Source organism: Heteronotia binoei, chromosome 7 (assembly GCF_032191835.1).
Source record: "Heteronotia binoei isolate CCM8104 ecotype False Entrance Well chromosome 7, APGP_CSIRO_Hbin_v1, whole genome shotgun sequence".
NCBI classification, from domain to species: Eukaryota; Metazoa; Chordata; class Lepidosauria; order Squamata; family Gekkonidae; genus Heteronotia; species Heteronotia binoei.
Genome location: NC_083229.1, coordinates 36777010 through 36921188, shown reverse-complemented (window position 1 = coordinate 36921188; position 144179 = coordinate 36777010). Strand labels below are relative to the sequence as shown.

General features: G+C 40.9%; 3 protein-coding genes across 10 annotated transcripts; 1 reads left to right on the top strand and 2 right to left on the bottom strand.

Moving 5' to 3' along the window:
- Nucleotides 1-13285: 13285 nt before the first annotated feature.
- Nucleotides 13286-26162, bottom strand: RRM2B (ribonucleotide reductase regulatory TP53 inducible subunit M2B). The gene is made up of 9 exons (XM_060243421.1): nt 26043-26162; nt 21817-21972; nt 20897-21013; nt 18569-18702; nt 17447-17541; nt 16164-16297; nt 15356-15460; nt 14915-15028; nt 13286-13819 (listed from the first exon to the last, which is right to left on the bottom strand). Exons 1-9 carry the CDS (start codon nt 26088-26090, stop codon nt 13667-13669), a joined length of 1056 nt encoding a protein of 351 aa, XP_060099404.1. The 5' UTR covers nt 26091-26162; the 3' UTR covers nt 13286-13666.
- A 5744-nt stretch (nt 26163-31906) lies between these two features.
- UBR5 (ubiquitin protein ligase E3 component n-recognin 5) lies at nt 31907-115592 on the bottom strand. 8 transcript variants are annotated; one of them, XM_060243412.1, is made up of 59 exons: nt 115191-115585; nt 101365-101409; nt 100783-100864; nt 100569-100645; nt 99744-99863; nt 97741-97930; nt 94923-95082; nt 87827-87976; nt 84859-85070; nt 81613-81729; nt 80959-81069; nt 79869-80023; nt 76220-76337; nt 73489-73673; nt 72930-73039; nt 71892-72004; nt 70298-70441; nt 69497-69608; nt 69181-69335; nt 67452-67649; nt 66264-66474; nt 64955-65081; nt 64480-64631; nt 63817-63912; nt 63447-63570; nt 62048-62145; nt 61344-61492; nt 59557-59648; nt 58879-59025; nt 58645-58763; nt 58404-58530; nt 58164-58293; nt 57824-57984; nt 57313-57552; nt 56031-56154; nt 54997-55108; nt 54569-54700; nt 53804-54061; nt 53275-53543; nt 52495-52706; nt 52013-52243; nt 49754-49827; nt 48280-48452; nt 47772-47885; nt 46681-46898; nt 45022-45142; nt 44841-44939; nt 43504-43747; nt 42267-42381; nt 41511-41655; nt 40528-40658; nt 39693-39753; nt 38870-39045; nt 38568-38652; nt 35766-35921; nt 35458-35571; nt 34415-34559; nt 33756-33841; nt 31907-33110 (listed from the first exon to the last, which is right to left on the bottom strand). In XM_060243412.1, exons 1-59 carry the CDS (start codon nt 115250-115252, stop codon nt 32898-32900), a joined length of 8397 nt encoding a protein of 2798 aa, XP_060099395.1. In that variant the 5' UTR covers nt 115253-115585; the 3' UTR covers nt 31907-32897. The 8 variants fall into 8 exon arrangements, with proteins under 8 accessions (XP_060099395.1, XP_060099398.1, XP_060099397.1 ...); XM_060243415.1 differs by having other exon boundaries at nt 41511-41646; XM_060243414.1 differs by having other exon boundaries at nt 58164-58287.
- A 12609-nt stretch (nt 115593-128201) lies between these two features.
- On the top strand, nt 128202-138323 carry ODF1 (outer dense fiber of sperm tails 1). The gene is made up of 2 exons (XM_060242942.1): nt 128202-128625; nt 137865-138323. The coding sequence occupies exons 1-2, from the start codon at nt 128324-128326 to the stop codon at nt 138181-138183; spliced, it is 621 nt and encodes a 206-aa protein (XP_060098925.1). The 5' UTR covers nt 128202-128323; the 3' UTR covers nt 138184-138323.
- The last annotated feature ends 5856 nt before the right edge of the window (nt 138324-144179 follow it).

Here is a 144179-nt window from a genome sequence, read left to right as displayed (position 1 = left end):
CACTATGATAGATTTTCTTGTGGCTTTTTTTGGCCTGCTGTTCTTCCACTCTGTTGCAATGGCCTGCACCAGCTGTTGAAGCAATGCGTAGAAAATAGAAAGACTCCAGTAGCACCTTAAAGACTAACACAATTTGTGGCAGGGTATGAGCCCCGTGGTGCAGAGTGGTAAGCTGCAGTACTGCAGTCCAAGCTCTGCTCATGACCTGAGTTCGATCCCAGTGGAAGCTGGATTCAAGTATCCAGCTCGAGGTTGGCTCAGCCTTCCATCCTTCCAAGGTCGGTAAAATGAGTACCCAACTTGCTGGGGATAAAGTGTAGATGACTGGGGAAGGCAATGGCAAACCACCCCGTTAAAAAATCTGCCGTGAAAACATTGTGATACAATGTCACCCCCGAGTTGGAAACAACTGGTGCTTGCACAGGGGATTACCTTTACATTTATCTTTATGAGGATCATATTGCTTTCAGAAAATTGCTTCCTAAGGCTAGAAGAGGTCAGTCCTCCTTTGCTTTTCGATTGGTGCAATATGATAAATTTGAACCTGACATTTTCCCCTGCCGATATAAACTTATCAAAGATATTTTTTCATTTAAGTTAAATGTTAATGCAAATCATTTGGAATGGATATGACAATTCTAATTAGCTATCATTATTCTGCTTAAACGCAAAATATTTAAGGTGGTCCACTGAGACATATCTTTCTTATTTTATCAACTGATGAGCCTGATGGTTGTTTTTTAGTAGATCTGTTTCCACCACAGATATATTGACCTGCATGGGAATGTTAGCCCTTTATAGGTCAGATGCTTTACTGAGTCCTCTTAAACTGGCATAGATCTCTTAATAGTTATAAAGTCCTGTCCTAACCACAACCTTCTGAGCCCATTGACTTTAGATCTGTTTCAGTTTGCACTGATAATCTCAGATTTTTCATAGTTTATTTTAAATCCAAAGATTCTGTATTTGTATAGTTCCAATTGAATTTGAGGAATGGCAGTTTCTAGAAGTAATGGAGGCAATGTACACTACAGTGCCATCAGCAAAATAAGGCTGATTTTGTGGGGTTCTTTTTCTGCCATAACAAAGGTAATATAGATATTGTGTCCGGTTATTTCAGTTAGGAGTTTGAGAGACAAGACAAACAGAAGGCAGGACAGTGGGTTTACTCAGTGTGTTTCCCATTGGATCAGTAAGTCTTTTGATCAGAGGGAATGATCCTTAGCAGGTCTACTTGGAAGTCAATCAAATTTTATTCAGTGGATACTTACTCCCAGCAAAGTACTCATAGGATTACAGACTATAGCCAATTTTTTAACATGTCCTATTGGATTATAATATTATTCTTCGATCACTGAGAGAAACCCTGGCCCAAATTGATGGGGGGGGTTTCAGGTTTCTAAGGGTTCCTCCAAGCAATGAAAGAATTTTAACTGGCTTCTGGGAGTGTCACAAGTGGTGTGGATTTGATTTTAGAACGATGGATAATGTTTACCACGCATCTAAAATTGCCAGAATTTTCCTTAATGGGATAAAGCTTCATTTTAATTTTTAAAAAATCATTCTTCAAATAACTGTCGTGTACATACTTCTTCTTACCATGGTAGCCCTAAGACCCCAGCTGCAGCTCTTTTAAGTGTAGTTTTTCTCTTCCTTAGTTTGTTTTATAATGGATTTGACTAAAGACTCCATTTTCAAGACCAAAGAACTGTACTGTTTTGTGAATTGTTCTGTGCCCATTTCCCCTACCTGCCCAAGCATCAGTCCACCATCTTCTTTTCATCTGGCTCTTGGCCTTCTATCCTACTGATATTATCTGTTGCTTCTCCAGGTTGAAAGTTTTTAAAAGACTTTACATTTGCTAAGAAAGGTCTTGGGCTTTCTCTTTGTCACTTTTCTTATTTCTGTAATTTTTCTGGGCTTTTTGGCAGCTTTGTAAGCCTTTAAAATTGACTTTTTAGAGAGGGTTCCACTGCTTCCTTCAGCATTACCACAGTACTGGGTTGACTTCTATTTGGCTTTTTGTTTGTTTAAATAAAATAGGGTATAATAATTAAAATAAATATTTGTTCTCTGGATGAGCAGTTATGAGGAATGATAGAAGGTAAGCACTGCACTGGAGTATGAGGCACATATCCATCCATCACACAGTTAGAGATTTAATTTCTAGAAATATGAGAGAGGGTCTGAATGAACCTGAAGAATTTTCTATTCTACTTATATTAACTTGGGAGTGAGCCTCATAAAACACAGTGAAACTTAAGCTAGCCTAATCTCTTCATATCTTGGAAGCTAAGCAGGGTTGGCTCTGGTTAGTATTTGGATGGGAGGCCACAAAGGAAGTCCAGGGTCACTATGCAGAGGCAGGCAAAGGCAAACCATCTCTGAATGCCTCTTGCCTTGAAAACCGCACAATGTTTCCATAAATCAGCTGCGATTTGATAGCCAAAAAAAAAAAAGTATGCAGAATGTTGGATTTCAATAAATAGACCCATGTGAGGTTGCAGAAGGGAACTGGCTTCTGGTTGCTTTGCCCTGATTTTTAACTACCTTCTGCCGCTGTAGTAGGACATCCCCCACACCATTATATAATGTCACATACAGGGCAGGTATTCATGAACACTGATTCACATGGGATTAGTGGGAAAAGGAACTTCTCTGCCCTTTCCTTCTATTGTTGAGAATTCGACAAGCATCTACATGTTATTTTGTTGGTATGTGATTGGCATTTAGAAACTGTGTTGCTGCTGTATAAGGTCCCTTGAGACTCTCGTTAATATAATAAAAACTACCCTACAGAGGGGCTTAGTTCAGTGGAATGCTATCTTTTGGCGGAAAGAAATGCATTCAAGAGAACTCTCCCTATGTGTACTTGTAGAAAGTCCACTTGATCAATGAACAGATGGGACAACTGTATTAGATGATGGTGCTAGTGATGGTACTAAACTAGCCCCCACCCCAGTGCCCTTAAATGTTTATTTCCCCAATAAAACAGCTCTAAGGTTGCAGTTTCCACTACTGCATTCAGTGACAGCAAATGCAACAGTGACAAAAAATAAAACTTAGAAAGACTCCCTGAAACCAAACCCACAGGATTTGAAAGTAGGAGGAGAGAGGGGCTGAGCTGTTTAACAGCTTCAGCAAAACAGCAATCCTCTCTCTTTTAGTGCCAACTTTCATCAACAAGTTTATCAAAAGGAGGAATGATCACTGTCTCCAGTTCCACATGGCAGCCAGCAGACTTGTTAAGAACATGGGCATGAAGCTGCCTTATGAATCAGAGCCTCTGCCAGTCTGAGTAGGCAATACCGATCTTGATGGACCTACTCAGACCAGCAGAGGCTCTCCAGGGTCTCAGGTTGAGGTTTTTCACATCACCTACTATTTGAAACTTTTATCTAGAGATGCCGGGAATTGAACTGGTGGGCCTTCTTAATGCTAAGCAGATCCTCCACTCCTGAGACATGGCCTCTTCCTATAGAGTGGCTGTTTCAGCTCTCTGCCACAATGTGGCTCAGAAAGAAAAACAAAATGAGTTGTGTGATTCCTTAGGAGAAGATGCCATTGTGCACGTTGACCAGCTTGGCTACCATTAATGGGAGATGGCTTAGAGGTCAGGGAAGGGTTGGGATGCAACATATGGGAACATGGAGGGAAGAAAGATACTGCAGTAATTAGTTTCCAGTTTGATTTCTGAAATCTACTGATATTTAGCTGATCAGTTTGTTGGATGGGCCCATCCTGCTTCCAGCAACTGGGGGAGCATGCCAGGTAGTGGGTCCCGGACTCTGCAAAGGTTCAGAGGTGGGGTTGCTTCCTACACACAGCAAAAAAGAACAGGTAACACAATTTGGTGGGTAGAGCTGCAGTGCATACTATAAACTTGGTGGTTAAGAGTACTGCCAGGCGCTGTGGGTGCTATGTTTCAGACAGACAGAGAATTGAAATTTAGGTAGATAGAAGATTACCTATAATGTTGCTCATGTGGAAACGCTTTAAGGGTGGCAGATTGTATGTCTGTGCTGTGCATAAGAGAGGAGGGAAGGTTCTCTACTTATGGATCACTTCAAAATATGCTGCAGGCATCTGTTAGAATCTCATTTCTGCAAATGCTTTCCTTAAATTTGAAAAAGATAAATTCTGTAAATAACCAGAAATATAATTATCTTTTAAAAAGGACTGCATAACAGTAGAAAAACCAGTTGTTGTTTATTGCTGCTGTGTCCAAACGTAACATGCAATTTATAGATCTGCTGGAACCTGTGAGTCATTGCCTGTTGTAGGGACATTGAATATTGCCTCATTTTATTTTGGCAAAACTGGGACCAGCTCCCCAATCTTAGTTGCTCATACCAGCATCTCATTGTTTCAGAGGGCAGCTGTGTAGCACCGTAATGATGAACAAAATTTTCATGTTGTAAGCTTTTGGGGTATAAACAAAAAAATCTTGTTGGTCTCTAAGTTGCTACTTGACTGGAATCTAGCAGCATTTCTTTGGTAAGCTAGAATCTACCATATTATTTAATCCACACCAGCACTGAAGCATCCATTTGTTTACACTGAGTTCAACAGAAGAGAGTCCTGTCTCTGCTCTCAAACTTGCTGATAAGAGTACAGCCAGCACTGCAGGGAAAGATGTTGGGTTCTGCCTGAGACCTTGAAGAACAGTTTCAGTTGCTGGTTATGGCAACAGGTACCTTCGAACTTACTGAGTAAAGTACAGTTCTGTACATTCATAACTATTTATGTATATTCTGCAAAACCAAAATAACAGTACCAGGAAAAGCTGCTAGTAATGAGAGCCCTCTCAGCCCCACTCAACTCACAGGGTGTCTGTTGTGGGGGGAGAAGATATAGGAGATTGTGGCCGTTTTCCCACTTAGCGTTTGCTCCCCTTATTCCCCGGCGCAATTATCTCCGGATCATTTTTTTCGTTTTCCCACTAGTGACTCTTTGCGGAGTCGCCTTCCCTGAAGCCCCGGCTCAAATCGTTTTCCCACTGGCATCGACTTGAGTTCGATGCCCTGTCAATCTTTTTTTTTTTTTAAGCGCAAGTCTGGTTGCGTAATGACGTACTAACGTACTAACGTAACATCGAGCTGCTCCCTCCCCTTCATTTCGTGGACAAACCGCATCACGTGTGCTGCTGCTGCTCATGGATTGGCTGCAGCTGTAGAATCCTCCACAGTCCTTTATGTATTAACAGAAGCATTCCTAGCGCTATATTCCCCCCCCCCCAAATTCTGAAGTTGCGAAATATCGCAATAACGAAGAGAGAGAAATCGAGGGGTTTGTGTGTGTGTGTGTGTGTGGCAGCTTCTTCCCTTCGCTCCCTCCCGGGTGGCGAAGCTGGGATTTCCTCCGCTCTCTTTCCCCTCTCCGGCTGGCTCTTGCAACAGGGGACCTGACTGATTCCTGCTGCCAGAGCTCCCCCCCCCCGCCCCATTCTCTCCTTCCCCTTCTGTGGCGGGTATGAAGAGCGAGCTCCGTCTATTTTCTAACCGAGCAGAATGTAGCCAGGGAGAAGAATGCAGGACTCCAACTTCCCATTTTATACATGGCGATTTTGTGCAGGTCCAGAAATCCTGGTGGCACAGCTGAGGGAGGCATTCCATTTTTAACACACACACATGAACGCTTTGGCCCGCACCGGCACTAGATTCCCCCCCCCCAACAATGGAGAAGCGCCGCCGCCGCCAAATGTCTCTGGGCGGCTGGGCTCCCTTTGCCAAGGCGGCGGCGGCGGCAGCGGGAAGCCGGCGGGGTCAAGCGGGGCGCAAATGGAAGTGAAGTGGGGGTGTTTGAGCTGGGGAGAGTCGAAGCTGCCGGGGCCCCTCCTCCGGCCCGATGAAACCTCCTCCTTCCCGCTCGCCCTCCCCAAACTAGACCCGAAACGAACTGGCTGGAAAAGGCCTGCTGGGGGGGCTGCCGCGGTCCCCCCACCGGGGCCCCTAAAGGGAGAAGAGGCGGGGGATAACGCAACAGCGAAATAACGCAACTATTCCAGGAGGGGTTTTTTTCCCTTTGTTAATTTCGAAATATCGCTATTACGCAAAACTGTGAAGTTTTAAAAAAAAAAAATGGCCGCGCCGGCACTTCGGGGAAGCGCCGCGAAAGGCTGATGATTGGCCAAGGGGGTGGATGGGGTGGGAGGACGGAAAGGGAGAGGGTGCCGCCCACAAAGCGTCAATCCGGCGTGGATGGATTTCCCACAGCAAACTCCGCTGAGTGGATCCGGAGTGGATCCGGAGGTTTTCGGAAACTCCGGCAGAATGCTGAAAAACATACTCCGGCGTAAAATCCCTGAAGCGCCAGAGCAAACCGCAGCGCCGGAGCAAGATGTGCGAAATCCAAGAGAAGATCCGGAGGTAAATGGGGCGCTACGCTGGAGCAAACGCTAGTGCGAAAACGGCCTGTAAGCTGCTCTGAGTCTCTGATTCAAAGAGAAGGGCGGGGTGTAAATCTGCAGTCTTCTAATAAGGGTGAGACAGTTGTTTTTCAGTTGAGGATACTCAAACATCTCTCTCCCCTCCCATCCCATCCAAAGCTTCCTCATCTGTTCCAGAGCACAGCTCTGCCTTTGCGATGGCTTTAGCCTGAGTACTCTGTTCAAATGAAGCTACGCAATTACAGGATGCAACAAGCTCCTAACATCAAAAACATGTACCCTGAGAGGGAAGCAGGTGGTAGGAGGAGCAAGAGCAGCATGGTGCCATCAAACGATCATGTATCTCTATGCCTTTGAATGTGAGTTGTTAAAAAATTTAATTAACTTCAAACACAGATACAGAAACCAAGCACAATTATTCCAGTAAAATTTTATGCAGTTCTCTCTGGCCTTGTTTTCTGGATATATTGCAGAAATTAGATCAGCAGACTGGAGACGAAAACACTGCACAAGGGAACATCTTGAGCACTGAGAATTATCTGATAGGAAAGAGATCCCTAGAATGTGATGGCAGAAGACTGGGCTCAAGTTCCTGGGCTCCTGGTCATTTGGGGGGAGACTGCGTCAGACAGCAAACCCAAGTATGGTCTCTTTGTGTTCTTCTCAGGAATAAAATAGAATGCTTTTCCTTTATGACACGTGAAATTTTGTGTATGGAAGGATGTACCAGAGAGCTATGTATGTGGGACGTGGTGTTGTGTGTTTGTGCTACACCCAGAAGAATGGTGGTTGGGTCCTGTTTGAGAATAACAAAAGATGCAAGAAAAGAGAATGGTGTCTATTTCCGTGGGGAAAGGGCAGCTGTTGAAACAGCTCCCACCTCTTATCATGCCGTGAGAGATTTCTAGATAGGGAAAAAATGATTTTTTAAATTGTAAAGGAAGTGCACTAGCCTTATGTAGGAAAGGAACCCGTCAGAACCAAATCGCTATTTGAACTTCAGATAAATTCCTTTTCCAGTGTGTGGAAGGGCCTACTTGATCCAGGACTCACCACGACCCTGAGTGGAGGAAGCAAACAGCAATTTAATTATCTTTCTTTCCACACCTGCGACTTGTATAACGAGAAAAGGACAGACTGCCAGTGTCATATAATGGAAAGTGGCAGAAATGTTTGGTTTGGATTTATTAAATCTCCAGATAAAAAAGGAAGATAAATGGAGACAATCTGGAAATTAAAACTGCACAAAATAGCCAGGAAAAAAATGATTGCAAAGGCATGATATTTGACAGGATGCCATTTACGACCACCAGATACTTTGTCCTCGTCAACCAAAAGTGGCATATGTTTTACTGTCACCTACTGGATAGCAATGAAACAGCAAAGTTGAATTTCTGCCTTCAAGACATGGCTTTTTAAAAGTCTGTTTGCAGATGGGTTTGGGGAATACTATGATGCCAGGCAATCATCCCTGCACTTGACCTGCAGGTCCAAAAATCAGATGAGAAATGAGTAGACCAGTGCAAGTCGTGTGATGCAATTGCGTAAATGATGGTTCAAAAAATGACTGCCCTGATGAACTGCACGGATGGAATTTGGAATAAGCTCAGTCTTAACTGGCACGTCAGTTGACCCAAGTAAAACACAAAGGCAAAGCGAAATAAAAAACATACAAATCAGTCGAGCTGAACATTCCCAAGGATAATCTAAATACCTTGACTGTAAGTAAGTATGTACAGTGATGTCAATGCTAGGGTCCAGGCAGCTTTCCTTCTTAGTCCACCAATTTAGGTGGAAGAGGACAAACATCCAGGTAGTCCTACTTATAGATTCAAATTCCATGGCCTACCTATCTTATTGACTTATTCCTAGCAGGAAACTAGGGACTTGTTCCTTTACCTAGAGACATGTGGGGTTCCAAAAAAACAACCAACCAATCTAGAAGCATCACAGAGACCATTCATAGGTTGTTCATGCAGATTGTCCAAGGTTTGCCAGACTTAAAGGCTAAGGTCGCCAGGTCCCTCCTGGCAATGGGCAAGGGATGGGGGACCTACCTGGAAAAAGAGAAAGGCCCAGGCCATACAAGAAGTGACTTCATCCTATGAGCGATATCCAGATGACATTCTGGTATTTGGGCAAGAACTCTGTGGTAAAACCATAGAGCTTTTGTCCAAATACCAGAGCATCTCCTGAACATCACTGGATTAATGATGTCACTTCTTGTGTGATTCCAGTGACAAGGCCTGGACCTTTCTCTTTCTCCAGGTAAGTCTCCCTGCTAGCCATCTGATCAGGAGCTGGAAGACAGGATCTGGAGGTGAGGGACCCTCACCTTCACTGGGGGGTCTGGAAATTGTATTTTGGGTTGCTGCACTCACCTGTGGATGGCCCACCCACCTTTGCAACACCTTCATGGAATTGTGTGGCAGAAACAAATGGTTCCATTCTAGACATAGAGGGAAAGGATTTTAGGGAAGGGGGAAATCACTGCCCCTTAGCTTCTAGATTAACTTGGAACATCCGTTGTTTTCCACTTGATCTGTCTTCTGGGAAGGCCTGACCTTGACCCCAGCAGCCAAAAACAAAGAGATGACACAGCCAGACTGATGATGTAACCTTCACATCGTAGGATCGACCCATCACCTATGGACTTAACTTGTTTAGATTAGAGAATGGATTTTGATTTCTGCTATGACCTTTTGTTCTGTTTCTCTCTGCCTTGAGCAGACATTTACAATGATTTACAAGCACCTTGGTTAACCATCGAATAAGTGAAAGCATAACAGCTGCTCTGGGGGATAAAATGAGTCAGTTTAAAAAATGCCTATATCTCTCCCTGCTTCCTAATGCTAAATGTTGCCACCAATAGGAAGGATTCAGTGAAGGTGTTTTTGCCACTCAAATATTTATAAGCACAAATAATTCACTTCAGCTGTTCACCTACCTGGATAACAGAAAAATATAAAGATCTCATCACAATTGTAACCTGGAACTGAAATTTGTATCTTGCTTGAGAACTGGGTATTAAAAAAGCAAATTTATGGAAATCAGATATTTTTCAAAGGATGCAGACTGAAGTGTTGAATGGGTGCCTTAATAGGATCAGTGCAGGATTCAGCATGTTGCAAAACAAATGTGGATACTTCAGATCAACACAACACAGGCAAAGCAAAGACCTAGTAAACAGGAAAGGCAGAATAAATAACAAAACCCTTTATGGAATATTTAATTCCAGATGATGCTACACCATGAGACAATAAAGATAAGTTATGCAAGAATAAAATTGCCGAGGTGTATTTGCAAATGGAATGTGCACCATCCAGTAAAAGTATTAACAATATAACACAACAAATGGTACAGAAAAATGACCTTTCCAAGTTGCTGGATTAATGATGTCACTTCCTGCGTGATGCCTGGGCCTTTCTCATATACAATCATATACAAAATATAAATCACGAGAAGTGAAATAATGATGAAATCCCAGGTACGCATTTGCTTCAGTATTGTCACAGTTAAGTACCTTCTTCAGATTGCATAAAGATTATATAGACCACGTTCATACAACTCTTGTATCTTCATGGTAATTTATGAAGGCAAATATACTAACAGCAAAAGTCATAGTATTATTATATTAGTAAAGGCTTGTATCTTCATAACAATCTAATAGGATTGCCAGGTCTGTGTTGGAAAATACCTGGAGACTTTGGGGGTGGATTCAGAAGAGGGTGGGATTTGGGGAGGGGAGGGGCCTCAGCATGGTACAATGCCATACAGTCCACCCTTCAAAACAGCCAGTTTCTCCAGCTGGAGATCAGCTGTAAAAGTGGGTGATCTCCAGGCCCCACCTGGCAACCCTACAATCTAACCATCTTGAAAATAATAGTAATCAGCTCATTGAGGATTGGTGTTATCTGACCTGACTGTCAGGAGCTGACAGGCATCTGTCTCCAGCACTAAAGAGATATCAATTTGTAGTACACTATGATCCTGATGCTGGGAAAGACAGAAGGCAAAGAAGAGGACAGCAAAAAATGAGATGGCTGGGCAGTATTACTGATGTAACTAACACAAATTTGAGCAGACTTAGGAGGAGGATGGAAGACAGGAGGGCCTGGCATGACTTTGTCCATGGGGTCACAAAGAGTCGGAATCGACTGTGCGACTGAACAACAACAAAACAGTTTTTAAATCTAAAGACTATTAGAGATCTTTTGCCCACATTTGTAAAGAAGCATTACCATTTAATCTGCTGAATATATGACAACCTTTTAAAAGCATATATGCAAAATGCTGAAAGAATACTTGAAACTCATACAGGTATTTATGAAACTGCTGTTTTACCCCAGGAGGTAATAGCTGTATCAACTTCTAGGTAGCTACAAACCTCCCACTGAGTAATAGCTAGAATTCATTAACTAGTAAGCAAGAATCTTCTGGAAGTAATTTTAAACCTATTTATATCCTTATATCCTAATGGCAGGACAGATGTAGCTACCATGGGGCTTGATTCTCCCTTCCTCTCCCCTCTATATTTGATTGGTCAAAGTATTGGCAGAAATAATCCTTTTGCATACAATCTAAAAAGAACATGAGAACATTCTGTAATGCTAGCCATTAGAACATGCAATGCTATTGATGTCTGTTCTCTACATGAACTTTATTTTTGCTGGAAGTTTGATTTCTGAGTACACAGAAGTTATTGGCTCAAGCACTCCACCACATGGACAATCTGAAAATAGCATCTTTCAGTCAATATTGCATATCTGGCTTGAAACTTCCAACATTAGTAGTAACAATGTGCATTAAATGCTGAATTTCAGGCAGATAAACTTGCTACAGAATGTTGACTGAAAGGTCATAGAGACCATGCCACTCCAGTCTTGGCCAATCTACATTGGCTTCCAATTTGTTTGCCAGCACAATTCCAGATGCTGATCTCAACCTTCAAAGCCCTATATAGTCTGAGATCAACATACCTGAAGGACTACTTACTCCCTTATGGAACTGGTTGTCTTCAGAGGCCCTGCTTCAGTGGCAATTCATGTAAGGCCTTCTGAGTTATGGCAACAAAGCTCTAGAATTCTCTCCCCAGGGAAGATTCATCTGTCCTCTTGTGTTGCCTTCTTCCGTCAGCATTTTTCCCCCTTTGGCATTCCCTCAATGATCTTTCACTCCTGATTCATGTTTTAATTTCTGTTGTTAAGCCTTTGTATTTTAACTCTGGTTTTGTTTTAACGATGTGTTGGGGGGTGTTATTTTAGTAGATATAAAATGTGATTTTTATCATGTATGTTTTAAATAGTTAGCTGCCTTGATGACCCTAGTGTGGACAGAAAGGCAGGGCATAAAATTTGTAAATAAATAAATGAACCCTGAAACTCCAGTATTCAATTGAAAATTGCCTTTTTAGCTATTATTGCCTATGGACACAGGCTAGCTGGCTTTATTTCTGTGGTAAAATCCTTTGTATTGGAAAATACAGCAAAAGCCAGCAAAATTTTTTGCCAGAATTAACTATGATCTTGAAGCTGGTTGGCTATGGGAAGACATCATTGCCTGCATTTCAGAAGAGACAGAAAACATTTCCATCCTCTTGTCTTGAGGTGAAGTGTCTCTGTGTTCCTGAAAGAGCTCCATTATCAGATTAACTAGGTGGACTTAAAACTCACGCTCTGCCCTTACAAAGGACTAGCAGTGGACATTCTGAGGGACCTAGACTACCTAAAAACATACACTAAATGCATTTTCTGATAAAAAGCATGTTGGATCTGACAGAACTAGATATAATAATGACTTATCTGATGGGGCTATTCCAAATACACTGATCTAGCAGAGGGAACTCTTTGCACTTAAGAAGGTTCTTCCACACGTATCTGATGGCCCTGCAGTATTCATCCATGGTCCACTGAATGGGCTTGATGCAACTTCTGATACAGATGTGTATCCTTGTCTCAATGTATGCAACTAGAGCTAAAGTAACAGAAGCATGAAGATGTAAAAATGACTATCCCAAACTTTGAAAATGAGGCTCTTTATTTCTTCACTAGAGGCGGCTTCAATGCAAGCTTTTCTTCAATAACGGAAGCACTACCCTTCCATTCACTTGTATATCCATCCTAGCTTTCCTGTCCTCATATTAAGAAAGAGAAGCATCAAAAATGATCACACATCCACGTCGGAATGCCATAGGCCAATTGCTGATGTGCATCAAATAGATGCCTTTTCACTACAAACCTGGCCTATACCAAATCCTCCTGAACCACCCTGCAACAGGGAATTGTGCAGGTTCCAATTTCCTCTATGGATGATACAAAGCTCTGTACATACCTTTTAACATGAACATTCATTAGATTCAATCCAGTCAGTTGAACAAAACCAGGTCATTAAAAAAATGATTTATTTTGTTTGTATCCACCTTTCTCCCCAGTGGGGGACCCAAAGTGGTTTACATCATTCTCCTATCCTCCATTTTATCCTCACAGCAGCTCTGTGACATAGGTTAGGCAGAGAGAGACTGGGCTGAGGTCACCCAGCAAGCTTCCATGACACGTGTGGGAATTTCAGCCCAGATCACTGAAGGGGTCATCGTCCGTTCCCCACTGCAAACCACCCTGGAAGAGTGATGGCGCCTTCAGAATGAAGGGTATGATGCCTGAAAGAAAAATCACCATTTGCAAAATCCAGGTCTATCTGCATAAGTGCTTGTGCAAGGATGAATGGGGGGAGGGATTCTGCCAGTCCCATCCTTTGGCATCATCACAGCCCATGCCATGACCCTCAGCAGCAGCTTGCATGACCTGGAGCCCAAATACTGGTCCTGCAGCAACAGGAAGGATAATCAAAAAGGCTGGAACAAGGAAAAATCAAAAAATAACTAGGCACATAGTGCAAATGTACAAAATATCATATATAATTTCATAATACATTCAGAAGTGCCAAAATATCATTTAACAACAACAATCCTGTGGTTCAAGATATAAGTACCTAATCCCAATATAAAGACAAATGTCTATTTATGTACAGTTTTAAAAGTACATATTGTACAAGCTGTACAAAATTCAAAAATTTAAACTAATTTTGTTTCTTAACAGATATACTGCTAGAGAGTAAACAAAAAAACTCTTTACATCACTATTTGCAATAAATACACCATATAATAATGATGTGAAACATGAAAACATTTTCCCAGAACACTCTATATCCAGTTGAAGAAACAGACTTTTGCAGCAAACCAGTGAATGCACATTTTCAGCTAGATTCCGCCCCCACATAAGACTAGAAGTCAGCATCTAAAGTGAAAACATTATCGCTCATTTCAGACATCACTGCGAAGCGCTGATACTCTGCAACCCTCTTCTCAAAGAAATTGGTTTTTCCTTCCAGTGAAATGTTCTCCATGAAGTCAAAGGGGTTTTCAGCATGAAAGACCTGAGAAGAAACACACTGGTTGTTAAACCAGAGCTACTGAAAGAGACTGTGCACAAGAGGCTATAAAACTCTGACAATGGCTGAAGGGCACTCCTAGTCAAAGAGAGGAAAAGCTGGTATCCTTCCGCTTACTCATAAACCAAGTCTAGAATAATTCTGTCCATACCACTGCCCAGGCATCATTAAGAAATGCAAAACTGTTCCCAGATTTGTGCAGTTACTTTCCCATTGCTCTGGCTCTCTTTCACTTCTTCAACACAACTACTGCCCCACAAAGACCTAAGAATTGCCCCTCCCCTTTTCCAGTCTTGATTGACAGTGCAATCCTAATCAAGAGTTACACTCTTCTAAGCCTATTGTCTTCAAGGGGTTAAAGGGGCATAAATCTGTTTAGGATTGAACTGTCACCCAAGATAATTTCAGAATGTTAAAACTCACATTTGATACCGGCATTATCCAGCTTTGCATATTCTGAGTGGGGAAGCGGGTAGTGCCACAAAAGTAGCCAGTTCCACAAATAAAATTAATTATGAGCTTACATGTGTGAAGAAATCTGCCAGGCACCAATGACCAAAGAAGGAAATAGCTAAAGAAGAACAGCTTGCCATAAGGGCTCCTGTCCAGAGATATGGAGTTAGAGTGATGTAGTGACCACAGTGCTGAACTTGACTGGAGAGAAAAGGGCTCAAACCTCTACTCAGTCTTGTAACTTACTAGGAAACCCTGGGCCAGTCACTTGTAATCAGGGAACCTACCTCACACGATTACACATTAAAGATGACATCTGAGTGTCAGTTCCTTGTGCAAGTTTCCCTGAGCTCCTTGAAAGAACAGTGGAACAAAAATATACTTCAGGGGTGGCCAACGGTCACTCTCCAGATGTTTTTTGCCTACAACTCCCATCAGCCCCAGCCAGCATGGTCAGTGGCTGGGGCTGATGGGAGTTGTAGGCAAAAAACATCTGGAGAGCTATCGTTGGCCACCCTTGGGTTACAAGAGACAAAGAGACCTTAGCAAGTGATTGTGGAGTTCATGAACAATACTGAAATAGAAAAAGGACAGGTCACTGTGAGTAAGACCAATGAAATGCCGAACCTTGGAGAAGCCCAGCTCCAGAAGCAACCGGTCTGCCACAAACTCAATATACCGTTTCATCAGAGCGCAATTCATTCCTATCAAGCCAACAGGTAGGGCCTCTGTTAAGAATTCCTGCAAAGTTAGGAGGGGGGAAAGAAGGATCGTTCAGAAAGTATTGCTTTCTCAGGGTTAACATGTTACTGTGTCACTTTAAACAACGTCATGGGTAGGCCTCCTGCAGCAGTTCACCATACAGAACTGGTGATCTTTACCAGATCACTACAAGTAACCACTGATGCAGCTAACTGCTTGCTTGCTATCCTGTCCACACAACTAGAAACAACATGCACAAGGAGGAATTACTTTCAAAATTACCCAGTAATTCTGGCACACACACTCATACATGAAAAGCTTCCCAACCTCTGCAGAAAGTGGCACAGCATAATTTGGTTTGCACACCTGTTCAATTTCAACTGCATTGGCAATTATTTCTTTTACTCTTTCCTCAGAAGGTTTATTCACTAAATACTGAAACATCAGGCAGGCAAAGTCACAATGGAGGCCCTGAGAAAGAAGAGAAATAAGTTGTTAGTAACCTTTTCTTTGCTCTCAAAAACAAGTAGGCTGCATTCCAATATGGCAAGAAGCTACTCCTGCACTTGGGTGCTTTCGCACATAGCTGGAAGTTCAACAAGTACAAGGAAAAGGGAGTGGGCTTAAACCTTCTCCTGCTGCATCATTTTTTCAACACGTAACAGCCCCAGCACATCTGAAAATCACTGGAAACAATGAACATGATGTAGGAAGTTAGCGTACCAGACTAAGATCTGGGTTCAAATCCCCAACGTATCATTACACTCACTGAGCCAGTCACTATCTCAACCTAAGCTATCATATAGGGTTGTTGTAAGGATAGCATGGAGGAAGGGAGAATTTGTATGACTCTCTATAATCCATGGAGGAAAGGCAGAACAAAAACATTCTAGAGAAGTAGACTTGATTTTTCATTCAGAAGACAGTTACCTCACCTCCATTTTTCATATTTTAAAATAACTGAACAGTGGCATGTAAAAGGTGGTGGTGGAGAAACACATACTTTTCCTTTCAAAAACAGCGACAGTCTTGGGCTGCTTGTTGATAGCATACTATTTTTAATACAAATTATGTGTATGGTTCTTCTGGCATCTGTTGCTACTTTATTCTGACCATTTTGCTTGTAACCACCAGACGTTAACAATACTTTAAGGTGATTTCTGCTACACATTACTTCATCTCTGCTAATGAGTTCATTGGAGAAAGTGAGCCCAGGCATCAGTCCTCTTTTCTTGAGCCAAAATATAGCCGCAAAAGCGCCAGAGAAGAAGATCCCTTCAACAGCAGCAAAAGCAACCACTCTTTCTCCTGTGACAAAAATAATACAAAAGTCATTGGTAGTTTAGTCGCACAACTCCCAAACTCTCGTTCAGTTCCTAAAGAGGACATTTTTGACTACAGGGTATGAGGAAGGCCAATGAGCAAAACACAGTCTGGAGCCAGACCCCCAAACAACTGCCTAACTCCGAAGAAGATGACGATGATGACGATATTGGAATTATATCTCACCCTATACTCTGAATCTCAGAGCAGTCACAATCTCCTTTACTTTCCCCCTTCCCCCACAACAGACACCCTGTGAGGTAGGTGGGGCTGAGAGAGCTCTTACAGCAGCTGCCCTTTGAAGGACAACTCCTACAAAAAGCTATGACTGACCCAAGGCCATTCCAGCAGCTGCAAGTGTAGGGAATCAAACCCAATTCTCCCAGATAAAAGTCCACGCACTTAACCATTACACCAAACTGGCTCTCAGACACCAAACTGGCTCTTGGTATAGTCAAGCAACAGTAAAATGTTTGGCTCACTGTTTGTCCTGCAAGGAAAAGCATCACCAAGGAATAACTATCCTGCTCACTGGTTTTTGGGTGCAATGCTTATGGGTCCCTAAAACCATCTTGAACACTTTCTTGCTATGGGACCAGGCACTCTGCCAGTCCAATGATGACTCTGGATAGAGTGGGCATGGATTGCAGAACGTCTTCAGTTTGGAATGGTAACATCCTGTAATTCTGAACCAATGTCTTAATGTGTAGTTAGCCTTTTGAATTTAGCTTTGTTATTTTAATTCCTCTCTGCTAATGTTCTTTTTGAAATATTCTTGCACAATTTCAATAAGCTTTCTTTAATAATATTTTGTGGTGGAAGCTTGCCCCTTGGCTTCTGGCTGTTCGGGAAGTGAAAGGAGCTGGTGGCAGCTACTAGACTGTTATGTGTGTGAATTCACACCCCAAGGATGGCTGGAGCACAGTTAGACCATGACATAAAGCAAATACTCCCCCCAAAGGACTGCCTTTTTATAAATGAACCATAGACAAACCTCTGTATGTAAGTAGCCTAGGTGTTCAAGGCCCAATTAATCCTTGCTCAATAGGCAAACATACTCCAAATAAAGTCAGCCTAGTCCTACTTCATCTGAAAACACACATAGTCGAAGTCTGTCATTCAAAGGTCACCTACCAAAAGTAGCTTCTCTGTCTCTTATCCATCTCAGTGCCCAGTCTGCTTTCTTCTTGACACAAGGCAGCGTTTCAATAGCGTTAAATAAAAAATCCCTGTAAATCAAAAACCAGGCAATCATAATTAGATGAAACATGGCATTGTGACAGTGAGATAGGTTTTTTGTGCAATGCATCCTTCACCTCTGGCTGGGTTAAAGCTAGCCTAAAGGGCTGCCACCCCCACTAAGAATTGGATCAGCTTGCTCCTGGCTGTCCACAGCCCTCTAGAGCAGGGACCCATGAGGAAATTTCCTGGTAAGCTAAAGGACCAATACTAAATAATGAAGGGTCAATATTAAATACCAATTACAAATGACTATGCTTTTCTCAGTTACTATCTCATAGTCCAGCAAAATTCAAGATTAAAGGAGAAAATGCCCTTTCCTGACTTGCCACAAAATATCCTTTCCAAACGCTGGGATTTAAAACCTATAACAGAGACTCTCAACTACTCTGCAATGATGATAATTTCTTCCTTAGGCTAGATAGAGTTTTGTTTGAGGCCCCAAAGCTCCAATGTCATACCAAACACCAGCCAAATACATGGCAAGTGTGCCTATCCCAATCCTACTTAGTAGACCAGGGAAAAGACACAGACGGTACAGGTAGCACAGTTCACATGGAGGGACATTTCACAAATCCTGTGCAATGTAATGCCCCCTTTTTTGTGGCTAGTGCTTTTCATTTCTATTGTGGCACTGAAACTCCAAGCTGGTTACAGCATGAGGAGGTCCAGAGCAGACAAGCCTTTAGACACTAGCCAGACATCAAAAATACAGCAGGATAATATTCACATGACAATATTTGGGCAATGTCACATAAAATCTCAGAAATTATGAGCCAAAGAAATGTCTAAAGCACATGATAAGCAAGGGAAATTATGCAAAATGAAAAAAGCATGTTAATTTTCTTAATTAGCACAAATGTACATGTCTCAGCTTTTTTTATTTAGATTACTCCACTATACTGTTAAATCAAAGCAGCACAGACCCAACCAAAATGGCAGGAACCCTATATGGAGCATATACAAGTCTTCTAGATTGGCTTTTCATAGCACTGAGAAAATACTTATGGCAATTACCTTTTCTCAGGGTCCTTGATGTAAGTGTCTATTAACAAACTATACATCTCCGAGTGAACGTTTTCTATTAGTATCTGGAAGCCATAGAAACAGCGAGCCTCTGGAACCTGAACTTCTTGGCTAAAACGTTCTACCTGCCAGCAAGACAATTTAAATGTGAATATACAGCCTCAAAAACAAATCCCTCTGTTACCAAGGTCTCCCTTCCTAGACATGTTCTGCCCTGACTCCCTCTTTTTTAAAAAATTATTTTATTTTGTTTACAATGTAAGAACAAAATAACAATTGCAATTATAAAAAATGGTAGGGTATTGATATAAAACCAATTGCAGCACAATTTTCCAACATTGCTGAATGCATATAATTTAACTTTTGTGGTGTTAGATATCACCACGTTAAGCATGTGTATGATTGAACCTGACTCCCTCTTAACATAACTTGCACCTCAGAAGTCATTTTAGAAGCTAGCAATGCCTCGCCTTGGAGAAAGAGAGGTCATGGCTCTCCTTAGTCAGGCTATGCTACCTAGTGGCCCAAACGTTGGGTGGGAGACGGATCCACTGATGGGACATCTGCATGTCTACCTTCCTCTATGAGAGCCTGCAAAGCCAGGCAACCACTTTGGTCTAGCAACGTAACTTTGTCAGCAAATGCAAGTCTTCCTGAGTGCAAAACTGAAGCTACCAGATGGGCTTGATAACTCTTACTGACTTTGCTTGAATGTCTTCTATCAGCCTGCCTCAGACATGGGTGAAGCCTCCACCATGCCAGACCCCACTGGATGCAAACACATCTTGTTGCCCTCTTGGGAAGACCACTCTGCCAGTCCAGTCAGAGCCAGGACATCCAAAGATGCTCAATCCTGGATTCATCCCAAATTTCTATATTTTATAATTATGTCTTATGTATTTCATTGGTACTCTTTCGTGCTGGCTCCACCTACCAGTGGGATGGTAGTCTCATCCCCTCTGCTAGCTCAGAGGCTGTCAACTTCATTTTCCATTCTTTACACATTCAGGACTTTTTCTTACCATAAACAAGCATCGCTCTGTTGCCTTAACTTTGATTATTTTTTTAATGTTGGGGATTTCTGTGTATGTTCCTGTCATGAAAAGCCCCCTAGTATCCCACCATTTTTCATTGGGCATCAGAATTGCCCTCCAGATTTCTGGATCATCTTCCTACAGTTAAACAGACCCAGTGCAGCAGACTGAGGATGACTAAACTCCCCTTCCTTTGTAGTACCTACACTTTTTTCTTTTCTCTCAAAATTCTTCTTTCCCTATCTTCAAATCCCCCACTCTCCTCCCTCCTCCCTCCTCGTGGCTGTTTCCTGGCACAGAAAAACCACCTGACTTCTTCTGTCTTCTCTTCCCATTTAGCGCTTCATATGTGCGTCCTTCTAGACACAACCATTTCACCATTCCTATGTCTTTCAATTCCTGTACCCCCATATTTCCCTAAATAAAATCTAAACCCTGTTTTCCAACCAAAGATCTGGTTGTTTTGGAATTATCTGAAACCTAACAGAGGGATCATGCCAAATATCCAGTTAAAGATCCCTAAAACCACACATTCTGCTCACCCTAATTGGCAAGCATGTCAGGTTTCCCAGCTAGCCAGGCTGGAGAAGGGGAAAAGGTTTCCCTAGACACTGAACTTAAATTCCCCTAAACTGGTCTCAGTTCCCAGTGAGGGACTTGAACCCAAGAAAGAGATTCTACACATCAAAAGATATAGGTGGAAGAGAGTACACATGGTAACACCTTCACAATTCATAGCTGAATGTGTAAGAAAAAGAAGAAGAATTGCAGATTTATACCCCACCCTTCTCTCTGAATCAGAGTGGCTTACAATCTCCTATATCATCTCCTCCCACAACAGACACCCTGTGAGGTGGGTGGGACTGAGAGGGCTCTCACAGCAACTGCCCTTTCAAGGACAACCTCTGCAAGAGCTATGGCTGACCCAAGGCCATGCCAGCAGTTGCAAGTGGAGGAGTGGGGAATCAAACCCGGTTCTCCCAGATAAGAGTCCACACACTTAACCACTACACCAAACTGGCTCTTGTAGTAGTAGTAACCTGCTGCTACTGAAAAGCACACCACCCGAAACACTAGGATTTGACTGACAGTAGCAGTTATATACGTGCAGGCTATCATTTGGTACTGCCATCACCAACTGCTGGATATGCACATGGAAATGCATCCTCAGAACAGCTACCCTGCATGAATACCAAAAGTATGGACATTGTCCATAATGACACTGCTGATACAGCTATCAATGCTATATTAGCTACTTGAGGTGTAACATATCTCATAATCTTACCAAATTTTCATTCACGATTCCATCACTGGCTGCAAAAAATGCCAAGATATGTGAAATGAAATACTTTTCTTCTGGTTTCAGCTTGTTCCAGTGAGGAAGATCCTTTGATAAGTCAACCTTTATATGGAAAAAGAAAAATCTATATTGTCATACAATTTTAAGACTGAGTCAAAACAAAACTGTTGTTGGAAATGAACGGACAATTCCTGTAGCTTTCAAAGGCTGTAGGGATTTTTTCTCCAGGTGGAATGCAGCATGCCCCTCATTTTACTGAGGAGCCTACACATAACATAGTGCTCTCCCCAAGCATGATTGACAGTACTTCCAGAACTTTCCCTGTTAAGCTGGATTTAAAGGGTCTATGGCTGTGGGCAGAATCTTCATGTGAATGCTCTGATTGCAGCCAATCATGAGGAAAGGGGGGCAGACCTTAGCATCACCTTCAAATTGGCAGAGTTAACTTTCTTTGCCAATACAACAAGAGGGAAGGGAGTGGAGAGAGGTGGCACCAGCAGGGATCAGTGTGGGGACAGTAGTATATGAATGTTGTCTACCTCGGGGTATGGACACACACAAAGGTATTTTTTGTGTGTTTGGGTATACCAAACCCACCCCCCCAAAGTTGGTATATATTGATATTCCTGAATCCCAATATCTGTATGATATCAAGATTTGGGAAATACTCAGTATTGCTTAATATATTTAGCACCCTGCCTCCCCCAGTCATGCCGCAAGGGTGGCATGCATCAGGGAGTGAAGGGAAAGAAATAGTTCCTTTAGATATCTTAAAGTAGGGTTTTGTCAAAGGTGGCTGTAAAGAATTAAGAGACCAACTTGCCTACTTTGTACAATTAGAAGGGAAGCCCCCTTTATGGAGAAGTTGGTACATTGAGAGACACACAGCCCTGCATATTACTTACTTCTTCCACTGTCCAGAAAGAAGCTTGAGCTTTCTTGTACATTTTCCATATGTCAGGATACTGGATTGGGAAAATGACAAATCGACGTGGATTTTTTCTTAAGAGAGGTTCTTCATTTGACTTAAACCCACTTTCAACAACATCAGAAGAAAACCTCTAAAGGAAGAGTATAAGGTCATACAGCATGTCATCCTTCTAGATCACCCTGTTCCTTTTTACCTTTGCCTAAGAAAATACCAGAATCCTAGCAAGATACACAAATATAAACGGATTCCTAATACAGATCACTCTCTGCTATGCTTAGCAGTAAAACTTTGACTGTACGGAGGTTTTCCTTTTTTTGCAGTGGGATCAGATATACATTTATTCCAACTCTATCCACCATCCTCAACCCTAGAAATTCCACCATGTGTACTATAGACAAGGGAGTGACAGTAAAGCAATACTATCTATATTGATTCAACTTTAGTTTCAGGAAAAACAGCCCAGCAAAGACCAGTTTTGGAACACCTCTGATGCTACAGAGATTAACCAGGTGTGCAGAAGCACAGGAAAAGGTATCCAGCCATGCAGGGATCTTGACTTAACTTTTTTTTTTTGTATTGTGCAGTTAACCCTGCCCCAATACTTGGACAAGGCCCTATCAGTTGCGTGGCTTGAGAAGTGTGCTGATTCTTCATCTCTAAGCTGTTTAAAAGCCTCTGTTAGGAAGAAGAGCATGTTCACATAGGTGCAATAATCCCTTGGAAACTCTCTACATGTTTTGTGGATCCTTCTAGACAAGACTCTTGCAAGAAACCAGTGTATTCCCATAGTATTGTATCATATCAGGGCCAAGACTCAAGTTACAAGGACCTTAAAACATGCATGAATGCTGAGTAGCTGTGTGATGTCTGCAGACAGTGGCACCGGCTGTAACTATCACAACCTGAAGGAGAAGAAATGCTCGGGGGGAGGGGGTGCGTTTCTGTCTCTTTTCCGGCAAGGCATCCTATTAGACTAGTTATGCAGATGGCAGGACCCATGGCAGCCTTGTAGTCATTCCAGTCAGTTAGACAGGAGACTCATGCAGGTAAAGGATACCCTTCTCCCTTCTCTCATTCCTAGTATGTGCATGCTTATGCATGAATCCTCCATGCAGACACTCCTTTATCTTCACACACTCTTTCCAAGAAACCAGGTGTACAGACAGCAGTGCCGGTCATAAAAATAAATAATACCATAAAGCTAAATTACCTTTCCACCTGACCGAGAACCAGTGTGATGTACTAGATAGTATGTCAAACTAGAATCTGGGTTCAGATCCCCATTCTGCCCTGAAACATGTTTGACAGTGCAACCTAAATCCACTGTAGTGAAAAGGTATTGAAGGGCATAACTCTCCATAGTGTGGCACTATAAGTGATTCTGGGCCAGTAACATTTTCTCAGCCTAGCCCGGGGTACTGAATGTGGTGCCTGTTGGCACCATAATGCCCCCAACACCTTTCCTGGCACCCACCAAGTATTTTCAGAAAGTGGATGTGGCCAGGTAGGGCTCCTTGTCAAGTAGACTTCTGACTGGCAATGGAGATCTGTTTGGCTATGCAGATTTACTGTTGTTTTGGCAGCAGCTGCCAACACAGCATAGGTTCTGCTCTCTCACACTCCTCTTCCCAGTGAACTCTTTAAAATTACTCCTCTTGTCCCCCACACTTGGAGAGGGCGTATGTGCATGGCTCCACCTCCCATGGCAGCTGTTTTGTGGTTGCATCCAATGGTGCCCACAGGCTCAGAAAGGTTGGGGACCCATGCCACAGAAGCTGGTTTTGGAGTACATCTGTATAAATTGATCATACATTAAGTACAAGTCATGGCCTGCCAGGTGCTCGATAACCTTCCCATCTGTACATCCAGGCAAACATAAAAGGTAGTTGCTACACAGGACTGATGGGCTGACTTTGGTTTAAGGCAGGAGCCCCCAAACTTTTTGAGACTATTTGCATCTTTGGAATTTTGACACAATGTGATGGGTGCAGCCACAAAATGGCTGCTGCAAGAGGTGGAGCCAGCTACAAAATGGTTGCTCCAACTTACCTTGTCGTAGCAGTTACTGACAAAGCAGTGCTCTTTAAAAAAAAAATCTCACATTCGATCTAATCTCCATTGGCTAAAAAAAGCCTTTCTGGGCAAAAGCCCCACCAGGCCCCCTCACCTTCTAAAACGGGGATGGCTAAACTTGCCCAATGTAAGAGCCACATGGAATAAAAGATGTTTGAGAGCTGCAAGACATGAACAAGGAAGGAAAAAAGGACGGAAGGAAGGAAGATGGAGGAGGGATAGGTAGAAAGAAAGCAACTTTAACTTTAAATGCATTTTCCAAACTGCCAGCTGACTTGGAGAAGTGATTTAAAGAGAGAAATGCTTCTTCAAGCCGGTCAATGGGGTGGGGGTTTGACAGCCCACAATATGTATGAAAGAGCCACATGTGGCTCTTGTGCTGCAGTTTGGCCACCCCTGTTTTAAAACCACTTGGTGGGCAGCAGAAAAGGTGTTAGTGGGCACTATAGCAGTTGGGGACCCCTGTTCCATGGAATCAAACATAAACTTGTGAACTGCAATCAAGTGTCTTCCTTTCATCACTGAACAGCCAGAAGAGCCCACTTAAAGGAGCAGGAGTTCTAAATCAGAGGAGCCTGATTTTTTCTAGGTTAATCTGACAAGAAGTGGCTCGCTGGGGTCTCAGGTCAAAGTTCTGAAAGCCCTTGCATTTTCTAAACCGCAACTTCTTCTACTTCAGCCAGCTCTTGGGAGTTTAAATACTTTTTGGTGAGACTTTCAGGTACACCTAAAAGCAGTGACTCTGTTTACCCATGCCAACAAGCCACATCACCACAGCAAGATATTTGTCAGTTCTAAGTGTTTAAGTACTGTAATAAAATAGTACCTTAATGACGTGAGCAAGTTGTATTTGTAAATACTTCTTATATTTGTCAAACAAGGAGGAGTTCTGATTATTCTATTCTCTGTTTATTAGGACCACACTTCAGCTGCATCTCTGGTACTATCAGTTTCATATGAATATTCCCCCAAAGTAAATTTTGTTGTAAGACCTACTTACATTTCTCACTAATGCACACAACCCCCTCCGAGAATAATTCCACAAGAGCGGCTGTGTTAGTGTTTCAATAAAAAACAATTATAGTCAAGTGGGTCTCTTTCAATGCCATCCTGTCTAAACTCATTATCCTAACCAGGAATAACGCAGGTGTGTCAAACGCGCAGTTCGGGGGCTGAATCAGGCCTCCAAGGGCTCCTATCAGGCCCCTGAGCAACTGGCTGTCATCTGCTTCCTTCTCTATATATCTTGCTTCCTTTTGCATCACAGCTTGCTTTGCAAGGCTTGCTTAACTGCACAGGAGCTACAGACCAAAACCTGTATTTTCTCCATTGCCTGAGGTTCCTCCCTTGAGGAGGAAGGGGGGAGGAATAGCTTGCTTTGCCAGGCTCTCAATTGCATAGCAGAGCTACTGAGCGAAGTCTCTTTTCCTTCTATTGGCTGAGGCTCCCCCCCCCTCATCTGGGGAAAGAAGGAAAGAGCCAGAGCTTCCTTTGCCCAGTTCCCTCGATCCCATGGGAGAAATACAAAGAAAGCATCTTTAAAACCAATGAATGCTAGCGTTTCAAGCATGTTTTAAGTTTTGCGTGTGTGTTTGTATTCGTTATAAAATTTATATCTCTGCTACCTAATCTTAAATTAGGTACACACGTGGCCCGGTCCGACAAGGTCTCATTTATGTCAGATCCGGCCCTCATAACAAATGAGTTGGACACCCCAGGAATTACAGGATTGCACCGTGACTGTGCTCCAAATTCCAGTTTAGCGGCTATTCCTGGGGTGTCGCACTTCAGTCCAGTGTCTTCGCAGCTTTCAGCGGACGGCACCGCGACCTTTCCTGCGTTTAGGGCCAGGGCCGGGGCCGGGTAGGAAACTTGCAGCATGCTTACTCGGAAGTAAGCGCCAGAGGGCGTCTGTGTGGATTCTCCACCCCCGGCGGCAGGAACCCGGCCTTCGCCTGGCGCCGCAAACCAATGCGCTTCAGCTTCGCCTGCATCCCCTCCCCCTTGTCTCTCTCCGTTCAAACACGGAGCACCGCCCGCCCCTTCCTCAGCCACACGCGCCAAAAAGAGCCGGCGCCTTCCCCTGGAGCCGACCGCGGCGTCCCGCTCGCTCGCTCGCTCACTCACCTTCTCGCTCTCCGGCCCAGCAGCTCCGCAAGCCGGGCGGTCGCCCATGGTGCAAGGGCGGGCAGGCCAGCGAGCGAGGAGTGGCGCAGCGCCGCAGCCAGCCCCGCCGGCGGCCCCTGGAACTACAAGCGCGGCGGCTTCCGACCAGGCGGCGGCTCTGCGGGGGTGTGGGAGGGGAGGGGAGGGGAGGGCAGGGCAGGGTGGTCGAGGAGGCGGGCCGCCTGCTGCCCATTTGCAAAAGTCGCCGCGCCGGACTCGCGGCCTGCAGGTTAGGGCGGCCCCTGTGCGATTCAAAGCGGAGCCTTGGGTTGGCGTTAAGCAACCATGGCGGCTGCCGGGGCGGGAATCATAACAAAACAGAGAAGCCGAATATTCACTTGTTCGTGATTGTGAAAGCTTAAAAGCGGAATAAATGCTGATGTTTAAGGTGCCGCTGGAGTCGTATTTGACTTCGCTAAAAGGTAGTTGCAGGGCCGAGGTTTCCTCAGGACTCTTCATCAAAATGGCTGCTTCGTATGAGGGGGACGGGGCAGAAGTGGTGCCAAGACTCAAGGAGACCGGCTCCCTCTAGTTCGGCCTTAGACACATCTCAGCGCCGGCCGGGCTTAACAGGTGCGTAGACACAGCCTAAGGGAAACGGCAGTGATCTGGCTGTGGTGCTTCCCTTGAGTCGTTGTGAAATGAGGTGAGCCCTCTTTGCTGTTAAGAGGCAGGAGCCTGCCATATCTATATCTGACACTCTTTGTTTTTGCATTTTTTATTATTTCTGAATAAATGCTATCCTCAGTGAGTTCATAATTTGAGATTGGGGCACACAGGCTGGCTACCTCCCCAGCCATGCCAGACAAATTTAATCCTCCCAGTTCACACACCTCTGATATTTCCATCATCAAAGCCTCTTGGCTTCAGAAAATGTTTGACTTGCAGCGAATAGAGACTGACGGAAGAGGCTCCAGAATTTTAAATAGTTTAACAGCAGAATTCCTTTTCTTTCTAATACGCAGTAGAGTTGAACTCTTGAATCTTTAGGAAGCACAACATAACTGAAATAACACATAAGTCATGAAGCTTCTTCAAGATGCATGATTCTTCAGGCTACTATTGTGTGATTCCTTTCTTTTTAGACTTCTAAAACTGAACAGGCCCAGGGCATGGTGAGAAGGCACACAATTCAACAAATTAGCCTGAAGGTCTGAGTCTGCTCATTGTCTCCTGGGGGCCTTGCCTACATTACCCGGACTTCCATGATGTAAAAAGTATGTAAACATGATTCTAAAAGCAAATGAATACAATCAGCAAGAAAAGGAAAACACAAACTACACACTAAAAAAACCTGCAAGACTGTTGATACAGCATCTCAGCACAAGCTTACCATAAAAGGATATGTGTTTCCTAACAGTAAACTATTATTTGAAAACAAAACAAAGGGAATTTCTCTTGTTACAAGCACTTTGCACTGCTCAACTAGACTGATAATCACTGCAAAATCCTCTCAAATACAAAACTAAACTGCAGTCTCAGGCAAGGAAATATCCTGTTATCTTTTAAAACCAGGTGTATTTACTTAGATATTATACATCCCCTCCCCCCAAATGAGCTTGGCTTTACCTGCTTATGAGAAGGGAAGTGCCTGTATACGACCTCACTTTCAAAGTTTACTCTGGCTGGCCAGTGACAAAAATCATTCATCTGCTGAACTTCTCAGAAATAAGTATCAAAAGAAACCACTCAGTGACATCCTGATAACTAACCTCACATGCAAATGCTTCTTTATTCACTAAACTTTCCATGACTTCCTCAATGTATTTTCTTGGGGCTTTTATGCAATGAAGATCTGCTGGAAATACTGTACAACACAACAGGCAACTTAACAAATCCAATTATCCAATGAAAATAATCAAAAACACTTCAAAGTCCCATTTGTTTCAGTCAGGCAAGATGAAGGGTAACACTTCAGCACATTCATAGGCCAATCTTAACAAGAAGCTTATATTCATATCCCACGGAGAGGGCGGGATAAAAATCTAAATGAGTAAATAAATAGCCACCATTGCTGAATTTGCAACTTGATGTCCATTTCATTGAGAGTTATGCTGCTGTACTGAGCCTTTTCAGGTCTTTGCTGGGAAAGTTTATTTCAGATAGTTACATATAGTTTGCTTAATTTATACTGCTTCTGTCCAGTGGGAACCCAAGGCAGTTTACTTAGTCCTCCCCTCCATTTTTATCATCAAAAGAACCCTGTGAGGTAGGCTAGGCTGTGTGTGACTGGGTTAAAGTCACCCAAGCAAACTTCCATGGCAGAGTGGGGGCTTGAACCTGGACCTTCCAGATCCTAGCCCAGCATTCCAACCATTTCACCACATTGACTAACTACTGCTGCATTTGGGGAAAATATATCTAAAAATAAGCGCAGCTGGGGGGTGGGGAAGGGGGAAAGCATAAAGACCACAAAGAATGTATAACAATTTCACTGGTTTCCTCAAACAGAATGTGGCAGCCTTCAGCTGAAAATCCCAGAATCTTCATAGGCTCAACCAGCCTACAAAGCTGAGAACCAGCCATAATGGTTTCATAGTTGGCAATTTTGAAACCTAAAGCTGCTGAAGAATATGATTTTCAACCCAGGACATCCAGTTTTCTCCCTTCCCTATCTGTGGAAGCGGAGTAGTACACCTGACAGTCTTTTGGCTGCATCTCCTCCATAATCAAGGAGGATGGCAGAGAATTGTCAAATAACTAAATGGCTCTTTAATTTTATAAAAATGTTCTACCTTTCTGAAGGTAGGTTGGAGACACAAGTTTTTGCTACAGTTCCTGAGTGAGGTCCTCAAGACCCTCCAACACCAGGAAAGCAGCTTCCAAGACACTCTGATTAGAGGCACCACAGAATCTTCTATCTTTGGGTTAGTGCTCTAATGATTTCTATCTCGAGACTGGACCATAAGAATCATCTGTTCTCCACAAACTTGGAGATCCTCCATGGGAGACGTTGGAGATGGCTTGCCTATCTCTCATCTGGGCTTAGATCCGATGTGTCAGATCCATTGGATTCAACTGTTGGTTCTTTCTTCTCTCACTACAGGAATAGCAGAATGTGGTCTTCATGACATGGTCGCTGAAGGCATACGAAGACACCCAATGCACTCCCTTGGGGCTTGCAAAGTTGTTGCTCCATTCCTCCATATATTCTGGAGATATCATGTAGGGATGCAAAGGCCAACACAGGTGGCTGGGGCTGAGACCACAGAACTGTGGCCATTTGTTTCAGATTGGACTTATGTGGAACTTCGCCATGTAGTAAGCCAGTATCCTGATCCCCTTCAGAGATAGAAATGGGTGAAGAGCTCAGTCCTGAAGATGTGGTCCTCGGCTTCTCTTGCAAGGTCGATGTTGGCTTAAGAGTGCAGATGGGAGTGTTTTGCTGGGGAGCCAATTTATGCTTTTCCTTTGTTTTGCCTTTAGCCTTCTGAGCTGGAGGCTCAGAAAAGGCACGATGAGCTAGAGGGGAGTGCAACCAAGACCGGGTCCACTGGGACACAGATCTGGGAGGTGGAGCTGAATGCATTGATTCTGAAGAGGCAGAATTGAGAGCTTTCTCCAGGGCAGACTTGGACAAGGACTCCAAGGCTTTAAGGGCTTTCTCTCACAATGCTGCTTTAAGTTTTGACACCCTATTCCCCCAAGCTTTAGAGGTGAAATGTTGTCAGGCCTTACATGTGGGGGATATTATGCTCTTCACCCAAACAGAACAGACAAAGGTTGTGTTCATCAACTTGGGTCATCTTCGCTCCATATCAGGAGCCCTTCTTGAAAAGGGCCTTCTGAGCCATGGAAGGGACTCGGAAACCAACTCCGCTTCAGCAGCTCTGGACAACAAATCCTCTCAACTGTAGCTGGAGACTCCAAAAGCATGACCTCCTTCAGTGACAAAAGAGGAACTGAAGGTGGGGGGGGGCGCGATACTGCACAAGAGCATGTGGTGCCTGGGCAGGAACAAGCTTCTTAGCTGTAATGACCCATCTGATGGCAGGCCTGCTCATGAGCAGTTCCCAAATGAGATGATGAAGTTGTGTTCTTCGATGATGAAGTTGTATTCTACCACCTCTTAGAACTGTCTTTTGTACTGACTATGCACTATGGAGGGCAGCCCACTGTCCACCCATCCCCAGACCCCATGATCCAGCTAGTAAGATCAAAGACCTAAGGTTCAAAGAGTCAAATATCTTGATGCAGGTATTAAATCCTCATGCAAGCCAGAAGGTTCAGTGGAGGATAGACTAAAAAGAAACTCATATCGGGTTGGAAACAAAACCAAAAAAGAGCCTCAATGTCAGCTGTAAAACAAGCCCTGTGAATCAACAAATGAAAATATTTACAGAAACCACCTCTGTACTTTTCTGAAGCACTGGGCTAAATTCAAAACACAACTAAAACTTTCCTACAAACCTCTTTCCTCTACTACATATTAAAAGAAACTAACTTAAGTCAGACAGTTAATGCGGTGTACAATTTTAATAAACATTTCTTATTAAAAGCTTGATACTGTTCAAATATACAGAGAAAAGCTATTTATATAGCTACATATACATCTCAAGTCAATGACTACAGCATAAATCATTCTAACTTTCCCCTTTGGTTAGAGTGTCAGCAAAATGTTGTTTAAGTGTGTATGTAATTAAACTACTGTAAAGGGCTTGATACTGTGTTGTTTATCCAGCTGTGATTGCTGTAAAACAGCTATGTTATATACAGAATTTATACATATAACATATGAATATGCTATATATACACAGGTTATATATAACAGTACTTTACAATATACACAGCCTTTTTGTAAGAGGGCAATGGAGGAGAATAACCTTTCTAAGCCTCAACACCTCTGTGAGGTAGGTCACTATTATTGTTTTACAAAACGCAAGAGGCTCAGAGACATCAAGTAACTCGCCATAAGCTGGAGCAGAATCCAGAATTCTGTACCCACTAAAAACATCATTGCAGCTTCTGTTGTTATGCCTGGAAGGGCTGTTCTTGGGGAAGCTAATTGTTTCATCAGTACATGCAGAAGAAAACCCTAATTTTTAAAAAGCACCTGCTGGTTATTTTTGTGTTTGTTTAAAAATAAGCCAGGCACAGTCTGCTTTTAAGAAATGGGGAACAGTCTTCAGGTCTGCTACATGGAGCTGTGAGTTGTGCTCTAGAGAGCTCCAAGACCTACTACAGTTAGACATTCTACCAAAAAAATAAAAACCCGAAGCCATTATTTTTAAGCTTAGGCATAAAAGAAAATGCTCATGTGGGGAAGGGGGGAAGGAACTGGTCCATTTTGGCAGAAATTTGGGCAAGTTTTCGGTAATACACACTTTTCTCAGTCCTAGAACCCAAATGAAATTGGGAGATTAGGACTAATCATAATTAAAGAGTTCCAGTCTATCATCTATCCATGAGACAGTGAACAAGTGATTTCAAAATGCCTCCCCCTTTCATAGAACATTTTAGTACTTGACAAAATGGAATCCTAACATACTGAAATACAATAGGGCTCTTTAAAAAGGAAACCTTTTAATACAAAAAGTGAGAATTCTGCACACACGCTGCAATGCATTTGGCATTTTTTGTGCTTGCTGAACAAACTACATTGCCTGCTATCTACACATTCAGCTCACAAGAAAGAATTGCAAGGCCCAGGCAATTAAGGATTTTCTGCTAACTGTAAAATGTGGGCTAAACCGTTTGTTTTGACTGTTGATCAGGATAAACTTTAACCACTTATGAAACTTAAGAGTGGTTTAGTGGACAAGTGGTGTGCTGTGATAACTAAAAATATACAAGCTACATAAATAAAAACTATTGTTCCTTCAGTATGACTTTGTACTTTGTCTGTAATTTATTAAAAACTGTAACAAGATACTTAAAAAAGGCTAGATACAAAAGTAGTTAAGCCGCTCACGAACATTAAATTTCTTCAAAATGTACCTTCAAATAATCATGATCTTATAAACATTTTACAGTTACCAGGTAGTGCCTAGGCTGAGAGAGCTTCAACAGCCTGAGACACAGCAGAACAAGTTTCCATGTTTGAGTTGGAAATGGAACAACTTCCTGACTGACTGCTCAAGGAAAGAGGGATACAAAAGTGTTGATTATGAACGATTAAATACTGTGCATTGGCTTCCTTGTTATATACAAAAAAGACCCTCACTAAAGTATACAGATTACATGCAAAATCATTAGTGGTGGTATCTAATGTGCCAGAGTCCAATGCAACCAGACAAAAAATTGCAATGGCAGTGGTTTTTGTAAGCAAACATGAATGATTTTCAACTCAGCTCTGAACTGGCAAGAACTTTTTACAAGTTCAATATACATGATGCACAACTGCAGCCAACCACAAAATTAAACACCTTTTTTTTCTTAAAAAAGTTAAAATAAAACACAGAACATACTTCATCTTTTATTTTGAAATTCCCTACTCCCTCTATACAAGAGCCTTTGTTGAAACACCTTCCACAAAGGCAAGCAGTGAATTTTTTAGAACATTTTACATATTTCTCCCCCTCAGCAAAAAAAAAAAAAAAGCTAATCACAGTGTAATTTATATTGTTCTGCTGTCATCTTTGGCTGGAGTCTGGCCAAGAAGTTGCCAACTAGCAAATGGGTAGAGTTGAACATCGCTAGAGCTCCTTCGGCCCGTAGGTTACAAACTTAGTACAGGAATGTTGCATTTAACCACTGAAGTACCAGCAGGGGGAGCATGACAGCATTAACTTTCATAAACTTTTATAGACAAATGGAAAAATCTACAAAAAAACTAGCTAGTTAATATTACACAGCAATACACACTTTTTAAATACTCTACACAAAACCAAAATTTTTGGTCTTAATGGCGAGTAGCAACTTCTGTTTGAGAATCTGTTTAGAAGAATAGAGCGGGACATAAAGGCGAGAAATACAAGTGTTTGCTGTAGGGAGGTGTTGGTCATCTGGCGGCCTTATTGTGATGGAAGGCATGGGCTGAAATCCTTCCTCACTAGCAGGCAAGGATGGGCTTGATGTCCAGAAATAAACCTAAGGGGCAGATAAAAAGTAAGCTGTTAGCGACTTCAGGAAACACACACCAGTTTTGTAAAGTTGTAATTCCTTTGTTCCTAAAACCTTACAACTTGAAATAATGTTACTGCAGAGCACTTCAAACATCTCAGTTGCTTAAAGCCTGTGATTCCTGTCCTAACATTTGCCAAATCAGGGAAGATAAGTGCTTGAATGGGTTAAATAACCAGTGGCAGAAATCTATAATTTCCAAATAACTTAATGAAGCACTCTGAGAAACTACTGCTTTATTACTTCTCAACTGCTATTTGTAAACTGCCCTGGTTCTCTGTCACACCTTTTTTTGGTCCTAGTCTTTTGAGGTTTAAAATTTCTATGGGCATGCGAGGGTGTGGGTAGCCCAGTTAATTATTTGTCCTTCGAATGACAGCCTTGCCTACCCCCAGTTATATCATCAACTTTACTCACTTTTAAAGAGAAGCAACACAAGGTTTTTGCTCAAGAAATATAAAGCTAAAGATTCCTTCATTGTGGAACTAATTCTCTGGATTCAGGCCAAACTGAGGTAGTATATCTGTTTTTTATCACGTGGAAGAACTAAACACCCTGGCTCAACAGGTAATGAATTAATCTCTTAAATCTGGCCAAAAGAAAACTACTTACAAGATCTTGCCTCTCTGTCATACTCATCTTCTCAACTATGGACCAAAACCAACGCTTGAACTGCAAAAGCTTCTCGGCATTTTCTCCTGTTCCAGAATGAAAGAGCAGACACAGTTCACAATTATTTATGTAACGGAAATATACATTCACACAAAAGACAATGCTTAACTGTATGCTACAGTTCAAATGACAACTGCAGAGGGGAGAAAGCCAAGCACATAAGGGCCCTGAACTAATTTTAGCAAATAAATAAATAAAGATAAAATACGGTTCCAATTAAACAGGCAGGCAGTTTCCATTTGTGGAGGAAACATCTAAGAGAACCCTGGTGTGTAGATGTAAGCAGGCGTCATGCTCTCCAAACTCATTTTTACAGTTTGGTGGGAAGGTTTTCCAGTAGGCAAATATTGTGGAAGCTTATGGTAAGATGACACTTGTCTAACTGGTACACAAATAAGCATGCAACAGTGATACTACCAGGCCTTTTTCTGTAGCAGAAACTCCTTTGTATATTAGGCCACACACCCCTGTGAGCCTGTAAGCTCTTGGAGGACTGGCTATATTGGGGGTGTATTCTAATATGCAAAGGAGTTCCTGCTACAAAAAAAGCCCTGGATACTACTGTCCTTTAACTCTGAGGTTAATAAAGGATTTCATACCTGACTCATCGTTGAAAGAAGTGAAACTGATTAGCATCTGCACATTAACTTCACCACAGCCATTTACTAGAAGCCTAAAATCTTCCGCTGTCAAGTCTTCTAATGAATTCTTTGGAAGAACATCCAGCAAGCCTTTCCTCATTGCCTAAAAGAGTCATGAGAATTATTGTTTCAGTATCAACAAGAACTAGAGGCTGGCTAGGAATAAGATGTTCAATGGTGCCTTTAGCACCTTCCCCAACTACAATAGTGTTCTAAGAAATCTGCCTATCCCACCCTACAAGGCATCACTTCTTGCTTTAGCAACAGGTGATCTGTTCTGGGCACTGAGAGAGAATATGCTAGTCTGAATACTGGATGGCTTCTTCAGTTAACAGATATGTTGGGGCACTAGTATCATCGGCCTGATTAGACAGATGACTGAGTCTGGTTGTTTTGTGTTGTCATTCTCCCTGCATGTACTGCCAGTTGAGAGATCTCCTAGCAAGATCCAAAGTGCGTGTACAGTTTCTCTCATAGAACAAAGTTGGAATCCAGTGGCACTTTTAAGACTAACGAAGTTTTATTCACAAAATGAAAGCTTTCGTGTGCACATTTCATCAATGTTTTTCTCATAGGGTATTTTTTTGTCTGAGTTACACTTAAATGACATACGTTATTCTTTTTAAAAGAGGCCCCAACTTTATCTGTACTGCCCCCCCCATGTGCTATGAATCACAGTCATGCAGGAAATACAGATTAACCAAGGGATGTGTTCAGCATCCAGTAATTTGTTATTAACCACAGTTTGGACCAGACATTCAATAATGGTACAACCCATGAAAAATTGACTTTTTTTTCCATCTTAGAATATTAATGTGAATTTTGTCATTTCCTTCCTTTTCCCTGAAAGGCTAAAATGATTGGGAAAAAAATCAATTTTCACCCCATAAAGGGATTACACAGAAATTGTTTATAATATATCTAAATTTATAATCCTACAGATTATGCAACAATAAAGAAAAAACAATACATTTATAGTGAAAAAAATCCATATCACTTACATGTAGAGGCTGTTCTGCAACTACTAACATTCTGTGTTCTGCATATTTTCGGACATATTCATAAACATTTTGTGGAGTGACTGGTATATTTACGCCATTAGAGATAAGTTCAACCTGGGAAAATATTACAAAACAATCGTCTATTACGGGTTTTTTTAAAAAGAGATTTTAAAAGATTAGAATATTCATTTTTCTATGGTAGAGTACATTTGTCCACTCTTATGTTTCCAATTTGCTGTTTAAAGTTATTTTTAACCAGAAAAGGGCAAAAAGTATAGCTGGTTATGAATTGTTCAAGCTGTGCTTACCTGTCCTCCACCTTCCTCTTTACACAGATCTATTGCGAATGCCAAGTCCATTGCTGCAAAAACAGCATCCGCATCTGTACTTTGGGAAGCAAGGATAAGCTGCCGCAAGCTCTCATACATCACGGGGTCAAAAAAAGCAAAATCATGCCAGTTAACCTGAAAATAAAAAGCATGGCCTTCAATAGTAGGGTTAGGGCTATCCAGGAACTACAAATGTTAGTTGTGCACTTATAGGACTGCTACATTACTAAGCAGCCTGCTATTAACTTCCAAATAATGTCCACACCAGGAAACCTGTTAGGTCTTAGGGTAGATCCAAGACTCCCCATCCTTTGATAATCAAAATGGCTCATTTCAGACATCACACCAAACAATGGCCAAAGAAGTTTAACTATGGTTTAGCACAATGTCTGAACTCATAAACCACAGTTCAATCAATCAGAATCAGAAACCGTGATTTAAAATAGGTTTGCATGTTTCTTGACTTAAGCCACTAGGAGCCAGTGCTTTGCCCCAGAGATCACTGCACCATGGAACGCAGTGAATTTATGAAACTGAGTGCTAAGAGACAGAAGACAAAAGTAAACAGTTTTTCAGATGGTAATTACACCCAAAGAAATTGCAAAAACTAGCAAGAGTTGCAACAGAAAATGTTGGAAATGTCAAAGTACAGATGCAACATTTTATCAAAGGTGGCAGACATGCAATACATCAAGACAATGTTGAATAAAGATCCATGATGAGATACAAAAGATATTTAAATTTAAATTTGCTATGGATCCAAAAAAGTATTATTAAATATTCAACCAAGCAACATCACAAAAATGCAAAGTGAACTATTTAAATATACAATAACAGCAGCAAGGGCGATAGTTGTGTTTAAATGGAAGGCTAAAAAATGTCCAGAATTGATGGACTGGAAAAACAAGTTAATTGAGTATGCAACAATGGCAAACTTAACATCTTATTTGCATAATAGAACCAATGTAGAATTTCAAGAAAAAAATAATGTATTTTTATTATCTAGTCAATAAATAGGATCAAATCTTTGAACTGAAGAATGATTAAGAAATAGAATTAGAAAACATGTTTGTAATGAAATGTTAGATAGGTAGTAAGGAAGAAAAGATTGAATATAAAGAAGTTAAAATCTAGAAATTATACAGCAATTTTACTGCAACAAAGTAAGTTCTGTTTGATAATTGTAACAGATAGAATAAAATGCAATCAGACAAAATAGATAAGGTAGATGTAATGATTGTTTCTCTTTATCTGTGCTTATCTTTGTGTTCATGAAAGGTGATCATTTATGTATAACTGCAGTAACACACTGGGTTGTTTTTGCCCGTAAGTAAAAACAAAGATTATATTTTTAAAAAACAGACAGTTCTTAGCCATGTTTTGCCTGTTGAATATTTAGAAACTTAAACCAAGGTTTATATTATAAACTGCAGTTAGTATACACCATGGTTTGGCTTGAGGTTAGAGTTGAACCACTATGGAGTTTTACAAGTATGATTTAGGATATACCGACAAAAAATAATTTTACAAAACCTTCATTTGGACTCATTACGGATTATAGCTATTATTCAGATGGTCACATTTTGAAGACACTTTATAAAGTTAAGAAATGACTGCTTTCCAAATATTACAAGCTTCAACTTATGCTTCATACAGGTATGTTCCAGTGCTGTGCATTTCCTTGCATCCACAAGCACAGTTGAAGGTTCCTGAATTGGGAAAACTTCCAAGTTCATTCCAGTTTGCAGAGACACGTGAATACATACATCTGGGCAAACTGAAGTTTGTTTCCTCCCCTGAAACCAACTTTTGAGAGGTGGGAGGAAGAGGAAGGTGTGCACAGGCATGACAAACAAGCTGTGTCCAGGCTGGTCACACACAGAGGTTTGCTGTGTTGTACAAATACAGTCGATGACTTTTTACAGCTTTTAAAATGTCAAAAAAAAATTGCATTTCACTATCTCATTCAATGTCTTAACAAAATTTAACAATCTTTCCCCTTGGCTTCTTATGCAAGAAGAATCCAAATATAGTTCCTCTGATCAATTTGTGAACTTGTTTTAAAACGCAGAGCCTGATCTACAAATTGTGCGTTCTTGCTGCACCATTATCCTTCTGTATTGCTGCACTGGAACACACAACTGAGTCTTTGCTTGGAAGTTTTTTGACCAGGAGGACCAGCAGCAAATGAACAGCTTATAGGCCAGATAGCTCCCAGAAATGCTTGGACTGAGACTATGTTCTTCTGTAGGGGTCACCAATCTTGTTGAGTCTGTGGCACTTCTAGAATTTCAACAACATTCATGGAGCACTGCTATTTCCAACTGGGTACTCCTTGCAGATGCAAATATGATGCTTGCTGGGTTCTTCCTCTGAAACACCTCCTTCTCTAGTGAGGTAAAAGAAAGCCAGGACTGCCTATATCTTTTGGGAAGAAGCAAATGGGTATTAGCCCACTGCTGGCTGCCAGCATGCCCAATGGGACCATGTTGGGGATCACTGCTCTCCTGGCTGCACCAATGAGGAAATGGGATATATGCCAATGCAAAGGGGGCAAATATGCCAATTGTGTCAGCATCCCATAAAGAGTGCTTTGGTTGGCTGTGATATTTTCAAGGAACAGAGTGTTTCCTGATTATTTTGGTCAGTTTAATGTGCATATATAATCTTGACCCAGTGAATTTTTAAAATGTGCATTTATTCTTTCTATTTCCTTGTATTATGTACTATAAATTGGTACTCCCTTGCCAAATGCAATTAAACTGCTACTCTAATACTTACCTTTCTGCCAAGAAGTACTTTGATTACATGCCGATTTAATGTGATTGGACAAAGTTCATTCTGTAGCAAGCACAGCCCTAGAATTCTGAGAAGCAACAGAGAAGTTTGTTAAGTTTTACAGAGAAAAATGCCAAAAATGAGAAATCATCCTTATTTCCAGTCCTTAATGGAAATTGCTGTAAGCCTAGTATTCTAGCTTCTGACAAATAATTAGGGGAGGGGGGAGTCTTATCTTAGAAGAAGACATGCATTCTAATACTTCAACCAAACCAGTGATATACAAAAGCTAGATAATACTTCACCTGCCAATATTTCTGAAACAATTTAATCTGGCTTCTGTGTTTTTGCCAGGCCTTGGAGTATAGAAACCACGCTTTCCAGGTTGATAGAATAGTGGCGCATTATCATCACCATCATCTGTATCATCTAATTCCATATCCACAACACTGCGACTGGAACCATGCCGTTTTCTATTTTCCTTTTGCGGGAAGAAAAACATGAAAAAGAGGGTGTTAAATTAAAGTAGCTGAAATCCTCTTCACAGCTCAGACATGTTCTGTATTAAATTAAGAAGCACCAAAACAATAAGCAGACAACTGTTTCTAAAATGTGGATTTGCGCATTCAGTTTTATCATGGATATTTTAAAAAATAGTTTAAACTTGGGTCACAAAAGCTATTCAGATCACATTTCACTTGTTTGTGCCCTTGCAGTTTTTTTGCTTTTCTTTTTTTAAGTTGGCTTGAGCGTGAGAGAGAGCTGCCAACTCTAGGTTGGGAAATTCCTGAAGATTTTTGGGCTGGAACCTGGAAGGGGGCAAGGCTTGAGGAGGGAAGGGACTGCAGCAGGGATGTGATGCCATAAAGTCCACCTTCCAAAGCACCTAATTTCTCCAGAGGAACTGATCACTGTAGTCTGGAGATCAGCTGTAATTCTGGGAGCTCTACAGGCCCCACCTGCAGGTTGGCAACTCAAGTTTAAGATAAGGCAGAGAATAAATATTTTAAATAAAATCAATCCAATCCAATCCCCAGGAATCTAATGAGAAGACAGGGAGTGGCCAGCAGGTTTGTATGTTCCCTACCCTATAGCAGGAGTGAGCAAATACTAAAACAGATGTCTTACTTGTACTTTATCTGAAGAATCCAACAATCCAAGGTCTAGGATGCTGTCTGCTCCATTTTCCCTTTGAGGATAAAAGTGAAATATCTATGAGATGTTTCCAGAAATTTCAACTTCATCATCAAAAGAATAACTTCAATTTAAAAAAAAAATCTAATTCTACCTTGAATACTCCCAATTCTTGCCAAATATTTGTTGTATAGGAGAAATATATACTAATCCCATCTAGTGTGGTCTAACAGAATCCAACACCTGAAGCTACAGAATTTGGAAGTCCAAAATAAAGATAAAATTCAAGCTTAAAACTGCATAATCATTTCAACTTATGCTTTATCGCTTAAGATTTCCAATATCTGCAAATGAGGCCATGGCATGTTTTAGTTTCACATCATTGTGAGGACTTTTTAATAAAATATCTAACTTCACTAACGCTCATATTCTTGTTAACTAGACTTTTCTTGGTTCCCATGTATCTTACTGAACTCCTGCCACATATGAACAATTTCTTTTCAGAATGCTAATGGCAGCCCTGAACCCTGTTCATTACGTACCCCACAAAGCGCAATTTCTTATCATTTTTCCTTTTAAAAAAACAGGCAGACCACCACATTATAATAGCAGCAATGTTTACGAGCTTCCTTACAACACATGCCTATTGTTCTAGATATTTCTGCTGTGGGAAAACTAAGGTTTAAAAAGCACGCTTCCCCCTAAAACTCAGGAGCTCTGTGACAGCACTGTGGCATGTACAACCCCTGATCTTGTCTTCCATCAAGAGTTCAAAGTGCATTTTAAAGCCTCCCTGGACAGTGTGGTATCTGTTCTAATGGTAATATACCTTCCATGTGCAATAATAAGTTCCATGGCCTCATCCACTCTTGCTCGAAGGGAATCTTCACTGGCTAGCAAGAGAAGCAGCTGAGCAGGAGACAATTCTAACAGCATACCTGTGATCTTGCTTGCAAATGCCTGAACACAAGAAATGAATACCTTTATTTTCAACTTCTATATTCATTTGGTAACTATAGGCTGGATACAGTAGTTGGCTTCCTTCCTCCAGTGGAAGGAGTCCATTCTCCAACAAAAGGGACTCATCAGTCCATCCTATCACATTTAAGAAACCATAAACACATTGATCCACAGCCTGGTCATGTGGGCACTGATTTCACAACTCACTTAAGTGAAGAAGCCAACATCGTGCACAGATCCTTTTACATGCATGGAGCTTTCTTCTCCAATGGAATCAACTGGGAAACCCATGGCATAGAAGAGTTTTGAGTCCTCAGGGCTCTGTACTTGTGGGACAATAAATTGTGGGGCAAACGCAGGAGCCATCATATCATAGTATAATAAAAGCTTTGTTATGCAGCACTTATGAGGAATGGGGGTTGCAGGTTAACCAACAATGTTGGATACTGAGATTTTGCTCTGCCTTGCCCCGATGAATGAGCTTGACAGTTGAGAGCAAAGACAGCATCCAAGTATTATGTCAACTGACAGTGCCAGCCGGTAGAAGCTCAGAAACAGTCAGAGGCATCAAGCTGGTCAACTGAAGATACAGAAGTAGGGCATGCTGCATATGCTCAAAGATGCACGGGTACGGTGGTTATGGGGAAGGGACCTGCAATCTGAACAATGCTAGTTTAACTGACCAATCTGGGTAATTAAGTGCCAGATACCAAAGGTTTACTGTATATCTAGATTATGTATTAGTCTAACACTGTAGAGAAAAAGACAATGACTTAACACAGCACTCCAATAAATTCTGAAGACACAAAAACAATGTACTCTACAGCAGAAAGGTGGGGAGCTTAGCCTTACAGGTTGCATTGCTTGTACACGAGGATAAAGTCTTTCACCCAGGGCCTGTCGATGTGCTGGAAGAGGATCGGGGTCATCACTAGGATTCCCTTCTGATGCAGGTCGGAACGGTCTGGTGTCAATGGAGAGTTGTCTTCTAAAGTCCCTTAAAAAAACAATATTTAATCAGAAACTACCTGGGGCTTTGCAGAGTGGTACTCCATGACCAACGTGTTAAGGAATAACAGGAACATCCTTTCCCATCTGGATCCCACAACACGATATCACTGGCTTCCTAGCTATCACTTTCTGATCTTGCTCTGTGAGCCTTGATCTATTGACAAGAAGGTGGAACTGGTGGGTCCATTCTGCTAACTACTCAAGAGAAAGCTTCAATGTAAGTGAAATGGATCCACCAGATCCAGCCCTATGCTGGTGGCAATGGAAATTAGATCACAGCTGTTAATGCCTACATCTGCTGCTGCTGCAGTGAACTAGTTTTTTTACTGCTTGTTCTGTAAACCATCTTGACAATCACTAACTAAAACAACAGGAAATAACTCTATTATGTAAATAAATACAACAAAATCTTATACCTCTGAAATTGTGAAAATCAAATATTACACAGTTGTCAAGAAATTTGAGCAGCAGCTATTGGGTTCAGATAAATAAAGACCAGTAGTCTCTTGCTTAATAAGAGAAACACCCAATAACAACTAGCGGTTCACTATTTATTCTTCCAAAATTAATTATTTTTAAAAAAAAAAAATTACTTACCTATCCCTGTCTCGCCGAGAGCCAGTTCGCAAGCCACTACTATTTCTCCTCATTTCTCTTTCACGCTCCCTTTCCCGATCTCTTTCCCCTCTATTCCGTAACCTCTGCATGAGACCTGATGGGGATAGCAAAGTTTAGATCTCGTAAACTTGCTTTTCCCCCCAACAATATTTATACATAAATATTATGAAGTCATCAGCACTACACTCAAATATAGCTGATTTAGAAACCACATTTGCTTTATTTTGAAATCTCTTTAACCTCAACGACTGAAAACTTCAGTAAGAGCTCAGAAAGTCTTTGAGATAGCAAGTCAGTCCCTATATACAGAGTTCCACAAGAATCCATATTCTCACTACGTAATGTATGATCTCATATGTAGCTATTAGGTTGATTGCCATCAAAATGTTTATGATAACTAGATCTACATTTTATTAACAATGAACCTCAGAGCAATTACAAGAACCCAGCTCTCTGTCAAATTCCCATAAGAAGTGCAAGGTATTTCATTTTAGATCAGATTTTAGGTGAATTAATTTTAGGCACACTGCTGATATGTATTCTTTTGAATACAGTTTATTACAACTACTGTATTGTTGGACAAGTTTGTTTTATTTGCATAGCAATGCAGAGGTCAGAATTTCCTTTTAAGTGAAGAATTATATAGAAGACAGAAGAAGAAGATATTGGATTTATATCCCGCCCTACACTCCGAAGAGTCTCAGAGCGGCTCACAATCTCCTTTACCTTCCTCCCCCACAACAGACACCCTGTGAGGTGGGTGGGGCTGGAGAAGGCTCTCACAGCAGCTGCCCTTTCAAGGACAACCTCTGCCAGAGCTATGGCTGACCCAAGGCCATGCTAGTAGGTGCAAGTGGAGGAGTGGGGAATCGAACCCGGTTCTCCCAGATAAGAGTCCACACACTTAACCACTACACCAAACTGGCTCTCCAGCAGGCGTTAATTTATTTTTCACAAAGCACAGCACATGAAACTATTCTCAACTTCTGTAAACCTGCCTATCAATCTCTACAGGGCTCCCTGTCAGGCAGGACAGTTCAGTTTTTAAAAAAAAAGTACAAACAGCATGCCTGAAGCCACTCAACAAAGTACATAGAAATGGATCTTTATTGGCCCTTCTCATTGAAAACAAAATCACCCTGCATCATTTGGTATGAAACAAAACAAAAAACAGCTCAAAGCTCATGTCACACAGAGCATTCATTAAGACACTTACTTGTATGTGTTCCCTTGTTGGCATTTTGGATACAATCTAGATTTGGCAGCTTCTCATTTGACAAAAAAGCTTGTGCAATAGCAGTATAAAAGCTTCGTGCTACACCACTGCCTTCCCCTGGTTCATCCTTAAATGTAACCTTCACCCTGTGGACTGCCATTGGAGTAGTAGCACATCTGCGACCAAAATGATTGTTGAGCTGTCTCATTGTTTGCTGAATGAGAAGATCTCTATCTCGATCAACCTAGTAGACACATCAGAACAAGATCTTAAGCTCCTGAATGGAAGTTAATCCCCCACCAGCCCAGCCCTAACCGTAATGCTAAATGGCCAATCCATCCTACTTAGCAACAGAAGAAGCCAAGCATTAGCAAAACTGAATGTTCATGTAATGGCCAACATAACCACAACAGCCAGTTGTATTAGAACAAATATCAGATCATTTATAATCCCAAGAAATGCAATCTCTCCTGTTTTAGGAAAAGACGAATATGGATTGTGAAATACGCATGATGTTCCAAAGCTTAGAAGCTGTATCATTAAGGACTTTTAATTACACACATCCCAAAAAAGAAACAAGAGATGTGAGAATGGCTTGTAACTACTGAACAGTGAATTACTAAAAGATATAAATTAGCATATCTAAAGCTAGCTAGCGCCTCTCTCTCCTTAAAACACATGGATATCATCTGCCAGAGGTACTTCTATATAAAATTCAATTTGGACCATAAGAGCCAGCAAAAGTCTACATGGGTCACACTCGGTATCTGAATCTGGATGCACACGGACAGAAACAACTCTAGTGGCCTATTCTGTAGTAGCATGTAGTAGTGAGGACAAATTATGATCAAACACTAGACTTCCAGTGCTGCATAAATGTATGCCCAAGTAAACTTTCTATGTGGATTTAAGACTGGTTTCTTGGTGGTACTTGCTCAGTCATCCGCTGTCCAAGCTTTGCACCAATCTCTTTAATTTGTCAAATTTCTATACAATCAGAGTATCCTTGAAAAGCATGAAGAAAGCCAAGGCCCAGCAAGAAGAGAATTTCAATTGTCCAACAATTGAAAGCAGCCCATTGCCACCACCACCCCACCCTGATTGGATAAGGCAGACTGGCTTTAGCACTCATGAGGAACTGGATTCCCTCAATCCAGCAGTGTCTGTGGCACAAAACAGATTGCTCAAGATTATCATGATTTAGTAGTCTGTCACCTAATCTGGAAAACAAAAGTGAAATTACTAGACTATCAGATTACTGATACTTCACTGTAATGTGAGCAACAGGATGTTACAATTTAGTTAATCTTTTAAATTAAGATAAAATAAAAAATCACCTCTAGTGTTAAGTCTCTTGATTGTTGGTTTCGAAGTTTTTCCATTTCTCTGCGGAATTTTGATTCTTTTACTTCAAAGCCACCTAATTCAGTCAAGATCTACAAAGAGAAGCTGTGTGTTAGTATCAGAAACACCTCACAAAACAAACAGCAGTCTTCAGTTTAAAAAACAACAACATACCGATCCAGGCTCTGCTCCTACGTCTTCCATGAACACTCTGCCAAATAATTCTAGAGAAAGGCGCCAACGTCCAAGCAGCATATCATGGGAAATGACCATGCCCATAAAACTACACTGTGGCCTGGAAAACAAACCAAATTGGGGGCGGGGGGGTGTTACATTAAAAGGTAATGTTTCCCATTTATGCAACACCTGCCATACAAAGAAGATGATGATATTGGATTAATATCCTGCCCTCCTTTATCTTCCTCCCCAACAATAAACACCCTGTGAGGTAGGTGTGGCTGAGAGAGCTCTCACCGAAGCTGCCCTTTCAAGGACAGCTCTGTGAGAGCTATGGCTGACCCAAGGCCATTCCAGCAGCTGCATGTGGAGGAGTGGGGAATCAAATCCAGTTCTCCCAGATAAGAGTCCGTGCACTTAACCACTACACCAAACTGGCTCCCACAAGAATCAAATGACAACCTCTCTGCTATTCTTAGTAACTACAAACCTAACTCAAGGACAAAAGTAATACTGAAATGAATTCAATTTATCCAAAGACGTTAGAATAACACAGAAAACGTGGAGAAAGGCTAAAAAAATAATAGCTTTTGGGAGGCACACAGAACTGGAGCTTCAAAAGGAGACAGCCAAGACACATTGCATGAATGAAATTCTGTTCTTGGTTCTGTGGATCTAACCCTTCAGAAACTAAAAGATCACTATCAGTTTTCCTGTCTCTAATCAGATACCTGAGATGACAAGATTTCCAAGCATGTTTTATTGCTTGAGTGATATGGAGCTTTCAGCGAGATAATTCTGTCCCATTACTATGACAGCCTGCCTGCATTTCATCTCCAACACAGGGTATCGAAGAGTTCAGTGGCGTGGATCCAGTTCAAAGAGTTCAAACTTTGCTGAACCAAGTGGCTGAGACCCCCAAGAACTAGAAGCTGAGAACTGAGAAAGGGATCATTGCTTTTGGGGGCATATACTTGCCTTGCTGCCCTGGTAAACTGGTGTTGTGGGTTTCTGGGTAATTTTAAAATTCTTTCTGGATAATTTTAAAATTCTTTCTGGATAATTTTAAAATTCTTCTCTGTACAACAATACTGATGATTTCTTTTTTCAATCCCCCATCCCTATCTTCTCCCCACCCCCTCTTCTTAGGACAATAAGGCATGCCTAAGAAATTTTCATGGGGCAGTGGCTTACTGTTCGGTCTCTTATACAAGAGGCTTCATGAATCATTACTTTTGAATTTTATTTATTTCCATTTCACAAAAAGTAAGAAGCAGTATTATTTTGTGTTAACTCACCCATAATGCATATTATGTTCCTACAGCAGTAAATTTACATCTGATAAAATAGTACATTTTGCATATATTTTAACTTTCTCCACTCTACACATCCCCAATGGCTTCAAAATTACTGGAGAACAATATATATGCCCTTGCCACTAGATGTTCGATAGGAACAACAGAAGTTCCAGTCAAGCATTTCCTAACCTGCAATTTGTCTGCTTCCTTTTTACCTCTCTCATCTGTTGCTGATATCTGCCCCAGGGAGTCAGCCACTGCAGACTGTTACTTTGAACTATACAGAACTGAGGGGGAAGGACAGCAGAGTGACAGCCACAGGAAGCAGGAGAGAGAATGAGCTGCTATTCTGCTATACCTGAATGATGTCAGAGGAGGACCTTCACTTTCAGTCAGCCCAATCTCTGCCAGTAAACTGCTTTTAAGCTGTGCTGCAAGATCATGAGCTGAAGGACCGGGCTTTGAACCTTCAGATTCTTCTGATGGCACATTTGGTTGTTCTTCCTTCTTCTGTCGATTCTGCATGCTCATTACATTTTTTAAATTGGCTGCGTAAGACATTTTTGTTGGAAGAACCTAAGCAAAGAGGAAATTAAACTGCTTTGTAAATAAGAACTGCCACAGTTTGATACGTTTAATAAAAATGTTTTAATTTTTTTTTTTAAAAAAAAGGACTGCCACACTACAGTGGCACAGTCTTAATAACCCAGCTCTTGAACCCAGCTGAAGCAGAGTACTTTGAACCTCTTAATCCTACAATTTTAGCAAGACTAAAGAGCTTTTTTTTTTTGCATACATGTTTTCGCTTAATATGATGGATATCTCAAACAAATTAAAGCACTCAAAAAAACCCAATATGGAATCTAGCAGAATAAGAATTTTGTGAGGACAAGCATTTACTCTCTTTCTTAGATCTATTTTATTAGGATCTGAATTTTGTGTGCACACCCATATAGCTATATTATATCCTGCCCTGAGTCCGCTTGCGGAGAGGGCGGGATATAAGCTTAATGTAATAAATAAATAAATAATCTGTGTCACTGCGAATAAAGGGAAGTAGGTGAAAAATAAAGGTGAAAAGGTGAAAAATACCCAGTTGTAATTTGAAGAATCGATGGGAGCTCTGGAAAAAAACAACATTCTAGTATTTCTGAACTATCGCTATGCAGTTCCTATTTGAAGACAGACCCAGGAAGGTGATGAATGTATGCTTGCTTGTTCAGAGACAGTAGCAGTAGTGTGCTTGGGTAAGTGACCTTTTTTCTGGCTGCTGCAATGGCCTTTTCAGAGTCTGGGGAAAGACCTCAGTGATTTCCTTGTTCTTTCAGCCAGGGCACATGCATGTGCATGTGTGCACACACACACACACTTTTTGGCAGAACAGGAAGGACAAGAGAACAGGGAAGAAGAAAGAGGGTTTATTGCAGTATGTCGCAGTAAAATACATACCTCAAGACAGTTTCTGTCTACGGTTACTTCCATTAAACATTTTCCACTGTTGGCAGAAGATGAATACAGACCTTGACTTGGCCGACCAAACAGATCTTCTTTCCTAGCATTTGGCTGCAAAATAAATAAATAAAAATCATCCACATTTCTTTCACCTGGCACTGGGACAGATGCAAACTTCACCATGTAAACTATGGAAAGATGCATTCCTCTTCTCTTCAGTATGCATTTCTCTTGCACTTCCCTCCCTCCTGCCCATCCCAGTGGTTAAGCCACAAATCAGTACTCATTTTAACTGCAGTAAATAACCAGGATTTGAAGCTAGTTTCAAAACCTCGGTTATCCGCAAACCCTGCCTGGAATAAACTTCATGGCCAGCATAACATCCTAAAGTCTTCGAAGTCCTCAACCATGATTAAAGAATCAGGAATGTTACATATGTACTGGCCAACAGAAATCAGATAATAGGCTTTTTTCTTTTCTAGTTATGTGGTGTATCTAATGTCACCTGTAAGAGATGTGGCTGATCTGCGAGGGGAATGGCTTCTGCAAGAGGAACTTCAAAAGGATTGGGTGGAATACAGCCGAGAAATGTCATGGAATCTGACCGTCGGAAGAACGGATGATTCTGGCCTGCTTCAGCTGGGAGAGAGTCATCATCTTTGTCGTTAAGCGTAGCACCTGAAAAGGAGAAGTGTGAGGTGAAGGGAACCAAAGAATCACTGGGTTTGGGGAAATATTTCTATTATTATTATTACTGAAAGTCAAAATAGTGTAGATTTACCCTAAGAATATCTTGCCCAATAAAACTGGGAAAAGGCTACATTAATATCATGGTTAACAGAAATAATTTGTTGGCCAAGTCATCTGTTACTTGGTAACTGCTGATATTTGTACAGATTTCAGTTTGTTCCTGTGACGTAATATGATATGCTATCAAGTACATCAAAGTAGGTGATATGTTCTAGAAGCCAGTCAAAAGCTTTAAGTTCCACTACTATTTCTTCAAGCAGGTGACACCTCAGCATGCAAAGTGCCGGTACTTTTGTCACTCCATCTAATATTCACATTTGATATCCAAAAGGAGGGCAGTTTTCCAAATGCAAAACAAAGCTAACTTCTGTGCCTTTAACAGCAGCAGGAGGAATCAGCCACTGAAGCTTTTCACAGCATGGAGATAAGTATCACCAGTTGAAGTTAGTGGACCCTGCTGCTAAAGGCACAGACAGGGGCTGGTAAAAGACCTGACAACCTTTAAAATAGGTACATCTGAATTCCACCAGCACTTGGGCTAGGTTGAGTTCTGCTTTTGAAACTATGAGGCAAGACAACTTCCCATCATCACCATCAGAATTCCCCCCGCTATAAATTGGAAACAGGATCCACCTCACATTTGTTGGGAAGACAAACACAGTGCAAATTTAATGTTATGCAAACTTGTAGCTATATCCACAGACAAATCTCTCTTAATATTTCTCCAAAACAATCAATGTTGGTTTTGCAGATGCCTCCTCAACCTCTCCTTTTTCTCTAAGCTCTTTTTCTTTCTTCTATGTCATTCTTTTTCCCTTGCCACCATGTCTTCCGCATCTTTTTTTACTCCCTCCTTTCGTATATGCAACAGTGGCACAGCCACAGAGCGGCTGCAAGTAGGTCCTTTCCCTTTGCAAAGGTGGAGGCAGTATAATGGAGCCTTCAGGCTAATCAGAAATCATGTATCTCCCATTTTCTATCATACATCAAGATGTCTGGAAGAAGGCTGAAGTTTTCAGTGGGCACGGGAAAACACTTTGCATAAGCTCAAAAACTTGTGTAGAGCTCATTTGCATGATCCAGGCCTTCGCCTTTGCACTGAAAACAAGTCTGGCGCTGATCTCTGAATTGGCACCTATGATTTTATTTATCACTGGAATAGACTTCTTAGATAAACCAGGCACTATCAATTTTTTTAATCCCAAGGTACAAGTGATACAAATACTAACTTTGATTTGTGTCATCATCATTTTCATGTTCTGAATCTTCATTGTCAAGACCAAGTTCCAAGAGCTCCCGAGTCCTTGAAAAGCAAATATAAGATCATTTTAGACAAACAGGAATTTCAGTAACAGTTACATAAGAAAATTACTTCTAAAAAAAATCACATTGGCTCATTTCTCCATTTAACACAAAAGGATCAAATGCCTACCTGTACATGCTAATCATAGAATATTCAGCAACCCAAAGAAAAGCGAAGCAGATACACAGCACACAGCATCCATGAAAAACCAGCCTCAAGTATGAAAAATATTCAAAAGTTTATCACAAATAAATATAAAGTATTTAGACAAAAGTGTATGAATCACACCCGACACAATTAAAGGACTTTGGGTCGGGTGTGATTCATGCACTTTTGTCTAAATACTTTATATTTATTTGTGATATACTTTTGAATGTTTTTCATACTTGAGGCTGGTTTTTCGTGGGTGCTGTGTTCTGTATACCTGCTTAGTCATAAAATATTCAGCATGTGCATAATTTAAAACATATTAGTGTTATAGCAGGTTAAAGAATAAACTGTAAAAGACATTATGTGAATTGCACACAGAATAAAACAAGTTCCAGCAGCAAAATAATTATATTTTCACTAGCTTCTGAAAAGGAAACAAGGTTTATGAGCTTTCTAAGGAAGTATGTTTTGTACGACATGTCAGAAATTGCCCTGTCCTTATAAATATCTGGAAGTCAGGAAGGGAGAGAAAAGTCATATGAACTATGTCATTTTCCAGAAATAATTTGGATTGAGACCATCTAAAATTAGAACTATGCCATGAATTGAACATAAAAGGATAGTAGTCATCCAAGTTATTCTGAAACTGTCAATCTGCTTTCACAACAGTTCACTCCTATCAACGATTAAGCAGCTGCATTCTGAAATACCTGACTTTTCATACAGTCTTCTAGGTCTGACTCACAAAGGGCAAACTGCATAAATCTAATCCTGAAATTATTCTGTTATGGATTGTCATCCATATTTCAGCAGTGGTGAATCAATTCAAAAAAACTTGTAAAAGCCACTCTGGATTACAGTAATGGAATACAGATGCTCTCCCAGATATAAATCGGTACTTTTAGGCAGTCTGGCACAAGTCACAAGTAAATACAAAGTGAGGTAAAGTTTCAAATACAGCTCTACAACAAGGGCAGAGCCTCTGGGGATGGCTAATACCCTTGCAGCAACCTCACAATTCTGCAAGTGATAAAGCATTTGCTCTAGCCAGCAAAAAGAGTTGACAAAACATTGAGGTCAATTCCACAGTAGACCTTTAATCCTGGTTCAGCCCTGTTCCCAAACTGACATTCTACACTTGAATCGTGGAATCACAGAAACCAATTCTATGAGTTTATGATTCTAGTGTACAAAATTAGTTTGGGGACAGGGCTAGACCAGGATTAAAGGTCTAGTGCGGAATTAGTCAATGACTATTAGAAAAGTAAAATAACTTGGCAAAACAGGAAAAAGGGGCTAAAACCCCGCCCCCAAAAGGAGACAACATCTCACCCAGGAATATCATTCATGAAAGATGAATCTTATTACAAAAGGTTGGATTTAGTAATAGCACTGTGCCCCACAATTCCAAGTAACTTCAACTCAGCAGCTTTACACAACTTTTAAAACTTAAATCCTTCAGAACAATTCCTACAGAGAGGAACAAAAATTTTCAAATGCTACCATCCAGGAATGAAACAACCGTTGCAAAATGGTGCTCCCCATCCCTTCAGAAATCCAGAAGGATGCCATTACAGATGGTATCAAAGACTGCTGAGATCTAGAAAAACCAACAATCACAAGCACCACTCTTTTTGGCACTCTTTTTGACTCAGGCAAGCAAAGCAATTTGAAGAACTAGGTTAGGTGCTCAGCTTCCACCTTAAGTGCTGAGGACTATCAATGTTTCATGAAGATCTGTAAACAGGAACAGGCCAATCTGTACATGTTTTCTCTTGGCTTCAAATTATTTTCTGGAATGCATGAAAAGCATCCTCATGCATGAAAACACTGGAGATGTCATTCTCATTGCCTGTCCAGTCTTTTAACACTGCAGGCTACATTCCAGATTACACTGTATTTTACTAGAAGTAATTCATCATCTACAGACATTCAACAATGGACATATGATGGAAAAACATTTACTAAAAACTTCTGGTACATGAGCACACCATCATCTACCTAGAGCAAGGCTTCCGGTAATTAGTTGCTATACCTTTTCCGTTCGAGCTGAGGAGTATCTAATGTTGTTTGTTGGTTCATAGCTTTAATCCAATAAATGAGAGCTTGAAAAACATATGCTACATGTTTCAGTGAGCAAACATCCAACACTGGTAGAACATCAGAATGTTCATCGTTGTGGGAACGCATCAAAGAGAGAGCATAGTTTAAGAAATCGCCCCTTGCTGACATCATTCCCTGACGAGCACTGAGCAGCGTGGCGCGCCTGTAGATTAAACAAAAAAGTGTTGGGAGCACAGATATCCATGGCACAACAGAGAAAGCTCTTCAGATCTGCATACCATTAAGCAAAATAATACACTTTAATATTACTTATGTGGAGAGCTCGCTAAACATTTTTTTTAGTAAGGAGCAAGACAACGCATTTTTGCTTAAAATATAAAGTATTTTTTGCTTGCATTATTGCTTGTATGGTCACATCTGCTCTAATATACAATAAGTAAGAAATGTTCGCACCTTCTGCCCTCCAGGGTTCTTAGACTGGCTTCCTCGCGTGCTGTCATCCTCTCCCTCCTGGTTGAGTTCTGGGACGCGTGCAGTGGGTGGTTCGGGTGCCCTGGGTCTCCAGCAGAGGCAAGAGCAGATCCATAACGCAACTGAGCTTCAGTCGAGTCCATAATGCTCACCATCCAGTTCCACGTGGGGATAAGCTTCTCCTCCACATAATTCTAAATAAATTATGGTTAATAAGAATGCATTAGCAAATACACCTGCATGCAAGTGATCAAGGTGATTAACCTAATTCCACAAAGATCCTGACCATTTATAATCCCTATAATTTTCTGGATCACTGGAAGTACTTCAGAGCTACACCCCCTTCAGTAGGTTATACGAAATCCCAAATACCCATTGTAATGCCACACTCTCTTACATCGTAACTCTGATTCACACCCCACTCTTTCAATGAGGAAATGTGTCATCAGTTTCCCATCTGCCTGCACTAGCCTCCAGGGAAAGGCAGAGAGTACTCCAACACACACATTCACCCATATCCTTCCAAGAACTGGAAAGCAGAGTTTCTCAAATGCTGTCTAGGGAGAATAGCTTAGAGGAATAAGAAATGCTGTCAGAGCAAACAAAGAAAAGCAGTGAAGAATAAGCAGCAGAGGTCGTGGCAGAGAGAAGCAGTTATTTGTCACAGAACAGTTTTAAAGGGCAAGGCAGATTGTTTTTTTTTTCCTTTTAAAAGGCCCTGTTGAACACAGAGTCACCATTTACTCATTTTTTGCATTATACCTGCAAATTTACTGCATCTTGATATGTCAGCTTCACTGCGGCTGGAATCTGGGAGTAGACCAAGTGATTGTACTTGGGAATCAGGCCCATCAGATCAGATATCTGTCGGATTACAATGCTGTAAGCCCTTGCTAAACTGCTGGCCGAAGTCAGATAACTGCTAGCATTGCTGGCTTCAAGAGCTGCTGCAGCTGCGGCGGCACTTGTGCTGATGGTACCACTCCGACGCAGGTTTGATGGATCAATGTAGATTAAGCCTGCTGAACTTGCTAAAGGCAAAAAAAAAGGCAACATTTGTTAATGTTAGATAAACAGAACTTGACTCCAATATTTATCCCAAGGCACTGACAGCCAAATATGAGCCCACTCAGTTCATAAATGGGCCTGAAGCAGCTGAAGAAACACACAGTGGGCTACATTTTCAAAGACACAAACCAATTTCCTGCATGCTTCCCTTAGACCAAAATTTTAAAAAAAGATCACATTCATTAGCCAATATTTCAGGGGGAAAGTGACTGCAAAAATTCACCTGCTGGAGCTGAGGTACTGGATGGTGCAGTACTGGTCGTCCTCTGGTTCTGGGTGTTACGCACAGCCCACTGCATTGAACGGGGCGCTTGGGTGGCCCCACTGGCATGGGAGCTGTTGGTTGTTCTCTCCAGAGGCTCATCTAGCATAAAGGTCTCTTGCTCTATGTCATCACTCTGGCTGCTGCTGCTGTCTGAATCGCTGGTGTCATTGGATTGAGAGTCATCTTCAGAAAAAAAGGCTGGAACGCTGCTGGCACCTGTAGGAAATCACACACCATGAGGAATGTTGCTGCTTGCTTTGTTCTTCAAGGCATAAACCCATTACAGGACAATTCACTCTTTAAGACCACATGTCTCAATGATTTCTCTGACTTATAAAATGGGACTGCGTTTGCAGAGAGCAGTGTGGGTCTCATTCCAATAAACAAGAGGAGCCACAACATAAGGAAAGTCATCTGCGCCTAGTGTGGTGGGTTTTTAGAAGAAGTTTAATGCAGCTGATATGGGGAAGAGACCAGGATGAAGCTACAAGACTGCAATGCATTTTACTCAGTCAGTTCCCTATAATTTTGTTTCAGTTTCAGTCAAGCCCCTTTAAATCCCCCTCAAGACTCAAGAAGCAGGAGAGCACCAGGAAACAAGCAGATGACTGCGGATGCAGACATTTGCCATCTAACTACCAAGCTCTTAGAGACCATTCTTAGTACACTTCAAAAGAGCACCATCAAAAATTCAGACAACAAAACCTAAACCTAGGACATTACCTGCTTCTGAGCCTGCTGTAGCTGCCGTGACCACACTTCTGCGCCCGCTGGCATTGTCTTGGTTGCTGTGGTTGCTCTCACTGTCGCTCTCAGTTTCTGCTGCTGCCAGCAGGTCCAATTCCATGTCACTTCCTAATTAATACAAAGCATATTCAATTAATGAAAGGATGTTAACTGTTGCTTATACCACTGTCTCGTGGAAAGTTCAGATTCTCTATATAGCTACCTTCCATTTTAATCTCTCCTTCTGGTTTTTTGCAGTAGTGGTAGGCAATACATCAGTGCCCTACTTTTGATAACGTCAAGTGCTGCTTGCACCAATGTTGCTTCTCGGTGACAGCACTGCCCCATGCCTAGCAACACTGGGGAGGGGAGGGGATGGCTGACAGAAAGTACAGCCCCTGGCATACAGGAATGTCTAAGCATACCATCTTCGTCATGCTCATCATGCTGCCCTTCTGCTTCAGCGTTTTCTTCTCCATGTTCTTCTTGCTCATCATGGTGGTCCTCTTCCCCAGCCACCCCCTCAACCACCTCAACCTGGAACGGAGAGAGGTTTTTAAATGCTAAGCAGCGTTTTAGAATCATAATAGAGAATTCATAAACTCCAGTTTTGAAAAATATCTCTCTGTAGTGTTCTCTCTAAAACGCCTTTCAAATTTGTTGTGCTGTTATTATGTACTAAGATTTTAAAGTCTAATTTTATAATGTTAAGGAGTTTTATGGAATTTTATATTAATGTTAGGTAATCTTTCAGGTTAGTTACATCTTGCGATCATGATGACTGCTTTTCTTCCTTTGATGTTAATGTAATTTTGATTTTAAATTATCTGTAATTTGCTTTGTACTGTCTTGTTTTATTTTGAGATTAAGACCATTGGTCAAAGAAGCTAACAAATAAAAAAGGAAAGAGTTCTGTCATTACAAAACGCTGCTACTGCTTATGACCAGTAAGATTTGCAGCCAATAGCAGACAGTGACACCACTTTCAGTTGGTCTCCAAGCAGTGTTTTAGAATCATGGTAGACAATTCATAAACACCAATTTTGAAAAATTATATTTGGAGGCTGCACTATTTTGTTACAGCTTACGGTTAGGATTTTGATCCCAAAGGGGGACTCAAAGCTGCTGGCCTCAAATCTGTCTGTTCTACTGCAGACCAACACAGCTACCCTCTGGAATTGCTTATGAAGGCTCATTCACAACTCCACAGCTGGTCTGCATTTACTGTGCTGGAGTTGCAACTTTACAACCCAACCTTGTACCAGGACAATTTTGTCTCCTTCTGTACTGAGGTTTGTTTAAAACACAAGAGCTCTCTCCGCCCCACCTACCTCACAGGGTGTCTGGTGGGGGGGGAAGGTAAAGGAGACTGTGACCGCTCTGAGCCTCTGTGATTCAGAGACTAGAACGGGATAAAAATCCAATATCATCAAAGTCTCCAACTGAAAATCAATACTACCTCTTCCACATCGGCTGACACAATGTCGTCTTGTTCTTCATCTCTCCCACGAACTGGCTGAGACTGACTGATCCGTCTTTGCTGAGGATTTCTAATAATATAGGAAGACTGAGACTGACTGGAACTACAAGAGAAAGAAAAGGCTTTTTTAAAAAATCCAAGGATATAGTAAAAGGTAATATTAACACACTATATGCTTTCTTCACACCAGATGGCTGACTGACTCAACCTGACAGATACAAGACTGCTCCACTGAATACTTAACACAATAGTTTCTCCCAAAGTACTATGATATTAGATTTAAAAAGTTATGTTTTATAGAGCCCAGATTATCTTCATTTCTTCTAATTCTGGTAGAACTAGAGGCCTTCTCATATTGAATCCAACTTCTGTCACCATCACAGCCTGATCTTCAGACTCCTCCAGGAATTCTAAGAAACTACATTGCCCTCCTGACAATATGTGAGCACCACATATTCTGAAATGACCTTTTTCACTGCATCAGTGTGGTTAATAGGAAAGGCCAGTATTGTGAGCCAGTATCGCAGAGTATAGTGTAGAGAGCTGGAGACAAGAACCTGGGAAATCAGGGTGCATATCCCTTCTGGGCCACAATGTTTGCTGTGTGGCCTTGGGCCAGTCACTCTTAGTCTAGCCCACTTCACATGGCTTTTGTTAGGATAAAGTGGGGGAGGAGACAGCATTCCACTCAGAGGTGCATGCATGCTGCCTTCTTTGTGTGGGAACCAGCCTTAGTGAGGTTGAGTTGGCTGGCACCTGCCCATTGGGAGGATCTTTTCATCCACCTCGCCCAGGATGGTGTGTCTCTCCTCAACTGGAGGCAAGATCAGTCTTCACCTTCCAGATTAAACCTACAACCTTTCTTTTCTGGAAGGCTGAACCAGACAGCACTTATTGAGGGCCATTCCCTGATGTTTCTACAGTATTCTGTATTCATTTCACAATGTAAATTGTGAGTGTTTTACCTTGTTGTGAACTGCCTAGGGGACCTGCAAGTGAAAAGGAAGCCTACAAATCCTCTAAATAGAGCAAAATGAACAAAAACCCACAGTATTCTGTCCTGAGCTCCTTGAAGAATAAAAATTAGATATGATCTCTTCTGGTTGCTTCTGTATGCATAACACCGCCCTTCTTTGGCCACTTCTTTTTCTAGCTGCAACTGACTCAGAGAGCAAAGCTATCTGCAACAAGGTAAAAACAATATCCTTCAAAAGTGATTATAATATCTTTAGAAAAATGTGGTCAGAAAAATGACCCTTACTTGCTGGACTGGTCAGATGATGGCCGTGGAGGCAACGGTTCCACCGAGAACAGTTCTTCACTGCCTTGCATGGCATCTATGCTAGTGCTTGCCAATGTAAAAGGTGCTGTAGGACGTGCAATGCCCATTCTGACTGGAATTATGAGGGACTCTGCTACATTACACAATTCCTCCACAGCGTAAGGTAGCAAAGCCTGGAACACACGTTTACATTTTCCAATTGGCTGTGGAATGAAGTTGCTGGAATAGAGGCAGGGAAAGGAAACACGTGGGTGAACAGGCAACCTATTCAAAAAGGTTCAGAAAATACACAAATCAGGACTACCCTTCCATTACATTGTGCATTCAAAGAAGTGCAGCTATTTTCTCTGGAAGCATTTGTGAGAATGCATCGTTCATGCAAGGTGATGGAAGCCAATCTTCAGAAGATTCTACTGTTTCCAGTAGACATACACCACTCTCACCCCACCCCTACTCCATAAATCTCCAACTAGGCTAAAAGTAAACTTACTTTTTCTTCTTTGAGGAAGCCATTTCCACACTAAGGATGACAAAAACTCTTGCCACAGACCGCAGAAACCTCATTGTGACAGAAATAGCCTCTTCTCTACGACCTGGAGTGTATTTGTTCTGCAATTCTTTTACAAGAGTCCCCAGCAAAGTATCCAAAAGCTGTAGAGATAATTTATCACATTGTTTATGCACTCATAATTCTTCACTTGTTCACAGACAGATAAAACAAAAACCTGCCATAAATTACTTTACAAAGCAGCTTGAAGTATTACTGACTACGCAAATCACCACTGACTGAATTACTTCTTTGGTACCATATTAACATAAATGTGCATTACCAAAATGTCTGCTGTACATTTCACAATAAGGCAGTGTGTAAAACAGTCCAGCCGAATAGTACCGCTTTGCTGATTGAGATAGACTTGTTCTTCAGGCAAAAGATGTCCAATCCTACTGCTTGCACTAAGACTTGGAAAAAAGCAATGGGAAACGGGGAAGAAAAAATTTAATGTAAGCTGTAAGATCTATGATAAAGTCATTTTCAAAAGTATAACTGAACCAAGTTAGTGAATACACACGGGTCTTTATTCTCCTGCGAGCCAAACATGATCATAGATTTCAGTGCATTCCAGTCTTGTAACACTCGTTCCAAGGCAAGCTGTGCAAACCGTGGAGGTTCCAAATCATGATCAGGCATATCTGAATCTAAAAGGGCAAGGAAAAAAAGCTATGAGTGAATGTTAGTTGCTGAAGAAAGACTGGTACAGTAAAAAAAAGTTTTGTGGCTCAGAAAATTTTGTAACCGAGGAAATATCACACCTTCAGGATTTGCAGTTTTACGATTACGATCTTCCCTAATTCTTGGTGGCCGATACTGGCAGTGTTCTACCGTCTGCCGTGCAACTGTCTGCACTAAGAACAACAGAAGATGCTCTCCCCTGTAACACATGAACAAATATGAGACAGGAACTACATGGGCTCAGATTCAGTTTTATTACTGTCCACAACCAGATCTGACAAAACAAAATATCAGGTATACATCCACACACTTGCCTGCTATTTGGCATAGTGACAAGGTTCGTGGTGGTGAGCAGTCGGAAGAGCAGATCAAGACGAGCAGATTTTTGTCCTGCGATTAATGTTTTGCATTTGCATTTTTCCCAGCAGTCGCAGTAGGCTGTTGGGGATGTGCGTTTAAGCCTGGAAAAAAGGAGAGAAAGGATTCATCTATATAGCACCAATTTCTTTGTCAATACATAGCAGTATGAAGTCAGAAACATGAATGCACTCACAGTAGTTTTTAATCAGCTAGTAAAGCAGAAGTCCAAGCCATCCTATTTAGGAAAGTTACTATAAGTTACTATACTTAGCAGCTTCTGAAGCGACCTCTTTTCTACTATGCTACTCTGGAACAACTTTTTTTTTAAAGCTGCTCAGCTGCTTACACACACACTCTTCCTTATACCGGGGAGCTGGCATATAAGTTGGTATATACTGGAAAGCTGAACTTGCCATCTGTCCAAGCACTCAAAGTATTTAAGCATACCAGACGACTTTAGAGAAATCAAGTGCCATCTGTCCATGCACTTAAAGTATTTAAGCATACCAAAAGGCTTTAGAGAAATCAACTTCTACAACATTTGGAAGCACAGTGAAACTGAACCACCACTGAGGACACCAAAGCTAACAATAAGAAGTCTGAATTTTAGGACTAAACACACACATACGTACTTGCAATCGTGGCCTTTATGGCACACCCTGGCACACTCAGTGCAACAGCACAGAGATTCCAGTAAGCCACATGTTCGGCATTCAAATATGTCCTAAGGAAACAAAAGTTCAACGTTTTAGAAAAATCAAGTATTCATAATTTTAAGATGTTTCACTTAAGATGCTTGGTATAGATCCAGCAGCTTGCTATCTTTTCCTTTTTCTAGGCTGAACACTTATACTAATACTAAAACCATCAGAAGCAAGCAAATGGAAAAGCTTTGAGACCACATGCCCAGTTTGAGACCACAAGCCCGGAATTATCTCATTTATAGCTGGAAGTTCATTAAAGATTCAGGACTTCTGAGTATTACTGAAGATAAAAGTGTATTGCTAATTTCACACCAACATACACTATGAGTTCCTAAAGGATACTGGCTCTACTGTTTGCAACAACACTGAGGACAGATTCACACAAAGAGCTATAACCCCAATAATGCACTGAAAACTGAAGTCCTTACATTTTTAAGAACTCTTTATACATCTCAATGTTCATACATTCATACATTCCTTGGCAATCTCATTCATACATTCCTTGGCAATCTCTTAACAGGGATGTTAAACTGCTACTCTGATAGAACAAGATGTCAGTCTGTCTGTAACAGTAGAAAAGAAGAGTCCAGTAGCTCGTTAAAGACTAACAAAATTTGTTGTAGGGTATGAGCTTTCATGAGTTACTGTTCAGCTATTTGAAGACTAAATTTCATTAGTCTTCAACATGCTATTGGACTCTTACTCTTTTCTACTGCTACTCTGATGTAATCTTTTAGCACCTGGTCTAACAGCCTTAAAACAACTTCATATATTTTATATGTATTCATTTTAAAATTGGATAAACATGTGAAGCAAAGGTACATCAGTGGCTATTAGCCATGGCGTACAGTTGGACCATTATGTCTAGGCCAGTGATGCTCTGTATTCTCGGTCCTTGGAGGGCAACAGTGGGAGAGCTTCAGAGTTCTGGCCCTGCTGGTGGACCTCCTGATGGCACCTGGGCTTTAGTCACTGTGTAACACAGAGTGTTGGACCGGATGCGCCATTAGCCTGGTCCAACATGCTTCTCTTATGTTCTTAAAATGCTTCTACCTCATCTTTCTCCTGCAAAGCAGGGCCCAAGGCAGCTTACAGTAAGTCACTAAGTGTTTCCAGTATAACAAGTTTTAGGCAGAAAATGTCTCCTTTCCACAAGTACACATGGCATAACTGAGCCAACTAGATAAAGAACTCAGTGAGGTTTACTTGCCATTATACATGCATAAAGTTGAGTTGGTAATCTGTTAAATTGTTCCTTGGGACAAATGTGTTGAGAATTATCAGATATTTATAGGCTACAAAAGTGTTGATGGTCACTAGCTGGCTTGATGATGCATGAGACACCAGCAGGTGAGTATCAGGCAAAAGAGAGCTCAGGAAATACTAGATCTGGAATTTTAAGATCAATTTGTATTACATTAAACACAACATAAATATCACCCTGACCTCGATGGCCCAGACTAGCCTGATCTCATCGTATCTTAGAAGCTAAGGAGGGTTGGCCCTGGTTAGTATTTGGATGGGAGACCACCAGGGCCACTATGAAGCAGCAGGCAACAGTAAACCACCTCTAAATGTCTCTTGCTTGAAAATCTTGCTGTGACTTGATGGCACTTTTATACACACACACACACAACTATTTTCTGTAAGCAATCTGTTCTTAAAGGATGCCTTGTGGATGCAAAATTACTGCTTAGAAGTGATGGCTCATTTACCTGATTTATGTGTTCTGCACCAGTCCACGTGAAGCTACAGGTATCATTGCAACACAGAACATATAAAGGAGAGTCATCTGGGTTAGTGCCATTGGGACAAACCATTCCCATAAACACATCCTCCTCTTTTTCACTTGAAGTTGCCTCCGCTTTAAAAACAAGAGAGGGAAAAGGGGAACGTAGGTGAAAATAGTTCAGCAATGCAGTTGCTTTCAAAACTGAAGAGCTTAAAAGCTGAAATGCAGAAAACTTTCTGAAGACAAACATTAGGAAAACAAGGCATATTCTTCAAAATTGTCACCTCTGCTAAACTCAGCGTTAGCTCTAAAATTAGTTCATCTTGCATCAGTTATACTACACTGACTTCTACCTAGATAAAAGAAAATAAAGTATTTTACCTTTGCTTTATACACAGAACCTACTCCCTAAAGCTGCCCCCAAAAACTGTAGGGAAACAGTAACTAATTGTGATAGCTATTTAAAATGTTCTACTATATGAATACATGTGAGTACACCACTGTAGACAACTCTAAAGAAACAGATTCCCTTTAAAATTGAAAAGAGATAAACCAGACAACTTTTGAATTAGTAGCAATGACAGTGGTAAATTGCCTATTCATTCAGTATTTAAAACATTTATATTATTTGGGAGGAAGCAAGAACTGTTTGCTGGTACAGCAAAACAAAAGGAAACATTCACATACCTTTAGCAACTTTTTGTGCAGTTTCTAAGATGGTAATTGCAGCAGGATATGCTCTGCCACTAACAGCGGACATAAATGGAGTCATGCCTCTTGCATCCCTGGAAAAACAGTAATTTACGCCCTTGTCATTTTTAGTCAATGGAAAATAGCAAATTTATAAATTTCAAGCAAGAGTCATAGTTAGAACTATTCCCATCTTCAGTCTCAAAAGTTGTCAAAACTTTGATGCACAAGAAAGAGAGAGGAATTATTAATGCAAATGAACCATAAACATGAAAAGACGAAGTCAGACACCTCTTTACTTAAGAACTACAGGCAAGTCTGCAGTGCCGTATAAAAACCACAGCATCTGCCTGACACAGCAATTATTGTTCTTTAGTTATTATATATTACAAAAGGTGCTGGTTATGCCTTTTAAAGCTCTTCATGGCCTGGGCCCAAGATAACTGAAGGACAGTCTCCTTCCTTATGCCTACTGTGGTTATCAGGTGGCTATCCCACCACTCAGGGGGGCCTACCTGGCATTCACCAGAGTCCAGGCCGCTTCTCCATCATGGCTCTAGCTCTGTGGAATGGGCTCCCTGAAGGGGTCCCCCTCCTTGGAGATCTTCAAGAGGTGCATTTCATAAATACATTTTTATGAGAACACACATAAAGCTGCCTTGTACCAAATCAGACCACTGGTCCATCAAGGTCAGTACTGCCTACTGAGATTGGCAGTGGCTCCCCAAGGTCTCAGGCAGAGGTCTTTCGCATAACTTCCTACCTAATCCCTTTAACACAAGATGCCAGGGACTTAACCTGGGACTAGGAGCATACATAACCTTCCCCCCCTGCCTTTTTTCAGATTCAGGTCCATTGAACCCAGAAAAAATTGGTATTTCCAAATATTATTTATTGGATTTTTATCCTGCCTTTCCCCTGCATGCAGGGCTCCAGGTTCAGGTAAATAATCAGGAATAACAAATTTATATGGCATTTTAAAATGCCTTCCCTTCACTCTCCGGAGTTGCACCACCTCGGTGGCACACCTCTACAAATGAAAGGAATGCCTCCTCCAAGCCGTGCTAAAAGCTGAATAATATCAGCTTTTATTTGGGCCAGCTATATTGGTATCCATCAGGTTGTTTAATCTACATTCGGCTGAATAAATATTTATTTATTTATTCAGTTTATACCGAATTCAGTTATACCTAACTGGGACTCTCTGCATACCAAGCAGATGCTCTGTCCTGCTGATGCATTGCCTCCAGTGAATGTCTCATTTTAGGTTACATTGTATGAAATCCCTAATTTGATTTAACAATCCCTCATCCCCAGTCTTTGAGATGATCAAAGAGAAAAGACATAAGTTTCGGATAGGGAATGAACTACATGATTTTCAGATGAAGACTCTTACTTGGCTGACAGCAGTTCCCGAAGGTAAGGCTGCAAAACAGTACTGTCACACAGCAATTTCAGTATGAAGTGTGCATTTGCCTTGCGATCCTTTGATTCCACCACAGAGGGTTCAGTAGAAGGACCTGTAATTCAAACAATTTTGGTGAAAACCAAACCTCTTGTGGTGAAACCTATCTCAATTGCTGGAAACCACATACAGCTTCTAGGCAGTTAACAGGCGTACTACAACACTGCATTACGATAAGCTGAATGCCACTGCACAGAGAAATTTCACAACACAACTAGGAAGTCACAATCAAAGTTATACACACACATATTTTAAAGGAAGCAAGCTTTCACGATCTGCAATACAAAACAGCAGGTCCTACCTGGTATGGTGGAGGTGCTTGGACCTTGACCAGTGCCAGTTGTTGCTGTGGTTAGAGATCCCACAGCAGGAGCCAGGATAAAATCAATGTCCCCATCTTTTGGTAAAGAGAACAGTAGGATGCAGATCAATTTTAAAAATCCTTGGCAGAATGCAGTAGCTATGTACACTGCGTTTATAACGAAGGTTACTATAGCCGCCCTGAGCGCACCTCGGTGGGGTAGGGCGGGATATAAATCGAATAAAATAAATAAATTCCCAAGACTTGGGGGCCACTAACATTCACAGCAGATAGCAAGTGACAACTCAAACAGGTTTTGCTTATTACAATCAGAAATTTTAACACCCCATTTTCTCCCCTAGTAAGCCAGTTTATACCTACACTCTCTACCAATGATGCTCACTCAGCAGGAGTTTTCAAGGCAAGAGATGTGCAGAGGTGGTTTGCCACTGATTGCCCTGGACTATCTCAGCAGTTTCTCATCAAAGGGTCGACTCTGCTTAGCTTCCAAGATCAGGCTAGCCTGGACTACCCAGGTCAGGGCACCACTGGTTTACACAGTTCTTACAAGCACCCATGAATTTCTAGTGCACAGTGCTATATTTACAAGTTCATCAGAAATATACTTTTTATACCTATTTCAAAACACCCACATAACCTTACCTGGGTCCATTGCAGGAGGATCTGGAACCCAGCTGGGAGGAGCTATTGGAGGAGAAACTGGATCTTGATGATCACTAGACGAAGCTCCAGCTTCGTGACGGCCCAAACCTGCTGCTCGCAAGGATCTTCTCATCATTTCCCTCAGCCTCAAACTAAGAGAAAGGAAATCCTAAAATTCATGATGAACTTCCTTCAAGAGATCATGCTTTACACAGCACACTTATGTCTACAGACCAAATTAACCTTTTATCTTTATGTCCACAGATAACAGAATACAAAGAAACTGCCATTTAACCTCAAGTAAACTCACTTTATGCATTTTTATACACACACAAATTTTAAAGTTATGTATATTATTTCAAACTTGAATGCCAAAAAATTTGAGATGCCACCAAGTCCATAAATCTAATACGTGACCAAGAAGTGCTAGACCAAGAGAGACAAGAAAGAGAAGAAATTATTATCACTTGCTTACCTTCTGCTGCTTGAGGATCCTGCACGGTTTCCAGGTCCATTACTCGACACCACAGAAATAGCATTTGCAATAGCTTCAACCGCAGATAATCTTTCAGCAAATGTATTCCTTTCTGAGCGCTCTGCTTCTGAAGCATAAAGAAAAAACTTGACATCCATTTCTTTTATATGCGAAACAGCCAGTTAAATGTTAAGCTTGCATCATCAAAGTCTTTACGTTTCGAATTCAAATAAGGAAAACAGGTTTAATCATTCAATCCCAAAATTTATCAGGTTAGGACAATTTTAATACAAAACAAAGAAGGGCAAAACTGAACACTTTCTGCTCCTAGTTGGACCAGCAGATTCCCTTAACTTCTGCACCACAATATATGGTAATAAGTTTCAAACCATTCAAATGGTCATATTAAGAGGTTCATAAATACTATATAAAGCGTGAGTGGAATGTAAAAAGACATTGGACAATTTTTTAAAATGAACGTGAGAAAAGAAAGACATTGAACTTTGATTGGTTAAGGGTACCTTTATAATTGAACTTAAGTATATAACCTCGGCGGGAGTCTAGTTACGGAGGGAGGGGGGATTGAAAATATCATATGGGTTAGAGATAGTAAGGATGTAATTAGATACTGTAACCATGTTATCAATAAATTGTTTTAAAACCCAAATAAATACTATATAAAGCGTGACTTTTTTCTGCCTTCTGTTACTCAAAATGGATTTTGCTGTTGCACCTCTTTAAATGCAGTTATTACTTCCATATTATAGCCAGTTTTGCAGACAATCCCTTTTAGTTTTTAGGAACCTCAGACTTTTTGCTAGTTCATGAAGCATTACTAGCAAAAGTTACCATGCTGGCCATCCATGACCAGGACTCCTTTTTTCTTCTTCCTTGAGGGGAGGTGGCAGATTCAACTTTTTAACCATGATTCTGCACCCGATAAGATTTGTTTCACCCTAACATTTTTGTGGCATCTGTTTCTAATTTATACCAGCATACATTAGAGGTGAAATCTGTGGCCAGAATCCAAACACAGCCTTATGCACTGGGGTGGTTGCTCTTTCCCTTTCAGTTGTTTTTCATTCTACATCAAGTGTACTGAAGGTCCCACGGCCTATATAAGTAGTGGTACAGAGCAGAGACTGGGGCTGAAAGTCCTTCTGTGTATCAAAACAATGTACCAAGCCTGGACCCAGGCCTCCATTTTCAAGTGATGAGTTTTTATGACTGAGAAGTTCTGAAATAATGCGTCTAGCTGGATTTCTTGCTCCCAGTCAAAATGTATTTCCATCACATTCTTAAAACTCACCCTCTTCCTCTTTTGTTTCTTTATTACTGGTCGGAAAGCAGACAGATACACACGCATGCAGAATATTGCGGTTTCCATCACATCTGTGGCCAAGAAATGTCTGCAGAGCTTGGGGATTCTGATCCATGACAACAGCTTGCTCAAAGTTCACCAGGTACTGTCTGCAGGCCTCATAGTCACATCGGAGAATGTGCTGCATTAAAGTTTGCTTCTGTACACAGGAAAATAAAATGAATGAAAAACTTAAGCTACAGAATGCTCTGGCTCAAATCCACTGCTGCAAACTTCATGAAGAAGCGCACAGTACATGACATAGCAAAATATTGCCATACTTTACACGTGATTTAAATAGGACAAACTGTACCAGGGAGACTTTAGCCACAAGTGGTCAAGAAATCGCGTGAACATGCAAATTTTACCCCAGCCATACTGTTCTGAAATTCACCTGTATGGCGTACTCTCTGTTATGACATACTATTAGGTGCTTAGGATCCGCTGCCCGGTGTAAAATGCATTTTACATACTAAATGCTACATTGTCCTTTTTAAAAAGCAAGTAATTTTATGGGAACTTCAGCGGGGAACTGAGCCTGCTTCGGTGGGGAGGGCAGGATATAAATTAAAAATTATTATTATTATAACTTACTATTTAAACAAAATCAGAATGCCAGAAAACACTATGTACATGCACCTTCTGTTCCAGAAAGCAAAGTGGAAAGATAAATACACAAGTATGCTTGTGTAGGAGGCTGTGCACCTGTCATTTTAGCTATGGCTAAAATGGAAGTGTAGGACCAGCTTACTAGAGATCACAATAAATCTTACAGAAAACATAATTTCATGCAATCCTAAACAAAGTTTCACCCTCTTTTGAAATCAGTGTTTAGGATTACACTGATCATATTGTCTAGTACATTGCTATCTGTTCTATAAAACTTGTGGGCAAAAGAGAAAACATTCGTTTTCATCACAGAAAGGAATAACTCGAACCAAATCATCAGTCAACAGCAACTGTAATCTCAGCCAGAAACCCTTTTAATCCAGCGCAAACTATACCACTCACCAACCTGAATTTATTCAATTGAGGACCAGTTGTTAAAAAGCAGAAAATAATTTAAAGAAGAAAATTATCAAAAAGAGCAGAATAAAGTCTCCAAAGAGTAATTAATTAGGCCGTGATATGAATTACCTCAACAGCCATTATGATGATAGCAGCCTTCTTTTTAATGGTTGAATTAGCAGGAAGATTTGTTAAGGAATGAACTCCCATTCCCAGACTGCTAATAGGAGGAAGATCTAACCAATCAGGATCCCTTATTCCGCCCATGCAATCTTTCGCCATTGGATATATAGTGCCATTTCCATCTCGAAGAATACTTGGAGACTCCTACACAAAAAGCAAATTTTGATACAAAATGTCAATTCTGGGGTTCCTTTATACATTCATATCAAGTCTTATGCAGGTGGTTGTAGCATAATCCATCAATTTCTGCTATACTGTCTGAAAAATAAATTGCATAGTTTCTCTCCCCAGTCTTCTTCAACACAGTTCTTTATTTCAAAATAAAGATACAATACAAACTGTCCTGAGTGGGTGTGGCAATACAGGGGGCACCTATCAAGGAAGGGCAAATACAGTGAAAACACCCACAACTTTTTTTGAAAAGGCTTATAAAAGCCTGCTTTGGATGAAAAAAACCCCACAAACAAATCATATGATGATCAATACAGGCACCTCTAGGAACTTTTTGCATGACAATTCTGTCGAACTCATCTGTGAAGGGAAGGGTTAGAGACTCTAAAAGACTCTGGGGGAATTCTTCTTGGTACAGTGAAACTACTGCCCATCCCCCTTACCACCTGAAAACTAAGGTGCACATAGCCTTTGAGAGGAGCCCAGGTTTCCAGTGATCTAACTGAGGTTCAGTCTGTACCACCTACTCTGGCAATAACTGCTTCCTCCTTATGAGAGCCAGTGCCTTCTCTGATTGCTCCAGGGAGGCAGAAGACGACAAAGCATCCCCTATCCCCTTATCCCAGCACCACCTGAGCTGCAACCTTCTACTCTATGTTTCTTGTGGAAAGCCTTTCATTCATGAGAATGAATCCTTTCCATTGGTGCTTTGGAATTATGAGAACATTCAAACATTTATAGCTCACCTTTCATCTCAAAGTACTCAAAGCAGCTTGATTTGCAAGCTGGGCAAACTCAGACTATAACAGGAGTAGTAGTAAGATGATCTGTGATCTTGTCTGTGTTTCTTTTACACAGATCTGCCCCTATACCAAGACTTCCCCTTTGTGTTTCTTTGAAGTCCTATAGAACTTTTTACAAAGGGATTTCAATCAAAGCTTGGTACCAAAGGGTTGGGTCCCTAATTAGTTCGCTTTGCCCTTTAGCACCACAATGGAAACCTGCTGCACCACCATCTGCTACATCCACCTCATGAAGTGCAGATGCTCAGGTCAGGCCTAGGAGGAATTACTTCAGAATCAACAGTCACTGAAGTCCTTTACCCTATTGTTGGGAACCTGCCCTGTGGGAAAAGCTAAGGTATTTACATTCTCTGGGCTCTTTGATCATACCTGGAGTCTTAACAGAGTGAAAGGGTGGTAAAAGCAAACTCCAAGCCTAGAGATACTATTCCTCCCTGATTAGCCTGCCTATTTTTTAAGGCAAATAGGCACCTGTAGGGACTACTGTGCTTACTGGGGATTTCCCCTCTCCCCACCCACCCCCCGCCCCTGACCTCTGTTTGCCTTAATGTACACTTCTGCCAGTCTGGCCATAAGGAGAAGCTGCACCACTCCACTGTGTTGTGCTACACTTTACTATATCCTTACTTGGCTACATTATCAACCTTAAAGGTCCCCAGATGATAATTTCAGATAACAATGCATGAAACAAAAAAACAAACCTGCCCAGCAGTGAAAATGGCAACATTCTTCTCATTCTGCCCAAGGAAAGCAATACTACTAGTGGGGAAATTGTTTTCTTGTTCTGCTTTTCCAGTTGCAAGATCAAAGATGCAATACCTAACCCAGTTCCCAGTCTTCAGGACAGCATGTACTCCTGGCAAGTGTATAGAAAGACCAACAGATGTTATTTCCTCAGAATATATTTCAAACTAATGGCTAGTAAATATTTTTTCAATGAAATAAATAGAGTTTGCAAGTTTGTCCATTTTTGCTGATAGGATTAGCATTTAGAGAAGCTGAATAGTTGCCACTCACCTTTTGAATCTACATTCACTGCTAGAATTTCTGTTTTCTCAGGAATACACAGTTTTTTAGGAGTTCTTTGGAAACAATCTGGAACTTTTGGAGTCCCACCAGTTTTTACCACCTGATAAAAAAGCAGATTTCAGTTCAATGAATTGGTCTTATCTCTGGCAAAATGAGCAAAGTCTTTTTCTCTCCCCCTTCAAAGAGCAAGATTGCAAAGCCTTTCTCTCTCCTAAGCATGTAATAATTTAGGGGCATGGCTGCCCCTGAACAAGGAATCTCTATTTGGCTTTCATGGCTAACAACCACAAACCATAGTGTGGTCCTCCATTAATTTATTTAACCCTTTTGATATCACAAAAGAAGAAGAGTCTCAGAGTAGTTTACAATCTCCTTTATCATCTCCACAACCTAGTACAATTTAAAATTAATTTATGTGTTGGCTGTGAAATATTTTCTTTTGCCCATCCTCTACCTTTCTAATTAGTTTAATGAACAGCCCAGGCTTAATTTTTTGGGGGGGAGGGGGATCACAGTTCTATTCATACCACCATTTGTTTTACCTGGGATCTTCCTCACATCTCCCATTAGCCACCTTCTCTCTAACTACAACCTCTATAGACTTATCTCTTATATAGAAGTTCTAACCCCTTGAACATGTTAAAGATCTGATTTGTCCCTTCTCCAACCCCAGCATCATCAGATAAAAGATTTCAGATAAAAGAATCACACATTGTATTTTAAGCTGTGCTCTCCGTAAAGAGTTACTAACATTTTAAACCTGCCATGTCTTGCTATTATCATATATACCTGAAGTTCATCTATTCTGAGCAATCGGCAATCTTGAAGAAGAGAAGAAGGATCAGGGTCTGAACCAGAGCTGCTTGTACAGTTGGCATTAGTGGATGCCCCTGGAAATTTTACAGCAACATAAGCACCATCTACTTTCAGTACCTATAAAGAAAACATATGCATATGAACAAAAACCCTCAATGGCTAAGCTGAAAAATATGCATAGGTGCCAGGGTTTTAGGACATTAAGCTTTGACAACATGATTCAGTAACTGCTCTGGCTTTTAAGGCAGCTGTCATATCCTCCTATTTTTCTATGTGCATATCATGTCATTTCACATTACCTGAAATGAGGACTACCTATTCCCTTACAAACCTACCAAACTGCTGTGGTAATCTTTGTAAGGCCTTGCTTGGAGTGCCCCCACCTTCTGAGACTCAGCAGGTAGCAACTCAGAGAGCCTTCTTGGTCCTGGCACCAAACTGTGAAACTCTCTCCCCGGAGACTCGTCTACCCCTTTTGCCACCATCTTCCACAATAGAGTGAAGACTTTTTTGTTCAGTTTAGCATTCCCTCAGTGATCCTCCCTCCTGCCCTATGTTTTAACTGTTGTTTTTATGTAAGTGTATTATCCTGTGTTCCTCCTGTATTTTAACTTGGTGTTAATCATTTTAATTATCTGATTTTGTTTGGTTTTAGTGGGTTTTAGTATGTACTTATCATTTATGTTTTTAATTTACTAGCCAACTGGGTGGCCCTGAGGACAGAAAGGTGGGGTATAAATTTTAAATTAAGATTCAGTCCTGCCACCTAGACAATCTCTACTCTGATGCTGTTCTCACAGAATGCCACTTCCTCACACAACTAAAGCACTGTGTATCAGAAAGCATTCAGAATCTGAGATATAGGTAAAAAGTCAAGGCATTTCTTACAGTTAAGCCAAGTGGTTAACGGACACACAGCAGCAGTAGTCTTGGAAAAATGACACCTTAGAATTGCTAGACTCTAAAGTCAACATGTCTTTGATAATATGGAAAGAATGCATAAATGAACCATGCCTCATTCCCAATCCAGAAACAAAACAACTCACTAAATGGCTGGTCAAGCAAAAATAAATGCATGCTGAAATAATTTTTGCACTGGTAAGAACCAAGTGGCTGCATGATGTATCTTATCTGGAGCTTCCTGTACCATTGTCATATGTGACAGTATATTTGTGCTGACATCCACCCCAACCACAGCTGCTGATGATACTTTGAAGTCTCCATCCAGCCGTGTAAAGATGCTGCAGAGAGAAGCAATTCCAGAAAAAACCCTCATGAGATAGATCAGCTCAGCCAGAAGCAGCAAGAAGCACCGAAGCAGTCGTGTAATGCCTTTACTGCTCTATGAACACACAGTGTGCTTTAGTAATGCACAGGAAGCATGTAAGGAAGAATCAAGTCATATCTCAGCACAGAACCCCATTTGCACTGATGAAAGTAGTTCGCTGATTAAAGTAGTTCATAACCACTACAGTTGTATTTGTAAAATGGTGGTACTCTCAGGGAGGGGAGGATTGGTACCATAACAATGAAAAGAAGACTGAAAGCAGTTCTGTTTTATACAAACCTTGCCCACAGGAACATTCTTAACATCTTCTACAAACACTACTTCCCTAAGAGACCACTGTTCTTCATTCACTTTCTCCTCCTCTTTTGGAGCAGGTGTAGACCGTCGTCGTTCTTAGAAAAGAAAGAAATACTAGAAATTACCACTCTGCTTTGATGATGTTTTAATTAATTCCTGTTTATATAAAACACAAACGCAAGTCAATTTCGCAATTAGTACCAATAACTTTCAGCCCACTGAAAACACCATCCACCAACACTCTATATTAATATTAATAATAATAATACTTTTTATTTGTATCCCGCCCTCCCCGCCAGGCCAGGCTCAGGGCAGCTCACAACATACGAATGTAATATACAATAAAACCATATATAGTGATTACAATTACAATTATAAAATCATCATTAAATCATTAGCAACTTGTATTAAAATTAACATTAACATTGTGGTGCTATAATTTAGGTCTTTGATAAAATTCAGTGCTAAGACATGTCCAGCGAAACTTTCTTGGCTCGGTATTAGGTGAAGGCCATTTTGAAGAGGTAGGTCTTACAGGCCCTGCAGAATTGGTCTAAGCATCGCAGGGCCCGTACCTCCTCCGGGAGTTGATTCCACAGCAGTGGAGCTGCAATGGAGAAGGCCCGATCCCGGGTGGTATTCAATTTGGCCTATGCTAATAATCTGGCCTATGCTAATATGCTTCAATCTGGCCTATGCTAATATTATTAGCATAATATTATTTGTATGTTAATGAATACTGTTAGTAAAGTAACAATTCTACATAAGAAGACAAACATCAATTATCATCCAACTGTGGAATTATAACAGTTTTGTTTTAAAGACATATTTCTCTAAGGTTCTGTTCTCTGTTTTCTAAACTATCAGCTGAATAGTTGATGGAATACTAGACCTTATATACAGTAAGCTTGGATGTTCACAGTTAACAAAGCAACTATAAACACATCAGTATATCTGGCAGACTTAGCACCTCTATGGCTTTGAACAGAAAACCACAATCCTTTTCTCTGTACAACTTACTATATGGCATAGATGCACTGCTCGCAATTGAAGAGGCATCACTACAGGTAGAAGCTGGAGAAGGTGGTGGGCCCATTTCAGTTTTCACTGGTTCCTGCTTGCTTTCAGGTCTAGAATTTTAAAAAAAAACTCTCTCAGTGAAGTCTAGCCAATGCTTTAGACAGAGCTGTTAACTTTTCTGAGGGTTTTAAAAAAGTGAATACAAAGCTTTGCTACACAGACTTGGTATACAGAAGATTTGGATGTTCTTTTTAGACTAAGCATGCTATCTTTAATCTCAATCCATGAAACCAAAATACAAAATCAGAGTGTGTTTTTTAATACGATTAGAAGAGGATGCATTTTTTCCAAACAAAACTGGGCTAGGTAATACACATTTAAATTCTTTGCCAGATAACTTGAGACACTTATTTCTGACTAACATTTAAAGGTCCCTAGTGCACCCAAGGGGAATTAGGTTTAGGAATGAAAATGCAAACCTAACAATTTGGCAGAAAAGCCACTTGAAATGGCACTGATCTATTTTTAAAATGTTTATTGCACATGTTAGTGTACTTACTTTGCCTCGGTAGTTTTACTAGCTTTTTCCATGTTTTTTAAGCTCTCCGGTGACCGGAGCTGAAACCTGCAGCTATCATTCATGTTCCACACAGATTCCATTAAGACTCCAACTTTAGGAATTCCAGCACTGATTGAAAAAGCAACTGCTCCAGCATGATAAAGAGGGTTATTTCTCAAACACACCTGAAATAAAAAAAAGGCTGGTGATCAACTATATTAAAGTGAAGAATCAAAACTGATAACAAAAAAATATTTTATGCCAGTTCCTCAGTAGTAAAAAGTATAATCACCAAAGAGCAATTTGAAACAGATGCAAATATTTACTAAAGTATGACTCACTATTAACCATGTATCTAATATTCATACAAATACACCATATAACCTCCAATATCATTAAATTCTCATTACCTAATAGCTAAAATCCTGGAATTCCATTTGGTTCTGTCCTTTTAAAAGTATCGAGTTATTGGAGTTATTATGAAAATAAAAACTGATATCAATGTAAACTACACCCGAATCCAAAAGAACACCCAAACACTTACCCACAGAGAAAAACATTCATACATGGATCAATGCATCCATGTATTAATGTTTTCCTCTGTGGGTGTAATTTACAAGCATTAATTGAAGCATTTATGTCAGTTTTTATTTTCATAATAGCTCCATGAAGAGGTTAATGGTTGTTAAGAGGAACTGAGCTGAGGAAGATACGAAATCATTTAAAAGTTCTGGAAAAATGTATCCTCTCTCCCTTTGTGATATTTTCATTCTGTAGATTTCCTTATCAGCACTTATCATTTAAAAGAAATCTTGGACTTTGAACTTCTGGGAGTGATTAGAGACCTTATGCTCACAACAACACTGGAGGGAGAAAGTGTTTTGCCAGCTTGGATGATGATACTTTTAAAGGAACAGTACCAAATGGAATTCCAGGATTGTAGCTATTATGTAGAGAATTTAATGATTTTGGTTAAAACAATTTTATTTGGTAACATATGGTAACAAATTATATTTCTTGCATCATTAATAACTTCTTTTATCTATCCCATATATTACTTTCTACCCACCCCTCCACCCGTTACTTGACCCCATCGGTGTTATTTACTTAAAATACTAATATTTAAAGGTACCCTTAACTAATAAAAACAAAAATTAATATTCTTCTTTTTTCTAAGACTTAATCATTATCAAAAATTGTCCAATGTCCTTTTATTTTCACTCTTTTTCTACATATCTTCTGAACTTTTTCCACTCCATCTTAAAAACTTCTAAATCGTAATCTCTTAAAATTCTTGTTAATTTGTCCATTTCACTTCACATCATAACTTTTACAATCCAATCCCATTTCTCTGGTATTTTTTCTTGCTTCCACAACTGCGCATATAATGTCCTAGCAGCTGAAAGCAAGTACCAAATTATAGTTCTATCTTCTTTTGGAAATTTTTCCATTTGTAATCCCAACAGAAAAGTCTCTGCAACTTTCTTAAATTCATATCCCAAGATCTTAGAAATTTCTTGTTGAATCATCTGCCAATACTTTTTTGCTCTTTCACAAGTCCACCACATATGGTAGAAAGAACCTTCATGCATTTTACATTTCCAACATCTATCTGGCATCTTGTTGTTCATCTTTGCCAAGAGAATTTAATGATTTTGGAGGTTGTATTGTCTATTTGTATTAATATCAGATACATAGTTAATAGTGATTCACACTCTAGTAAATATCTACAACAGTTTCAAGCTGCTCTTTGGTGATCCTGTTTACACCAAAGCCTTTGTATTTTCTATATAGTTCCTCAATAATGGCACACTGGTATCAGTATATACACATACAGTGGACCCACAAGAATTCACAAAGGAAGGGAAATTCCACCCCGCCCCACAGGTCTTTTTTCCTTGCTATATCTGGTTCTCCCTCCCTTATCCCAGCTTAGTCCTTCCCCACTTGTTCTATTTTCTACTCCCCCTCTCTTTGCCTCACAGGGCCCATTTTTCTTCTCATCATTCCCTTTCTGCTTCCCTGCCTTTCATCTATGCATGCCACTTCTCTCTCCACCCCTGACTTTCACTTGCCTGTCAGTCCCCTCCTGGCATTCATTAGAGCTCGCTGGACTACATCTTGTTCACAATAAATTCTGCAGTACACTACATCCAAGGCAGGGGATCTTGGTAAAGTTGTCTGGAGTTGTTTAGCATTCATAGAACAGAAGTAACCATCTCACAACAGTCACACAAAACCTTTAATTAGCATAATTTGGGGGAGAGTCTCTTGTGACAATCTGTAAACCCATTGTTTATTTTTAGTTTTCAGATTATTGGTGGGACCATCATGGGAAACAGACACAGGGTGTCAACTTAACAGGCTAAAATATGGATACAAAGTCAGAGCAGAGAGGCCAAGGTATAGCGAATAGCAGCTGTAGAGATTTTCTGCAGCAGTACCACCAAGTATGTATGTATGTACCCTATCTATACAACAGCAATGAGAAAACTGACAGAGAGGCCAGCATTATTCTACATAAGAGAAAGCACAGTGTAAAAGTGTGGGTAGTTAGCTCATTGGTGTCAGTACAAACAACAGGAGCCTCTGCTTTAGATACCACCCCTGCATACATGTAGACAACTTGTTACATCATAAAACACGGTTACAGTAAGTAAGATCAGCTTGTTTTATGCAGGTCATTCCTCAAAACCATTTTAAGTATAAATTACAACATGTTTCTGCTTACCTGAGTACCAACAGTAATATTTGGCATTGAGGAGATGCCAGCGCTAGACTTAGGCTTTTTGTTTTTGGCTCTGGCCTTTTCTAGCATCTTCTTCCTTTGGCTGAAAGGAACTACGCCCCTGGTGGAGAAGGAGAATATTGTTTTAGTATACTGCTTTGTCACTCTGAATATCAAGTTACACTTTGTAAGAGTACTAAAGAATTAAAAGCCAAGTTAATGAATTTTTCACAGGTTCCTAAAGAGAATTACCACTAATAAAAGCGTAAACTTTAAGATTTAGTGAAGTCTTTTTAAAAATAAAAATTTAAGAAAATAGTTGCTCATTCATAACTACTATTGTGCTTATATGTACCTATGGGAAAGCACCTATGCAGGCCATAGGAAAACTTTCTAGAATGTCTGGAACATATGAGGGACAGGAACCCTTCCCCCTTATTGATCAGTAGCAGTTTAGAGACAAAGTAAAATTCTGCACCTGTGCTCTGCAATCAGCAAGACCCACCAATTCAGTGTAATCCAATACCAGTGAAATAGAAAGAATGCCTGAATTGAGTGCATGTTGAAATGTCAGTCAGTTCCAGACAAAAGGTGAGAAAAAGCAAACAAGAACAGAAAAAGGAAGAAACTGGGCAAGTATTCATTTCTGTAAATTTAGCATTTCTACAAATCTCCCCCTCTCAGCACAAAATGTCAGTCAGTGCCAACACCTGAATAGGCCAGGATATCAAAGTAGTGGGTTCCAAAATATATGAATGCACACAAAACCAGGAGTTGATATACACATGGCAAATGGAGACTTGGATGATGGCATTTACAAGATAACTGGTATTTCCTGGTTCAAGAATGGTGTGGAAGAATCTTGAAGGTGGCATAGACAATAATAAGAGACTCAGGTCCTTAATGGAGAGAGGATACAGTGAGACACACAAATCTGACATCTTCATTTAGCATACCCTTAATGTTCTTTCCCCTCAAAAGGTTTACAAAGCACCAGTGATTATCAGAGTAAACTGCTGAGCTTCAAGTTAACCAATCTGGATGCCTCCAACTTCAAAAATCTTAAGCAAAACATCAGCTTTTCAGGAAAAAAAACAAAGGACTGATAATATGGTACCCTGACTATTGCTAAAAAAGATAAACCCTTTCTGCTCACAACACCCTCTATTGAAAAGATGAGAATGGTACACAGTCTTTTGATTTGTGTTGCTTCCACAATACTATAACATGGTAATGAAAGATTATTTTGCTTTAGTGGCAAAAAAAAAAGACTCCAAGCTGTGGAGTCTTGTGAGCAAAAATTCTACTTTGTGAGCTACTGGCATTAAAGTTGTGAGAGCAGTTTGGCTACTATATAAACTAGTTTGCTCTAGGGAAGGAATAGGGAACGTTGGCTCTCCAGATGCTTTTTGCCTACAACTCCCATCAGCCCCAGCCAGCATGGCCAATGGCTGGGGCTGATGGGAGTTGTAGGCAAAAAACATCTGGAGCAGGGGTCCTCAACCTACGGCCCGCGGGCCAGATGCGGCCCGCTGAGGACGTTTATGCGGCCCGCCGGGTTATGGCAAAATCAGACCGGAAGTGACGTTCGACCTAAACTCGCGTTAGCAACGCACGCTTCCGGCACTGGGCTGAGGCGGCGGAGACAGAGTGTGAGGCGATACCGAGGTGAGGTGAGTTCCCAGGCCGGGGTGTGTGGTGTGGGGAAGGGAGAGAGATGCAGAAGATGGAGAACTGACGGCCCGCGGCCTTGTACAGTGACGGCAGTCCGGCCCTCCAACAGTCTGAGGGACAGTGTACTGGCCCCCTATTTAAAAAGGTTGAGGACCCCTGATCTGGAGAGCCAACGTTCCCTACCCCTGCTCTAGGGCCATCTTTCCTGAGCTAAGACAAAAATGTGTGAGCCAGAGGCTAAAAACTGTGAGCTATCTCACACTAACTCAGCTTACAGAGAACACTGATTAGTGGGTAACATCTGATAATGATTCTCAAGCTGACAGAAGGTGGGATCTAAGAAAGAGGTTTCTGACAAAGATCCTTCAGCTGATCTACAAAGACCAACAAGGGACGCTTGGAAAGTCTGGGGAAGTCTTTGGATCCAGACTGGTAAAGACTGTATATTTAGAAGTTAGTGTGGCAATTATGAAGGGAAGCAGATGGAGGACAAATAGAATGAGATGAGTCATCCATGCCTTTAAACTCTTCTACACTACTGAGTTTGCAGGGTTATGGCTTCATTTCAACAGCATGACCAACATGCAAGCCGGTGAGGTAAGAATCATGGAGCTGTTATTCTGGAATCTTTCTACTGCATTCAGAGCTCTTCTCCAGCCCTGCTTGCCATTGCATAAGAAAGGGAGGATTTGCTATAGCTTAAAACAAGATGACACAACAGTAATAAACCAAGAATGATTGAAGAAAATCTCCTACAGATGCACATCTAATCTTCCAGAAATTTCTAGACGGTCCAACTATGGCTCATGAAAGCACATTCCATGTACGGGGCTGTACAGAACTCATGTAGGACTTAAGCCGTCAAACAAAGAAAGCCCCTTAAATGGTTTAATGCTACAGGAAAATAATTTTCTTCGAAAAATGAGCAAGGCTTTGCTAGAAAAATGTATATTAATAGTTAAGCAAGCATACAACTCTGTTTTCATGTTCGTTTAGATAAATTGAGTCAATTTCTAAAGACAATTTTTTATAACAGAGTGCATCTAGCCAAAGCCTTCCTCCAACTTAAGTGGCTCTTCTCCAATAGAAAAGCCACTTAAGTTGAAAGATGACTTCAAACTTTGCTCAATAAGATAAGACTAAAATGCAAATTACTGCATTATGTGCCTGATTCTTAGCACATTTTCATAAGTGAAAACCCCACAAGACCATGGGGGAAAGATAAGCATCCATTAACCAAATGATTGCAGGAGTCTGGACTGATTCAAGGCCATCTCTACCAAGCACACAAGTACTTGTAACATGACAACCGTCAATGATACTCACAACTGTAACTTAGCCAACAAGATATTTCTGTTAGTGATGTCAGTCTTTAAACATTTATCTCTGTTTATCACCTCTGTTATAGAGCCAGTGCGATATAGTGGTGCAGTACTGTTGGACTAGGACCTGAGAGACCCAGGTTCTGGGAGTCCTTTCTTCACCAGGAAGCTCTCTGGGTGACTTTGGGCCAATCACTTTCTGCATCTAGCCTACCTTACAAGGCTGTTGGAGAAATAAAATGGAGGAAAGACGAAATGATGCGCTCCTGAGAGGGAAGGCAGGGATGAAAAACTGTATGAAGTAAATAACTATGCACTGGGATGCCTACATATTGTAGTAAAAGAATGAAGATTTATTACTGTGATGAAGTGCAATTTTTATATTAATAAAATCAAACTGTAAATAGAAAATCCACTTGACAATCCTAGTATTTAACTGCACAGTGCATTAAATGCAAGAATATTTTGTCTCCCTCTCTGAAACTCACAGATGAGCACTGTACTACCATTAAAGCATTTATAACCTGCATGAAAAAACTCTGGTAACTGTACTTGGAAAGGTAATATCCAGTTCCATAGATTCAGTGATGATAAACATTGTTCTATTGTACATCTCAGCTGCACATCTGGACCACAATGAAATATCACACACTTACCACCAATACAAGTTATTCTCCAGCTGAGCACAAGTATAAAGAGCGCAACAGTGTAGTGACACTATCCTTTCTCCCTGCAGTTCCGAGTAAGTCTGCGCAGTATGTTCTAGCTTAGAAGCTACAGAACTCAAAGTTTCATCTACCCAGGTAGCTACCTAAGAGGATAAAAGGCATAAGATCATTCAACGTCCAATCAATTCTAACTGGATTCTACTCCAATCCTCTCCAATACTGTTTCCATACACACAATGGTCTGCACCAGGCATTCTTCTGTTGAAGCAAAACATAACTCAGATGGTTACTGAGTTCTTCAACTTGCAATTCATTTCCACAAGGGTATGGGTAGGAATCAAAATGCTACATTTCAGAACATTTTTAGTCTTTTGTGACCAGGGTGTCTTATACAACCAATAAATTTCTTAGTATTTCAAAAGACGTTGATCACCACATAATCAAAACTATGTCTCAAAAGTGTAAGGGGAGAAATATGCAGGGGATGCAACAAGCAGAGCCAACACGAAGTGCCTCAAGCATATCACCCTTGATTTATACATTAATTTTATAGTTTTTAGTAGGAAAGTTCCTCTAACTTTGAACAGGCCAAAGAGACACTCAGGATTACTGCAAAGTCAAAATAAAATCCCACAGGCAATCTAGGGGAGGCACTGTGGCTCAGTAGAACAGCCTTTGCTCTGCACACAGAAGGCTCAAGGTTCAATCCCTGGCATCTGCACGTCCAGTTAAAAAGACAAGACAGCAGGTGATATGAAAGGCCTCTGCCTGAGACTCTGGAGAGTCACTGCCAATCTGACTTAACAATACTAACCATGACAGACCGATAGTTTGAACTGGTATAAGGCAGCTTCATTTGCGTACAGTCACCCATTAATTCAAATGCCATTAAATGCCCACAGTATTTCCACCTTTCTCTTTATAACAGTTTCACTGGCAGATCTCACCTCTGCTTTTGTATACAAACGATCTAGCTATAGGGAAATTAACCACAACAAAAAATTTTGTAAAACCTACCTGCAGTCTTTTCCTATAGCAAGACAGTGGAACACAGAAACAAATCCCCAGAGCATCTTACCTTATTATTCTCCGTTGCAACAGTTGCTCTGATACTGTTCGCAGAGAGGAGGACAATCTTCTCATTGGTTAATCCCAAAGATATTGCACGTGGATGATGGATTGAAGAATTCTTGAGAAACAAAAGCAGCAGGTAATATTTCATCCATTCACTACTGAAAGACCATGATAGGGAAGGTCAAGCACCCCTCCCCATTCAGAGCACTGTGGGGAAAGCAGTCTCTGGCCCCATCTAGATGCCATTCCAAAAAGGAGCAGCATACTTTTTGCCACAGAACTGAATTATCAATTGATGTATAGCAGAAGGCTATTAGTTGGGTCAGGGATGCTAAGATGCAAAGCCAAGAGCTACATCCCTTTGCCAGGTCTGTGGATAAAGCGTCCTTGCCCCTCTTCACCAGTGGTGGATTCTCAGGCAGTGTTGCTATCGAGGGCACTATGTCCCAGCTTCCTTCCCTCAGCCCCTGCCACCAATTCACAACAAAACTGCCAAACTGCAGAGAAGCAGTGAGGTTGGAAGGAGCTTTCCAGAGCAAGCAGGAGGTCTTTATAGCGAGTTGCTCTTGGCTGAAATTTTAGCAAACAATGGCCAAGAGAAACTGGACTTTTACATAATGCAAAATATTTCACTTTTCCTGAACAAAATTATATATACCTGTGTGTTTCTGTAAGGCTCAGATTCATTCCATTTCCACTGATAAAGCTCCCCTTTATTGCTCACTGCCACAAGCTCAGAATACAGAGCACCAATACTACTGAATTTCAGTCCATCCTATAAGAAATAATTAAGAAGTTTAAAGCTGCAATGCTGTCAACACCAAATATTTCTTTACATAGGGAAACTGGAGAGGGATTTCTAAACAGGCCAACTAGTCTACCTACTAAATTGGAATATTGTTTGTTTAACTTAACCTGATGACCCTAAAACAGAACAACACTTGGTTCAGCAAAACACATTCAACCTTTTAATAAAGTGACTGTGTCAACCAACAGATGACAAAACAGAAGTATACAATTCTGCAAGGGTTTATTTAACATGTTTCTATACCATGCTCTCCAATTAAAATTCCCCAATACAGGTTCCAGAACAAAACAATAAAAAGCAACACACAAGCAACAAATAACCAAATAAGAGAAGAATAACTCAACACAAGTATTACAATATACACAGCATTATGACAGAATAACCTACAAACACCACAGCCAGCACGATTAAAAGCTACCAGCAGGCACAGAGAAAGCTTTATTTAGGAAGAATTTAATACCACCACTCTAAATGCCTGGAAGGACAAGCTTTTATCTGGTGCCCAAAACTTCGCAGTTTTGGAGTCAGGTAAATGGGTCAGCAGGCATGCATCTCAGAGGTAAGATGCCAAACAGAAAAGACCCTGTCCTTTGTAGTCACCCACCTCACTTCAAAAAGCTCAGCCTGAGATGAAGACCTCAAAACTCAGGCAGGTTGTCAAGGATACAGGTCACCTTTGATAGTCAGTGCCAGCACTTTGCACTCAAAAGCATACAGACACAGTAATATGCTGCTATTGAATTCAAAGTGACATTTAGCAATCTGAAGACCCAGGGGCTTGTGTTTTTCTTGGAAAGAATTGAAAGGGTGGGGGGAGAAGAGGAACAGTAAAAACTCCTATGAAATGTTCTCTCTTTATAGAATCAATGAAATGTTTTAAACAAGGTTCTACGCAGAATTTTAGTATGAAGAATGTGCTATGTAACAATAGCTCATGTTTGAGAACAATGATTCCAGTGTATAATGTTATCATATCCAATATTTTCCTATTTTTGTTTAAAACTAATTTAAAATGCATGGGATGGAGAAAGTAGAGAAAGAGGTACTTTTCTCCCTTTCTCACAATACAAGAACTCGTGGGCATTCAATGAAATTGCTGAGCAGACAGGTTAAAACGGATAAAAGGAAGTACTTCTTCACCCAAAGGGTGATTAACATGTGGAATTCACTGCCACAGGAGGTGGTGGCGGCCACAAGCATGGCCACCTTCAAGAGGTGTTTAGATAAAAATATGGAGCAGAGGTCCATCAGCGGCTATTAGCCACAATGTGTGTGTGTATATATATAAAAAAAAAATTGGCCACTGTGTGACACAGAGTGTTGGACTGGATGGGCCATTGGCCTGATCCAACATGGCTTCTCTCTTATGTTCTTCTCTCTCTCTCTGGAGAGCCAGTTTGGTGTAGTGGTTAAGTGTGCGGACTCTTATCTGGGAGAACCAGGTTTGATTCCGCACTCCTCCACTTGCACCTGCTAGCATGGCCTTGGGTCAGCCATAGCTCTGGCAGGGGTTGTCCTTGAAAGGGCAGCTGCTGTGAGAGCCCTCTCCAGCCCCACCCACCTCACAGGGTGTCTGTTGTGGGGGAGGAAGGTAAAGGAGATTGTGAGCCGCTCTGAGACTCTTTGGAGTGGAGGGCGGGACATAAATCCAATATCTTCATCTTCTTCTTAGTTTTGAAGTAATTTGGATATTTCTTTTAGGAACTGGCTACCTACCCTCAACTGGTTTTACATTTTTTAAGAGAAATGTAACTATACCGATATAGCTCATAAGTAAAGGCATTTGCAGCTCAAAACATGCTTGCAATTTAAAGGAACTAAAGCTTTAAGTAAGCAATGGAGGAAAAGAGAATGCCATAAAAAGAACACACTGGAAAGGCTAACGAGATTGCACTGAAGTTCTCTGCCAACTTGGAATTACTTTTACATCCAATCTCATAGCTCTCCAACAGCCGCTTGAGTCTCTGGCATTAGGTCCTGAATCCTTTCAACAGAGCAAAATTTTAACCCAGAGACTATCTAATCATTCAGGATCAATCTTTTACTCCCCAAGAGGAAAAATTAAAAAAACTTGACCCATGTCCTTGCTGAACCCAAGAGAGATGCCAACAGGACAAACAAGCCAGAGCTCATGGTTCCTGTGGTACCTCAGGAAAGGAAAAGGCAGGAGCTCAAACTCCTTCTAGACACAGAGGTACTACAACAACTGCCAGTCAGTCTCCTAATAAATCAAAGCACAAATAAAGAGAACTGAAGTGGAAAGCCATAAGAGCAGATTTGATTGGTGGGCCAGACATCATAAAATAACAGATTTTTTGGCCAGGCACAGAAAGAATGTATACATGGCCATCCAGTTTTATTAAAGAAAAGTAAGGGAGGAGGGAATACAAGCAAACTCAAAGTGATTTGTATTCACCAAAGCCAAAAATAAAATATGGTATGATATCAACAAGTAATCATGCTTCTCAGAGGGCAGGGAAACAAACGCTAAGCGCTTCAGCAGCAGGGGTCTGGTGGGAAAAGAGAAAATGCTGAAAGGGCAAGAATATACAAAAGAAAGAGATGAAAGAAGCATACAGATACAGTCTGGAGAGGAAAACATTTCAACCAACGCATCCACAAATGGAAAAAGAAACTTAACACTGGAGAACAGTTTAAGGTGGGCAGCCCTGTTTGCCTGCAGTAGAAGAGAATGATTCACGTCCAGTCCAGCAGCTTGTTGGTCTTTTAAGCTTCTACTGGACTTGAATCTTGCTCTTTTACGCAGGGAAAAAAGAACAAACAACATTCTGAGCATCCAAAAGAGAGAGAGCTTCCTTTGCTGGAAGGCTGCTAAGCCACAATCTAAGACAGGAGGCTGTACACACTTCAATGTATCACTTTTATTAAAATCAGTACTACTTACCTTCAAGTAATCTGGAATGAAGTACAGCAATAGATTAGAACAAGAAGTGGCCTGAACACTAGGTATCTGCTCTGGAAGCCATGACAAGCACAATCTAGTAATTCCGTGCAGCATTTACAGGGGGGGAGAGGGAGAGAGAAATGCATACTTGCAGGTAAAGTACTTATATGAAAAATGTAGAAACCAAATACCTTATCTGGCCACCACTGCAAGTCTTCTCCTAAGGAGACTGGGCTTTGGACAGGTGTGTTCTTCTTGTCTAGGTTGGGCTCTCCTTCCTTGCTTGTAGAGCCCCTTTCATTGTCAAATGAGGCTCCATCAAGCCACCTTCGTTCACGCAAACGTAAAACGGATTCACGTTCACGCAACAGCTCAGAGTCTCTCTCTAAGGGAAGAAGGAGAACTGGTATGCAATTGGGTCACACCAGTGGGATAAAAGTAAGCCACTCTCTAGTAAAGACCCTTCAGGATGCAACTAACAGCAGTTAAGTCTACTCATAAATGGCTAAATAGAAAAATGACATGCAACATTCAAAGTATCAACCCTTTCAAGCATATGTACTTAATATTAACCAAAATAATCTGAAATGCAAGAACAAAACTTAGAAATGAAAAAAAAATTTGGGGGGAGCTCCAAAGTGCCCAAAAATGAATTAAAAATTGCTTTATTTTTTAAAGCATGAGATAAAAAGCAATTTAAAAACTATATAGTATCATATGCAAAGAGTATATTGTGGAATTTTTCTTATCAAAAAAGAGAAGAAAAAAAAAGAAATCACCTCTGTTAGAGACATTTAAGGTCGCCCAAAAAGAGTGTTTATTAGAGAGTCTCAGAATTGCCCCAGTCACCACCACCACCACCACTTGAAAAAGTTAAACCACATTTTTTAAAAAACAAAAAACCTTACAATATTGCTAATCCAACCCCTTAGTTTAAACACCACATGGCATTGGAATTTATTTCTAAAGCTTACATTAAAGCTGGTTAACTGGAAAAAAAAAATTGAAGTCAGACAAGTTCTAAAAAGATTTTTGAAGGAAGACGTTCCTTACCAAAATGCTTTCCCTCCAACTGGCCTACAAATTGTCTAAAGCCAGTACTCTCCAGTTCTTTCATACAATTAAAATTTTTAAGTCACGTAATCAAGCTAAATATCCAAGAGACAAATATACATGGAAAATAAGGATTTTTCATCTTAACATAGAAATAACCTTAGAAAGGAAAAAGGGAAGCATTTAAGAAAAGTCAGAAGTTGAATATTTGTTCATGCACATTAAAGCTGATAAAACCTATGATTCTTTGCTTATGTTAACACCACCTTTAAAACCATCTCTTCTTGCCTGCCTTTCCTCCTTGCTCTTTCTCCCCTTCAGCCTTTCTTCATACTCTTCAAACATCACCCCTTAAGTTCTGCCTTGTTTTTCCCTGGAACTTTGCTCATTCTCCTTCCTTTCCTTAATGAACCAATTTATTTCTGGGTTTCTACTTGTTCAGTCACCCATCTGTTGACAACTCTTCCTTTCCCCTTCTGTGGCATGTCTATTCAGATTCACCCAGACTTAATGCTGAAACCAGAGTTTAGAAATTAAGGGCACAGAATTATGCTTACTATCTCCCTTACCCCTTCCGTCTTGTACACAAAACTATCTTCCTCTAACCAACGATTTTTGGCATTACACATGGCCATTACTGACCCACATTAAAATGAATCCTTAGAATTCACTGAAAATACTACTGAGTTGGCAATGGTAATGTAACACAGGAAGTTACACTGGAAGGAGGGGCAGAAGAAGAGCATGCATGATCTCGCAGGCTGCTTCCAAACTCTAATTTTAGTATTAAATATGAACCATGCTGTCAGGGGGCCTCTATTTTAAACCTCTGCAAAATCTATTGCCCATACAAACTAAATAAATAATGTGATAAAGCTAGATGTGATAAATCTGACATGTAGACAAAATCAAAGTTGTAGCTTTATGCATCTAAACCTCATCCTGACCTCTGAGCAACTTACTCTGTCCGCATCAGCTTCAGTCAGACATCATGACAAGCTGTAAATCAAAAAGTAATCAGGCAGAGATACAGCTGCAAAGAGCAAGGTAAACTTGCAAACACGCCAACAAGCTGCGTTCGTGCCCAACCGCAGTTTTAAATACAGCTTGCCCTGATGTTTGGATGCAGCCAGTTTGGATGTAGACATTTTTATGTCTGAATATCTAACAAGGATTAACTGTGGTACAGTCACTCTTCACATCAGAGGGTTGGATTAACAATCAGTAAATTGTTTTTAATACCTACCAAGTATAATACTTATCTTTATGAAACCACGAAGAAAAAAAACTACATACACCATGTCCAATATTACATTTCATACTTTTTCAAACCATGCTGAGAACTTTGATGCTATGCAAAGTATTCTGTAGCTGCAATGGGTTATTTCTAAGCCTAAATTCAGATACGAATGTCTGGCTTAAAATGGAGCACTGCAAGGTTTTTCAGAATGCAGTTTAATTCCAACCTCTCCCATCTATATTTGAAAAAAATCATTAGGCTTTCTATCTCGCAGAGAAAATGTTTACTCTTAGAGCAGTGCATAATGAGTCGTGGAACAGAGTTCAATGCTACCTAACAGAACAGAAGTAGGACATTTAACTATATTATAAAAATATGCCTCCAGACCCAGGAAGGCAGAAAATGCCCTGTGCGCCACTACCAGTACACCAGCTCTGACATGGATTATTGAACAATCTAAACTATGTTATGTTCTAGAAATGATTCATGTCAGAATTTTTATTTATTTATTTATTTATTCGAGATTTATATCCCACCCTTCCCACGAATGGCTCAGGGCGGCCATTTTAAAGAACAATACTTCTAAAGTAGGTCTAGTTAAGTTGATTTTGGAGGATGCAATATATATGGGTAAAGCCCCATGCACATTTCACCTATCAGATCTTTCAAACAGCTAAGTTATGTCAAAAGATAGTTTTTTAAATATATATATATATATATAGTTTAATACAAAATACTTAATTCCTATATTTAAAATAGGGGTAAAGGTTCACACAAATCTAAGACAAATTCACCAGCATGTGCTATAACTAGAGTACTGCACAGCAATACTATTTATTTACAAAAGAAAAAAGGTGCAAAATTACCTCGGGACGAGCTTAGCCTGGAAAGTGATGAGCGCCGAAAGGATGGATAACCAAAGTAACTAATATCTTCTGAAAACATAGCATCAGCATCAATAATGACACTTGGGTGAGCAGAATGTATGTCAGCATCCAGAAGAGACATAAGATCCTCTATAAGAGGAGACAAGGATCTCAGGTGAATTATCAGCTACTTGAAATATCTGCTAGAAAAGACCATCACCAAACAAGACAAATCCACCAACAAAAACTGATGTTCTGTTCTTCAGATTTGTGTGCCTATTGCTCACGCTTGCAATCAAGCACAAGTACAAAACCAATGTGATCTAAGTCAACTGCTTGGCTGCTTGCTTCTTCAAGCCACTGAGACTAATCTAATCCTAAGAACCCAGACATTAGACAAAGCTGTGTGCAGTTAAGCTTTATAAAAAGAGCAAGACTCAATACATTTAAATTCCAGAACACAGCAGGTAATTTTTTTTTTAAAAACCCTCTTATTCCAGATAGCATGCTATCTCTCCTTTTGCCTTCCAGAATTACAAGTGACTTGAGCTGAAGTGTCTTTGGTAGAATTTTACCAATGCATGCAGCATTCATAAATATGCCCTCATAGAAAATGTTTTAATATTGTATTTTTAATATTTGCCACACCATGAATGGTCTCTGGCACAGCAGCCCAACCCCCATTTTTTGAAATGCTCCATTTCAGGATGAAATCTTAATTCTATGGGTCCCTGGCATGAAAACTCAAAACCCTCTCGATAGTGTTCAAATTTCCTATTGCATTCTACTGAATTTATTTTCTAGTGCAGAGTAGAAATGTACAATGAGAGAAAATAAATTTTAAATTTATGAAGTTTTCTCAAAACATATGAAGATTTATTAGATGTTCCATAATATAAAGTCTCCCAAAAACCTCACAGTAGATATTCTTCCAGCTCCATCACACAAGTGGTACTGGCTTCCAAACCCCAATATCCATTCTGAGCTCCTACACACTGCCCCCACTTCATTTCCTATTTAAAACAATTGAATCCACCTCAAAAAGCCTGATCTCATCACATATTGGAAGCTAAGCAGGGTCAATGCTGGTTAGTACTTGGATGGGAAATAGCAAGTCAGGAAGACAGAAGCAGCCTTTATTCAGCCACCTTCCTGAATATCCTCCAGGCCCCCAGTAGGGGTCAGTCACCAGAGGTCAAATGACTTCCAGGTGCAGACACACACACACAAATACACCCCTCCCCCCAAAAAAAACCCTCAACCCAACATCTCCCTTTTAAGCAAACCAAATGAAATTGTGGCTCTCACTCTGAGAACCCCTGGCTTTTCCCTATTCTTAAATACAGTCATTACCATTAAGACACAATGAATTCACTGAACATTTTTCTACCCCTCAATCCCGATCAGTGGGTGTCTTATACCTCCCTAAAGACCCATCTCTTAGTTCAAAAAACATTGACTCACACCATTCTTTCAGCATCTTAGTAAGTACATCACAAGAAGTCAGAATCTCACCCCCTAATATTCTCTAGCCCATCCACTCTCAAACAAACCCATGAAATACAACAATGCCACATTCTAAATAGAACTGTTTTTAGATGTGTCATTTCCCCAAAGCTTAGTGATCAGATGACATTAATGTTGAAAGGAATTTTCTTTTCTAAAAGCAGGATGTAGAGGTGTGTGCAATGAATGAAATGAGGGGGTCAATGTTCTAGTGGGTCAGAACCAACAGTAGATACCTGGTTAACAGAAGGGAGGGGGAATCAGGTCCACCAATTCCTCCTTTCAACTGTAGACTCTCAATTTGCCCCTCATGCAAACATTTCTCAGTAGCAGCATTTCAGGCTGCAAGAGACAGGGAAGCTGAGACAGTCCTGTTCTGCTGCATCAACCCATTGTCCTTTCATTGCTTGCCTTACCCCTTCTCCACAAAGAACTCTCATCTTCCTATTTCTCTCTCATTCATCCAGTCACAAACTTCTGCTCTGTCTTACTCTGTCCACAACAATGCCTACAGGATGTGGGAAGCACTGGAAAGCACACAGCCCTGTTTCTACTTCCTTTTGCAAAAGACAGGGCCTAGATAGGGAGGGAATGGAAAGGCAATACATCTTTGATGCACTAATCTCTGTCCCTGACCAATGTTCCCTCTAAGCTGAGTTAGTGTGAGCTAGCTCACAGTTTAGCCTCTGACTCATACATTTTTGTCTTAGCTCAGGAAAATGAGCCCCAGGGCGGATTAATTTATGCAGTAGCTCACAACTTTAATGCCAGTAGCTCAAGATGTAGCATTTTTGCTCACAAGACTCCACAGCTTAGAGAGAGTATTGCCCCCACCCCAAGAAAATAAACCCTGATACTGAATAGTCTAATCTTTTTTGCATATACTAAATCCAGTGAGTCAGAAACACATCAGTGGGTTTTTTGCCCCATTTATCCATAATTCATGGCATTGTTCTGAAGTTACTTATCATCAAGGACACCGTGTTGACTGAAAATCTGATCTTACCCATTTTGCATCTCTAGATCAATAAGATAGTCACCTTAAACTGTCAATCTCTAACTCTCAGATCATCCAAGTGGGATGATGTGGAAAGTCACGACTCATTTCCCCAACTCCTTTAGGCATCTACAAAGGCAACCTAACCAGAATGATGTTTTTCAAAAATAACCTGAGAGAGACGACAGCAATGCAAATCACAAAAATGTATCTAAATCAACTCTGTACTTATCAAGAATTCTATAACCAGAAACATTTATGTACTAGAAAGGATTAGGTGTACATTAAACCTGACTCCTCTAAGTGATTCCCTTTGAAGCTGTATAAGTCAGGAAAACATTTCATTCTTATGTTGAATAAACATTGACTATCCTATGTATAATACAATCTACATATGTACCTAAATTCATTCAAATCTAGTACATTAGCCAAAATGAAATACAACTAATTCATATATCATATGAATCATTTGTTTTGTACTCTCTAGGCAGAAATACAAGGAAAAAAATCCCAAATCACATTCAGACAGCATCTCCACTTGACACCTTTCTATTGTGTTTTTCAAAGCCTCAACCATATAAATTCAGTTTGATTCTGCTCCAACACCGCTGGGTAAAGATTTTGAATGGCCCTTTGAAACAGTGGGATTATCCTGTATCTTATAAAATGAAGAGCACAGGAAAAGAAAACACATTTGTTGCCACTGGGACAGTGCAGTAACAGCAGGGTTACGAAATGGTTACAACAGCTGCTGTTAGTTACAAGCCATCCACAGACAGTATCATCATGGCCACCACTGCACTTATGAGAAGGTCAAACAATATGCACATTCAAAAGCCTATAATACTGCTCATGCTAAAGAGTTACTTGGCTGAAGTTTGGCTGCTGTTCCCAAATTTAGGAAGTACAATTGAGATTCCAATGTCTCCACTGTCACAATTCCTTACATTGCAGCAACCCTCAGAACTCATGTATTTGACGCAGCAAATCAGGTTAGTGCCCTAAGTAACTACAATGGCAAATTCTAGGCACAGAAAGCAGAGTGCTTATGTGCTGGTCAACTATCAGTCAAATGTTATTGGATGTTTTCATGATGCCAAGAATATCCTTCTGGAGGTCACAGGTTATCTTTTTTCCCTTTCTTTATGGCTTCACTTGTTTATTTGTTAGCAAGGGAAGGCTGCCCTGAGACTTGCAGGAGTCAGGCATAAACTCAAAAGCATATCAAAGGTTCTCATATTGACCACCAACTATAACTGCTAGTACTTCGAGGCAGGAAATCAGCATCAAATAGTACTGCTTAAGAGTGCACATGCTAAGATTTAATTAATTACTATTGTTTAAACTTAATTTCATTGTTTTTCACTAACAGTTGAACTAGCAGAGACTGACCAAGAGAGAGATCTTGGGGTCGTGGTGGATAACTCACTGAAAATGTCAAGACAGTGTGCGATTGCAATAAAAAAGGCCAATGCCATGCTGGGAATTATTAGGAAGGGAACTGAAAACAAATCAGCCAGTATCATAATGCCCCTGTATAAATCGATGGTGCAGTCTCATTTGGAATACTGTGTACAATTCTGGTCACCACACCTCAAAAAGGATATTATAGCATTGGGAAAAGTCCAGAAAAGGGCAACTAGAATGATTAAAGGGTTGGAACACTCCCTATGAAGAAAGGTTGAAACGCTTGGGGCTCTTTAGCTTGGAGAAACATCAACTGCGGGGTGACATGATAGAGGTTTACAAGATTATGCACAGGATGGAGAAAGTAGAGAAAGTAGTACTTTTCTCCCTTTCTCACAATACAACAACTCATGGGCATTCGATGAAATTGCTGAGCAGTCGGGTTAAAACGGATAAAAGGAAGCACTTCGTCACCCAAAGGGTGATTAACATGTGAAATTCACTGCCACAGGAGGTGGTGGCGTCTACAAGCATAGCCAGCTTCAAGAAGGATTTAGATAAAAATATGGAGCAGAGGTCCACCAGTGGCTATTAGCCACAGTGTGTATGTGTGTGTGTATAAATAATTTTTTGGCCACTGTGTGACACAGAGTGTTGGACTGGATGGGCCACTGGCCTGATCCAACATGGCTTCTCTTATGTTCTTATGACTACTCTGTTTGCAATTACACTAAATAAGAAATCTACTGATTATCTTTTGTTTTTCTAATGACGTTACTACTTGAAATAAATTGGACCTGTCAACTACGCTGATTTTTTTACTGATCAAATGCCTGACTCCAGCACTCAGCAACACAAAGACGCTGCCTCAAAAACCAACTTTAATGCAGTCTTTGGGCCAGTTCACACAACTATCTTCTCACCACAAAGTAATTTATTTGTAACTGGCATGCAGCAGAGATTCACATTGTACACAACATGCACCCAGTCTTCCCATCACTACACACCTCAAGGCTTGCCAGCCACCTACTAAATCTAGTCACAAGAAAGGATTCCATATACCTCTCTAGCACAAATTTAACTTTCATATCTTGTCATGGCACAAACTCAGTATAAAATTCCATTATTTGCTTCACTTTATTAAAATTAGCCTTCAACAAACTAAAATTATTTTCGGAGCAAGAATAAAGCTTCCATCATAAACAAGTTCATGAGGTAGCAAGTCCCTCCCAGACTTTAAATGAGTTCATGTAATTTTGCTTTTAAGGAGAAGTAGCAAGGAGGTCTTGTCTACCTGAGTGGGCCAGAAGAGCTTGTCCAACAATCCCCACCAATTATGTATATAGCAGCCACACAAACCACTTGCCAAAATATAGGCCTGCACCAGCATTGGGGGAAAGGTTTATTTACAAGAGACTTGTTCCCATTCCTCTCTTTTTGCTTGTTACAACTTCAACCCACAGTTCAAGACAAAAAGTATCAGAAATGGGACATGAACCAATGGGGAGTCCTTTATCTGAAAGAAGGAAGTTGTTGCAAGAGCAGATTTGATTGGATATTATATGATTACAAATGAGGAACCTGCCTTTGCATCCACACTCCCTTGATACCGCTGCATTCCTGCTCTCTTACTGGCCAGCCTGTTCACCCGCAGCACTGCAACCAATGGCTGCCGGACTCACATGGCAGGGGGAGAGCAGAGGCAACCCCCTCCTTCCCCCAACTTATTGTAGCAATGGCTCTAGCTTTTACTCTTCTCTCTCTGCATGCCAACTACCCTGGCTCAGCTCGCATCACCTGCTCCTCCACTCATGAGCAGCCCACATGGATGCTCCCTTACATTGTCTACACAAGTACAGAAAACATTTGTCTCTTGGAACTCCCCTCCATGGTTTTTTAGGGTTCACAGTTTTCTGCAATCCTGGAGGGTGACCCAAGTTTGCAGGAAAAAGCCTGCTATCTGAACATGGTCCAATTATCTTGGTCTTTCTATCCACATGAGGATCAGGTTCAGAATTAAATATATCTGTAATAAACTGTATGGAAGACATGAAGCATAGTTATTTGAGGATGGACACAATTAAAGACCACTGAAACACCTAACTAAGACAACATGGGGCACAATCATAGAAAAGCAAAGAAGCTGGATGCATTATATATATTCTGCCCTTTACCAAAGAAGGTCTTAAGGTGGCTAATGATCTACAAACCACACCAATCAACAACAACAAAATTATATTCATAAGGTCACCATGAAGCAGTTCATACACCTGGGATACGCACTTCTTGGTGTATGCATTAGATCACTGAAACCAAAGGGACGCACAAATGGCTCAAAGTTTGACTGCATATGCATGCAACTAACAGGTTAATTTCTTTCCCTGGCATATCAAAGACTAATGATCCACTATTCTTGTCAATCACTATCAACAAAACTTAACTGTTGCAAATTCATTGCTCATATAATTGATATAATTTATGTTAATCCCTTGTTTGCCAAAATATATTTGCAATTTGATTGCAACTATTCTGTTTGCGTGTTCCTAATATGGCCCTTTTTAATATGGCCCTTGATATCAGACTAGTTGCTCAACCTTCTTTTTAAAAAAAAGTATAATGTACCAAACAGGATGCAAAGATCCTGCTTTTGTGTGTGCACACTTTGTTTTTGTTCTTAAGTAGCATAGAAAGTCATGCCCCAAACATGAACATCAATTATGCAAAGCCCAAAGTTTCACATGAGAAGGAAATAACTACTCATTCTAAAGTATATGTCTAGCAGAGCTCCTCCCACTCGTGCTTCAACATCAGAAGCTCCTTGCAACGAAGGCCTTCACCAGAAAGCCATAAAATAGTTACACCAAGTACTCTGACTAGTTAAAAAATATTGGCAAATGTATATGACAAGTCTCTGGACAATACAGAACTTTGTCACACAAATCCACTCACTCTTCATTTTACTAGGACTGAAGAAACTCTGGGTTACATAAAATGCACATATCCCAGTTCTAATTTTGTTTTATCTACTATTCTCTAACTTGCCACCTTCAAAAGAACAGCAATTCTTTACATCCCAATACTGTGCACAGCAGGAAAAAAAAGGTAAACCCTCTACCAGTGTTGCACATTGAAAGAAGAGCACAAAAATAATTTTAAAAGGAAGAGAAAGCATTGCACCACACAAACCTCCTGGAAGATACGATTCACTAGCTGTATCATCACCATCATCTCCATCTTCATCATCACGGCTCAGCAAGTTGTTCACTGCAAGATTTACATCAAGATTTGTCCGCTGAAGTTCTCTTATAATAACACTTCTAGATTTTCCTTGTAGAACAACCTGTGCCTGTAAGTAAACACCATGCATACATTTAGTTCAACAGACTCCCCAAAAATGGTTTCTATTGACAAGAACAAACCTTTGAATACACCAGAACCTTAAATACACCAGAAAGGATATGGACCTTAAATACACCAGAAAGGATATGAAAAAGCCAGGGTTAAAAGGGTTACCTGTACTCACTGTGAAACCTTGAATTAGAAACAATTATTTTCACAAGAGACCACACCCTCTCCAAAAAATCAGAAAGTGGTCAGAAACACCACTTTTTGCAGTCTACAATCTATGTATACTCTATTTTCTAACCTATTCTTCTAGATTAAGGCTCTATGATGCCAACCAATGTTTTCATTGTTATAGCAACTGTTAGAACACAAATGTTCAGAAAGTATATGAATTTCACAATGCAAAAATACATTTAAAATCACCCTGGGAATAAGCTAGGCTGACTCAGTCATTATTAAAAGAGTAATGAGTCAGGGTCTTATTCACATACAAAAAGTTATTCCTCAAGAGGCTTTTTAAGAGCTAGAGCCAGCCAAAGCTATAATACTCTTGACTATGGACGGTTTCCTTTCCAATAGGTTGCCAGGTTTCTTAAAACCAACAGTAGTTAAAACCCTGTTCATGGGGCTACAGGAGATTACTGCTCTGAAAATACACCAAGCATTCCCCATTTCATGTCTTATCTCTTCTCATAAGGCTATCAATCCAGTTGACAAGACTCTTAATGGCCATACTAAGAAGAAAAACCACACTTTCACAGACTTATTTGCTCTCCTGTTGCCAAAACAGTGTCCGTAAGCACCATTTTATCTCAGATTTTTTTCCTCCTTGATCATGACTTGTTCTATTAACCCGTCCCACTTGGTAGCTTCTCTTCTTGTTACAACCAAACACTTCCAGGTCCAACTGCATAGTATTTCCTACACTTTTTCTGTCTCCGATTTTATTCCTTTAATTTAGTTCTCTCTGATCTCTTTCACCTATCCAACCAGACCATCATTTCACTTCCCTCATGTCTTTCATGGCAAATGAAGAAAAATCACACACACAATCTCCAATATGATCATATATTCTACCTGCTTGGATATGGACAACTCAATTAACTTCCCACACTAGCAACACTTATTGTTATCTTCCTGCCACAGATGCAACCCAAGGAACCTTCTCTTATCTCCCCTTTTCTCTTCCTCCTGTTTCAACTTTCCTTCACTTTCATATATGTCCCAATCTCACTCATCTTTTACAACTCTTCATATGTACCTTTCACTTTGAAGTCAGAACTGTAGTTTAGGTGGCACTTACATACCCCTAATTCATTCCACCAACTATGCAGAGGCTTCCAATATACTTTCGCTTTCCATTAATAGCTCATCCAATTCTCCTCTATGCACAGTTCAAGGCAGTAAATACACATAAGGTCAGTCAATGCTCCTTTTTGGAGAAGTGGCAAGAGCAAGACTTTCTACCTCTACTCAAGGCTAACTTAACTAATCCGTTTTCATATTGTCTGCCCAGACAAAACAAAGACTAAGGCAGGCACTGGCAGCTGCAGATAATAAATTCTTGGGGCTGCATGTCCTGTGAGAAGAAGACAGACCAGATTGCCATTTGGAGGAGGTTTTTACGCTCCCTTATTGCCTGGCTTCATTGGACACATCTCCATTCTTCCACAAAGGAAATCCCCACCTGGTAATAGTGAGACTGATAAAAACAGAACAACACTGGGCACTATGTCTATCTGGCAGGAAAAACAAACAAGGGTAAGATGTATAATACACATGTAGTACACCAGACTTCGTGTCAATCAATGCAAACCATTTGTAAACAGAATGCAAAAAAAAAAGAAAATATTTTGTTCTTCGTTTTTTTTAAAAGTCAGCCATGTACTTGGCAATCTGTACATTAAATTGGTGGGGGAGAAGATGAGAAAAAAGGAACAGCCCAGGGGAACAAGAATGAAACAAAACACCACAGCCAAGCATGTCGGCAGGTCTGAAGAAATTCATCTAATAGCATAATAGGAATCAACATGTAATTCAGAACCATTATCTACCTTTGGGAATCCAGAACAAATAAGCCCCAGAGTACAGGCTCTGTTACCTTCTAAAATTCCCAAGGAAGAGAATAGCTTGGCAAACATTATCCAGTTTACCTACTTTGAAAATCCCTTATAATCCTACTGCTACTAAACACTGTTACTTCTCTGTAATCTATACATTATATGTCAATCATCATTAGGGCATGGGTCTCTCATTCATTTATGCAAAAAAAGAAATAATGTAAAGAAACATTAAGGATTGTGCCATTTACAAAAAGCTCACGTAAGACTATGATCAAAAAGTGCTCTCTCTCAGCCAACGTTAACATGACAATCTGATGTAAATCCCCTCCCCCCATGTTACTGAGAGTGGGAAGCATATTTCCCTACAAGTCCTTATTCCATTAAAAGGACATAAAAGTGCCCATTCTTTCTCAAACACATATAAATAAGAAATTAAATACCTTTGCAAAAGAATGAATACAAACATCTTAAGTACAGCAGATTGTTTTATATATAGATACACACACACACACACAGAGCAGATCATGATAGACAGACAGACAGACATCTCTAGAGAGAGAGATGCAAACTTTAAAATGTTCGTAAGACACTTGTACCTGTGAAATGAGTTCTTCTGGAATAACTGAGGCTGGAATCACTGGTTGTGGCTGACTACCCAGCAAACCAGATCCTCTATCACGCCCTGTTCGAATCACTCGTGTTTGCCTTCGAGAATCTCTAGCACCCGCAGAGGATCTGCCCGAAGATCCTCCTCCACTCCCTCCAACACCTGAGCTCCAGCGACTCCTGAGGAATATTTTGAAAAAGGTAACATGTCAATTTGGTTTTAAAGAGATATCGTATCTAAATGTCATTGCTGTCTACAGCATGCTAGCCTAATAATATAACATATACTATCAAAGCTAGCATGCCTGATACAATTCTTTCCTATACAGCAGTGTTTTAAGTATGCTTCCTTAGCAGATTCCTTTGGGACAGAACACGGCAAACTCACTGGCATTAATTAAGGTAGACACTTCTTACTTTTGGCTTTTCTTTTCATTCTTTGACTCAAGATAGTTTTAAAAAAAAATTTCAAAGCAATATTATGCCAGATCCCCCTCTGCATAAAAGAGCTATCTGCTTAATTTCTATATGCTGGAGCTTGTATGTTCTGTTGAATTAAAGAATCCATCTGCCATCCTATGAGTTATTAAAATGGGAATCTCCTTTAAATTTAAATTGCATTCTTGGTGCAAAACAGAGAATTGAAATTCTATATAGTTTTGCACTTTATTGAGTAAATAATGGCAAAAATTATGAAGTCTCTTCAATATATTTATCCTTCCTGTGAAATTAGAAAAAGTATCTCTTTATCTTAAATTGTAACATCTTGATTAGTGGAAATGTAAGATTCTTTATTTATTGCAACGTCTCTAATTTACTGACTATACTTTAGTCAATCCAAACAAGGGGTCTTTCCAGTATCTTAATGATTACCCTGAAACTAATAAAATATACCAGCCTAGGGATCTGCAACCTACAGTTCTAGAACCAGATGTAGCTAGATAAGGAACCAAATATGGATTTAAAAAGAAAAATAGGATGTCATCATAGCCAGTATGTGAAGGGAACAGAAGGCAATTTTTTATGGGATTAAAGGGTTTCTTGCTAAAACGAAATGATAGAGATGAACAGCTGTCAGTAATCCAACTGTAAATTCTGTGCCAATTTATGCCAGCGCACTAATACTGTAATGTCTCCTTTTTGTACTTTTTATTTATTGTCAGACCTTGAAACAACCAGTGTTTGGGCTACAAAAACATTATGGATCTACACATCAATTATCAGTAATGTAAACTGTATAACAAAGTTTGAATCCAGTGGCACCTTTAAGACCAACAAAGTTTTATTCAAGGTATTTGGGTGCTGGGAGCGGGAAGTGGGAGGGCTTCTAATGTCCTGGCCCCACTGGTGGACCTCCTGATGGCACCTAGGTGTTTTTGGCCCCTGTGTGACAGTGTTGAACTGGATGGGCCACCAGCCTGATTCAACATGGTTTCTCTTATGTTCTTATGTATAAGCTTTCATGTGTACACACACATCTTTAGAAACCATTTAGTTTCAGTTATAAAAATATCTCTCGCTTTGAAGTTTCTCATAGTTTGGTTCTTTAACCTTCAAAGGTTGCAGACCCCTACACCAGACCAATACTGCAACAGAAATAAAATTATTGTCATGTATATATTACCAAAGAAACAACTGCAACTAAAAATTCAGTACTCTATTTTTAAATACTAGAGCCATGCTGTTAATAAAAGTTTCAGATAGAAGTGCAGCATTTAAGTCAACAATCCTCTCCAAATCAAGAGGTCACTATTGGAAAATACTTTAATTCTAAAGGACTATCATTATAGAACCAATCTGTTTGTTTGTTTTTTTAGGAATGGAGAAGTCAGTCACAGTTTGTCCCGTGTTTAACAGCTCTTTCTCAAAAACCTAGCTAAACCACTGCTGCATTTTAACAGTCTTCATACATACTGCAGGCAATGTATGTGCAGTCACACATAACTAAGTATGGTACCAAACAGGTTGCAGCCTCGACCCTACCAAAACTTACCCAAGGGTGTTGCCTGCCAGTCTGCCCAGAGTTTCAGAACCAGACAGAAACCATGGGGAATCACTAGTCCTGCCTGGCCTGGATGTCCTTCCTGCCCCTGAGCCACTGCTCAACTTTGAACTGAAAGTAAAAGATGGTAGATCAGTCACAATACAATCCCAAATGGGTTAAAAACAAAGCCTGGAATCCCAGGCTTAAATTCTCAGGGACTCAGTCTGGTAACACACCAGCTGAAGCAACACCCTTGGGGAATCTTCAAATTTAGCTGCAGGATATGATCTATAATAGTAATTAAAAAAGAAACAGACAAAGCATGCAAAGCACGCCAAACACATTTGCTTCATGACAAAATGATTTCTTATTAAAAAGTAAACCTTGCATATTAGCAGCCATGGCCCTTGCTGAATGTGTCTAAATGAATGAATATGCATTCAATTATATATAGTATATTTGTGAATAAATGCAAAATCAAGAATCTTGTTTAAACCCACACTTTACTCTCATAGCAGTGATAAAAAGATGCAGATCCAGAAAGGATGTCCTGACAGATGGCACCACTACAAAGACGTCTGAGGTTTGGATACTTGAATATTTAATGCAGAAATCACATTTTGCTGGTATGCTTGTATTATTGTGAGAAATGTAAACTTTCATTTCTGATTATTGAACCAGGAAAGGTTATTAGCCTGGTCTTCATTTTAGCCAAGAATTCTACATGCCCCATCAGTCTGATGACCTGTTTAATAGTTCAAGATCATTACAGCTTTACAAAACATAAAATGATAAAAAGGCAGATAACTGCTGAAGGGGAGAAAAAAATCTTACCCATCATTATTTTCTGGTTTACCCAATTCCAATCTGTCAGGCTGAACTAAAAAGCCAATTCTGCAGACTCTACCATCCTAAATTTAAAACAAGAAAAAAGACATACAGTGTTGAAACCAAAAGTTGGAAGGGGTCGACAGTAGTTAGCAAAGTTGGTCTAATGGAGGTTGGGAGTAACTAAGGTTGTTGTCTGAATGTATTTTGAGCAATTTACCTCAAGAAGAAATGCAGCATGATTTGGTCCCACCACACACTGTTTAATAGTAGCCTGTTCCAATACATTCAAAGGGGGGTGGCTGAAAACAAAAAGTGAGCATGTGTAACATTTTTAAAGACTCTTTAATCTGAGAAATAAAAGAAAACAAGTGGCATATGGAATGTACAATGAATTTAGATACAAATCTGAAAATGACTAAAAATATACATTCGTTGCAACAACTGACCTATTTTCAGTCGCTAAACATAGAAAATGAAGAATAAAATCTTAGAAGTGAGCAAGGAACATTATTTTTCAGTGTAACCCATCAGCTAAACCAAGTCATCCATGAGTAGATTTCTGCCTCTATTCATACTTGCTATTTATATCCTACATGCCTTTAAAAAAAATATTACCAAAGGTTTTCCAGTATGCAGGTCAGAAGGTATCTGAGGGGAGGGCAACAGTCCACCTTTAACTCTGCCCATTCCAACTGTATGATTCAATCCAGATGTTACCAATACTAAAATATAAAAACATGAACACTAAACATTTCCTCAGGTTATTTCCCATGATAGTAAAGCATCTACTGCACCTCACCTGTTTAGGTTGTATTTGTTGAGCTTCTCTGAAACTTCCCTCAACCTGCAAGGGAAAACAAAACTTCTTTTAGCATTTGCAAAATGCTTCAGTTAAGCAGCATGCTTTTTGCTTCAGTTTGTCATGAAACCTGTTTATAGTGATATAACTTAACTTTCAGAAGCCAGGAGAGGGAGGGCACTCGTGCAATTCCAGCAGTCAGGAAGTAGGGAAATTTATTCATTGCACACAGTATGCAATAGAGGTCAACAAGATTGCTACACCAAAAATATAAAACCCACTCGGTTACCTCCTCTCAGTGCTACAACTAGATAACATCACACATTAATGTGGAAAAGGTTAAATACTGATTTCTGTGGCTACTTATGCAGGTTGCCTTCCTTCCTCAGTGTACGTAAATACACCTATTTGTGCAATGAGCAACTTTTCTGAACTCCACAAAGTTCTAAACTGGAAACAAGAAGTCAGAACCTGTAAACACACCCATATGTAGTTAAAGTCTCCATTTATAGTTATCAGGGCTGTTGTGCTGCATAACAATCATATTAGATGGGCTAAAGGAGGGATATGATGCACAGAGAAGTCCCAGTGCTTGTATACAGTACAGATTTGTACATGGTATATTTGCCTTCTTTTGCTAACATTGGATGGAGCATGGAGAGCATGGAGAGTCAGACTCCCCTATCCCAAGTTAATAGGAAAGGAATACGACAATGCCATGTCCAGTTCCTGAACAGCCTGGTTCAAGAGAGACCAAACAACCTAACTAAAGAAAACTTCACTATGAAGAACAGCATGCTTAAATATATACATCTTGTAATAGCAGAAAGAGAATTGGGTACATTAATGGCCACCACCATACGTCTTAAGATAAATGTCAATATTGCAATCGGGGGTGGGGAGATCTATTATTATTATTTCTGTAAATTCATAGTCTGCCCTTTCCCATAGTGGGCTCAGGGGGGATTCCTACATGGTAAAAACAATTAAAAACCAACAATAAAACAGGTCAACAATAGAACAGTCGAACAGTTAAAAAAGATTAATAAATTAAAACAGTTAAGCCATTAGCTCAGAATTAATATAAGGCAGCATGGATGGTGTGGACACATAAATTAAGACATACTTGTCACAGCTTAGGTGTCCAAAAGATGTCAACTGTATTGGCCTGATTTTTAGCAATCAGTGCTGGGGGGCCTGTTAGATGGTGTAATAAGATAAGGATGCCTGCCTGCCTCAGCCATAGGCCTGGCAGAACAGCTCCGCCTTACAGGCCCTCTGGAATGGCAACAAATTCGGTAGGTCCCGAACTTCCATAGGGAGCTGATTCCACCAGGTTGGGGCCAGGGCCGAAAAAGCCCTGGCCCTGGTCAAAGCAAGCCAGACATCCCTTGGGCCAGGGAAGGTCAAAAGATGTTGACTGGCCGATCGTAATGACCTCCCCTGACGCAGATCTAGTCTTTGGGAATTTAGGGTTCAGTTGCAAACAGGAAACATACTACTTGATGATACTTTGGCCTGCCCTAATTTGGCTCTGGGATTTGGATTTGCACCAGCGCTGCTCCCTACAGTCTCTGCCTAGATGTAAAGCATTACTGCAGATTGGTCATGGATTTAGAGATGTAAAATTTCAGGAAACTCTTACAGCAACTGAACATAGACAATTAAATACTGTATAGCTGGGATAAAAAGGAGAAGGAAAGCATTAGATGAAAACTCTCAAGGGCTGAACTTATAGCACAATATTATTAACAAGCAAAAAAGGGTGACTGAAAGGAACAGCACTCCTTTGCATACAGAGCAGACCAGGTTCAACCCACTTAAAAGAAGGATGCAGGGGCCAACCCAGACATTATGCTTGCTGTTTTAGAAATTTAAAAGGCATTGGGCGGGGGGAGAAGAGAAGGTCTCTTGGTTCTGCTGTGTCACAGACCCAATCAGGATCAGGACCATCTGACAAAAGCTTTTAAGTGGCCAAATTCTTCGGCAAAATGGCATTGGCAACCATGGGTTGAACCACGGCTGCTGCAACATCTAGTTTGGCCCTGAAACAGCAGATGACAGGAAAGTCTTCTCTCTGCCTAAGAGACCAGAGAGCTGCTGCCAGTTAAGAGTCAACAACACTTTGTTAGAGATGCCAGCGGGTCTAGTCTCTCTGTAAGGCAGTTTTGTATGTTCATCAGTGACATAAAAGCCTGGAGACATTTTGGTTCTGTAACAGAACCTCTTGACAAGCTCATTTCTCAAACTTGGAAAATCGTTCCACTTTCCTGCTTTAAGTTTCTGTTTGGCAAAATTCACAAGCAATTATATTCAGGATTCTAGAAAACTGGAAAGGACAAGGAATTGGATGGTAAACAAGTCCTAGGAAGTGTTAGTCCCCCCTCCCCACCCAAACACACAGAGAGAAATTACCACAGTTCTAGTATTCAATACACTGTGCTGGAAGTGAAGGGCAGCATGACTGAAGGGAAAAAGGCAATTTTAAACATGCAGACCCACAGCAGGCATTTAACCAAAGATGCCATGCAGGTAACACATTGGGAGAGGCTGGGTTCAGTGGTAGAGCATCTGTTTGGCATGCAGAACGTCCCAGGTATCTCCAGTGAAAAGGGTCAGGCAGCAGATGATGTGAAAGACCTGAGAGCCAGGAGAGCACTGCCAGTCTGTGTAGACAATGCTGACCTTGATGCACCAATGGTCTGATTCAGTATAAGGCAGCTTCATGTGTCCATTTTTTTCAAAACCAAAGAATGCACTCAGACAAATGGAAATTCCACAGCCAAAGCGCTAAAATCTCTCTTATGCCCTCTCTCCACGCTTGAGCTGAATAAGCTTTCATTAATGTGCTTCTAGCTTAATTTTTTCAACACACTAAAAGCTCTGGGTTAATTAAATAAGGTGCATATTGGTTGTTATAAATACTGAACTGCTTGGAATACTGTTTCTCTAATATGTACCTAAATTATCTGGGTCTTACATACTGTCATGGATATAATCAAAAATGCAAAGGTGCAGCTGCTGCTCTTGACCAAAAAGATCCTGGAAAATGTTTTTCCAGGCCCGAGAGAAAGCTGACCTGGTCTCACAGCTCAACAATAAGACATTGCAAATAGAAAGCCCAGAAATCCAAAATAGAGAGGTGAAAAACAAAGAAGTAACAGAAAAATATGGCCTTTAGCAGATTATACATAATCAGTAGATGTAATTGTCTGGGTTCAGAATCAAGAAACATCTGAGAATACTAAGAATGCTCAACCAAACACAGAAGTGAAGATGCAGTTCAAAGATGAGAACATTTGCTGAGGGCCAACAGATAGCCATAAATATGTGAAACTGGTGATCCTTAGTTTTGATATTTTTTGTTATGATAAAAAATAGCAAGAATGAATTGACAGATTTTATATATTTCAAGAAAATACAATGTTATCTACATTCATGTGCGGTGCCTGAAGTTATACAGTGATTAGTTAACCATGAACGCGTGACTGTAACAAGCAGCATAGCTAGCTATTGCTAGATGATTTCAAAGCCCATAAATATAAGAAACTAAACTGACCTACAGCATCTTCTCTGAAGACATTCCTTGCTTGTGATCTGCTTACTTTTGGTAAGCCATTTCAATGGGTTCAAATAACTACTTTCAAATTATTTTTTGTAAAATCAATGGATGGTATTATATTATTTACTAGACCTGTTAAGTGTTAATAATTATGTTTTAATACAAAGAATAAATTGAGGTGAGATATTTTTGATAGGGTAAGAGCCCTTACTAAAGAGTCCTACTCTTCAGCCCACTTGCCTTACATAAAACAAAAGAAAAACAGAAGTGAAGCAGTTAATGACCACTGGATTAGGGCATCTGTCTCTAAAATCTCAACAAATAAATGTCAAACTTGGAAAAAGCCAAGAAAAAAAAGTTTTGCGAACAAGGGGAAGAGCACTGAACACAAATGGTTAGGCAATAAAACGGCCAAGAATTATTTAAAGCAATCTCACAATTGTCTAAATATTAGCCTACAAATTCACAATAGCTTTCTTTCACACATTAACAGCCCTAAAAGTCTTACAAGACATACAGAACTTAGCCTCCACAACCACTGTTGTGAAATAGTTCATTAGCGAAACTCTTTCTGGCAGAAATTTTGAATTAGAACTCCACTTTGCTACTGCACCTTCCCAGAGTCAGCCAGAAATATGGAATGGGAGGGAGCCCTCATCAAGGTCCTCAGCTTGAGGCCCATCTTCAGGAGCTGAGCCTGAATGCCTTTCTCACCCCTTAGAGAAAAAGTGTAATTACTTCAGGTTTTTTGTATTTTTCATTCACAAATACCCACTGTCTTGCTTTTTGTGTTTCCTTCTGTCTCTTGTTAGAGTGCTTGGTGATACATATGTGCCTTGGCTGTGATGATAACCACCCTGATGCACTGAAATTATTTACCTGCACTGCAAAATACATTAGTACCAGGGAAGCAGACTTCAGTTCCATAAAACTGATGCTACTGAGTCAGTGTGGTGTAATGGTCAGAATGTCAGACTAAACCTAGGAGTTGCAGGTCTTATATAATTTGTAGCCCACTTTTCTCTACAACAGGGACCCAAAGTGGCTTATATCATTCTTCTCTCCTCCATTTTATCCTCATAACAGCCCTGTGAGGTAGGCAAGGCTGTGAGAGTGGCCCAAGGTCACCCAGTTAGCTTCCACTGCACAAGTGGGGATTTGAACCCAGGTCTCACAAATAAACCGCTGGATGACCTTGGGCCAGTCACACTCTCTGCCTAACCTACCTGGCATGGCTGTTGTGACAATAAAATGGAGAAGAGCAGTGTAAGCCATTTGGGAGCAGTGGAGAAGAGCAGTGTAAGCCATTCACATTTGGAAGAAAAGTAGGATATAAAACAAATAAATTCATGTGGACGTAACATCTTTCAACAAACATGTTATATAAACCATGTTATGGGCTTCTCTTCCTATCAGGATTATGGTTGTTGCAATATTATAGCTATTCCTAATTTGAAGAAGTTTTTCTCTAGATTTACCAGGGGTCCCAACCCTTGTCAATCCTATATGAACTTTTTTTTTTTTTACAGTTAGTGGGTGCCACCACAAAACAGCTGCCATTGGGAACTAAGGTCAATCGCAAAATATTATGGATGTCCCTACAGACACAAGCACCTCCTTGGGCTCTTCTGAAGCACTCCTACTCCAATAAGGTGGACAAAAGCTAAAATTGGAGAAGAAAGAAGCGGGTGCCAAGAAACACATCAGCAAATTGGGTTGGAATGAGATGCCTCTTCTTGATGTTTATATTTATCTACTGGGATTTCTATCCTGCCCTCCCCTGCAAGCGGCCTCAAGGTGGGTTACAGCATACTAGTAAAACAAATAAAAACAATCCATGTACTCCAGTTAAAAAACTGAATCAATTTAGCAAATGGTGAGCTAAAATTTAATATTTTAATAAAATTTATATGGAGTCTGTTAAACACTGCAGGGGCCTCTCCACATTTATTTACTTAATTTATACCTCACCATTCTCCCCAATGAGCAGCCAAAAAGGCTTACAATTCAGGGGTGTTGAATCCAATTTGTTATGAGGGTTGGATATGACATAAATTGTGTGACATAAAATGTAATGCCAGGTAGTAAATATATGAACTTTATAAAGGATACAAATACAATTAAAGTGTGTGGTTTTTTTAAAAAAAACTTAAAACATTAGCACACTTGCAATATTTTGTTTATTTAACACACTATAATAATTGACATCTCTTGCTCTGAATCATTGCGTCAAAATCTGGAGACAATGTCCGTGCTGTTCAGGAGTGTATCTGTAAGGTGCAAACCTACTTTTAATTTATTTACATTCATTAAAGAAATCTCGTGGTCAATGTTTTGAGCCGAAGACCCAGAAGAAAACATGAAATGGCTGGGCATTGTGAGCTTCTGCACCCAAGCTGCTTCATGGGCTGGTCAAGAACATGTGACAGCACCATGACACAGACTGAGGGCTATGTGTTTGTCTACAAAACTATAGTCTTCTCTGAGGAAATAACTACAATTCCTATGAGACAGTGCAAGAATAGAGAAACAGCAATGTATAATGTTCAGTACCAGCCTACAGCCGGGGAAGTCTACGTTCAAAATCTCCAGTCTGCAAAGGAAATACGCTGGATGAACTTGGTCTGGACACACACTTTCAGCTGAATCCACCTCACTGGCTTGTCATTCTTCATCCAAATAGTCCATATTGCTTTCCTACTGAGAAAGACTGGATCATAAGAGCATGAACACAATGAAAAAAAGGAGGGGAATCCAGCTGCACTCAGGAGAGCCCTGGCATAACTGCCCAACAAAACACACATGCTGTCTCCCTCCCTCTCTCTCTCCCCAAAGTTAGCTCTTGCTCTCCCTCCCTCAGCCACTGGAAGGCAGAGGCTTGGCTCAGTAGCTCTACTGTGTGATTAAGAGAGCCTGGAAAAGCCAGCTCTCTTGCACTGTTGCTCTGCTGTGCAATTGAGAGAGCATGATGCAGAAGAAAGCAAGAGAGAGGGAGAAGAAAGCAGGCACAAAGGCAGTTGTTTGTGGATGCACACAAGCCCTGTGGGAGCTGAATCTGGTCCATGGGCCGCACATTTGATAATCCTGGCTTACATCATTCTCCTCTTCTCCATTTTATCTGATGTGCTTTGCTCTTTAATAGGGAACTGATCAGTATATCAACCATAAAAGGAAGGATGCAAATACCCAGGTTTCCAGACTAATCACTACAACCACATTAACTTTGTAAATGTGTACAAACCCAGACCAAATGAAAAACATCTGAAATGGTATCCCCCTTCAGGCAAACCTTAGAGATCTCTTATAGGATGTGATGGTCAGAATCAGTGAAAGTCAAAAACTCTTCTAGACAGCTGAACCTCACTACCTTGGTTTACAAACTTGGGGTCTACGTCATCTCTCTAGTGTCCATCATTTTTGGGAACTTCAAAGAAAACAGAATAAACAGAAGATTTTTTCCCCCTTTATGGCAGCTCTGTTATCACTTCAGTGCCAAAAAGATGGTCCACATATTTTCAGTGTGAATCCCAAAATGTATTTGCTGTGCACTTCCTTTTGATCTTGGTGAGCCAACATGAGAAAGATGTGAAAGTGCTAGGAGGAAGACTGTATAACTCTAAAGAGTCACCCCTTATTATATTTTCCAACTCAAAGGTCTGGCAAAGAATTTAGCAAGACTCTCTGAAACTACTGTTGTCTCCTCCCCACTGGGTGGGAGATCCACTGAAGTCATGCCAAATCCTTGAAGTCCCGAATGGGTACACATGACTACCTGTTTTATAGGCCTACTGTAATTTAGATCATTTATCTTGAAATAAGAATAAGCAGGAGGATGAAAGGGCCCAACCAGAACTATAGGGCAACTTCAGTGGTGTTTCTACGTAACCATGTATTTTCCTAAGCTTCCTTATAGTTTTCCCCTCTTTCAATTAACTGCTTAATTTGTTTCAATTAAAATTCTTGAGTCTTCCTTGCTAATACAGTGTTTGCCAACTGATGCAACATAAAGACCTAATTTTCAACAAAGACTCTGGCTTTGTGAGGAGTTTGTAATGCTAGATAGCTCTTGCAGCCAAATGTGCGTACTAAGCAACCTTTGTCACCCACTGGGACAACTGCATCCGAAATCAGAGCAACTACTGGTGCATCTATCAAAGTCAGGTTAGCAGCACTGGAAATAAAGGAACACATTCTCCTAGCATGACCTGAGCTAAATCTGGAAGTAAGGTCCATTAGTAAGGATGGTCACTATAAACAGTTTCTTTACACAAAAGAAATTATGTTTGTGTCAATCGGGGCAAACTGATACATTGGAGCATTGTGTCTCTTGAATTGTGTGCTTTACTCAGACACAACAGAATTATGGGTCTTGCTCCTTCTACAAAGGAGAGCAAATATACCTACTGGAGAGAAATTGAAAGTGATCCTAGCAGGTACTGAACACAAAGCCACTTTGGCTGTTGCAAAATTCTTTTTCCAAACTATAGCAAGATATAATATGAATAAATAAATGAGTCCAAATCTGGGCTCAGGTTATTAGGATTGTTTTTAACTTAATTAGTGTGATACTGCTCAAGACCATTGGGTCCAATGAGTAGTTTCATTTAAGTAAGTTACTTCAAAAATCCATATGCCAGCACCATACTACTCCTGAGACCATGCTGGAATCCTTCTTTAAGAGAGGTTTCCATATTATTAGATAGCTCTAAAACTGTCAATGCCCTGATTAGAAAAGAAGATAGGTTCTCCTGTGAAAAGACCCTGTTCTTGATATTCTCAGTCATCTAATAGATGACTTCCTTGCTAATACAGTTGAACTACTGATGCAACCCCATCCATGGGATGTGTCATGCACAGTTTGTTGGGTATGCTAAAATCTGTGTCAGTTTCTAGGGCCTTCAGTTTTCCCTTAAAAGTGTGCAACACTTGCTATATTGTCTTGAACTATATAGATGGTATTGCAATGAAAATTTCCACATAAACATTTGTTTTTATATAATAGTTAAAGCACATTTGATTTATCTTAAAGACTCTTAATGTTTGAAGGTGTAGATTCCATTACACCAATGGCATATCAGCTATTTGATTAGTCAAAGAGCATCAAATGATGGCATATTATTTAAGGATGGTCAAGTATTCCATGAAGTCCAGATTACCATCAGATAGGTGGTAAGAGCCCCATGGTGCAGAGTGGTAAACTGCAGTTCTGCAGTCCAAGCTCTGCTCATGACCTGAGTTTAATCCCAGTGAAAGCTGGGTTCAGATAGCCAGCTCAAGGTTGACTCAGCCTTCCATCCTTCTGAGGTCGGTAAAATGAGTACCCAGCTTGCTGGGGTAAAGTGTAGATGACTGGGGAAGGCAATGGCAAACCACTCCATAAAAAGTCTGCCGTGAAAATGTTGTGATGTAATGTCACCCAAGAGTTGGAAATGACTGGTACTTGCACAGGGGACGAGTTTTATCTTTAGGTAGCAACCTACCTTTCCACTTTCATTCAGTATCACCAGATAGCAATGCCAGTAGTAAAGGTTGTTTCACTGTAGTGTTCAACTGCAAACCTACCTCCACAACAAAGCTTCCCCTACTGAGCATCTGTTCTAACTACAGGCATCTTAAAACAGAAAGATTTGACCTGTGGTATATTTCACAAACCTGTCTTTAAAATTCTGAAACTGTATACTGCCCAAGTATTCCAGAATAAAAGAAAGAGAAAAATTCTTCAGTCAGTTTGTCACATCTGTAGAAACCTTACCTAACATTTATATTGCAATATTTTAAATTAATTTCATTATTACACAATTAGTTAACTAATTTAAAACAGTCAGGGAATAAAGCTTGGTCAGCTCCGAAAACAATGCTACATTACAGCCAGCTGCTCAAATCAGCCAGAAGGAAATGGCTGACTGTATACATGGCAAGCTCTCCTCTCCAAGGACCATGTCGACATTGCTAGGTTGAACAAGCCAAAAGACATCCACACCAAAACTAGTTAAGTGGAAGCCCAAGACAACTCCACCCAATCTATAACGTGACTGATATTTGTCTGACCAATGCCTTACAAATTGGACCACTGAGGATTCCTCTGATTCCTCTTGATAAACTCTGAACCATCTGGATCCCTCAGTCTCTACCTCAGTAAATAATATCCTTTAAAATACGAACATAACTGATTTATTTCTTGAATTAGTGTCACATATCCATAGCTGTGATTCTGAGCTCTCACTTCAGCTTCACAAATTTCAGAAATTCAAAAGTCAACATAAAAAGCAGAACCTCAGTTGTTTCATGTTAACTTATCCCTTGACCTTATGTTCAAACATTCACCAGTTTATTTCAAAGGATGCAGACTACAGAGGAATTTGCAATGTGTCAGGTTGTACCGCTAAGAAAGGGGGGAAAGCCCTATCACCGGGCTAATTCTGACCCAGATGGCCCAGGCCAGCATGATCTTGTCAGATCTTGGAAACTAAACAGGGTTACCCCTGCCTAATAAGTGGATGGAAGACCTCCAAAGAATACCAGGGTTGTGACACAGAGGCAGACAATGGCAAGCCACCTCTGAATGTCTCTTGCCTTGAAAACCTGATAAGGTCACCATAAGTCACCTGTGACCTGATGGGACTTTCCACCACATCACTGAGCTGCAAGAACACTATGTCCAGCACTCCTAACTTAGTACCTAATACCTGAAGATGTTCTGTATTCTGCATTTTCTGAAAATCCTTCCATATGGTCCTCAGAGCACTGTGTGTTCAGCAATGCAGAGTCCATATTACCACCGATTCTTTGATACAGGTATTTTGCAGCAGTGTAACCAGTGGTAGTAACAGTAATTTTAAAAATACCTTGAAAGCATTTTAGTGCTTCTGAAAGAGAAAATATTGTTTAAGAGGGCTTTTCCTGCCCAATTTTTGCCAAAACCTACACTAGGAAAACTCAGAAAAACACAGGAAAGGATGACCGCACAGACATTTTCTATAGTACTTATTTAAAAGTAATAACTTCTATAAAAGATGCCAATGTTCATCATCCTGCAGTTAGAACGGTGGGGGCCCAAGGCTGCAAAAGTGAACTTCCTAAGGCCAACCAGTTAGTCTTTGGCAGGGATTTCCGCTTGCAATGTTCCTTGATCACAGTTCATTCTCCTAGCCATGAGGCTATACCAGCTCCAATTCTTGGCCTTTACAACTCAATTGCTGGTACACACATACAGCATGAAATTACTGCAGAAAATACTAACATGTCAGGGGGAAGGAGAACTACTTGAGAGGGAGTGCTCTCTTCAGTGACTGCACCTGGTCTTTCAATTGTAGGGGTAAAATGGCATATTATAAATGAAACAGCAGTTTCATGCTTTCCAAGCTTCTTTATTTCCTGCCTGTTCTAATTTCACCCTTCTTATACTGAGAGCACCTACTCCCCCCCCCAAACTAGCAGCATAACAACTTGAATCTAACACTTGCTCATCCAGAAAGAAGGCCTATAAAATAAGACACACAATTAAAACAATCATCCTGGTCCCACACATAAAGGCAGAAGTAAGTAGGGTTATCAGCCAGTTTTAGAACATCCTATTCCACTGTCTTCCAGCTGTGAAAAAACACTGAAGTCTTTCTTACTTTGGCAATGGAGAAGAGCCAAGTGCTAAATTCCTACTGGGAGAAGCTCCGAAGTGCTTAAGCACAGACAAGCTTGCTTTTTTCAAACTCTTAAATATAGTCCAGGTTTTGTTTCTCAAGTCACCATGATGGCACATGTCACATTCATTGCGGGGAAGCATTTTTACTCAAAAACATCTTAAGGCTTCATAGACCAAATAAACCCAAAAGATAGAGTTAATATTACTCATCTGTCTCTGGCTTCACAAGATGAAGATACAATTTTTTAAAATCTTGTTTTTACACAGCAAAGTACAGATACATAAATAAGCTGCTCTGGCTATACTTAAATTTTGATCATTAATTAGTGAGACCAAGTTTGACAGTACCAGAAATTAAATGTAAAAACAGAAACAGACACATTCCATCTTTGTGAGCATTTGCACATAATCTGCAGTAGCAATAAATCATATTGTACCAGCAATATCCATATAAGTAAATCCATATATGTAAGTAAATCCATTTTATTGATTTATTTCAACTTTCAATTCATTAACAGTTTGCAGATTTCTAACACTGAAAATTTATAAATTTATCATTCATTGCTGAGAAGTTGCAGTAAGGGCTCCTGCCATTTTTGAAAGGTTTTCTCATTAAAACGCCACTTGTAAAGAAAACAGATCCAGGTAGGCAGCCATGTTAGTCTGAAGCAATAGAACAAAGCGGGCGTCCAGTAGCACCTTTAAGACCAACAAAGTTTAATTCAAAGTGTGAGCTTTTGTGTGGAAGCACACTCTATGTCTCAGGAAGTGTGCATGCACACAAAAGCTCACACTCTGAAAAAACTTTGTTAGCCTTAAAGGTGCCACTGGAGTCCCACTTTGTTCCACTGTAAAGAAGATGTTAACCAGCACTTCAGAAGAACATATTTGTTCTTACCAATACAGCTTCATATACATTCTTCAGTCTTTATCCAACAGAAGATATCAAGTGTATTGTTTATGAAGTTGTAGTAGTAAAAGGAAATTATGGAATAAGACTCAAAATATTACAACAAAAGTTGGGTATATCTAGAAAATATTTAGCATGCTAACTACTACATAGCAACAACATAAAGTCATATTCAGAAATCACTGAAACTCCTCAGCTGCAGTTATGATGGTATTTACTGGAAAGAAAATCCCACTGAGCTCAGTGGGATCTACCTCTGTGTGAAGATATTTAGGCCACAGCTAGAGCTGCAGCTACAAAAATAGTGTAGATTTTTTGCTTCATATAAGCAACATGCTACATTCACAGGAAGAACTGAAACTGCAAACATCTGAGGTACTTTCTGTCTGAGGAGTGCATGACACATGCTGCAGTGTAAAATGTGTCACCAGGTCACTCAGAAGGAAGAAACCACACCCTACTGGCAAATTTTAAATTGCAGCCCCCTTTCTCATTTAATGTCAGACACTTAATAGCAGGCATGAAGAATAATTCCTAAACCAACTCCAGTTTTTCACTAGACACTTTGCTTCTCCATTTCCAACAGCACACAGTTAACATCCTTCTCAGCCCACTGCTTGGGATTTCACTGCAACGGTATCTTTTCAGTCACCTTCTTTCATATCTACCTTACTGAAAGACCACACTGACCTGGAACACTTTCAAGTATAACAGCAACCCAGAGATTCCAGGTAGAAAATGTAAATATTTATTTGACCAAGACAGAAATAATCACAGAATTACTTTTGAGATTATACAAATAAATTGATAATTAACAGAAATGTCTTATATTGCTAAAAGTTTAATACCTCCATATCCTCCTAGTTTAATTCACTCAGTAGTTCCAAAACCACCTATCCGCCCCGACAACTGATTCAATCAAAACTATTTCTACAATAACTTCTCTGTGATCTGCATAAACACGACTTCCATAAACACTGGACACAATTAACATTAATCTGTCCCATCGCCAACATTTGCTGGCATCATCTTCCTTAAAACGAAGTTTGATTCAAAATATATTCTTGCTCCTCTCTGTTGTCTCCACCCACAATTGTCAGGCCTCCTATAAGATGAGGAAAGTCCTTTTTCATCCCGGCAGTTTTCGTAAGGCCCCAAGTAACATTCCAGAAAATCAAAAGAACAGAAGAATGAGATTCCCATCGTGGCCAATAAATCTACGATTTCCCGTTTTAAAACCAGAACATGACGTTTTCGCGTGTGATACTCCACGCCACCGCACTGGAACCAGAGCATGAAAATCAACCCACTGAAGTTCTGCTGGCGAGAGAACCCGGACTATCCCATTACAAGGGGGGAGAGAGAGAGAGATACATCCACATAATCTTCAACCCAATCCGATGCCCGTTTACTCAAAAAACAAAAAAGCAGACTGGCCTGAATAGGCTCTGCTGCTTCCAAGCCTAGCATTGCATCCTTCTTTGGCATCCGCCTCCCACTACGAAGGCATCCGTAACCCAAAGGGAAGGCGACACCCACGCGCCGAACCTTATTGACGCTCACCTCCCGTGCCCGGCAATCCCACCACCGCCCTCTCCAGCGCCCTCCTCGCGCCCCCCAAACACGCGGGGCTCCTCCCCTCACGCCGCCGGGCTCCTCCTCGCCCCTTCCCCCCCTCTCCGCCGGGGCTCGCCTCCCCTCCCCTCCCCTCTCACCGGTCATTGAGCTGGTCCTCGGTGCCCGGCAGCGGGTGCACCACGAAGTGGATCGATGTCATGTTCCGCGGCTCCCCCTCCCCAGAGGGAGGCGGGCTGAGGCCGGGCGCGCAAGGAGGAAATGGATGGGGGGGAGGAAGGACGGACGGACAAGGGGGAACTTGGGTGTCTCCTTCACAGAGTCTCGATCACACTTCAGGCGCCTCCGCTCCGTGCGGGGGAGGAGCTCAGGCGGGACAGCGCAGAGCCGGCAAGGGGGGGGGGGCAGCTCGCGACAACGGGGAAGGGTTCGGTCAGCACCCCACTCTCACACGCGCCGCCATCTTAACTTCCAGTGGCCCCCCTCTCTTCCCTCCCTCCTTCCTTGCGGCGCGCCGGGGAGGGGAGGCGGGACGTCTCTGTTCCGACAGCAAATGGCGCATCATAACTCAAGGGGAAGACAGTGACATCGATGTAAGGCTGGCGCGGATTGGGCAAGCGAGAGCGAGGAGACTCGGCGCGTTTGCGTCAGACGTGAAATTTTTAAGCGGAGACCGGGGAGGGAGGGACAGGAGAAGTCGCGTTGTGCGCGCGCGCCGCCTGTGTCTAGGACAGGGAGGATTGAGCGGTGGCGCTTCTGCTCAGCAGCGCCACCTACTCCCAAGGGAAAGAAGTGCTTCTCTATCCCGCTCTCTGAAGTGACGGCAAGAATGATGGATGATCTGTCTCCCAGGAAGAGGCGGCGTTATGGGCTATTTGTTAGAGAATCAAGAGGTAAAAGCGCTTCCTGCACTGACTGTACTACCATAGGCTGCTGAAAGTAGGTCCCTGAAGCCTTCCCTACGGCGGGGGAAAAATGTTAAACGCATTGGAAGACTGGCGTGCTATGGAGCACCGTTCTCAATATAATGTTCTTTTTGACCTATTTTGCTGTGGGCAGGAATGGGAAAGGAAGGACTCTACTATGCAGCCCGCCCACTCGTAGCATAAAATGGTACAGCTCAAGCACTTGCATCTGCTGGTATATAAACCGGTTCTCGGTGAAAGGTTGTGACAAGCGAGACGAACTCTCCATCCTTTACTGTTGCTGCCCCGACTAAAAAAGAACTAAGCTCACAACCTGCCTTTGGCTCTTGAATTCAGTGAGCTTTCAATATGTATACCAGGGGTGGCCAACGATAGCTCTCCAGATTTTTTTTTTGCCTACAACTCCCATCAGCCCCAGCCATTGGCCATGCTGGCTGGGGCTGATGGGAATTGTAGGCAAAAAACATCTGGAGAGCTACCGTTGGCCATCCCTGATGTATACCATGTGGATATGATATTTTCCTTCTTCACAGGATCTGAAGTCCTCCTTCCCAGCTCCCAAGGGGATTAAGGTTTGAGGCTGGATCATGAATCCAGTAATTGGGGCTATTTTGCATTAATCTTTCAACATTAATGTTGAGTTATATAATAAACCTACAGAATCCTTGTTCACTTATACATGCTTACTTGGGCATAGGGATGAAAATAAATTTCTTATGGAGATTGTGGGAGGGAGGTAGAAAATGAGAGGTACCATTTTGGATATTAAAAAAAAAAAAAGCAGTACTCCCTATTGTCTGAGCTGTTTGGGAGCAATTCCAAACAGTGGAAGCTTACTTTGGAGTAAATGTGCATGCACCTTCAGGGGTGTCAAACAAGCAGCCTAGGACCAAATCAGGCCTCCAGAGGGCTCCTATCACGTCCCATGCAACTGGTTGTAATCTGCTTCCTTCTCCCTCTCTCTTGCTTCCTTATGCATCACAGCTTGCTTTGCCAGACTTGCTCAATCGCACAGCAGCTACAGAGCAAAGTCTCTGTTTTCTCTACTGGTTGAGGCTCCTCCCTTGGGGAGAAAGGGGGGAAGAATAGCTTGCTTTTCCAGGCTCTCTCAGTCACACAGCAGAGCTACTGAGCCAAGCATCCCATCTATTGGTTGAGGCTCCTCCCCCTTCTGGTCCCCTGAAGAAGGAAGGAAGAAAAGAGCCAGAGCTTCCTTTGCTCAGCTCTCTGGATCACACAGGAGAGAAACAAAAAAAAGCACCTTTAAGACCAACTTGTTCTAATTTTTAAAGCATGTTTTATTTTAAGCTTTAAAAAAACTTTGTGTTTGTCTGTGTCCATTATAAAGTTTATATCTCCGCTACCTGTCATTACATTTTATGACACACATGGCCCAGCCCTACAAGCAGTGTTCCCTCTAAGCTGAGTAAGTGTGAGCTAGCTCACAGATTTTTAGTATCCAGCTCACACATTTTTGTCTTAGCTCAGGAATGATGACCCCGGAGCACAATAATTTATGCAATAGCTCACAACTTTAATGCTAGTAGCTCACAACTTTAATGCCAGTAGCTCACAAAGTAGAATTTTTGCTTACAAGGCTTTACAGCTTAGAGGGAACATTGCCTACATTGTCTCATTTATGTCAGATCCAGCCCTCATAACAAATGAGTTTGACATCCCTGTTTTATGCCTTCCAGTTTGACTTCTCAACAAACAATTCTCTTTTCTTCAGTAACTGCGTTTGTTAGCTATTTTACTGCTAGTAGGGCTTTTTTCTGCAGGAACGCAATGGAATGGAGTTCCAGAACCTCTTTGCAGAAACAAAATTCCCAAAAAATGTTTAAAAGTTCATAAGGGGCACCTGTGTGTTTCTCCTTCATTTCCCTCTCAAGAGTTCCGGCACCTCTTTTTCCGGGAAAAAAAAGCCCTGACTGCTAGCATGTTTCAAATGCATACAATAATAGTAATTACAGGAAGATCATGTACAAAGCAAGCATTAGGAAACCAATTGTGGTGTCTTTTTCCTGATTTATCGGTACGTAAACTAAAATTTGCGCTCCCAGAGTTGCTCTTATGGGGTGGGTTACTGCTCACTTATGTGTGTGCACATTTGTGTGCTTTCTCCGACACATTCTCCAAGAACTTCTAGCCAATGATTAAACCTGAAACCTCTTCTGTGGCAAAACTATCATCCTATGCTTTGGCTACATCAAGGCCCTCTTTGGTGCTGAGCTATATTTTGTTTATTGGTTTGTTTGCTTGCTTGTTTGTTTGTTTTATTAGGTTTATATCTCACCCTATCCCAGAATTAGGCTCAAGGTGGCTCATAATAGTATCATATAATAAAACCAAGTTAAAAGATCAAACAAAAACCATGGTGATTCCCATATAAACACAAGTTCTTGCAAATAAGACTGTAAGTTCCTTGGAGTCTGGTTTGGACCCATTCCAAAAGTGATAACAATTATTAAGATTGTAAACTCTTTGTGGAGTCTGGTTGGGTCGCACTTCAAAGTGATAACAACAAACAAGACTATATAAGTTTTTTGGATTTAATTTATTCATCCTTGGACCTGAGGAAGATTTTAAATGGTATATTGGATCGACCTACCATAGTCCATGCTTTATATCTGGGATTTATGTGTTGTATATATTATTTCTACAAAAATGACTGGCAATCTGGTAGTACTATCAGCCTGTGAATTTTTAATTTGTATTCTCCACACTGCAGTCCTCGGTTTTGACTACTCACCTGGAAGCTGGCAGCTCTGTTTTACAGGCCCGGCAGAACTGAAGTAGATCCCACATTTATTTATCCCATAATAAATAAATAAATAATAAATAAATAAATAAATAGTTTCTCATTATAAAGAATGGTAGCACTAGGATGGCTTCATCAATTAGAGATGTTATGATTGGTGGGTGGCTAAGGAGTTATTAGGGATTTTGCAGGGTTGTCAGTTGGAATAGCAACTTTATCACTTTTATCTGATGGTATTGTTGTGCTTGGCTGTTGGGCATGCATAAGGGTATGTTATATTTAGGCTTCAGTTTCAGCAGGAGCGCTGCTGCTGAACCTTACTGAAGGTTCCCCCTCTTCCTCCCCACCTACCTTATCCATTGAATAGTAGATGCAGCTGTATAACAATCCCTGGATTAGGAGAGCGGGCAGCCAGACAGCCACCAGGGGCTTTGCCACACCCCCAGCAGCCTTCATTAGCCCCTGGAGAAGCCCACACCATCCTTTCTTCACTTCTTATGTGATTTTGGGTGGCGGGTGGCTTGCTAGCCTCCAGGTGGGGGTGGCCCAGGAGAGCCCCAGGCAAGCGAGGCCTGCTTGGGCTGGCTGGATCTCATCTCTAATGAGTTACGCTAATGAGCTCCACCACCTATTTTTCTACAAAATGACCCCTGGTTATATTGCTTTTTAATGATACTTTATGCACTGACATTAAACTCCATTATGTTGGCCTTCTCTTCCATTTTGATGATCAAGGTTAGCTTTTCTCTGTCCGTCTTATGAATTCCAGAAAACAAGCTCTGGTCCACCTGCAATACAAAGGCTGAGAGTCCGTGGAGTGGGGCATATTCAGGCATAATTCTACACAGTCTTGTCATGTGCAGACAGCAGTCTTTTTTCTGATTTTAACTCCCAGTTTTTAAAAACAGTTTGTAATATTCTGCATACATAATATTCTGACTGAGTCCATTATGCAGATTTTTTTAATCCACATGGGGACCATACATGGCTCTTAAAGGACTGGCATTAGTGTTAGTTTTGGCTGATAGTGCTACCAGATCAATTAATTTGTGGACACAGTGCTAACATTTGATGATTATTAACTTCTCCAAGCAGAACTGAGTGTAAGGAACCATGAATTTACCAAATTCTTAAATGGCAATTGTTGGCACAAAGCATTATCATGTTACCTAGCAACTTAACATACAGTAGTGCTTTTGCATAAAATTTGCAATTTAAAAATCTGATATGAAAAGAAATAGCTTTTCTTTTTGCAGCTGGATCTGATATGCAAAATATCAGCCAACTTTTCATCTGTCATAGGGAATGCCAAGAAGTGAGGCCAAAAATTGTGTTCTTCATACATAGTTAGAAGTTTTTGGATTAGATATATAAAACCAGGTTATTACTACGTGTCATCTGGAAGACTTATGTGAACTGTATGCCTGTCAATGCAGATGTGGCCCATTTTCCAGCTCAGACCAAATTTACATTAAAATAATCTGAACATAAGGGAGCAGATAAAAAGGAAGAAAAATCCTCCTTCCACCTCCTATGCTGAAGAAGCTGCTGACTGAAGTTAGGTATTACACCTGGTTTAAGGGAATACCTCAAATCAGGGAGGTATATATTGTTTATAAAGTGCTCTGCTTATAAATCAGTGATGCTCCCTTGCAAATCTGGAAAACTGAGAATCTGGAAAGAGTGAAATTATTAAAAAGTTTATTGACCTGGAGAATCAGCAAGCTCAAGAGGCTGCAATAATATCAAGCACTCAGTAGGCCTGAATACCCATAAGAAGCTCCAAATATTCTAAGCACAAACTAAACACTGCAATGTGTCCCAGAGGCAGAAAGTAAAGCAGGGGGCATAGTTTCCAATCCGTGCAGGTTCCAGGCAAAGGACCTTTCCCATGTTAATAGTCCAGATGTTCACACAGCCAATAATTAAAAAATGAAAGGAGGAGCATTGAAGAAGCACATGAGATGTACCAGAAGAGGTGTTCTGCCACTCACTTGACACATGTAGTTCTTGTCAGGCATTATTCAATGGGAATAAATTCTGTCTCTAATGACAGTCAGAGGTTTGAGCTGAAGACAAAAGATGCCTTTCCTTCCAAGTTTGGAAAAAGGGGAGAAGGCAAGGTGAGTTAACTGGTGTGCCATTGGATTAGCCAAAGGATATGAGGAGGAAAGTTCAAGGTACTGGGAATATTTCCAGTTTAGAAAAGATAATGGAGATCCTCTGGCAGGCAGAGTTATGTTTGGAACTGGACTTTTAAAGTATCATTGGGCGGGCAATTCAAAGCAGTCCAGAACTGATCAATGTAAATGGAGACCCTTTTATTGGGAAATGCTTTTGTGAGTTTAATTTACACTATGGCAGAATTCTAGGCTAATTGCCCTGATTAAGTGCTGAGAGGCCTTCATTAATGATCAGAAAACTAGCTATAAAGCAAGGCTCAGTTTGTTTCTAGAGTTGCAGTTGTCTTAAGTAAACGTAAAGAGATTCTGGCCACAGTCCTACTGTCTTGGTTAGCTCTCTGTATTTTGAGCTGCTAATGACTCTCTTTCTTGGCCTCATGACTAGCAGACAGAGACAGGACTCCTGTCAAAATGGAGGGTGACAGAAAGACAATCCAATGTGATGACAAGAAGGTAGTGTCTTGGCTGAAGTTTCTAGTCCAGTGAATTTAGGATTATTTATTTTAGCAGCCAGCAAGTGGAATGAGGGGATTTATGACAGTCTGTTCTTACTGAAATCAGTTTCAATGGATTCTTATTTCCCTGCTTCCTGTGATGAACACACATGTACCGTGTTTCCCCGAAAATAAGACACTGTCTTATATTTATTTTTTCTCAAGAAGACACACTAGGGCTTATTTTCAGGGGATGTCTTATTTTTTATTAAGTATGATACAACAATCTACATTTATTCAAATATAGTTAAGTCATCTTCTGGAACATTGTCATAACTCTCCAGACCCAGAATTCCATTTCAGTCTTCCTTACCACTCCGCGCCGAAATGCATGGTGTGGCTATGCAGATACGCTGCATAGCCACGCCCATCACTAGGTCTTATTATCGGGGTAGGGCTTATATTTAACAAATGCATAGAAATCCTGCTAGGGCTTATTTTTTGGGCAGGTCTTATTTTCAGGGAAACAGGGTAGAACACGCATGTATTCATTGTTAAGAACAGTGACACAAATACTTCACAAGGTCCAAGATTTTTAATGTTAGATTGACAGGATTTGCGTGAGTATTTAATTGTTCTGTTTTGAGCTAAAGCCAGGGGGAACTGAATTTACAGAACTCCTAAACAGTAAGAGCAGAATATATTTGAGTTTAATAACGGGGGGGGGGGGGGTTGTTTGGTCTGACAAAAATTAACATTTGGAATATATTTAACAGCCTAAGTGAGAGCACTTTTGCAAGGTAGTTGAGAACACTTAATGTTTAAAACCTTGAACAATTCTAGCTCTGGAGTTTATAAGCAATATGACGTGATATTGGAAAAGCCTGAAGAAGGCATTGCCAATTTCATGTAACATTTCTTCATGTAAACAGTTTTTATAGACAGAACAAGTAACAGCTAGGTTTTTGACCCTTCCAAACACTTTATTCAGACAGCTGTTTCTACTTTCATCACCAGGATACATAGCAATCCTTGCCAGATCAGTTGTCTGAAGTATGATGCAAGGGGGAGATTTTACACTGTGGGCTGCGAATTGCTCAAGAGCAGTCAAAGTCATTGGAAAGCCAGCCTAGTGAAATAGAATATAAATAGCAACCCTAACTGGTGAGTATGTATTATTGACAAAATTAACTACCGAAACCTTTGTATATAACAGCACCACAAATAACAACAGCAGTTTGAAAGTTTACAGTTTACATGCCAGGGTAGCTGCAGTTAAATCCAAGTACACCAGTCTATTAGATTTTAACCATTTAAATTGTTAGCTTCAGGCTGCTCATGTAATTAAAACAATAGTTTTCCAACCCTTTTTATTTTTTTACTGAGGCTAATATAAGCCTAATGCTCTATATTACTTCAAGAAAGTGGCATCTAATGCATTATTGCATAAGTCTGGCACTCCAGTCATGTGAGCTTGTGGAAAGCTTAAATTTCTAGCAAGCAGCAAAAATGAATCGAGGTACTGCTGTACCTGTGCTTCAAGTTCTCATTTCATTTACTTGTACACAGGCAAAAATAACACTGCTGAAACATCACCATGTGATACTTGGCATATGTGTGCATATGAGAGGGAGAGACACTCCTTGGCACTGTAGATGTTAGACAACGGCTCATTTTAATATTTAAATTAGATGTTTATGCCCTGCTTTTCTCTCCAGTGGGAACCCAAAGTGGCATACATTGTTCTCTCTCTGCCATTTGTGCCTAACAACCACCACCCTGTGTGTATGTTAAATTGAGAGAGTAATTGGCCCATGGCCTTCCAGAAAGTGATGCTTCAAATCTGGCTCAGATCCCAGTCTGACACTCTAACCACTACACTCCTTTGTCTCTTTTACCATTTTTATGTTACATAGGGCTACTGTTGATTTAGTGGTAGCCTAATGTAAGCCCCGTTTAAGAGCCCCGTGGCACAGAGCGATAAAGCTGCAGTACTGCAGTCTGAACTCTCTGCTCATGACCTGAGTTCGATCCCAGAGGAAGCTGGTTTCAGGTAGCCGGCTCAGGTTGACTCAGCATTCCATCCTTCCGAGGTTGGTAAAATGAGTACCCAGCTTGTTGGGGGGAAAGTGTAGATGACTGGGAAAGGTAATGGCAAACCACCCTGTAAAAATTCTGCTGTGAAAACGTGAAAGCAACGTCACCCCAGAGTCGAAAGCGACTGGTGCTTGCACAGGGGACTACCTTTACTACCTTTTTAATGTAAGCCTAATGCTCTATATTGCATCTTCAAAGTTTGAATGGAGCATCATTTAGTAGTTTCTTAAAAATATTATATTGTTCATACAGAGGTGCCTCAAGAAGTGGTAAGCTAGCTAGATCCAGACAGTGGCAAGTTGTTTGCCAAACCCCTGTTGTGGAGTAGCAAGGATAGGCCCAAGGAATTCAGTGGGCTTGGTTTAGACTGAATGTCAAAACTGGATTTGCTATTACATGAACAAGGCTCAAATTTGTGAGCAACCAAGGCTCATTCACCTAAAGTCAACCGGTGGCACAGGGAAGCTCAACTAAACTCACTATGAATCTAGGCAGACCGTGAGAGGAAGGGCTGGAAGGGATGAACCAGGACTCAGCCTTTGTGGCCCTTTCTTATATACCAAGGATAATGTTGATTGCCACTTTGGGATCAAGAATGAATTTTCCTCCAGACCAGATTGACCCAGGGTGTTTATCTTCCTCTGGGCATAGAGCAAGGGTCAAGGGTGGGGGGAGGTAGTTAGGAATTTCCTGTATTGTGTATGGCGCTAGACAAGATGACTCTTGGGTCCCTTCCAGCACTATGTTTCTCTGTGTATAGACTGCAGCAAAAATAGTTTGGCAATTAATTAAAGAAACAACATTGTTTTCCTTTGAGGGACCAGATATTTTAAAAAGCCGTACCTATACAACTGAAAGTAACAAACCACTGGTATTTATTCTCTGCTGGAGGCATATGTATGCCTCTACAGAAGTCAATTGGGGGGAATTTATTCCACTTTCCATACTATAATCAGACTGGCATTAGGCCATGCTTGCAGACATGCAGGAAGATAATCCAAGACTTGGTGCTGTAACAGGCTGCAGCCCCTGGTTTTTCCAGTCACTGACATCTTTCACCATCTTGCTTACTCAGCTCCATGTGCCAAGACTTCCAGGAGCCAGATCTGAGTTAGAAAAAAACTTTTCCGTCAGGAAAAACTCAGGTAGTTTGCCATCAGCAGTTTTTTTTTTTTTTGGACTGGTTCAATACCTGTCAGAATGTATCTGTTTCACGCACTGCCTCCAGTCAGCCTGTTGACCTCTTGATGAAAGTGTGCACATGCAGAAGTGAGGTAGGTTAACTTGACAGTCCCTTCCCCATCCTCTTATTCTCTATGCCGGAACTGTCCATTTCAGCACCTTTTCCTAGATGAGTCCTATGCCAAGATGTTCAGTCCCAAACTCCAGAGATCAGGTTTTTTGAAAAGCTTTATTAACCACACGTATATTCAAAAAATACCACATATATTTAGGGACAATCTACAAGTATGTGGAATTAAGGCAGGATATTACAGAAACAATAGAGAAGATAGTTGCTGCCTAATCTGATTTATAGTGCTCACAGTCTTCTTCTCTTTGGGAGATCCAGGAAACCTCCATAGCCAGACAGCTTACTGAGGACTGTCCAAAGTTATTTCTAGACACTGAGCTGTACCCTGAAGCTGCTTCACATGAGCTTTCCCTCTAGTCTGCAAGTTCCCTTCTTAGGCCAAAGAGAACTTAGGGTACAGGTTCAAAAATTCCTTCCAAGATGACTTCTGACTCATCACATCAAAAGTATGCATTTAAAGGAGTTTTGCTCTCTGCACCAAAATGAGTGCTGTGTGCAAATTGAAATACCATGTACAAATGGGTGAAAGCCAGGAATAATTTATCCAAGTGACGGACAGGCTGGTCAAACAGCAGGAATGTGGCATGTTGATTCATTCATCTCTATCCCAGTCCCATCTATCAGAGTAAAAAAAATTGTCCTGATGTGTAGCTGGATGTCTTACTTCCCTCTTCAAATAGATAAGCCTGTATTGTTCTAGATATCATTTTCAGCCAAAATAAGTGCCACACCAAAGCATTAGCTCATTTCATACTTCATTTGAAGGAAGTACCATCTCCTTCCATATGTCCCTGTACATCAGCTATGATGATCAGGCAGCCATTTGTTGGCTATTGCACCCCTGTGGGGTGGCCTGTCTGCGACTGATCAGAGCAGGAGTGGCCAAATGTGCTTAACATAAGAGCCACAGAGAATGTTTGAAAGCCTCAAGACATGAACTTCAGATGTTTGACAGCCAGAAGGGAGGGAAGGAAGAAGGCAAATAGATGGGGAGGAGGGAGGGAGAGGTGGAAAAAAGCAGGGTTTAACTTTAAATGCATCCTCCAAGCCAATGGCTGACTTGGCTTAGAGAAGTGATTTAAAGAGATAAATGGTTTCTCCAAGGTGTCCGATACAGTGGTGGGGGCTTTGAGAGTCACACAATATGAGTGAAAGAGCCACATGTGGCTCCCGAGCCACAGTTTGGCCACCCCTGGATCAGAGTCTGGGCCTTTTCCATTATGGCTCTAGCTCTGTGGATGGGCTCCCTGAAGTGGTGAGCATCCCTGAGGACCTTCAGGAAGCACTGCAAGACTTGCTCATCAGCCATTGTTCATCAGTGACAAATTTTGCTTTGTGGTTTGGTTCATGGCCATCCCAACTGTTACCAAATCTCTGATTATAAATATAAATATCGTGTGGGCTGATCACACACTCCTTCCTGACTACAGTGGATGGTGCCAGTCACTGTCTTTTCTAGAAAATAAAGTTCTTAGGATCTTCTTGGTACAGTGTTTTATAGGTGATTAGTGTCTTGGATCAGCACCAATAATTTGCACTTCAGATGTTCAAAATCCTTTCCCTATGTTGCTTGTTACTAGTCCAGAGAAATTAGTAGGATCAGCTTATTACATAGTGGTACTCATTCTGACACTAAAATATCTAATTTTGACCTGTGGGACTTTCTCAGATTGGAGCAATATCTGAAAACTATTGTTACAGAGGCACTAGATTATTAGAAGGAGTTAAGGAACTTCCCCAATACATGGAAAACTTACATGTGGTATATTTGTCATTCATGTTGCCCTAGTTACAACAAAAATCTGCAAACTGATCTTGTTGCTTAGTGAAGTCCATAATGTTTTCCTCTTAATGCCAGTAAAATAAACATGGTAAAATCCAGTGGGAGTGAAGAAATAAAAAGCTCAGATGAGCTGAATCCCTATGCATTTTATACTAACAACTTTTTCCTCTGGGATAGTTTGCTTGAAGGATCTCTTACCTCCAATCTTGTTAGCCCCTAAATAGGTAATCAAAATAAGTTTGATTCAGGAATATTTTCAGCTTTTTAACATAAAATGATTCTTGAACTGAACTTTGAATTTCAGTTGAATAATTGTCAAGTTTATGGGACAATCTTTTGATTTTGTTTGGCTAGGTCTGACTTTGCTTTAAGCCTCAATTGTCTGGTTTTGTGCGTTCAGATAAGGGGCCATTTTTAAACATTTCCACAAACAGAATCTTTGATTTCTTCTCCAACACCTTCTCCAACATCCATATAACAAATTAAGGATCATTTTTATAGGAGAAAGATACTAATCATTTATTTTTTTGAAAGGGAAGTCACTCAGCTGCAAAAAAACCAAAAATACTGTCTAATTATATTGATAAGTATGGAATTTCAGTAATCAGTCATGTGGACGAGCAACATGGTAAAGGCATAGGCAAGGGTATTTAGAGTTATTGTTTATATTATTTTGTAAAATGAAAACAGTTTTAAAATACTCCCACAAGGTACTTGTTTATATGAAGAAGATTTAGTGTGTGTGTATATGTATATATGTGTATATATATATCTGTGTGTGTGCGTGTGCATATATATATATATATATATATATATATATATATATATATATATATATATATATATACACAGACACACACATACAAGAAGCTCGATTGACAGCCACCAGAACGTTCTCAGTAATAGCCCCCGCTCTGTGGAATGCCCTCCCTGGAAACATCATGGCCCTGCGGGACCTGCCACAGTTCTGCAGGGCTTGTAAAACCGAACTGTTCAAACTTGCTTTTAACAGTTAAGGGGAGGTGGCTGTTATTCCACGGCACTGACAATCTCACTGAACCAATATAACTGAAACAAGAAAGATCAGAATAATTAGAACATCAACATGCACCTTGGACTTTTAATGACTATATAATGGAAATGATTTTATTGTATATTTTGTTGTATACTTGTTTTAATATTTTAGGTTGTTTTTATTTATTGTTAGCCGCCCTGAGCCCGTCAGAGGAGGGCGGGATATAAATTTGATTAAATAAATAAATACACACACACACTTGTGAGAGCTCTCTCAGTCCCACCTACCTCACAGGGTGTCTGTTGTGGGGGAGGGAGGGAGGTAAAGGAGATTGTAACCGCTCTGAGACTCAGATTCAGAGTATAGGGCAGGATATAAATCCAATATCTTCTTCTACATATATGTGTGTATGTGTGTGTGTAATATGGGCTCCTAATGGCTTTTAACTAAGTCTAAGAATTGGAAATCCTGGACTACTTTATACATGAAATGCCAGTCTTCATGCTTCATCATTATAGTATTTTGCATTCAGTAGCTGTCTAGAATGTACTCCCTGTTTACAGTTCCCATGGCAAGGGGCTGATTGTGAGGTACTGGCAGAGTAATGATGTCATAAACTGTATGCTGGAATACAGCTAAACCACCAGGTGCTTGCTCTTAAAGCAAACTTCTGGCCAGGGCTTGCAAGACCAAATTTTTTTCCCTGACGGGTGCCCCTTTTAAAGGTTGTACTCGTATGTTAATATGGTTTAAGGCCTACTAATGGCGTCACTCTGTCAGGCTTTGGAAACTGTGAGGCGAGATTTAAGGCGAACTGACAGAGAAATCAAGAGGCGCTTAAGACTCATGGAAATGCATTGCTGCCATAGCCTCTGCAACAGACATCTCCACTTACATTGCCTCTGTGACGTAAGCCTCCACCCGCACTGTTGTTGTTCTCTCCACCCATATCCACACTGCCTCTGTGACATTCTGTGCTGCAGCCCATGTCGACTACCATGCCTCACAACGTTGGAGAGGAGAGCCATTAGAGCTAAAATAGAAGCTGAGCAAGAACTGGCCAGGTAAAAGCTCCCTTTGATTTATTACTTAGGCAGTTCATACTCTATGTAGTTTAAAGCGGGTGAGGTAGTGGCAACATACACAACGGAAAATTTATTTGTTCCTTGGTGTAATCAAACTACAGAGTATTGTTTAACCACATGACATAATTTTGCTGTTGTTCCTGTTAGAAGTTATAAAGACTGCCAATGAGGGGGAGCTCACCACCTCCCTGGGTAGCTGAGTCCACTGTTGAACAACTCTTTCTGTAAAAAAGTTTTTCCTAATATCCAATCTGTGCCTTGTTGCTCTTAATTTAACCATTATTGCAAATCCTATCCTCTGCTGCCAACAGGAACAGCTCCCTGCCTTCCTCTAAGTAACAGCCCTTCAAATACTTAAAGAGAGGAATCCTGTTCCCCAAAGTTATAAAGAAAGGAACAGGTTTGGGTCTTGAGACCCATTTTCAACTGGCTGATGGAGCACTCATCAGATGACCACATATTCTTCCTCTCCCTTTTTAATCATGTAGGGGAAGTCGAAAGAGCACTGGAAGCATTTCCTTTTTCCCTCTTGAATCCCTAGCATTCCCTACTCTGAATTCCTTATAAAAGCATCTGTAGTGTTCTTTTTTCCATCCAAATGAGGGAATGCCTTAGAGCTTTGTTAGGCAAGGGGAAATCAGTACTGGCATCAAGGTAACCAAGTCTCAGGGTGAAGCCTGAAGTCTCATGAAATTACAACGGCTCTCCAGACTACTAAAATCAGTTCCACTGGGGGGGATATGGCAGTTTTAAAGGGCAGATTCCATGGCATCACATCCACATCCTTCTCCCACCTCTGACCTGTCCAGACATCACCCCCAGCCAGAGCTAGCAATCCTAGATGGCAGACAAATTGTCCTTCAAGAAGCTTGTTGAAGCTTTCCTCTTCTCAAATAATGAAGAAAGCAACTGAAAAACAACTTCTCTGTTATACTCTGACCCAGATATTAGCTAGGGTTGCCAATCCCCAGTTGGGAACAAGGGACCCCATGGTTCGGAGGCCCTCCCCCCACTTCAGGGTCATCAGAAAGTGGAGGGATGTCTGCTGGGCACTCTATTATGCTCTATGGAGACCAGTTCCCATAGGGTATAATGGAGAATCGATTTGCAGGTATTGGGGGCTCTGGGGGCTATCTTTTGAGATAGAGGCACCAATTTTTCAGCAAGTTTCAAAAAGATTGGACCAGGGGGTCCAATTCTATGAGCCCCAAAAGAAGGTGCCCCTATCCATTATTATTTCCAAATGGAGGGAAGGCATTTAAAAGGTGTGCAGTCCCATTAAATGTGATGGCCAGAATTCCTTTTGGAATAAATTGTGCTTATCACACCCTTGCTGCTGGTTCCACCCCCACAGTCTCCTGGCTGCACCCACTAAGTCCCCAGATCTCTCTTGAGTTGGACCTGGCAACCCTAATATTAGCACATGTTATCTGGAAGAAGTGGTTTTCAATTATTGTCCTGGCATTCTTTCCATTGTTCAACAGATAAGGGTATCTATGTAGGTTGTCACTGCTGCTATGAGAGACTTTCTAACTATACACTCCTCCAAATGTACCTGTTTCAATTATAGAAAGCTGCTTTCTGCATTCTGGTACTAGACTGAGAATTTTACTAACACATTTGGCCTTACAAAAAGTAGACAATTATTATTACCACTCTCACATATGTAAAATAATGCAATTTCAATCCATATTAGTGACCCTTTGCAAGTGGATTTTGCCATTTCACACAATAAAATCCAATTGCAAAGTGCACTGAAAGTGGATTGAAAGTGCCTGCGTATGTGAAGAAGCTAGATTTGTATGACCCACTAGGCAAAAAGTATTTCTTTGTGATTCATGTACCATGCTGAAGCCCCTCCCCTTCTCAAACCCTGCCCTCACCCAGATTCACCCCCAAAGTGCAGCTTCATGCATTCTTACTAGAGACGAAGCCCTTTGGAACTCAGGGCAATATACTTATGCATAGGATCAGTCTGTGCCCTCTTGGTGACAAGAAATAAACATTTTGTAATTAAAGCTTTGAAAGATTGCCAGAGGAATATGCCAATCGCCAGGGTAGTACCATTTCTGTCCCCCTTGCTTTCTACTGTAATATGAAGAAGATGACATTGGATTTGTATTCCGCCCTCCACTCAGAGTCTGAGAGCAGCTCACAATCTCCTTTATCTTTCTCCCCCACAACAGACACCCTGTGAGGTGGGTGGGGCTGAGAGGATTCTCACAGCAGCTGCCCTTTCAAGGACAACCTCTGCCAGAGCTATGGCTGACCCAAGGCCATTCCAGCAGGTGCAAGTAGAGGGGTGGGGAATCAAACTCGGTTCTCCCAGATAAGAGTTCACGCACTTAACCACTACACCAAACTGGCGGATATGTGCATTTTAGGAGGTTATTTATTTAACTACTGCGGGTGCAGTGGCTTGCCTGCTGACTGCAGTGTCTATGTGGACATGCATTCAGCCAGTGCTCTGCCAGTTAAGTAACCTGTGACCAACATATCTAAGGGACCATCTTTCCCCCATATACCCCTCAGAGAGCCTTGCGCTCTGCTGATCAACCATCTACTGGCAATCCCTGGCCCAAAGGACATCCGTTTAGCCTCAGTTAGGGCCAGGGCTTTCTCTATCCTGGCCCCCATCTGGTGGAACAGGCTCCCACTTGAGACCAGGGCTTTGTGGGACTTACTGTAAAATTGAGCTGTTTCATTGGGCCTTTGTTTGAGGTGATGGACATCCAATTATTTGGCCTCCCTGCAGAATGCCACCCAATAACATCTGCCCATGTGGAATGTTGGTATTATTACTTGCTGTGACTCCTGTTGACTACATATCCAGCTGTTAGGATTATTGAATAAACATTTTGCCATCTCTTAAATTGTTTTTATTCTTAACTACTATTGTAATAACTTTTTTTGATGTTTTAAAATCTGATGTTACCTGCCCTGAGCACATTCGTGAGAAGGACAGGATATAAATTCAACAATATAAATAATAAATAATAAAATAAGTGCATTTGCTGTCAAAGTCACAGCCAACATATGGCGACCCTGTAAGGTTTTCAAAGCAAGAGAGGTTCAGAGGTGGTTTGCTGTTACCTGCCTCTGCCTACCAACCCTGGTATTCCTTAGAAGTCTCCCATCCAAATACTAGCCTGGACTGACATTGCTTAGCTTCTGAGACCTGACTAGATTGGGCTATCCTGAGCTATCCAAGTCAGGGCAGGTGATGTGGCTCTCCCACGTTTCATCTGGAGTCCCCAATGGTTCTCCTTTCCTTCTTCCCTCTTCTGTTCCTTCCCAAGTGCAAATTTAAGGAGCTGTCACGAGTGTGCCCTGGGTGGGTGGGGGAGAAAAGAGGAGCTGGCAAGAACTATATTGTTATATTGCTATTTCAGACTGTTTGGCATTTGTCTTTTAAAATTATTTCCTCTCCCAGGCGTCTCCGGTTGTATGGGCACACCTGTAAATGTAGGATGAGAAAAGTAAGTCCCTAGTTTTTTACTTAGAGATGCAAGGGCTAGTGTTCAGGCACTGTTCTGCCTAATTGCTAAGCCAGAAATAATCCTTCTTACCCATTCAGCATTCAGGTTGCCAGGTGTACAGGGCAAGTGTGTAGAATTATTGATAACGTGGGCACTATGCATTTTAAAATGTATTTTCTTCAAATACTTTTTAAAGGGTTTTGCAGTTTCATATTGGGTATTAATCCTATCAGCTTTTCTGCTGGCTCAAGAGAGAGGAGAAGAGGTGACACGCCCACCCAGACTCAATGCAGTGAGGGTCAGGATGGACCTGTCCAGTCTCACTTTGCCCAGCTGTCAATCTTGGCTGGGCACTTTCTGTTCAGGGCTGGCCAGGCAGGCTTTTCCTCCCTCCTCCCAGGATGTTCAAGGTGGACCCAAGACAGGCTGGAGGTGGGAGCCTTTCCCAGGGTCATCTCCCCCTCTGCCAGTCTACCCCTGATCTCTTCAATGGACCTTAATGGCTCTGTCCCAAACAGCCACCAAAGCTTAGAGGATTGGACAGCTGAAGGAAGGGAATAGATCTATGTCTATATGTGAAGACAGAAAAGTTCAGATTTTGAGAAAGAAATAGACAGACACTGCTGCGGGTTTGCTGTAGCACCTTAGAATGAAGAATGTCTTTCTCTCTTTTGGATCTGATATGGATTTCTGGATTTGATGTCCTGTAGGATAGGATGCCCCTGTGCTTCCACCTGCACTCCCTTTAGATATTTGTAAATAAAGAAAATACCACAAAATGCGGTACATTTCTAGTATTTTATCTTCCAAGGAGAACCAAGCCAGGTAAGCCCTGCCCCGGAGAACCTCTCCCTGCTCAGAGAAGCAAGGAATGCATAATCAGGAATGGACCGGCCATTTAACTTACAGGGAATGTCCCCAGAAGACTGCTGTCTGGTGGTCTGCTGGCAGCCAGGAGCTAGGAGAGCCAAACTCCAGTAGTTCTGCCACTGCTGCAGGGGCAACTGAGCTCATACATGGGTGTCAGCTCACCTCTTGTCTACTCCTGCACCACAAAAAAACGTGGAAAGTTGACGAACAATGTTAAAGATGTATTTATAAATATGAAGTATTTAAAAACACTTTTCACAAACTACATGTCACTTAGCAAGGTACAAAACATTACAAATTTTTAAATCCAATGGGCAGAGAATAAAGTTTTTAAAAGTTGTTTCTCATTCATCTGTCAGTTATTGACTTCACACGCTCATAGACCATTTGCCAGCGTCCATGGGTGAATTAAAGTGCCAGTGCCAAGAATATTTCACATGCATTCAGTTCCAATTCTTGGTAGATATTTCTTGCTTTTTGAATATTGCCAAACTCAAGGCTTCATCATTTGAAAACCTCTTAAGAAGGTGGGTTGCCAACAGCCTCTGACAGTAAAGCCACCTATATTACTGTTTCCGAATGAACCTTTGTCAAAGAGACATTTCCCACTCGTCATAACATCATGAAACACTTCATGTAGCACTAGCCCTGGAGAAAACTCTCTGTTGGCAATGTTGGCATATGAAGTCAATAACTGACATGATGAATGAGAAACAACTTTAAAAAAAAATATTCTCTGCACATTGGAGTTAGAAATTTGTAATGTTTTGTGCCTAGCTAAGTGACATGAAGTTTGTGAAAAGTGTTATTGAATTATTCATATTTATAAATACATCTTTAACATTGTTCATCAATTTTCCATGGTTTTTTCATGTTTATATAAATTGATTTATACTGTGGTACTCTAGGTTTGCTACTCCTGCACCACAGCAATCAGTCTGAGCTGAGCGGCCCCTTCAGTGCCGGCTTATAGTGCCACAGAGGCCATTCAGCCAGACTTAACCTGGTCCCTGGGCCATCTTAACATCTTTGTCTGCCCCTGTGCATGACAGTATTTTAATAAGTAAACAAACCCTTTCCTAATGTGCAGATTTTTACTTGCAACTTCACCAGCAGAGTCTCCTTCAACAGTGAATGATGGTCCAGGAATCTGGTCCGCTGGAATAGCAGGAAAAAATTGGTGGATGAGGAAACTTCTCCATTACAAATTGAACTATCCTGACCCCAGTTACGTAGGGGAAGCAGCAGCCCATCTTTAAAAGTACATGCCCAAGAGGGAAATCACAGAATTATGAAGATGAAAGGACCTTCAGGATCATCTAGTTCAACCACCACCACCACTACCCCCCTCCCCTGCACAATGTAGGAAATTCACAAATACCTCCCCCCTATACCTCCAGGGAATGTAGTTCTTTCCAGTTCTTCTGTGTCTGAGTGAGAAAGGATGGGATTAATTATAATTATAGCATTAGTGCCCAAATTCCTAGCTGCACTTTGGTCCACAAATAAAAAGAACAGGATGCTATCAAAAGGATAGAAAATAAGTAATATTGTGGAGCTTCGAGTGAGCTCAAGTAGGGAGCCCATCTCTCTCTCTCTCTCTCTCTTGTTGACTTATGGCAATTGCATTGGGTTTTCAAGGCAAGAGACATTTAGAGGTGGTTTGCCCTTGTCAGCCTCCACATCATGACCCTGGATTTCCTTGGTGGTCTCCTATCCAAATACTAAACAGGGCCAACCCTGCTTAGCTTCTGAGATCTGACAAGTTCAGGCTAATCTGGGCAATCCAAGTCAGGGTAGTCTATATTTGCTGTATAGGGAATCATTTGGAAAGGGAGAACCTAGGCCAAGGGAGCAGTGAATTGTCTGTTGGCCATGGTAACAAGTAGAGCTAAGGCTCTGGCATTGTCTATAAAGGGAAGAGGGAACATCATCTACAGCCCTTAAATGTGCATACCCAGAGGGTGTGTATTAGCTGTAGATTTGAAGGTTGTTCTGCATTTCTTTGTGTAACCATATGGGCTTCACAGAAACTTAGCTGAAGCTTTGGCACCAAGATGTGTTTATGAGTCTGAACCGACGTGTAAATACATTAAAAAAACAGATTTAATTACCAATTTGTGTTATTAATTTGAAGTTGGTGACACTTCAGATTTGTATGTTTGCCTAAATAAAATCCACCTGCCCTCCAATTTTGTTTTTCCACCTGCTTCAGTTGCTTTATTTTTGATCTGCTGCCTTCCCCCCCCCCACCTGCTCTGATGGAAGTCAATTCTTTTTTCTATTTTATTTGTGTTGCATTGTTTTCTCAGCTATTCCATTGTCTTTTCTTTTATTTTTAAAATTATGATGACTCTATCAAGAGTAAGGGATAGGGTGTCAGGTCAATTTACCTGGCCTGTGGTGATCTCCTGAAGTGATGTTGGACATTTTCAGGTCTACTTCCAGTTTTGAACCTACTTCAAACATGATATATATCACTATATATAGAAAATATTGTCATTCAAGACATACTCACTTATGAAGATATGTATTTCCCTATATGCAATTGGCCTTAACCTCCAAGCACATGTAGATTATATGTAACATTTTAAATGTGGATTTCATGTTATTGTTTTCCTATGTGGAACCCTTATGTAGGTGGCCTAAGTTCGCTTACCCTTCTGCACATACAACTGAGTTCTCGACTACTAGAAGACAATTTCTCGAATACTAGAAGACAATTTTAGGAAGTCATTTTAAGACCTCCAGTCCACATCTGTGTGCCTAATTATATGTCACATTTTCTCCAGGGCCGCCTCTGATTCGGTACAGAGAGGCATGTCCTGAGGCTTCACAGGCATTTGCGTACCGCATTTCAGATTGGGACTATAGTGCATGGAGGACTTAGACATTTCTTGCACTGTTTTCCTAAACTGAAACAAACTAGGTGCTGTTTGCATTGTTTGGGGCCGGCTCATGTGCTGATGGAGCAAATATTATCTCCCCAGGGCGGTTTCACGTCTAGAAAATGTCACAACTGGTAAATATTCAGAAATATAGTTCAGCTTCATGGAGCTAAGTAGCCTATTTATCCAATTTTTTAAAAAAGAATTTCAGACAGAGTTCTGTTTCCGAAGGATTGCATTGGCTAAGAGCTACATGGGGAACACATTGAAGCTGGATAACCAACATTTGTATAACATAGATTCTCTTCTGTACGTGCCTAATAAAATGACAGCTACACACCAGTATCTACTGGCCAATGCCATATGTTGGTCATTGACCAGGTCTAACAATGCTAGGATATGGCACTGTAACAATTTCTGTCATTGGTGCAAGTTGGTGTATCATGGCTATTCCATCTATATTGGCCCATGGCATTAGCAGGCACTACCACCAGAGTTTATTATTAAATTGTAACATTTCAATATTAGGTCTAGGCATCCCCATACCTTAAGTTCCAGCTTTCCCTATTACCCACACCTAGTGTGATGTAGTGGTTAAGAGTGTCAGACTAGCATCTTGGGAGATCCAGGTTCAAATCCCCATATCTGCCCTGAAAGCTCACTGGGTGATCTTGGGCCAGTCACACTTCCTCAGCCCAACTGACCTCACAGGATGGTTGTGAGGGTGAAATGGAGAAGAGGAGAATGATGTAAGCCACTTTGGGTCTCCACTGAGGGGGAAAGTGTGGTATAAATGAATTATTCTTCTATAAATGTCATCTTTTTAAAGGATCCTTGTTAACATTTAGTGTAAGGTACTAGTTTTGTCATTCTTCAGAATCCAGCTCTCTTTAGATTTGCCAGAAGTTAAAGTGCTTGGGGGGGGGGGGGGGGGATCTGATGGGTATATTTTGTCCAGTTGCAATACATCACAGAGAGACCCATGGCACAGAGTGAAAAAGCTGTGGTACTGCATCGGAGCCTTCTGCTCATGACCTGAGTTTGATTCCAGTGGAAGCTGGTTCAGGTAGCCAGCTCCAGGTTGACTCAGTCTTCCATCCTTCCGAAGTCGGTAAAATGAGTACCTAGCTTGCTGAGGGGAAAGTGTAGATGACTGGGGAAAGCAATGGCAAACCACCCTGTAAAAAGTCTGCCGTGAAAACGTTGTGAAAGCAACGTCACCCCAGAGTCAGAAACGAATGGTGCTTGCACAGGGGACTACCTTTATCTTTAAGGCATCACAGACTTCATAGCCTGCCAGGATGCTGAGTTTCTGAGTCTATTTTGAATTGTTAATATATTATAGGACAATTTATATTTTTCCAATGTATCTTTAATTAAGAAGGGCCATCACCCTCTTGGTCTTTAAATCAGCAGGAGTAAGTCAAAGCAGCAGGCAAGGTAGAATCTTGAACAAAGGATAATGGTTGCCAGGTGGGGGGAAGACTCACATCACACTTTATGTATTTGGATACTTATTCCCTTCTTTTCTCCTCAGCGGGGACCCAAAGAGCATACAACATCATTCTCCCCTCTTCCAACTTTATTTTCACAACATCCACCCAACATTAGGCTGAAAGAGAGTGACTGGCCCAAGGTTACCCATCAAACTTCCATAGCAGAGTTGGAATTCAAACCTTAGAACAAACAATGGTCCCTTTAGTCAAGCCCCTGTTTCACACATCAGCCAACCAGAAGTCCTGAGTAGGCCTATAAGCAGGGGAAGCCTCCCACTGTAGTTGCCACCCTCCCCAGCACTGGCAACATATGTGTTACAAGTATATATTTTATCTGTAAAATGTTGAAGGGTATGCTATAAATAAGCTTTACTGGCTTATTCACATCATGTTTATTGTAAACTGCTTTAGGTTCCTCCAGGGAGAAAAGTAGGATAGAATAATGAATGAGTGAATGATTCTGAAATCTTGCTTCTTTATTGCAGGATTCGAAGAAGGGTTACTAAGATGCTGGAAGCATCCTCTCGTCCAAAGCTTTTGGCTCTGATGGACATTAAAGGTTTTGACCCAGAGGACATAAAAGTGAAAGTGCAAGATGGAAAAGTCAAAGTGTCAGCGGAACATGAAGAGGAATTTAAGACGTGCCAAGGAAAAGAATACAACTACTCAACAGTCACCAAAGAGATCTGTTTGCCACCAGGGGTGTCAGATGAGGAGGTCACTTACAGTATAGGACCCACCAGTCTTGTGAGAATAGAATCTCCATCACACCCGTGTCCTCCCTGCCTGCTGAGTTTGCTTTAAAGACCATGGATGATCAGCTCTGGTAGCCGATCAGCATAAGGATGTAACTCCAGTGGATTCCCAGTGGGATTGCTGTTAGTTTTTTTTAATAGCACCCATTAGCCATGTGTTAGCAACCATGTAACCCTCTTCCAACAATGACAGCGTTGTAAATCTCTTGGCTTGAATGCAAGTTTGTTGTTAAGTCATATTTGAAAGCACTTCAGCTTGTTTGGTAGTTACAGCGGGGGTAGGGGGGACTATTTCACATTACTCAAGAGCTTAAACAGTACATAGTGTACAAGGAATAATAGTAAAACAAGACCTTCCAGAACAGCTTACATTTGAAAGAATACAAAGGGAGAGGGAAGCAGGGGGATGAGAACACTAGCATTTTACATGGTATTAGAATGAAGGTAACCAAAATTTTGCTCAGTAGGACAGCAACATCTTTTCTAGCAGGGATGGAATTCTAGCAGGAGCTCCTTTGCATATTAGGCCACATACCGCTGATGTGGCCAATCCTCCAAGAGCTTACAAAAAAGAGCCTATATCAGGGGTGTATGGCCTAATATGTAAAGGAGTTCCTGCTAGAATTCCACCCCTTTTTTCTAGGCCACTCACTCTCGCTGTCTCAGCCTAACCCAGGTGTTCCTAGTGTGGTTTCTGGTGGCACCCACCAACACTTTCTTCTAGTGCACACCAAGTGTTTTATAAAGTGGGTGAGACCAGGGGGAATCTTGGCCAGGAGGGCCTTTAATTGGACAGTGAACTGATTGGCTGTTCAGATTAAAATGATGTAGGGGCAGCTACTAACACAGTATAGGTTTTATTTTCTCTCACTCCATTTCCCAAGTATATATATTTAAATTATCCCCCTTCTTCCCAGCACTTGGGTTTTCTCTGTGTGTGTGCATGGCTCAACCTCCCATGGCAGCCATTTTGTCACTTGTGCCCATCACCTTATGTCAGAATTCCAGATGTGTACATGAACGCAAAGAAGTTGTGGACCGTTGGCCTAACCTATCTCAGAGTGATGTTATGAGAACATAATGAGGAAATAAGAGATGTGTATACTATCCTGAATTCCTCAGGGCCAGTGTGGTGTAGTGTTTAAGAGTCACAAACTCTAATCTGGAAAACAGGGTTTGATTCCCCACTCCTCTGCATAAAGCCTGCTGGGTCACTTTGTGCCAGTCACGGTTCTCTCAGAACTCTGCCAATCCAACCTACATCACAAGGTGCCTGTTGTAAGGAAGGGAAGGGAATGTGGTTGAAAGCCTCTTTGAGACTCCTTAAGATGGAGAAAAAATGGCATAGACCCCAACTCTTCTTGGGAAGAAGCATGGGTTAAAAATGTGATAGGATGGGGTCTCAGGTATTTTAGACTGAGACTTTACAAGTTGGCATGTCAGGTAGACCTGAATCCCTCTCCCTTCCCTCATCAGGGCAGCTAAAGTAATTCCCTAGGGTTTTTGTTTTGTTTTGTTTTTGCTTAGGGATGCCCAGGGTGAAGTACAGGACCTAACCAACTGAGATCCAAGTCTGCCAATGATGGTATGGAAATGCTAGCAGAATGACATGATAATTTGGAAATAGCATAAAAAAGCACACATTCATAGTATGTACATGATCAATCAGTGCAGTGCTATGCCTGTTGAGAGTGTGGGAGGGGGGAGACATGGAAGGAATATCTGGGTAAGAAGTTGCCAATACACAGGCATCTGTGTTCCTACATATGTACCCTGAATTGTTAATTTGTCCATTATTTGTGTAACTAGAGCAGACATGTCTTGTTATCATAAGTGCCACTGCTTCATGCCACTTCCTTTATAAAAGTCATATCCATGTATGAGGTTGCCAGCTAGACAGGGAGGAAAAATCCTCTTTCATTAAGGTTTAATGAGAAGAAAGGGGTAACTGAAGCTTTCAATGGCAAGAAGTTAAATAAAATCACCTGTCAATTGCTTGCAAATCAAATTATATTAAAGGGACAGCTAGAAACACTGCTCTGTAATAGGATTGCCAGCCTCCAACTGGGGCCTGCTGCTCTTCTAGAATTACCCCTGATCTCCAGACAGCAGAGATCAGTTTCTCTGGAGCAAATGTTCTCTTTGGAGGGTGGGATTTATGACATTACAACCTGCTGAGGTCTCTCCCCTCTCCATCCTTGCCTTCCCAGGCTCCATGCCCAAATATCCAGAAAGTTCCCAACCCAGAGCTGGCAACCCTATCTGACAACACTATTAATACAAGATGTAAATCAGTGAGCCTTGGGAAATTAGAAGCAATTCCCATGAAAGTGGTTTCCCTTGCAGGAGAAAAAAACAACCCAGTTAAAAACAAGCTGAAATATACATCTCATTCAGGTTTCTGCTACTCTATCAATGTAAAGGTCTCAAATTCAGGTTCTCCTCCAAAAAATAAGGGTTAAAAAAAAATTCCAGTAATAAAGTCTATATTTAAAAGCCTGATACAAAATAAGTCACACAGCGCAAGATGTATAAAATATTTTCAGGCAATGATTGATCCTGTCCGTTCTGGTCTCACTGAATGAAAGTAATTTTCTTCTCAACAGTGAAGCTGGTGCTTCGTTTATGATCAACATTTGCTGAGAATATCCTCTCCTTTTCTTTCTCATTCAACTGGTTAAGACTTTTAGACAACAAGTTGTCTAAGGATTGTTACAGAGAAAAAAGGGTTTAAACTGGGCAATTTTACCACTAGGTGGCATATATTGGAATAAAGTCAGCCTCACTCTGTGTCTGTTTATAGCTTCTGGCAGGTAAAATTCCCTAGACAGAAATAATCACAGCCTGAAGTAACCCCTTCATCCCACCCCATATCAGGCTAACATTGGCAATGGATGCTGATTTTTCTTAAGTGGGCCACAGAAGCTCCTGAAATATAAATCCAGTAAAACTCTAGTGCTGTGGTAATTATACAGTTGCTTACATCCTTTCTTTGCACACAGCACACAAACATCACCTAATGTAACTTCAGTCATCGCCAGGGCTTTTTTCATAGAAAAAGCCTGGCAGGAACTCATTTGCATATTAGGCCACACTCCTTTATGCCAAGCCAAAAAGAACTGCATTCCTGTGCATTCCTGCTCAAAAAAAAAAACCCCTGGTTATTGCAATAATATTATCTTTCATAATTTTGATCATCCACAAACCCGTTATTCTCTTCTAGCTAAATAATTCCCCTATAGTCACAGTATGTGTCTCATGTCAATCTGTGATTGCCTTTAATGGCCCCACACATTGTCCCCAGTCTTTCTGTGCGGTCATCCTGCCTTACCTATTATTGTTCCACATGCTCACCCCAAAACTCCATTAGGTCTGTCAGCTGAAACATCAGAAGCAATGGAACAAATTACTCTTTCCTGTACAAGCCAGTTTGCCTACTTGGTTTCTGTTGTTTATGAAGATTCCTTAGAGCATACAGACACTACACCCAACAACTGATTTCCTGCCCAATAAAAAACGTTCCTCAACAAAGCCAGACATTTAAATATTAGCCAAACCACTGCAGTTAATTAGAAACAGGAGTCTTGTGGCTCTCTAAAAACTAACTGATTTTAAAATTATTATTATGGCATAAAGTGTTATGCATTAGAGCCTGTTTTATCAAATGCATGAAGTGGAGCTTAGTTTGCACACATATATATGGTTGTGGAGAAGAAAAATAAAGGGCCACCATGAAATGCAAAAGCTGCAGGATGCCATGTTATGATATAAAATGCAAATATAATCAAAATAAGTACAGAGGCCACTCACAAGTAAGTGGTGAAAATAGTCTCTCTGGCCTTGATATTTACACACATGGTTGATGATTGATTAGATAGATAGATAGATAGATAGATAGATAGATAGATAGATAGATAGATAGATAGATAGATAGATAGATAGATAGATAGATAGATGATAGATAGATAGATAGATAGATAGATAGATAGATAGATAGATAGATAGATAGATAGATAGATAGATAGATAGATAGATAGATAGATAGATAGATAGATAGATAATATCACCAAATTCTCTGATGGATTCTAATCCTGTGGTTATTTTGTAGAACATTGACAGGCCAGCAACAAGAGTATCCTGGTGGATGAAACGTTCCACTGGTTTCTGAATATGGCCATTTTCCAAGCTATGTTCTGCACGATCAATTACTATTGTATCATGTCTTTTAAATGAATGACTTCTTCACACCCTCACTTTTACATTCAGCTGAAAAAATATGGCTTGTCTCTTTTAGGTGGAGGATATTAAGTTACAACATACCAGATAGGAGAGTAGTAGAAGCATTATCAGGCGTGTTTATAAATAAAGTTCAAAGTATTTGTGACAAGGTCACTTAAGGATATGTCCTTAGCTAATCTCCAGTTTCATTTATGTGTCTGTCTGTTTAGGACTTTTTTTCTATGTGAGCAATAAAATTTCTCTTATAAATTAATCTGCTATGTTTACATACTTCAGAATATACCAATGCAATTATGAAGACAGGTAGCACATGAACATTTGTAACCTACATTGGCAGACACTTTCCTCATTTATTTACTGCCAAGATCTCTCCCCCTCACTTGGTTCCAGTGGCAAGATACAAGCCCTCACCTGTGATGGACATTGTGGGAGGGAATCCACTTCCCCTCTTCCATTCTGTATACTCTATGGAGCCCTGAACACTGGATGATCTGCTAGTCTTCTGATTATCATGAGAGAAGACACACAGCTGGAAGAGTTACCCCTTTTAGTACACAGCAGAAGTAGCAGTAGGTATGACAGCATCACAGAGATGGGGCTGCCAACCTTTCCATCAACTTTGAAAGCACTTCTGCACATCAGTACATGGCAGGGCCGGCCCTGCCAATAGGCAAAATAAGTGATTGCCTAGGGTGCCGAACTGGGTGCCCCCCTTGTGACTCAGTGACATTATCAGTGGAGGGGGTCGCCAGAAGTTGGCCTTGCCTAGGGTGCCAGACTGTCAAGGGCCAGCCCTGCTACAGCAGCATGCTTGGTACGGCTGCATTGGTGTCCTTCATGCACACTTAAGAGACGCAGAAGCTTTGAAGAAACATGGTCAGTCACCCCACAGAAGAAAAACTGCTGGCTTCCCACTGGGAAATGCTGCTGGCCTCACTTTTGGCTTGTGCAGATAGAAGGCGTTTCATCTTTGAATGTTAGAAGGTTGCCTGTGGATATGACCGCTGTGATGAGTAGCTGGTAATAACTGCAACAGGTATTTCCTGTAGCTGGCAGGATGCTCATTAAGGACTGGTGAGTGAGTAATTTCTCTAAGCTCAAGGACAGAGGATTGTGCTAGGAGAGAGGGTGTCAATTAGATGCCCCTTTGTATGTGGGGTCCCTCAGGGGTCAATCCTCTCTCCAATGTTGTTTAATATCTGTATGCGCCCCCTCAACTGGTGCAGGATTTTGGACATGGTTGTCACCAGTACACTTTATGGAACCTGTTTCTCCCACCAACCCCAGCTGGGGGAAGAAATTATGAGACCTTGGTTTGTTAATGGAGGGGAGTGACAAAAAAGAAAGCAGCAGTGCCTCCAGCCCAATGGCCTCCAGTTCCTAAAGAGGGTTGCCAATCCCCAGTTAGGGGCAAGGGATCCCCTGGTTTGGAGGCCCTCCCCCCACTTAGGGTTATCAGAAAGCAGAAGGGGGAGAAGAAATGTCAGCTGGGCACTCCATTGTGCCCTATAGAGACTGGTCCCCATAGAGTATGGAAAATCAGTGGCTCAGCAGAGGATGTTTTTTGAGGCAGGGGCACTAAATTTCCAGCATCTAGTGCCTCTCATCAAAAATAACTCCAAGTTTCAAAAAGATTGGACCAGGGTGTCCAATCTAACTCACACTTAGATAACACTACTTAAAATTGGAACCAAATAAGTGATTAGAGTATTTTACAGTCTCTCTGAGGCCTTCTGAAAATTTCTCACTTTCTGCCTGTTGTGCCTTTGCTGGCTGTGGCAGTGTTGGTATTGCTGCTGTCCGCCA

Coding starts and splice junctions, on each gene's coding strand:
- ODF1 (XM_060242942.1), top strand. CDS start 128,324: ATGGCGTCACTCTGTCAGGCTTTGGAAACTGTGAGGCGAGATTTAAGG. Junction 128,626..137,864: donor GCTGAGCAAGAACTGGCCAG/GTAAAAGCTCCC, acceptor TCTTTATTGCAG/GATTCGAAGAAGGGTTACTA.
- UBR5 (XM_060243412.1), bottom strand. CDS start 115,252: ATGACATCGATCCACTTCGTGGTGCACCCGCTGCCGGGCACCGAGGAC. Junction 67,650..69,180: donor CCATTTTCACTGCTGGGCAG/GTTTGTTTTTTT, acceptor CTTTTTGTGTAG/GAGTCTCCAAGTATTCTTCG. Junction 39,046..39,692: donor ATTCTTCAGATAAAGTACAA/GTAAGACATCTG, acceptor TTCCCGCAAAAG/GAAAATAGAAAACGGCATGG.
- RRM2B (XM_060243421.1), bottom strand. CDS start 26,090: ATGGGCGACCGCCCGGCTTGCGGAGCTGCTGGGCCGGAGAGCGAGAAG. Junction 21,973..26,042: donor CTGGGCCGGAGAGCGAGAAG/GTGAGTGAGCGA, acceptor CTCTTCCTTTAG/AGGTTTTCTTCTGATGTTGT. Junction 15,461..16,163: donor AACTCATTAGCAGAGATGAA/GTAATGTGTAGC, acceptor CTTCTTTCTCAG/GGCCTCCATTGTGACTTTGC.